General features: G+C 42.3%; 1 protein-coding gene across 8 annotated transcripts; it reads left to right on the plus strand.

Annotated features, from left to right (window-relative positions):
• Nucleotides 1-20,352: 20,352 nt before the first annotated feature.
• LOC128709335 (complexin) lies at nucleotides 20,353-117,807 on the plus strand. 8 transcript variants are annotated; one of them, XM_053804326.1, is made up of 5 exons: nucleotides 20,353-20,471; nucleotides 82,408-82,419; nucleotides 91,582-91,748; nucleotides 111,423-111,555; nucleotides 117,647-117,807. In XM_053804326.1, exons 1-5 carry the CDS (start codon nucleotides 20,417-20,419, stop codon nucleotides 117,718-117,720), a joined length of 441 nt encoding a protein of 146 aa, XP_053660301.1. In that variant the 5' UTR covers nucleotides 20,353-20,416; the 3' UTR covers nucleotides 117,721-117,807. The 8 variants fall into 8 exon arrangements, with proteins under 8 accessions (XP_053660301.1, XP_053660302.1, XP_053660304.1 ...); XM_053804329.1 differs by lacking the exon at nucleotides 82,408-82,419 and adding an exon at nucleotides 22,144-22,146 and having other exon boundaries at nucleotides 20,417-20,471; XM_053804328.1 differs by lacking the exon at nucleotides 20,353-20,471 and adding an exon at nucleotides 73,709-73,837.
• Nucleotides 117,808-121,796: the final 3,989 nt, after the last annotated feature.

A 121,796-nucleotide genomic window follows, 5' to 3' on the forward strand; every position in this document is an offset into this window, starting at 1 on the left:
TTTTTTTCCTTCAAAGTAGTAATAGAATCTCATACTGTTGGTACAATTTGCCCACAGCTACATGTAAAATGCAATGAAACGTAGTTGTCGTTTCATAATAGAAAAAAAGAAACGAAAATACGAGCAAAAACTCTTGGTTGGATGGTAGGCATTTCCTTCTGAAATCTTACACAACAACAGTACCAACGCCCATATCGTGGATGTTTCCTGCTTTCATATCCGAATGTTCTTCTACTCCCTCGCCGACAATCGACCGATCAAAAGCAATTTGGAGGCCACAGTCATTCCTTCGGGGCAGGAACAGACGACAGAGTGTAACAGGATGTACCAATTTTTTTTTTGCGTTGTTGCTTATCGGAAATGATTGGAAAATGGAAAATTTGCAAGCACCATGGGTATAAGCTAGGTCGAGTGAAAAAAGCAGCAAAGCAAAGCACGAGAATTGGTATCGTTTGGAAAAAAAGCTCCGGGGAAGTGGAGTGCGGAAAGCGTGTAACAGAAGGATGAGCTAATCAATGGGAAAATGCAAAATACGAGATTGTTACCGAAACCCCGAACTGCGGGGCGAAGCAGATCGATATGTTTCCCCGGCTATTGCAAAGCAACGCGTTCCGGTACCCGGGGTGAGAAACTAATTTTATTTATTGAAATTGAGTTGCATTTTTAAGCGCGATTTTGCATGGTTGGGCAAATATCAAATTGCAGCGATTGCGATTGGCTTCGAATAATAAATGCGCTGCGATAGTTGAGGGTGTGGGATGAAACTGTTTTCCAGTGCGATCGGCTGTAGGAATTGGTGGAAAGGTTTCGTATATATCCTGTGAACTATTTAAGCGTTTTCTACAACAATTTGAATCTGTTTTCTGTAGAAATCATTCTTCGTATTAGGTTGAGAGACTAAAGCAAGATGATAGTGGATATTTCCAGATGAATCGTCAAAGAAAAATCATTCGAATACTGAGTCGACTTTTAAAAGATTCTCAAATATAAAAATCAGGTCTCAATTGAATTAAAAACAAAAAAACTAAAGACATTGACAACGTCCATTTTTACGTTTTTAATGATATTTCAATGATAACATAATTGAATGAATATAGTAGCTCATCCAGTTAAATATTTAAGTTTGTTTTATTTATAAAAGTCACGAAAATTACCTTTTTGGAAGTTCCTGATTTAACGTTCTTTTTAATCATCAACAAATCACATACTTTTATATTTTTATTGTTAAAAACAATAAATGTTTTCTAAATGTCATGCTCGTACAATTACGCTTGCAATAGCACTAGTGTTAAAAAGAAGCTCGAATATCTCTCATCAACGTCGATAATATACGTATTAGCTGTGCAGAAAAAGGACTACACATCATACTTTCTGTGCAAGTCAGCAGCTTAGTCGTGCAAACCAATCCTAATCTTCGTGAGATGTACCGGAGCTAATGAAAGCATTCTTTTCAAAACACTAGACGCCAATACCGAAGCTAATGAGGTTCCGAAAGCGGGACTGGTCCATTCGCGTTGGTTTACCGATTGATGCATAATCATGTGACACCAAGTGAGCAGCAACGAGGGATGTTCGCGCACTGTTTCCGTTTAAGCCTCTCCCGGTCCTTTGGTCCTTTTACAACGATGACAGTCTTTGTTAGCCCTTTTGCACGTCGAACTAAAATCAATTAAACGAAAATCAAGTTCCGCTACATGGAGATGGCTGGAACCAGGGTACACTCGCTGGTGAATGTGCTTGTGCGTTATCTTGTGCAGTACATTGGAGTACCGTGTAGCGCAAGGGATCTAGATATCAAAGGCTCAAATCGGTGTGGTTTGAGGGTATTGAATCAGTTTGGCTGTGCTGCTTTATTACGTCCCCGGTGGCATGCAGTAACGATGGAGTTCACTTTCATGTATCGAACAAAAATGTAAAGTGTGGATCAAAATGCTTGGCAAAAACCTCGGCTATTGTGAACAAAGGCGTGTGCCGTTGGCGTGCCTCGTAGCTGGTCCAGCACTAGAAACTATTGCAATCGTTGTGGCAAAACGAGAAAGAAAAAACTCATCACATCCGATCGATTACGGTTGCACGGAGCAGTACGGTACGCACTGTTACGATCGAAACCATGTGATAACAGACAGTGCTTTCCGCTTCCGACCAACGATGCTGCACGGTCTCTGGCAAAGGCACACCTAATTTGATTAAAGACTTGAAAATGAAAAGATAATTGCTTTGTTTGAAAGTCAGTCAGTGCAGCAGAGCAACGTCCTGGCACGTCCTCCAATCAAAATGTCCAATGGCTACAAACCGTGCAGCGGCAGCAGATGGATGTGTCTATGAAGACTCTCTCTCTCTCGCTTCATAGTTCATCCTATTAGTCTTGCTGTCTGCTTTCGAGGGGGGATCTTCGAGGTTACTTCCGGATGTAGAATTTGAAACACCGTGCGGAGGGTGATGGCAGATAGTGTGTCTTGTACGTATCTCGAACCTTGTGACTGCTTCGCTGATATCAATCAACGATGTCTGCTTCCACGAAACAGAACCACGAAACAACGGCACGACATAACCCATGGTGATGAGCAACTGCATCACGGCTCGGAAATACCCAGCAACTCCGACAGTGTCCGCGTGGTGAGCTTAAATTGCAATTTGTTACAGAAAATTAACATCGCATCGAACTAGCCCCATCGTGGGGATTGCGTGTGTCGTCCGATATGCGTACGTGCGTCAAATGCCTTCGGAATGGACAACGAAAACGCGTCCTGCCTAATGCTGCTGCTGCCAGTGGCGGTGATGATGATGATGATGATGATTAGTGGTAGCCATCAGCTGCACTTGTTTGGGTTTTACTTGCTCAAAGGTGACGCTGGCTCGTGTCAAGTTATCGCCCGGATGGGCTAATTTTCTTACCACCACCTTCCACTGTCCGAATGTGCTTCGCGCGTATGTTAAGGCCAAAAAGTCGATCTATCGAACGAAGGTCTATAATATGGGGGATTTTTGGCCGGTGACTGGGTTGGCATGGTTGGGGACTTTGTTTTCTTTCGTTTGACTTCAAACCGCTTGCCCGCGCCAGTGCCCGTTTGACGCAAACGAGTACCTCATCAGGGCGGCTATTCTCCACGCCGAAGATCCGCCTCGGGTGATTTATCACACCTCACCGGGGCACCGCGCAACCGTCCCGCGCCCGTCCGACGCAATGAAGGCGTCAAAGTGTTTGATTATCTTTCTGAAGATCGAGTTAGTGACGTCGTGTTTTGGAGTTGGTTTTGTTTCGATTTCGGGTTTCCGCCATGCGTGCGTGTACGACACGGACGGATCTTTCGGGACGTTGACACCCCTGTCCGCCCTGGGAGCAATTAGGTGCTGTACGCGAACTCGCCCGCCGGCGTTCGGACCTGTCTCAAGTGGGAGGCGTGTTGCTCAAGCTGTGCCGATTTCGATCTGTTGTACGATCATCAAACGTCAGCGTTGGGGGTGGGCAAAGGTAACTCAGTAGTTATCGTCGAATAAAATGGAATGTGTGAGAAGGTGCTTCGGTGATACGTAAAAGCCGTTGGTACATATAATTCGTCATGTCACAGATTTGTTTTCCCCTTCTTTTGTCCACTTTGCAAACTTTATGTATTTCCGTATGTACATATATGTGTAAAGTTTTCTTTTTCTGTTTTGTTCGACTCCACTCAACCTCGTCGTTCAAGGCAACTTCCGGTAGCAATCGTTTCGTTCCCCGTTGCTTAATGATCATGAATCAACGTCACGTTTGGTGGTCAGTTCCATTCCTTATCGTAACTAATGCAAAAGCCATAATTAAACGAACCTTCAGATGTGGTTCAAATAAGGAAAAAAATGCACGATAAAGATTCTAATAGTCGTCAACCGACCGATTGATGGGTTCGCAAGTAAGAAAATGAGGGGAGAATCTGATTTTAGACAGGCTCATGATGGACGTTTTGTTCCGGACCCCGTTAGGGTGAAACATGGTTTCATTTCATTTCCTGTTTGGTGAACGTAAATTCTGTTTGATCATCACGTGATAAAGTTGGTGATTAATAGACGGAAGTGGTGGTTGGCGCCAGTTTGATACGCTGTTTGGATCACATTGCAGAATGAAATAGAATAGTTTTGTGCTAAGTATTTAAATTAAATTAAATAAGGATGTGTAACTAAGGGTACTTTATAAGTAATAACGAATTATCAGCAACCTCAAAGAACAAGCTACTTACAGCGAGCATTCAATTGGTTTGTTAACCAGTATAGTTGAAGGATAGCAAAAACAAGTGTATCGAAACATGGTCAATGTCGACATCATGCCTTGCCGTACCGCCTAAGTAGGTCAGTGATCATAAATTACTTATTTCTGGCGCCATCCGAGACGGTAAGAAAGCATCCAGCATCCATACTTGCCTCCTTAACTCTCGCCTGCTGCCGAGACGGCCCTGGACAGCAAGATATTCCCAACCTCCCTCCGAAACAAGAACATGCTAGTGCGGTTGGAATTCATTGATGGCTTGCGTGCGCCATCACGTCTAGACATTTGACGCCTGCCGATGTGGCCGTTAGTTGACATGATGGCACAATTTTCTTTCCATTCGGAAAGGCTTCCCCGGCCTTTCCGGGGAATAGTACGGATTCGGCTTTTCCTGCTCGTTACTTTGGACATGCATCGTTGTTGTTCGTGGTAGGAAAACTGGAGCAAGTGAAAGTTACGGAAAAATGGAAACAAGACAAAATCGAAGCAGAACAACAACAACATGTTTTTTTCGATTGTTTTTTGCTGTTGTTGTTTTTGTTTTGGTTTGGCGGCCAAACTGTGTCAGCAGAAGTTTTTACCATAAAGCGGATTAGGGGTTTCTTGTGCGCGTGGTTGGCCGATATTTTGTTTTGTATTGTTTTTGGTTGTTTACATTTATTACCATCAAAATGGTCACTTGAAAATTGGGTTATGAAATTGGATTATTAGAGGAGTTGTACCTTCTTAAATTTCGCCCATTGGATAGTTACCTTGAGTACGAATGTTACAACTTTCTCCTAAAGTTGTGCAATTCTACCAACTTCCTACTTGTTTTCAGGCAGCGCAAGTGAAATAAATTACGAGTTAAAATATGTACTTAATCTTTACACGCTTAAACGAAAAGAACGAATTGTTGAATAAAGATACGCTTGTTTCGAAGTTGAAGGTTTTCTGTTTTCGGTTACTGCAGCCCGTGAAAGTGGAAACGAAAGCGGCACCGTAACGACTTTCAAATGCAAACGCATTCGTTACTTTACATCTGAAGTCGGTGTGCCAGGGTTACGTACTTGTAATAGTGTCTTCCTACTTCCTTCCATCGGCGCGCCAAATGTAGCATAAACATAAATAAATTCTTACCCCATCCGTGTTGCAAATGGGCGCGGGTACGCGGGAAAAGTACGGAATAAAATCTACATATTTTGATTAAAATACATTCTCCAAAAAAATAGAAATAACCCTCTTTCATCTTGCCGCCTTCTCCGCCTTCTCCCCGTACCGGGGAAAATGTGGCGTCGGGAATGGACCCGTCGAAAGTCAGGGTAGTACAGTACACAGCGGAGACCCTGTATCGCGAGAAGGGGACTAGCATACCAGCAGCCAAAGAAGCTCAATTTCGGCCAAACAAACTTATTTCGTATGCAATCGCACAGCAAGTTTTTTGCCCAACCGTGCTCATCGCTATGAGCCCATCGCTAAAGTGGGTGGATGGATGCCTCGTTCACCCGAATCTAAACTTCACCCACTGGAGCAAATGAGGCAGGCACCACGGCTGACAGAAGCAGCGAAACTGATGATGGTGGAAAAGTTGGTCGTGCTTGAATTTCGGCGAATGCATTGCCCTTAAGCTTTGTGGTGCTCTTTACCTCGCGCGACACAGAGATATCACCCGGGGAGGATTGCGATTTCCGAATGCGTCTTGGTTATTTATCTAGACGCGAGCTTCAAGACACACAAATGGCGGCCCTAGTGGGTGCCCACAAGGACAAGACCGTCGGGGGTGCAAGGACAGTAATAAATAAGCGAAAGTAATTCAATTGAGGCAGGCAACGCGAAACACAACCGCCCCATGGCAAACAGAAACTAGAAATAAAAACAACCCAGAATGTAAAAAAAAACCTCCCGAGAAGCTTACGGGTGCTGCCGGGCTGCGTGAGTGCTGGTTGGATTGAAACTGACAAACATTTTGCCCGGGATTCTGGTATTTTCGGTGGAAAAGTTTCAGTCATGCCACCGGGAGTTTTCCACTTTTCGATGTGATGCTTTTTGGAGTGTGTGGTTTTGTATGTTGTGTGTGGTATCCACCGAATACGGACTCTGCGAAATGGGCTCTTTACTATTTAGGAATGTTTAATCGGTCGGAATTGTTCCGACGAGCAAATTCATCTACTGGAGACATGTTTTACTGGAATGTAAAATAGTTGGCTCCATGCGTATGGATGTATTGATGATGGTACCGAAACCCGTACAGATAGAGCCGATTAACAAACATTCGAAGAGAGAGATAGCATGTGAGCTTACTGAAAGTATCGTTTTCAAGGTTGCTCTAGGCCAGGAAATGCTTTACATAAAATGGATGCTTTATATTGAAATGGGGTACTATGTAGATTTTTTTTGGAATTTAATATCTTAATTCTTCCAATGCTACCTATCAAGTGCAACACAGAAGTGCTTTTCGAATTTTAATTCTTCCCAAGCTTGTTTCTATTGGTGTGTAATGCGCTTATATATGTTGCAGGGCTTATTAATATTGTTTTGCGAAATAAAATAAAATCAAAGTGACAGGTTTTCCATATAAAATATGGAAAAAACAATTCCCTGGGAAAATTCGGTCAAAATGCAAACACATGTGACCTATAGCTTGGGGTACGTGTGCGTTGAGGGCAACCCCATTAACCCTGCCAGTATGTCGAGCATCTGAGCCCCTATTAAACACCATCCCAGACCGACACGATTTATCAACACATGAACTGTCAAAAGTCAACCAACAGTCGTTTAGCTTTTAAGAGCCACCATTTTTCTGCCCCGCGCAGCTTCCCCCCCAATGTAGGTTTTTCCCTGTCCGCGAACCGTGTAAGACAACACCCTATAATCTTAATTAAACACCCTTCCTTGCTCGTCGTCGAAAGTTTGCATTGACAAAAAGAAAAATCCCACCCCGGTGAAAAATCGTTATTTTGACCCTGTGTAACCGTGTGTAAATGAATCGGGAACGAGCGGACGGTTCTTCCGTATTTTATCACGCTCCAGCATCGCTTCAGTCCAACACTGCAGTGCCCCGCGCAAGTCTACAGCGGGCAGAAGTGAAGCCCGACGCTTGAAGCGTTACATGACACCAGCACAAATTGTCTTTCGCCAATAATCGTTAAATCGTGAGAGGTCGTAATTAGAGCGTACCGTGGCACGGTTCTCCCTTCTCCGATGGGTGGACGAGTGGTAATTTGGCACACATTCTCGTTGATCCATTTTGTGTGTTGCTAGCGTTTGCAATTTCCCGCCGGTGAGCTAATCCGGTAGGAACCGTTCCGCACACGGATCGACTAGCGACTCGCGACCTGAACTCGTGTATTGTTGGCTAAAAGTTGGGTTGTAAAAATTCACTTTTCGCACCGCAAACTCGTACTCGTAAGATCAGCTTAGTTCATTCAAGATTGGAGCATGGACGGGAGGACCTTTGGAAGATAGGAAGGATGCCGTAAGGAGAGCAAGCTGGTAGACAATTAAACTTTCACCGGGAATAATCTTTACCATTAACATAATGCAGTCGTACTTCCGGCGTTGGTGACTTTTGCCAGCGCGTATGCAAAACATCGTCCCAAGGGTTTGGGTTGTGAGCGAGTAACAGTAGCCGCAGCGTCATTATTGTTGCATAATTTATACCCACCCTCGCCGGTGCTATCTGTACAAACGCAGGTGGTAGCATGAACATGACCTGTTTAAGCTTGCTTCCGGCATGTTTTTGGATGGAAATAGCTGTTGGTAAATGGTGATAATAATTTTCACTATATTTTTTAGCAGGTGCAGACGTGGCTGGTTATTATTGTTTGTTTAATTAATTGTGCCTAAAGTAACAGAAATTTACCAACCAAGTAAAAGAAAAATAGACATTGGAATCTCTTCTCACGTTTTCTAAATAGTAGTAAAAGTTCAAACATTTGTCTGACAGGGAAATGTTATTCATCATTTCCATTCAATTTTACTTCTGTAAACTTCACTCCATAACGATAGCATGTTGACAGGTTCTTGGTGTGCGAATAGATCGACATTTTTCATTCTTAGCAAACTATTTCTGCTATTCCGCAACTTTAAATTCTCCAACGAACCTGAGAAAGCCTTTGGCGGTGCCAGACTGCAATAACGTAAAGACACGATGACACAGGCGAAAGAATGTTCATTTTCCAAGCAAAAACTCTGGCACTTTGGTTGGTACTTTGTGTACGCGCGCGTAGCATGTGTGTGTGTGGCTTGGGAAAAGTTATTGAGCAAAGTAGAACACAAAATTTCGGAACGTGATTATTTGCATTCTACTCATAGCGCAAGCAAGTGATCATCACATGGCAGAGATTCTTTTTCCTCTTTTTTTATGTCACTCAGTTTAAGTTGTGTCTGCAGTTCCATGTTTCCGGCTGATAGGAAGCGAGAAAAATTTAATAAGTAAACCAGTCATTGCGAAGAAGGAGGCTGGATGGTTGGGCCGAGGTGCCGCTACCCAAATGGTGTCAATAATTGTGCGCCTGCCTAGCTGCGCGCTGAATGCCACGTACGACAGTTTTATGGGATCTGCCGGTACCGTAAAGGGCGCGGGAAACTTTTTAATTTCTGCAAGATGAAAAGCACGAATGGGAACGTGTGGGTTGGGAAAGTAGTAGAAGCACCCGTAAAAGTTCTAACGATTTCCTGACTATTAAAAGTCAACAGGAATGTAAGCGGAGTTGAAGAAACCATCCAAATGGGGCGTGCTGTGTGTTGGTAGATTGAAACGTGCAGAGTAAAAGTTGAAGAAACAAGATTTACGTTCTTTGACAGTTTTAACTTAAAACTCGCTTCAATCGTGATCGATTTTTTTTTGCAAGTGTTTCCCTTCGACTGGCGCGCTTTCGCCAGCTTTGGACACAATTAATCTTCCGAATGGGGCTTGAGGTAATGGGTAAGACAGAGAGGACATGAAGTTTAAAGATTAATGTCAATAGTAGCTCTAAGTTCTTCGTCAGCTGGTTATATTTTTCGGTTGATTTTCATTGAAAATTTCATGCCAATTTGATTGAAATCCAAAATTAGAAACAACAATCTATTTAGAAGGTGAAGTTGAAATCGTCGGTGCAATGAAATGCGTTTCAGAGCTAATAGTTCCATCCACTTAACGCAGCAATAAAGTAATCTTTATAATAAAGCAATAACTGTCTTTTTGTGGCGTTATAATCAGCTGACATAAACTTGAACCCTAAGTTCCTATCGATCTGTCTGAAAGATTATGGCATAAGAAGCGATATGTATGCGACGATTAATAAACAAATATAATTAATTTGGTATGCCATCGCTACTGTGTGTTTACCGCCTGCCGTCATTATACTTCACAGTTGGCAGAACACGGTAAAAAACTACACAAGTAAGAGTTAACGTATGAGTGGCCAACATATTGTAAATTATTTATTAGCCAAAACGAAAACCGTCATCATATTTCAACGCTTTATTTACTGCTCTGTTTTATTATGTTTGTTAGCATATTTGGATTATTATTTTGTTATTGTTGTTTTTTATATAATTTTGTTAGCATTTTCCTATGCTTACATAAAATTATATATCTCTTCCAAAGTTCGTTTAAAACAGAAGATTGATTAGGTGTATAAAATACCCAATCCTGCTACTATTATATATACTATACTAATTTGATACTACAGCCTTGATAGGAATACAGTTAATTTGTGGGTTTTAGATTTAGAGATTTTTTTTTCGATAGATTTAATTTACTAATATTGCTAATAGTATCAATAATAAAATACTAATTCGAAGATCCCCGTAAAGAAGTAATAAACAAACTTCCAACGCAGAGTTGTACGAGTGAAAAGTCAAGTATTAGAGATAAATTACAACAAATCAACGAATTGGAATCCACAAACATAAGTGCGATAACGAACAATTTCCATCCCGTTTTACACCGTACATTGGTTCCAATGGTGATACAACCACTTGATGCACAATGCAGAACTGATCGGATATGTGATAAAAGCAAGCTTACTACCGATGTTGAGTTGATATATGGATGTTTCATCAAAAGTTTCAGACCAGAAAATAAATTTAAATAACTGTGTCTATTCCATCATCCAGCAAGCAATTTCACTTAAAGCTCAGCATTTATCTTCACTCGGCATTAGATTGCTCTCGGCAGGAAAACAAACCAGATACGTGAGGATGAAGCAACCAGCGGATGTTGTCTATGCAAATTGTGTACACAATCGTTTGTTCGAATGTGCTGTTAGGCAAACCTTGGCCGTACAAACAGTTGTCTTTAGCACCTGTTCTTTGTAGCCCCGTTTTGTACGATTCCAGCGTAATGGTAGCTGTCTACCCCAAAAAAGGCAAAGCACCTGGCAAAAGTGCAACGATTAAGGATGGCAACCGTGTCATGGTTGCGTTGCTTTTTTTTTTAAACGTTTTTAAACATTGCCTCAGGTTCCTGTTCGGTGGGTAACAAACATTTTCACAAAACTAACTATTCCTTTCTCCGGGAAAGGGTTTTATGCAAAAGGAAATCTGCCGTCCAACATGTTGCGAGCACGAAACTGTGCGCTGAAACAATAAGCTTACAGCGGATTTGGTTTCCTCGCGGTTTTTCGTAAAGTTCAGGGTTCGGGCTCGCACGTAAAAAAGTTGGTCTGTTGAACCAACTGGCCCTACGCGGCATGGCGACACGCGGGGGATGAGATCGAGCATAATATGGAGGGGAGGGGATGACATGATAGTATAAAAATGTTAGCGTAAAGTCGTTTTCCATTTCTGTCATGCATCCTCGTTCATCTCGCTGTGTATGTGTGTGGCAGTGGTGGCATTTCTTGCGGCAAAACCACCCCATCACCTGATGGGGAAAGTTGAACGGTTCTAGCGAAACGAAACCGGAACCGTACATAGCGGCCATGATGGAGGTTTTGTTGCTCTTTAACGTTAGCTCGTTCTCGTTCGGATTATCAGGTTGGTTACACCCGCACCGACCATTCCATTCCCGTTTTGTATTGCAGGAAAATGGAGGATAACTTTTAAAATCGCTGTAGTTGTAGAGTAAAAATACGTGCACAAAAGCCGCTGCACGCATGGCCACATTTTTGGGTATGTGGAAGAAATATTTTATTCGTAAGAGGATAGCAAAAAAAAAAGTTGACTATATAGCATATTTTTGTTCCACTTGCAGATTTTTTTCGCACTGCATCGTATGTCGCCTAAGGCAGTGTAGTAATTCCATGTTCAGTGTTCCATATCAGTTGTATCGCATCGACACCTTTTTTTTTGTTGGTTCGGTTTACACACCCAACGCATATATTCCCCATTGGCGGATGGTGCACTTTATCAAACGGCCTCGCCTGAAACGTTGACAGATGACAGTTGAGCCTGTGCGCATGGAGATACGACGGAAGCTGTCAAAGAAATAGACTAATGGATCTCCACGAATCGCTTGACCGAATGCGTACGGGATAGTGTTTGTGACTGTTGGAAAAAAAAGTGTAACAGAAATTAAAACGAAAAAAAAAACACAGCTTCAAAAGCAAACCTCGACAGTGCGAAGCTATTGATTGATTACATTTCAAATGCGACGACAAACTAGCGTACACGCCGTGACACCATCAATAAAGGCGGCGTTTGTGCCACGCAGGAGGTTTAGCTTGTTGCCATCGGGTGGGAAAAGGATCATACGCCAACAGAAAAAAAAGGATAACATTCGTATGCATCCACAGTGGGCCATCGAATGGGCAAACGGGATAAAGCCACCAACAGTTCGTTAGCTGTGGTCGAAATTTGATTAATCAGCGCAGTTGGTGGCTACCATCTCACGTCCCTCTACGCCCCTGGCCAGCACGCACAGAACTAGTGAAATCGACTCCCTTTGCGATGTGTGGCAGTCCATTGTGCGTGCAATGGAAGCAGCAAATTAAAATGCAAATAAAAACAGGCACACGCAAACGCGCATACCAATTGACGGTACATCACCTGGGGAATGTAATTACGGGAACGAATTTGTATGCACAAATATGTGGCCGAATAAATTTCGCTTACTGTGAATGAAATATTACAAACGAGTGAGGAGTTGTTGTTGTTGGATGGCAGCGTGGAATTGCCCGTTATCGAGTGAGGTTGCACTTGAAAGGCTAAATTAAAAAAACACGCTTGTTTGTGGAATGGTTCATCAATGTGCGCTGATGAATGTACCGGCTGCAATGCAATAATCGACTCGACCATCCGTTGACTGCCACACGCACACACACCCCGGAGCGCAAAAGTTGCATCGAAACGGAGTTCTAGGTATCCGCATTTGGGAATGAACGTACGAGTGAGCAAATAATGGGGTTAAGCTAGTGGAAAAGTTGTCCAGAAAGGAAACTGATCCCTGTTACAGCATTGCGCGACTGTAGACGATTGAAGTTTGCCAAATGATGTGAGTGGCGTACGGTCGCGGTGATAACAACTTCAAGCCCCGCTGATCGACAGCATAAAGGGGTGTCTTTTTTTTTGTTGGGAAGATGTTCCAGCATAGAATCTTTGGCACCGTTAGCGTCACGAGCTGTGGCATGGTAGGACGAAAAAATGGTGCTAGCCATTCGATGTGAGCTTCTCGTGCAAGCATTCGGTTTTGACTATCTTACAAATTGATGTGCACGATGGATGGATGGACGGAAAAAGGGAGCGGGCACGTAAAGAGTAAGCATGGAGGGTAAGAAATTTGAAATTCAGATTTTAAAACTTCCTCACTGGTAATCCATTCCCGTACAAGCAAGGCAGGGGGTTCGAGTAGGGATAAGTGACCTGTTTTGGGGGTGGCAAAGAATAGAACAAGGCACACAATCTGTTCGTGTGAAGCATGTACCTTTTCTTTTGCGGGTGTGTTACGATCATCCTGCCCCCGAAACCGTTCGGCTGAAGTAAAACGGGAAAACTGATGCTCGAACATTCGCACGTGTAAAAGTTTTCCCCTCCCGGTTCAAATTTGTAAACAAATGTTACAATGCAAAAGTGCAAATCGGCAGAATGACATGGAAATGAGCCATCGAACGTTCTGGGGTGGGTCGGTCTCGGAAAGGTTTTTCTTTTGTCGGATGCTGCATACGAAATGAAGCGAGTCGGTCACAAGGTTAATACTTTTGGAGGCCATTGGAATTACGTTAGGCACCATTATTTACCACACACCAAAAGTTAGAGAGTTTTCGAGGTTTCGTGGCCCTTGAGGTCATTTATTGAGTACAAGTTAAAGTGGAAGGTGTCGTAGCAAGCTGGAAATATTCTCGTTTTCTAGTACTTGTGTTAACTGAAATCTATTATGTCAGTAAAGAATACTTATAATAGAATCAATTAAGTTAGATGCAGAAATTGAGAGAAATTCCAGATAAACCTCGACACATACAAGTTCTAACGTGAGCAAGCTTGAACAACGGATCCAACTTTGTCGCTTGAACACAAAAAGTCTTCTATATCGATCGTTCATGCTCTATTTATGGTATTTACGCATACTCCCTTTTATGTAACGTCCCTACCATCAATCCTCACTTAATGATTGGGATCTGTTTTGCATGAAGAATTAAAAGTTCCACCACCATAAACCATGGCACTAATTGCCGATTGCTTTAAAGCCAACTGTACGTTTGGATATAAATAATCCAAGCAAATCATATAAATCTCTCGCACCCGTGATTACCTTTATTTCGCACGTACGTGTGAATGCCTTGATGGTGGTGGAACTATTTCAACTTCAACCTCAACTGGCTTAGTATGTGGGCAGTAGTAGCTATATCTTAATGCGAATCGTAAAACTTTCACAACTCGCAACGTTGTAATGGGAATTTTCTTGGCACGTGGCTCCTTCCAAGATGGAATGTGTGCTAAGGTAGATCCAATTCATGCGAAGAAACTATTTCCGGCGTGAAATTTTGGGAGAATACTACACAGAGTACAATGCCAGCAATCTACCTGGTCGGAAACATTTCGTGGATTTGGGTTGTAATTTTCGTGTGAACGGTTGTAAGCATTCAGATTGATAAATGGTTTTCCCATGTGTGTGGAATATTGATTTCTGAGCTGTTTTGATATTACAGATCGTTTCACATGCAACTTTTTGATAGTAAGAATAGTTCATGATTTTTTATATTCACGGAAGAAGGGTCGTGTATCTTCGAATTTCATTGGCAATTATATTATAGTTTGATTCACATAAATTGGGGAAATTTACTACGAAGGATTTGATTGCCTTTTGTTTCTATAACTGATTTTTTTCGCTTGCGAGAACACATTTTTCACGAACTGTAATTATTGCCATCAATTATTTTTCTGCTCCCTTTCCAAAATCTATTAAACGAGGTTTTTTCCCCTCAAATATACTCTCATCATTTAACACCTTCGTTAGATGACAGTTTTTTTTTTGGTAGTGGTCTCTTATATTTCATTTAAAATCCAATACTGCGCGTTGCTAATGAGAATTGAAACAGGCGACCCCTCGGCAAGTTTCGGCCCTAATGCAAGCGAAAAAAGCAAATGCGGAATGATCGTACGCAGGCAAGCAACCATGCAATGCCCCGATCCGTACGCAAACGAGCGAGAAAATCAAATTAAAATCTGAAAGCATTTTTTTCCGCCCGCGTCACGACAATAGGCTAGAAGATGTCGACAAGGTACGATATGGTGAATCCCCGGTAGGAAAACCCGGAGATGGTGTCACTTTTATTTTTCTCGAAACCCGCATCGTAGGTACTGTCTGTTCCTTTTTTGTTTGCTATTCTATCAGTTAAAAAAAAACGATGAAACACAATCTGGATCTGGCAAAACCACGAAACCCGAAGAGCGTCCGCTTTTCCAACAACAGCAAACCCACCCGCTGCTGAAAGAATCGGATGGAAAATTATGACCTTATCTTTCGCTATGCCACGCGTTTACGCACGGTTGCTTCATTGCCAAAAATGATGTGGGCTTTGGGTTTCGGGGTTTGGATGTCTGGCACTTTCTGGGTTTTTGGGAGCTCCGTTTTGTTACGCTCGGTTTGCTGTTAGCAGCTTGGTGCAATGAGGTTGGCGGTAGCGATTGGGGCAAAAATCAATAACGCTATGGTGGTGCGGTAAAACGACCAACCATCAAAGGCTAGCTGATTGAGAAGCAAGAAAAAAAAACACACAGTCTAATGAAAAGTAAAGGAAAAATGATATAAACCAATTAATTAGTATCGGTTGGAAAATTCCATATTCCTCCAATTACCGGTTATGTTCGTAAATTACTTTTGATATTTCTTCCATACTGAGCTCATATTGTTCGTGCACAAAAAAGTCTTCACACACTAGCTATAATGGATTCGTTCTACAGCGCACATATTTGATTGTCGTTTTTAGTTGCTGCTCTTCGGTTCACATGGGATTTTATCGTGTGTGTGTGTGCGTGTGAAGAAGAAAATTATTTAATCCACCCAGTGTGCTCTCCAATAGAATCTAGCCAAATCTTTCTAACGATTGCAATAACAATTATTTCTCACTCACTAAGCTCGTACTTCGTTGTGCCGAGAAGATCCGAAGGGTTTTTTGGTTGCCTCGTTAACGGTCTTTCTTTGTTCCTCCCAGCTTATCTACCCCTTCATGGGCAGATACGCTTGGTTGGTTATATCTTAATTCGGGCGTACTATCACCGAAGGAACGAAACTGTGGGTGTCACACTCCAGAACTAGTCAGCCAACTAACCCTAGCAAAAGGGCAACCCTAAACACCACAAAGCGCCATGGGGGCCAGCAGCGGGTATGTGAAAAGGTTTGTCGAACATAAACATGCCTTCGGTACAGTGGAATTACAAACGAATAGTGCACGACACCAATCGTTCTGCTGTGCTGTTTCGACTGACTGTCTTGATCGTTGGTAGAAAGCATGATTTCGAAACGATGTGCTTTTGGAGGCGCTCCTTATGAAAGGTCCTCCGGAGGCGTAACAATATGTACGGAAAATCGAGTTGGCGTTTTAATTAATTGAGCAGAATGGTATATGAGCAGCGTGGCGATCGAAGTGCGAATTGTTATGTGTGAATTCACAGAACTACTTGAAGAATTTGACGCTTTTAAACCGAGCGTGATTGATTAAAACAGAAAAATATTATCACATGCATTCCTATAATATGTCACTTGCAGTAATGACTAGGAATTTGGTCTACAATGTTTGTTTTATATTTAGTTACTTCACACCATCACACCATTTCCGTTGGGTCTTACGACTGATTCTGATTATCAATTTTCCTCAGATCAACCGGTCCAGCATTGAGTCTCTTAGCACGTTTCTGTACAACGATGTCGGTAATTGATTTTTAACCCAATGCAGGCGAAATTTTGAACGACTTCAAAGTTGCGATTACCTTTCCCTAGATTATCCCTATGTAGGTAAGGATTTGTGTGCATGGTCGTTGTTAATGCTAACATCATTTTATATTTTTTTGCTTGTGAATAACACACCAAAAGATTCCCGGCGTCTACTCAATCCTCTGGGATTACCAATTACGTCTATATCTGCAGTGCATGCCGGGATCTAATATTACTTATAGAATGCGAGATCTTTCGCTTGCTAAATTGCATCTTGCATCTAAATGGTAAAAACCTAAGAATTTCCCATCAACCATCATCACGTTGCGTTCGTCAATCTCATCCTTACCTTATGGTAAACTTGTTCGGAATTGCAGAAGAGCTCATTGAGTCGTAAAGTATTATCTCAGAACCTGCCTATGCTAGGTTGTGCAACCTTGAAGTCAATTAAGAGATGGAAGGTTTCTTCGGTCTCACTCGCAAAGTTAAGTTATGGTCAGTGGTTTACTTCCCGTCTCAGAATCCACTCTGATAGTTTCCAACTAAACTAAACTTTTTTTTTCTGTCCATAAATTGTCCATAAAACTTCCGCTTCAAGTGCATCCATTTCATACGTTCCTCTAAACCTCATTTAATGGTTCATATCTTTAAAATGAGAAGAAGTTTTTTTTACGTACACATCCTAAACCCAGAAACGGTCGTTCACTGGACCGCTTAATGTTACGATACTTTAATTTGAACGATCCAGCTTACCCTCCGACACCCAGCAGCAGTTTTGCTGTGTGCTTTTCCACGACACGTTCGTTTTTCCGATCCTGTGCTCACCCACACGATCACCCGTCTCTTTCGACCGGGGGAAGAATTTACTCGCTTCCACTAAAGCGGTCCGGAATCTGATTACATCATCAGTTTGCACCGGCTCGTCCACTCGTTACGGTCATCACCCGCTGACTCTTCCCGCGGTCCACTGAACGATTTGTTGGTGTAGTGACCATAAAATGTTGTATTTGCGATTACCCGACCTACCTAGCACGGCAGCCCATCATGGCCACAAAATATCGCAATTCCTTGCGTCTGGAAGCATTCTACTCCAGCTCGGCCAGGGCATAAACTCCGGAAGCTCGAGTATGCTGGAGATTGAAAAATTTCGCCAATTTGTATCATCATTTCGTTTGCGGCTGCTGCTGCTGCTTCGGGTTGTGAGGTGCTTGAGCACGGTTCTCGCAAACTAGATGTTTGTTGACGGTTGAGTTTGGTTGCTGTAGCGTTGCGGGCTTTCTGCATGCCAAGGTTTATGTAAGCGGAGCTACCAAATCATTCCCCTTGTGTACCTTATTTATCTCATCCACCCTGATATCTTTTCCTGCCGGATGTCTTTTATCGATTCAGAAGTTTTCATGCACGCGAGGAACAAGATGGCGAAAAAAGGGAAACAAAAATACCTCTTCATACAGAGCATACGGAAACCGAGTGCAGCCTCGCTTGTATTGCTAATGTATGCTGAGCACCGTCTTGTCATTTGCCGCAACGGCGTAGAACGCCGGTACAACGATGGCGGAGGGCAATATGTGCCGGACATAAGCAAAATCAAGGACTTTTGGCTAGTTCCCAACGTTGCCGAACACGAAGGACGGTGTTTCGATCTATTTTCAGACCGTTCGCGGGCATCCCGTTGCAGTTCGGGGCAGTGATGGAATAGCTCGGTTTCATTTCTCGTTTCTGCTTGTGGCGATTGGGTGCAGTCGAGTAGTTTGCCTCGGTAGAAAGAATTCGGCTTAAAAAGGGTACAGAAAATAGGACAGCAGACATGCATTCGTTAAATATTTAGAGACTGCTTCTAGGGAATTAAATTTGCTTGCCTAGGCTCAGGGCCGGTAGTAAAGAGGAGAATCGCGTTGCATACCGTACCAGCAAACCGTTGGATGAGTCAGGGCAGAAAAATCAATATTGTGAGACCTGAAAGAATGATATTAAGTAAGGGCAACGGACAGCACGTGAGCGACTTTTTACGGCAATACTATGCAGAGCATTGATAATAAGCATAGATTTGAAGGTAATTAGTAAAATTATTTTACTGAGAGAGGATTTAAGTGCTTCTTCTTAACTTTCTTGAGGTACTACCATCTGAAGAGTTCTTGGTTTGCGGTGTCTGTATACCTTTCCCTTTACAGGGTTTTCGATTTCTTGTCGCAAAGATGTTAGTGCTGAATTATTTTCATGTTATACTTGAATGTATCGGGGTAGATCCACCATTTTTTCAAATTTCGGCAAGTTGCATAGTTTTTCTGATCAAAATGACTTGTTTGTTTTCTAATTTCAAGCATTTTTTTTTCTAATTTCTTTATAATATCATTATTATATATAATGTTTTCGTTTAATTTCAACCTTGGTTAAGCAATATGAAATCTATTTAAATTTATAAAACATTTTTCTTTTTTAAATAATCATTTCTTTATTTGAAAACTTTCAAGCAAATTGCCAAAAGCAATTCGCTATTTCGTACCATAAACATGCGAAACTATTTCGAAACAATTCGCATTCCTTCATTATGTTGCCTACACTTCACCGTTCAGTCGTTAGTGGTGTTTTTGTCTGCGAATAGCAAGAAACTTGCTCTTGCACTTGTCCTTCCCAACTGTGCTTGAAAAATTCCTTCCAAAAACAGCAATTTCTCCAACTAACGCAAACCGTTTTTTTCTCTCTTCTCTTTATCTCGAATACATTTCTTTGCAGGTTGCTCATACTGAACGTTCGTTGTTCCTAAGGGGCTGTGAAATGTGAAGCCGAACGTCCAGCAACTGCACCGCTGTGGAAAGTTTTGGGCTAATCCATAAGAAAAGCGGAACCAGCGCAGCTTCAAGCAGAAATAAAAGCAGCGAAACATCAAAACCTGTCCCGATCGAGCTGCGGTCCGATTGTCTACAGTTCTCATCAGTTAAAAAATTATGTGAACAATTTTCTGTTTTTTTTCCTTTTGAAAGGAGAATTTTTTGGCAGAACATTCGGATTCGGAAAACTTTGGAAAACACACACATACACCAACCAAATCACTACCGCTTAGCGGGCTGGACCCAGTTGTGCAATGAAACAGTGCAAACAAAATGAAGCAAAATAGCGTGGATAGAAACTCCAGTTCATCGTGCGCCTCCATCCGAAGGCAAACGCTTAAAAGTTCTGTTTTGCTCGTTCGCTGGTGTCCGTTGTCCTGACGTGCGGACGCCTTGTTTTTTTCCCCCGGTCGGGTCCTTTTTCTGTTAACTTAACGGCTGTGTAATGCGGTGAAAGGAGACGAACGAACCAACAAGAACACCTGAAGGGACAGAAAGTGAAAGCATCGCAACGGAAACACGATCGGCAAAGAATGGTTTTAACGGACAGCTGAATGGAGGGCAAAATCAAAGAAAATGTTTAAAGAAGCCCAAACGAAAGGCATGACAACGGCTTAAGAATCTTTTTGTTGGTTGTTTGCAAGGAATTGTGCTAGTATTTGGGTTTGGGTTTGCGCTGGCATTTCGTTAGCAGCACGCTGTTTATTTTCGCGCATTGTCCAACCTGTTCAAACTTGTATCTTTGCGTTAGTGGCAACTGAAGTGTACAAACTGTTACATGTCGGATGAGAATGCGACGAAAAACAAAAGACTTCTTCAAGTTGTTCTAAAATGAAGTGGGAAAATTAGCCATGTCATTTTCCTGTACGTTTATCTCTTGTAATTCTTTTATTCATTTGTGTGATTTTTTTACAGCAAAAACAGTATCGTTAACTAAGCAGTAAACTAATACACGTACACGAGCGTGAGTGATATTGATCGTTATTAAGTGTGTAACAGACGGAGACGCTTTCCCCGAAGCGATAATACAGTGTTCAAGCGTTACACCCGTTGTAAAAGTAACCCGGACGCAAAATGGCCGCATTCGTCGCGAAGCAAATGGTCGGCAACAAGCTGAACGCCGTTAAAGGTAAGTGTAAGCGAAAGGCTAAAAGGATTGTCTGCAATAATCACCCGTGCCACGTTACATTTGTCAAACCAGCGCAAGTATGTATGTGTGCGCGTTGCTTTTGCGTTTGTTTATAAACACCTCAATGGAGGGTGGCGTCACATTCAACCCAGCCGCTAGTGTGTGCTACCCGGGAAGAAGCCCTCTCGATTCCTGAAGAAACTCCACCCCCCCCCAATATAAATCGCATCGACTAGGAACAGACCACGCTCACGTGGCACCCGTCATTAGAATCTCATTTTCCCCCCATTGAAAGCAATATGTGCAGCATAAATCATCGTAAATAATGGGCTCATAAATTATTCATAATTCGGCATCCCAGTCCAGCCTGGATCCAGCTGGACTGGTGGCAAAAAGCTCAGGACACCCGGTTTCGCGTGCGGTTGTCTGTTTCTGTGCGTACGGGAGCTTTAAAAAAACAGCATGTTTTGCGCGGCATTGTCGTTTCATTATGGCTGTGTCTGTTTTGTTTTATTCTCACTTCGCTTTTTAGCATCACTTTGTTTCGCTCCATTTGGCAGCAAACGGTTAATCCACGAAACCGGTTGTGCGAACCGGAAAAATGGTTTTTGTTTTCCGAACCGCCGCACCGGCACGAAATGAATGCACCGCCACTCCGTCGCGTTGTGTGTGAGTGGAGCACATGACTCTTTAATTAAAAATGTGCCTTGGCTTTCTTTTGGCCTCCAGAACCGGCAGAAAGCATTCCGGCTGCCGGAAGTATGCTGGCGCTGGTAGCAGCGAAAATGATGTAGTGGTGTGGATGTTTGCTGTGCGAAGAATGTACATTCGACTCTGGATTCCGGTAATTACGCCGAAAGAATGTGTGGCTGCGTGTATTGCGCTTATCTACTTTAATGGCGATCCGTTCGGAAGTGTTTGGTTCTCATCATTTACCAGCGTTTCATGCGGCAGCTACTAATGCTATCGGAAATACATCTTTCAACCTATAATCGGCACTAGCTTCCCGATCGTTTTGATGATTGAGGAAAGGGTTAAGTTTAAAATTGAAAATGGAACTTCATGTGCGGAAGTTTAAAATTACTCAGAAGAGCAATACTTTTTCCATTTTATTTTACTGTTTATCATCGCAAGTTTTACACTTGCAATAGATTAAACAATTGTTCCAATCCATAGAAAGGAAAGGTAGCTTAAATATCAATATTCGTAAGAGTTGCACTCCCAAATCTGGATAAGAGTTGGTTTGTTCGTTGTCAGATACTGATAAAGGTGTTTCACAACAGATGCAGTTCGATAGTCAGTTCAGAGAATGTATACGCAAATAAGCATGAAAAGAGCTAATTTTTCGAGCACTGGTTTGAGAAGTTCGTATAGTTTCGTCGAAAACTTCAATCAAAGCTTTAAAATACTTTAAACAAATACTTCGTGTCGAAACTTTAAAATATCAATTTACATCAAAATTGTTAGTGTTAGTGGTATAACGTTATTTTTGTCTGAAAATATATCAATACTGTACCTATACAGCAGCATAAAAGTCACATAAATAATAAAAGTATTCTAATGCTCAGGGAGTTTTAAGTACTTTGGGGGATTTACATACTAGTAAATTGTGTAAAGAACAGTTGATGCACATGTCTGGTCAAATGGATCTTAGGGTTTAAAGAATTTCTAGATAGTAATTGGCAATGAACAACGGCAATTTGAGAAGAAAAACACTATGTACATTGTATTTGCATAGATTATTATGTTCGTAGATGAGTTCGTCGCAATATTAATTTAAATCTTATGCTCGATTTTGGAACCAGATTTGTTTAAATATTGATAATTGATTGTACAAGATGTCCTGCACCTAAACTGGTCGTATGCGCTTAAATAAATCTAAGGGTTCGAAATGTGTTCTAAAATTCCCAGTGAGTCTCAAATGCTCCAAGGAAATACTTGCTTTAATCATTCATCAAAAACATGGAGAAGATAAGTATTGACTATATTCGTCAAAGCTGATGATGATTACCTACAATTCATTTTGATGCGAGTTGCATATCTGCCAGCTTTCAATACCGCTGACATGCTGTATGTTACTGAAAGAAATAATAAGGAGATGGGTGTTACACTCGCTTGTACAATATCTCTTTGCCTTTAAAGTGTCGTAATTCAATAAAGACTGGAAAGTCAAGTCACTCTTCCTGTGCCAGAATATGCATTGCATCGTCGCTGCAAACTTTTATTGGCCAATAGAAGCAACGGATGGATACGACCGACATGGTCTTGTTTGGAGTGACAGCAACGATGAATATGAAAGCTGATGGATGGTATATCGGCATGTAAATTGATAACAACCAAATGAAAGTAAAAAAAATGGTGAAACTGAAAATAGATTTTTAACATTGGAAACTTTCTGCAAACTACAGGGATAAAAATAACGAGTACAGCTGACATCCGCTATGATCCCCCAAACGGTTGTAAGAGTTTATTACCATTATGCTGTTCCGAAAATAAAAAAATAACAACCCAATTTGGAAAAATGCCTCCCATTTCAAAATGTTCTTATCAAGGGAAAACGAACATTTTCCTTCCGCTTCCATTGTGGGATATAAAACCGGCTAGGCACTGGCACAAATGTACGTATCATACCAATCGTTTATTCATCGTACGCACGTTATGTTCAGATCGAAATTAACTTGAGAATTGTGTGTGTGTGGGTGTTTTTTTACCCGCCCACCATCGCTGAAAAAAAAGTATCCCGCAACGCTAAAACAAACGGTTTGCTAATATTTCCTTCACGCTACCGAAGCTTTATTCGTACTCTTTTTTGCTCCATTGACGTTGTGGATGCGCTCCAGAAGCGCGCCCTATCGTTATGTGTGCGTGTGTTTTGTTTTCGGTGATTCGGGCTCGGCCGTTTTACCATACTTTCTCCCCCTTAAAACCCGGAGCTTCCAAAAAAAATATCCGCAAACTTAGCGTTCCGCTGCGGCACAGCGATATGTATGCGAATATCGTTTTGAAAATGGTAGAAAGGACCACCAAAAATGTGTAGCGCCGTGTCCGTTCGGGCAGGACTACTGTTCAAAAGAGCCAGTGTGTACTTTGTGTTTCGCCATGCTCGCTCCGCCGCGCGAACAAGAGGACGCGTTGGGAAATCACAAAGTTTTGTAAAATTCATGAAAATTTTCCCGTTCGATTGGCTGGCGGCCGAAGAATTGTTGAAGGTTCAGCTGACTGATGCTGAATGAAAGGAAAGAAGAAAAACAACAACGCAAACTTCGGAACAGCGAGAATCCATCGTGCGCCACCGAGTACATGTGCTGTGTGTGTGTGTCCGGATGTACGCATATACGGGCGCAGAGCGAATGTACGGCGGCTATATGCCATCAACTGCAGCAAAGTGGACATATTCAAAGTTCAGGCATCATGCTCATGTGGGACATTTGAAAGTTTTTACGAGCTGTACATTTTTTATGGTCAAATTTATCCTTTTCCTCCTGTAGCCAACGGGTAGCAAGAGCGAGAGAGCTAATATTTCAAACACGGGGAAGAGTTTTTTTCTCAATCTATTGGGTAGGTTGGACGAATTTCATACTCCAGTAGTCGTTGGTTAGATATGCATAGTTTGTGTTTTTCGTTTAGACACTTTTTGTAGCAGAGTCTATGTCATGGCCTGGTTAAAAGAGGTGTTTTTATGCAGGAGCGCACTAATGAATGCTTTGAATGTTATTCACACATCTGCAATGGATGCTGGGAAAGCTCTTAGGAGGTGTTCGCTTAAGCGTTATCGTTGACAATGCATGACAGCCGACCGTAATTTAATACCCACGCGATAAATGATACTAGAAACTTTATTGCAAACCATGTCATACCATCAATATTCCCGCAATTGCGCGTTCACACACAGAGCCAATTGGAGTATTTCATTTAACTTTTACTTGAGTTGTTTGTTTTGTGTCATGGTGGCTAGTGGCCGCTCTTAACATGCAATCTCTCACAGTTTATGACCATTTTCACACCCGTTGGCAACATAAAATGGCTAAATCATGCTTTGATTGGCAAACAAAGCAAAAAAAAGCCACATCCATCGGTATGCTTTAAAACACCCGCACCGAAATCTTAATTCAGTCACGTTTCCGCGTCCAGTCGACCGCAGTCCGGTCGAAGCGTCATGTTCGCCCGAGCAGCAACCCAGCGCGAGTGATGGTGCGGTTGCATTTTTCCTGGACTTCCGGTTGCGATCCATTTAATGCTAACCTTCTCGAACGCAAATAGAATTTCGCCCGTTCGCTTCGTATCCACCGTCCCTGCTGGTGCCCGGACTGCTGCCCGTGCAGTGGAGTAGAAAACTTCATTAGAGGAACTCAATCCCGGTGTGGTGAATTCCGGGTGTTTTGATCGTATCGAGCACCGATTCAATAGTTGCATTATCGCGGCCGTCGGTATAACACTGCAATGGCTAAATTCGATCACGATTCGGTCATTCTCTTTTGCACTGCACTACGAACGCTTCCGTTGTGGGGCGAAAGACTGTTGGTAGCTTTTTTTTTCTTGTTGTGAGGATCAATATAGATGAATTTGCTGTGGGATTCAGGGAAGCAGGTGATAAGATTGGTTAGAATGCTTGAGCAAACTAATGAATTTTAATTCAGATTGAACGTCTGCGTACAGCAAATTGATGTTATTTGTGTTGAATGAATCTGCTGGGCGCCGGGTGCGATCTCATGGTGTCAAGCTATAAGTTTGTACTGTTGCAGAATACGATTGAGGTTAAAGCTTAGTAAGCTTTAGTAAAGTAGATATGGTACAATGGAATATTACCCAAAACACCAAGAGAGGATGAAAAGGTCAGGGATATCCACGATCCAGGTTAGAAAGGGGACTTTCTAAATGTGGAATTTTAACTGTTTGCTTCACATTTGAGTACCAATAACTAATGAATAGCACAACATTGGGAATCTTGATAGCATTTTGATCTCAATGCGTCGATAGAATTTAATTAAGAGTAGTTAGACCTCACATAATTACATCTCATACTTTTAACTTGTCTGCTTTCCAGTGTTTCACAGTCTAATTTTAAAGTGAATGCTAATAGATAGCTGAGTTTTCAAGTTCAAAAAGTATAGTTGTAGCTATTTCTCCATTCTCTTCCAGTTGAACTAGAAACTGTTATGACACGTTTGGGATGTTCCCACATGCTGGAACATGTGCAAAGTTTCAATTCGAATAATTATTGTGTTGTTCTAAGCTATTTCAATTTACAGATGTTGGTTAAAGCGTGCTAAGATGCTGTTCTAAGCTTTCTCAATTTACACCTTTTGCATGGGTTTCAGTACGTCTAATGTGAAAGCTTTGTATAGAACCAAAGTGTTGTTCAACTCCAATCACAAGAGAGGGAAGAATTGCACATCTCCTTCTGCATAACCCACTTCAACTTGAAGAGAGTTCAGAAATGGCTCTAGCTTTACCACACATACTCGAACCCTGCCGCATGAAAGTTTGATTGTTTTGCTAAGAATATAATGGGTATATATTTACTACCGCATCCACACAGTTGATCTGTGTTTAGTACAAACAATCAATTGTTTCCCCTTTTGTGCACAATATGTTCATATGCCCTGTTTGTTTACAACCCACCCAGATGGTAAGCCGCATAATAAGGACCTGTTTGGGCCTGAAAGTAAATATTGCCTTTGGAGATTTTGTTGTTCCGCATCCTTGTCGCTGCAGTGATTCGTAATGCAAATAGGTCAAACCACCTCCGTGAAGGGTTAGGCCAAGCTTATTGTTTTCGTGCCTTTGATTTAGATTTAGCTTGGGGCGTGTGTGGGTGTTGAATTTTTATATTTGCTATCTCGATGTACAGTGCGATCTGTGCTGTAGTGAAAATGTCTTAGTGGATTCTAGTAACACAGAAAGTAATAATGAAAATAATATAGAGTACTATAGAAATTGTTTTAGTAGGAAACGTGGATATCACTTACAATTTTTACCGATGATATTTATATACCTTAGGAGTTACTTTCTCCAAATGGAGAAGTACAAAAAGCTACCTGATATGAATCGTGCATTTATCATCTAATTTATATCTAGCACAGCTTTTGAATTAATTTCACACTACAGCAGCAAAATAGCAAGGGAATCTATAAAACTGTAGTAAATTTTACAGCATTCTTTCACCCAAAAAATGGCTCAGCTCCGCCATGCAGCATGGTGTCTGAACGATCCTCGAACCAGTCCATGTGCAAAAGCGTTTGTAAGCTGTCGGCGAAATATGCACCGGCTGCAGGCATTGTTTCTCGCTGCCATTAATTTCCACAGAACATCTACACGTATCCACACAACCCAGCCGGGATTTCCTATTACAACGCTACGCTCGGTAATGAATTCGCCGTATTTCTGTATCCCGAAAACCCCCACGGGTGCTGCTGGTACTGGTAGGACGCGTGAAGGGAAAACGTGGTAAAAAATAAAAGTTTCACCAGTGGTGCCCAGATTTCACTCCAGCATAATCCAGCAGCCTTCTATTTTTTTCTAGCAGCAGCAGCAAACGTGTGCTACCAGGAGCGCACACTGCACCTATTGTTTCCGATTTCTTAGTTTATTAATCTTCGTTCGTGTCGTTCACGGTTCACCACGGTTTGTCCGTTCTAGTCCCGGCGGTTCCATTCCGTTCCGTGTGCTCAGTCACGTCTCGGATGGAATGGTGCCCTCCATCGCTACGGCCTTTCAGCGCTTCCTGGCACCGAAACCCTTCGAGAGGGCTACAAATCTCTTCCCGCTCCTTGACCTAGATGAAAGTGGCACTCGTAAGCGCTAAGTAGTGGCAGGGAACACGAACGCTAGCACCTTTCCTGTGTTCTTGCCCGGTTTTTCCGCATGTTCACTCCAGATAGCTGTAAGGTTTGAAGGTTATTGTACCATAACCAAGCGCTGAGCACTAGGGTTTTTTTTTTGAAAGCCCGAGAGTAACGCGTTACAAATGTTCTACCACCTTTTCCCTCCTTTGAACCGTTGTCGATCCGGGTGGATCACATTCTTCCTAGGTTGGCGTGGTTATTGTTACCATACGTAGAGTTTCTTTGAGTTCAGCTTCCCATTGCCAGTTGGGAGAAAATGGTGCGACAAATGAAAGTTTTGGGATCTAAAGGGACCTGCTCATTTACAAGACTGCAGGTGTACTACCCCTCCGAAGGGTACAGCTAGCGCTCTTTACGTGCGCCACAGCACTAGAGCATAGTCGAAATCCGGTGTGAAACTATACCGCTGACTAACAATCGCTGTCGTTGCTAATCTCAGCTACGTTTCCGGAACGATTGTCCTTTTGAGAAAACGTAGCTTTTCACGTTTGTTTATATGCGCTACGCTGTGCGATGTTGGTGTAATTGTAATTAAAATTCTAAACCCCTTGGCCCATTTGTTTTGCCCGCGCCCTCTATTTTAAGAGGTTCAGTACGGTTCTTTAGGACCTCATCGTGTGATCTGTATCCGTGACGTGTCGCTTCGTGGAACGTGTTAAAAACGATCTAGGAAATTTTCCTTCAAAAGAGCCATTTGAGGCAACGTAATTCCCGTGCAAACTCGACTCCATCGGTGTAAAACGATAGTTCCAAGTGCCGGGGGTGTATAGTTATTTATTAGACGATAAATACGGGAAACCTTCTCATCTGATCCTTTTACTGTCGCTGGCAGCTGAACTCTGGAAGGAATAAGAAATATAAAAAAATCTGTACAAAAACGGGTTCTTATGTGTTGGTGAAGCTTAGATGTTGTATTGAATTTTCCATCCAGTCTCATTAGTGGATTCTGGATCATTAGTAGGTTACTTAGCGCTGCCGGAGTGTGCTCCAGCAGACAACGATGCCGCAGAAACCTCTTTTCTTTGCTAGGGCATTAAATTTTTATCCCCATTCAGACACCATAAAAACCACTTCTGCACCTTCTGCCTTGTTTCTTCCCCTGCTGTTGGTTGGTGTGTGGCAAGCCAGAGGCCAGCAGCGCATTTGGTAGCGGTACCATTTTCAAGATCACAAAATGTCGTCTCACACGAGGGAACGAGGCGTGTATTGTCAATGCTGGTAGAGCATTGTTCACATCGTTCGCATGCGAAGCGATCATTATGGTTTCAGTGGGACTAGAAGGGTGGCTTAATAACAGGCGTTCGCTTTTATTCTTACACTTTCCAACACGTGATGATGGTGGAAAGAAATAAAGCGAAATAGGTAAAAGCCCGCGCGGTAGAGATCGTGCATGCTTGAGAAGCGATACGAGTGCAGCCCGGCGGCTACGGTGGCTAGCAAGTGATGAAGATGTCGCTTTTATTTCAATGTGAACATAGTTATTTACAAAACCGTAAGCAACCGATTTTATGCCATTCAAAAAAGCATGTTTTAACTAACCGTTTCTTTGCCGCTACGGTAATGCACAATAGGGGACTTTTCCGGGTTGAGGAGAAAGAAAAAGCATACTGCCATACAGATGTTTATATTTACGTAGGCACCCACAGGCATTAGCCGGGATGTGGATACGTCGGATTCATAAGGACATGTGAAGGTTTTTTTTAGTTGCGTCATGAAACGATAGAACACAACCTTCGTCGCGAGAACAGCTCTTGCCTCTTGGACTGTGAGTTGAATAGTTCTGCTTCTAGTAGAAGGTTATATTTTCATCTTTATGCTCCGTCGCAACAACCACACCATCGTTTTATCCGCTTTGCTAAGAAATGCTGCTTCAGCTTCAATCCACTTTAACCTTTCCCTGTTTTCCAAGGTTTTAGTAAGTGCAAGTGCGCCTCGATGTGTCCCTACCCTTCCAATGCCAGCCACGCTGCGTTCGTGCTAAATCCAATTCAAACATCATCAAGACTTATGCGCAGAAAGCATATACATGTCTGAAGGTACCCAGGGCGCTCCGATGCGAGATGCGAGGATGGCGCTTTAAAACTTCACAATAGCCCCGAGGAACTGCTAAGTCCTGGAATGGAGACGGAACGCAAGGTTAGCCACCTTCCCATCCGGTCGCAGCGTAATGCACTGATAAGCACAGCTCACAGGATACGGTGGTGAGGGCTCAAATAATGGGATAAGGGAACGTCCCCTTTATTCGTCTAACCCTCGCGACTTGCCCGCATTGTAGCGCTGGGACGCATACTATAGTCGCGAATTTATACGAATTGTGCTCGTATGTTTCGCGAAAACGCTTTCTTTGGAATGGATGGAAAACGTTCCTGTGCGAGTGTGGTGGCGAAGACGCCTTTTTTTTTTTTGCTCCCTTCTAGAGGGTCCCCAAACCCGTTCTAGCAAAAAGGGCAATCTCTCTGTGGGAAATTTATTTGCAAATTCAATTTATCCCGATCGAAATGGAAATCATGGGTGAGCGTGGTTGGGTTTTGTGGGGGTTTGTTGTTATCTTTCCCCCGGTATTAAGTAAATACTTGCTGCAAATGGAGAGCTTTCAGCGACTAGTGCTGAGCGGTTGCTCGGTGTCTTTTTTTTACACCGCATCGATTGAAGTTTTTTTTATCTTCTTGAAGAAAACGAGCAGTCAGACAACAGCTCAACCGGCACGGGAAACATTGTACATCCTTCTTCCCTCCTAATTAGGCTGGGTTTTGGCTGGTGTAAGGAAATAAGTGCGCCATATTGACACTTTAGCTTACGTCACGAAGTTCGCGTTCTCGGAACTTGATTTCGCTAGATTTTTGTTATTTTCCGTGAGTCAGCGAACGTGAGATTCGTTAGGCCAAACGATCTCAAACTTGTCAAAACTGCGACAAGTCATTGTTAGCGCGAATGAGTTGCTGCATGTTTTTTTTTGTTCGGTTGGCTTCAATTAGTTCCCATTTCGTCTCGTCGGTCGTTCGACGTATCCGCGAATTCCGCGATGTTTGATTAGTGTCTGCACGTCTGGCACAATCTTCAATCGGAACCAGTACTCTTGACCTGGCTCAATGAGATCGGCTTCGGTTGGTCTATCCCAAAATGTGCACACTTTAATTCTACGCATCCTCGTGGTACACGCTACACAAACACGCATCCGACCGAACGATGAATTGTGTTGATCGTGGGTTTTACCACGACCGGACGTTTTGTATTAATCCAAGCGACGTTATTGGAGTATGGCAATTACACCAAAGTAAACAATAGCACGAAGGTAAGAAAATAAAAATCCGTCTGGTGAGCATCGTACGCGTCAATTCTCAATTTCGTCAATTCAGTCGCGGCTGATGATGGCAGTGTGCGTGTTTGTGTTTGCTCACCTGTCATATTCCATTCGGCGTGACTCAAATTTCGTCTACCCGCGCTAAGCGCAGCGTTACAGCTCGTTGGGCAAAATCGAGACGGGTTTTTTTTATTTTTAATTCCAGAATCAACCGAGACGAGATTCATCGTTTGATAATTTAGCTGTTTTTTGTTATGTGATGCATCGCTTACTAACCACCCACTTTTGAAAAAATAAAAACTAAACAAACATACTCGGTCCATCTGCAGACAGATGGTAATACGATGAATCGGGCAGAATTGATTACGTTTACAAAAAAGCTTGTTTTAATGAGATGAATCGTCCCGGTGTAAGTGTGTGCGCGAGCAAAAGCATTTGTTGCTGTTAACAAAAAACTTCTTTAGAATGACTGTTTCTTTAGTTTGCTTCATGCGCAGCAAATTATGCTGCAAAAAAGCGTGCCGCGCCTTTTTGCACGTTTTTTTTTTGTTGTTGCAAAAAAGGCGGGCACTATTTATCATTGGTGAATTCAATTCCACCAGTAAGGAAGCAATTTGTTTGGCGTTTTGCTGGGTTGAATGATAAATGATGGTACTACAGCAGCAAAATGTAAGCGTGGGACCGCAAGGAAATCATTAAAATTTAACAAATGTCATCTTGGTCGTCAAATGGATCTTCCGCGCGATGTTTCCGAACTCGGTACGGTTGGATTCATTAGCAAAACTGCATTCATTTCCGTAAATGTATGGAAAAAAGACATCGTTTTAACGCTGTTCCTCTAGGCAAACAGGACTTTTTGTTTCTGTTTCTTTTCCGGTACCGGCATGAAATTCTTTTATGAACAAAAAAACAATCTTTGTTTAATGTCGCCCACACCAAAGTACGATAGCGGCGGTCTTGCTAAAGTTCATTCCCTTGCATCACCGGGTACTGTTGTGCGGGGGGTTGTGTGCTGGCTTGGTGACGTTTGCTTTACCTTTTGCCAAAGGTGTGAACAATACGCAACCAGGGTAATGCAACCCCAATCTGCACACTTTACGACTGCGCTGTCCGGTGGCAACCGATGGGTAAGAAATTAAAATGAAACGTCTAATTAAATACAACCTTTTTCGCTTGTTCGCTAGCAACAACGTTAATAGTGGGTGGGCTTTACTGACGACATGGAAAAGAGACGCTGGTACTTTTATTCCGACACGGGACAACTTTCTTTTGCCATCCCGGTTGAAGCAGTTGGTCCCATTAATTCATTTTTGGTGGGCTTGGTGGAGATATTCTTTCGCAGTTTTAGGGCCCTTTTTGTCGCTTCTACGTTTCCTGTCCATTTCACTAAAGTGTCCCTTTTTTGTAGAACGAAAGATACAGCAAATGGTCGGGACGCTTTCCACAATTTTTGCCAATGTTTCAGTTGATTATAATATGAGCAACGGTTGGTGGAGGATGATCACGAACCATCTCTTGAAGGACCTTTCACAATTAGTTGCGAACGTTAAGTGCTCTCCGATTTTTTGATGATGGACTGTGCCAAGGTAAATACTTGAGCGTTTGGGGCATTTTTCGTGAACGAAGCAAAATCAAACCATCAAAAATCGCACAACCATTCCACGAAGAGCTTGGTTCTACAACGTCTTTCTTCATTGCCATGTTGCTTTGTCGACAATCAATTCCCGCTTGACTTCTAGTTTCTTGGCAAAAGAGTAATTTGAAAGCCACCGATTACCTATTGTCGAAAACTTTGCCATAACGGTTCGAATCTGCACGCTGTACGCAAACACAGACGGTTCGGTTGATTTGTCCCAACATAGAGCGGATTCGATCTACCAAAAAAGGGAGGTACCTGATTGTGGATGGAACGAACCTATTTTCTAAATTTCGAACGTCGATCATTCTCCCCTGCCCGGGGTGGAAGGAATGGCTAACACCGGAAAGGTCAACGAGCGACCGTAAGAATGAAAGTGGCAGTGGTCCCAAAAAATGGCCCCCAAAAGTCGTGACAAAAAAGTGTTATTTTCTCGATTGCACAAAACGGACGATCCCAGCAGTTTTGTTCCGTGTCTATCTTTGATTTGATTGAAAGTACCGCAGGGAAAAAAGGGACTCCGGTTTTCCGTTGTCTGGATCTCACCTTGTCTCGTCGGGTATGGTTTCGGGCTTTCCGGAGCTGGGGGGTTGCAATAGTCACTACCAGAGCATTTGCTCAATGTTCATTTCGGGGTTTGTTTTTTACTTTTTCTGTGCTACTTCAAGTCCTTTGCTTAAGGGGTTGTCAGTCGGGATACGACGGTTGTTTCAAAGTAAAACCTTTCTTGGGATACGACGGATCAAACCGTAAGGTGATTTTTGGCGTATCTTCGAAATTCCGAGAAGTTTTTGTCATTTGTCTTGCAGTTAACTTTGGAGCGTGTCCGTGTTTTAGGAGGAATAGAAATGTTACCTTCGTTAAACAGGACAAAAAGAAAAGATAATCCAGTAGTTTTGTACCTTTTTGAGTTGAATTATTTTCGATGATAGTCCCGTTTTGCTGGCGAATGTTGAACAACCAGAACGTAAAATTTCATTGATGAATGCAATATTGCAGAGAAACAGAGAAACATTGTAAGCTTATAAAAAGGTATCAATTGAAATTTGCAAGTTGCAATCATGTCTAGATTTTATTCTAGTTGTAGAAGAAAATAAATGGTACATGAAAATAATTAATGTATTCCATCTTTCTCAGGTTTTTGCAAGTAGAGCTCAATTCTGTGTAAAGAATAAACAAATGCAAAGCATACCAATATGATTGAGTTCATAAAGTTTTGTTGGAATTAATTTGAACATAAACTTAGGAATGAGAAGACGAGAGAGAGGATTCCACGTATTGCTCTTCAAATTTTACTTGAACTTCTCAAGGACACTAGAAATTGTTCCATTGTTACCAATTGAACTCGAAGTCTCAATATTGCACTTTGTGCAAAACTGAACAAAAGCTTAAAAATGGTAATTATGCTATGCTATCGGTTTAAATAACTCTACTAATCACCTAACTTAAGCAATACGGCCTGGTCGTTCCTTTTGAAATATAAAAAGCGCGTTACTTCACTGGCGTGTAATTAGCTGTTTTTGCTGTGTTTACCTCTGCAGTTTGATATATTTGTTAAATATAAATATGTATACTTATGTTTGTTGTGCCAGCGACATCGCCAATTTGCAGCCTTTTTATTTGCAAAATTATTGTGTGCAAATAACCACAAGTAACGAAACAAGAAGCATCAGCAAACATGATTGTGCTTTAAAACTGAAACCACCACAAATCCGAACGAAACAGTGTAGATAGTGGGGTAGATTACAGTTGAATTAAACATTGCATATATTAACCTTGTCTGGGACAGTGGAAAACAGAATTAATTGCTCATAGCTATGGCTCATTCATAAATATCCATCAGATGAGGTGTGCTCGGAAACGTTGAAACGTTGGAACGTTGAAAATAATGCAAAACGAGAAAAGGCAATGTATCGGTTGAGGCAATATTAAAGTAACTCGGTGCGAGCTCGCCCAAGTATTGCCAATGATCACAGTGATGCTTTCGGGGGACTTGTGGCAAGAATTTCAAAGCAGGCCCCCTTTTAAATCGTCAAGATAGACAGAAGCGTTATGGGTTAAATGAGAACATTTCTATGGTTGGATGGCATGAAATGTCGAACAAAACATTATCATAAATTGAATTTTTGATACATTCATCACACCGTAGGTCTCTGCTTTGCGTCTTAAGTAACACGGCGCCTTTTCATTATTCGTTCCAGAGTGCTTTGAATGGGGTGTTGTTATTTTATGCTTCCAGCCCCGCGCTATTTATCTTTTGACCTGTAGTGTGCTAATGAACATTCGGTTACGTTGCGTGTGATTTAAACCGATCGATTCTGTTTGGCTTAAAGGTAAACAATAAACCAAAAGTGCACGTAATTTTCATAAATTGTTTATCCAACATCTGACTATTTCCAACGATGCACGAAAGTGTCCCTAAAATAACGATTATATCTATGGGTAATGATTTATGTATATACCTTACAAGTGTGGAGGTGCGTTAATTAATTTCACCATTTCGAAATACCTCTCAATGTTCCCATGTTATGGCGAATACCTTCAACCCAAAAAACAAAAACTCCCATTTTCCCATCGTTGCCCATTAAGCGCGGTAAACGATTTTTCATTCGCTTGCGCAATGAATTGAAATGGTAAATAATACGTAGACCTTTAACCGGGTATGGTGTGACCGCATGTACCGCGGCAGGCTTACCGTGCACGGGCAATCGACACACGGTAATCAGTGATAAATTACGTTATTACATTACGAACGGTTTGTAAAACCGGCGCAAGGTCCTTTAAACGCAGCGTTACACCGTGCAATGTTAAGCATATACTAAAGATTAATGGCATCGCTTCCGGAAAATCAATTTCAGCCATACTCCCGTTTATCGCAGCATCGCCGTGATCGAGCGTTACTAAATGGTTTTACCGCCTACCGGGCGAACGGGCAAAAGCACCGAGGCGAGTGAGCTAATCCTGTGTCACGCAGGTTAAACTGCTTCCACTTTCCAATGTTTTTTTTTTCACTGCCCCAATGTACGATAGCCTATCCGGCACATGGATCACAAGCATCACTAGCCCGGTCGGTGGACAGGTTTGCCACTGTGCCAGTGTCGTGTACATGCGTAGGCCCATGGGAATATTTATGACGCTTGCGAGTCGTGACCGTTTCGACGGAACACACCGTTTGAAGGGGACACTCAACCGCCCGAAGTCCTGGTTGGGTATATCGGTGCGATCGGGATTAAATTTGATTTTTAACGCGAAAAGGCTATAATTCTTATTCCGAGTGCATGGCCTTGGGCGTGGGACTCTCCGCTCGTGCGATACCGCCAGTTGGTAGCTAAAAGCTTCAGCAGCAGTATGATAAACCGGCCCGATTCTGCCTTTCGTCGGTATCATATGCGCCATGATGGTGATGGGTGTGTGTGTGTGCCTTTTTAATCGATTTCTCATGTTTCCGTTAAAAGCATTCGGAATCATCTCTGACCTCATTTGGGCTCGAGTTGAATCACACAAACGCATACATATAGAGCGAAGTATCGGGCGAGAGGATGCTTTAGGAATCTTTTTTTTTGGGCAGTGCGTCCTTTCGGGCCGTACCGATAACTGTCACAGCTGGCTAGGTGACGGGACGTGATTGAATTATGTATTGGGACCGGGTTGTTGGTGGCGTATCGTTTGCTTTAAACTAGCGAAATAAAGAAAAACGTTCAAGTGAGTTTGCCAAAGATGAAAAACTAACGGGCTTCCGGGTGGTACCGTACATGAGGATCGGTTTTCACTGCATGAAATGAGACTCCATAAGGCTAAGGGTATAAAATCAATACAAACATCAACGATGTCTGTTTGAGTGTGGTCTTTATCACTGGCAAATCAACAATTTACTGAGACATTGGGAATGACTTCCGGAATTCAAAGGATGTCAATATTGGGTATTCGATTGATTCCCTTTTGGGGTGGTATTGCTGCCTCGCCCAGCAGGGACTACAAATACCAGAAAGCAGAGTGCTTCACAACTTTAAAAAATCTTTTGTCTCAACGCACAATGGAGAACTCGTTCTTACAAATCGCTTGGCCAAATCAACCATCGACTGGGACGGCTAGTAGATATTTCCCCTTTTTGTTATTAAAATAATTTCCCATCCCATGCTATGAACGATATGCGCACAATAATAGCCCTGTGAATGCTCCCTGGATGGTCATAATTGCTTTCTGCAGACAGAATGCCATCAACAAAACTCCCCGGTGTACGTTTTGTTTCACGAAGACGGTACCTGAACCGCAAGAATTCCATCGCTCCTGGACAAGGCATGTATGCAGTTCGCGTTGCTTTCACCACGTAACCCGCGCCACCTTTCCCGGTGGAGTTCCGGTTCTTTGTTCTTCCGTACCGGGCAACTCTTTACCTATCCAATCAACGCATTCTTATTTCTGCAGAGAAACGTTTTACAGCATGGTTGAGCAGAGAAAATATTCATCCGTGCATGCGGTGCGGGGTAATGGTGGATATTTCCCTGCGGTATCTTCCAATCGGCTTGGGGAAGAGAACTAAAAATTAAATTCCATAACCGTTTTGCTGGCACTTGGTGAGTTCTTTTTCCATCGTACGAACGAGATCGGTACGTTTTATCAGCCCGTTTGAGAGTTCATTCTGTTGTTACGGTAGCATCCACCAAGAATTCTTACAAGTGGGTATTGAAAAATATCTCATACCTACACTGATTGGAGTATTCATACACTTATTGCAATGTTTGAAATGTTGTGGTTTTGAACTATCTCCATAAACTGTCTTCGATTTCCAATTTCGATCATAATTCTTAGAATGGATACATGTAGATCTGTTCCAATGAACTAGTTCAAATGCAAATATTTTGGGTTTTGGAACGAGAAATAGACATCAAAACATAAACTATAGTAAGCTTTTCGAACATAACAATCGTAACAATAATGTGCTTTTATTGAAGAGATCGATTCTCCGGAACTGCTAGCTAGTGTCAATTTAAATAAATCTGTACTTTGAAATGCTATAGCCTTTGAAAATTAATTAATCATTAACCAAAGGCGTGCGTATAATGATAATGATCCTGTGTCTGATATGACGCGATATTCGTGTTTCTATGCTTTCTCCTACAAGTTAGTTCTGTACCTGCCGACAAGGTTGCCTGCTAGCCAATCACTACGGTTTTCAAATATACATATGTAAAAAATATCCAAAATATGTAGTCATTATTTGGGAAATTTTGGTTTCGTTCGGGACGTTCGGGAATTAAAATGTATCAGTTAGTTTAATTCAAAAGGTATTCAGTTTCAAAATTCGCAATTCATCCTGACAGGTTATTGTAGATTAATGAGATTGCGAGAATAGGATGACTATCAATATCAATCTACTCATAGATTGTCTTTTTAAATCTGCATCTTCTAAGCAACTGCTCTAAATAAATATATAAGCAATCATTTCGTAGTCAAATTGATATTTTGTCTATGTATTTGCATTTATTTTTCTGAAGGTTTCTGTTGTCTGAAACCAATAAAAGTGGCACTACCAATGTACAGGACGCTCGAAACCATTTTCATTTAATCAGGTGGCCCTTTTGAAGTAGACGTGGTTTCACGGTGAAGTGTACGAAACATTCAAGTGTCTGCATTGGAAACGAGACACCGCTTACAGAAATGGTACCAATGCAACGGTGCTTATCTCGTTGGTTGTGGTCGCTGCTGGCACCCGATTGCTGCCACTGACAGCATGATTATTTCCATATCATTCTACCGGCCAAAGTTGGAGGACATCCTCCCTAGCCTTATCGTATCTGGTACCGCTTGGTTGGACCACTTCACAGCGAGCACACTTCGGTGGAAGCAACGATAGCGTAGCGTGCGAGTGAAGAAATTTGGATTTTTGGGAGAATCTACTCGTTTTTGTCGTGTTGTATCCTTCGTTCTAGGACGTTTGGGAGATCGTATTCCAAGCCTCACTCGCTTTGAAGTTTTTCTTTTTTGCTGGAAGTGCAAGAAAAATAGAATAATGGTCCGTTATTTCTATCTACTTCTTTGTCGTATTCTTGGTCAATTTCTCGCTACTAGCTAATTTGCCTCAAGTGGCTTGGACTAGTCGTCATCGTTGCTGTCGTTTTCATAGTAGTCATCCGTGAGCCTCAAGCGCTCACGGTTTCATTTGTTCAGTTGTCTTATTAGATGCTGTTGTATTTTATCTTGTTTTTTTGACCACTGAATTTGTTGACGGCTGTCGGGGACTTCACTCACCGCAACTTGCAGGTTACGCGAACTCAAGTGGAAATCCAGAAACCGCTCAGGAAAAATCTTTAGATTTTGGGCAACGTAGGAAAACATCCTCTACACAGCAATCGCGCACGTTCATGGAGACGCCAAATCAAAGATAATCATTTTGTAAACCAAACGGTAGCACAAGTGTGTCCATACTTCGTCGCTTGTTGGGCGATTCCCATTCTTCCATTATAGACGTTGAAATGCTTTCCTTTGAAAGTTCTTGTTGATTATATTTACTGCGATGTAAACTCATCACCCTCGCGGGCCGCAGCGATGATCATCGTGGTGGTCAAAAACATAATGAAATCTTCCTTTCAAAGTTCACCCAATGTGCTGACAATGGTCAGTCAGCTTGGGAGGGATGGGTGCAGTAGTTCGTGTGTTTGAACGACGTACGAAATTAAATTAAATGAATAATTCAACCAACAAAAAGCAACTGAAGACACTGTCGTCGCTTGGAAGTGTTTTGAAGCACGCACTTTTACCGCTTTTTGTTTTCAGCCGTTGACACGGGCTTTATATGGACAGGGCAAACTTAAATGAGATTTCACTTCCCACCGGTATTCCCCGCCCGACGATGGCTTTAAGCTCGGTTGGTATATCGCACCCCTAAATGTGGGGCTAAAATTTCAAAACACAATTTCGCACACCGTGTATTGTGAGGAGATACGTTTTATGACACTTTTTTATAGCGACCCTTCGTTAGATTGAGGTAAATAAATTTTTCGATATTGGGACAAAAATAAATTACTTACCGAGGAGACGAGCCAACCATTGATATTCGCCCCAGGCCGTTTTTGTTGTTTAATGCAGGTCCACATTTAATAACTGTGTTTTTTCAGTCTTTCATGTTTTTTTTTATGTATACTCACCAAACTTGGTTTTATTTCGTCAAGTTTTGTCAAACAAGTGATTAATGACTTCCGAGGTCAGCAAACCGCACTGCCCCCAGATTACCATGGTGGCCACTGGCTCGGTGGCGATGGCTCAGTGAAACAACAAGTCGTAAATTTTAGGATATTAATGGCCTGCAGGATCGTTCTATTTTTTTTTTTGGGAGGGTGGAAACGTTTTCCTGTTTTTTTTTTATATTCTAGTTCCATCTTCGGTTATCTTCCTTGGTCGTTGGACATGGTTTAGGACGAAGCGTTGAAGGAACGTTTTGAAAAATTGCATTTTGATGCTCGACAATGGTGTCAACGGTGGCGTGGATTAGGGATCTTTAAAGTGGCTACTTTAAAAGCGATTAGTTTTGCTTTGTCCTTGTCGTATTCCTCGTAAAAATGTATCGTCTTTTGAGTTGCTGAACACGACCGTTGTTGGTTAGTTCGATTAAAAGTCAGTTTGTACTGACTTAGTACATTGCAGATTTAGTATTGTATTTGCCAAAAGCACAGAAAATAGTAATACAGTATCAGTTGTTTACTTAACATCGTCACTTTTATGTTGAATATCAGTTCGTTATTATCGGACGACATCCTGTCGTTTAGTTCGGTTTAGTACATTTCGTAAAAATGTCAAAAAACACAAAACCATGAACAGTAATAAAAGTATCAAATGATTTAATTGGGTTTACATTTATGTTAATCTTTCGCAAAATTTTAATTAATTTAAATTTGGAGATATTGTCGCCAATTCGATAATACTTAGATCATAACATCGTGAAACAGCCACACGAAGGATAGCAATTTCTTTTATGAAAAAACATCCGTTTTTTTGTCAGAATCCTTAGAATAAATCACATTGATTATTCAACACATACGTTGGCTTTGTTTGCGCTTTTTCCTTCGCCATTGATATGCTTACCTAGCGCTTTTATTATAATTGGCATTGCTCGCAGTACCCGGGGACAGGATTATCCAATTTCTTATGAATTATGATTATGAATTATGTATACCGCACACACAGCGCACGACGTGTTCACTCGCGCTCGGCTTTGTATTTTCTTTTTGCCTAATTCACTCTCCATGAAATAAGTACGTTTACCATCACCTGGGTTTGGTGATAATTTTTTTGTTGTTGCTTCCCTGTACGCCATCACTTGCTAATCGCTTAGGAAAATTCAACGAAACGGCTTGCTTTTGAATGTAATTACCCAAGAACTGGATTCGTGGCAGTTCTTTCTTCTCTTGCGCGTGGTATCTCTCTCTTTCTGCACTCCTTTAACACACATTTAGTTATCAAGGTTGACAACGGTACGGTTGATTATCACTCACTGAGCGTAGGGGTGGTGGGTTTCGATTTTGCTTATTTTTCCCCCCGCTATCATTTAATCCTTAACGAAATGAAAAATTGAATGTTTTCAACAACTGTGGAGTAAAAACCATAGTATATAAATCGTGGCACCACATCCCGAGTGGAAGGATTATGCGGACGGAAATTGCGATCTGGGATGGTTCCGCGCAGTGTGTTGTCGAAAAACGAACATGGAGAAGATGGCGGAAAAACTCACCCCCGAGGTTAAGTATCCATGTTCGGGATCCATCCATCCTGCCCGTGGTTGATGGTTGGCTGTATTGTGCATGATAAGTGTGCGAAAAATTGTCCCCACCATTGTGCGCTCGGGAATAAAATAATATCCTGCCATTGTGCAGCGAAATGGGATGGGCGGGTATAAATAAGCACAGGAAATCCGATTACTTGTTAAAATATGTGCAAAGGCCGAATGTGAACGGCGTATGGGAATGTGAGCGTGGTATGGTGTGGAACGGAGGAAAACGGTTATAAATAAAAAAAAAACCTGCTCCTGCTTCAGTGTTCTGTCAAAGCATGGGGCTCCACCAACAATAACAACGCAAAAGGTGACTACGCAAGAGCGGGGTGCGTTTGGTTGGATGAAAGAAAACGAGCTTTTGAGATGTTTTAGTGTTGATTGTGCTTCCTTTTGTTACATGTAAAGGATTTCCTGCCTCTTCGGTCTTTGACGAACACCGGGCACACTCTCGTACGTGTCGTTCTGCTGATTTGGTTGTGGCAGTGGTGAATCGGAATGGTACGGTGAACCATCATCCTTTTTTGCTAAAGCTTCTGACAATGTCCTTATAAACAACGCCAAATTTAGACATTTCTGGTGAAAAAGCAATAAATTTCCGGTACCGAAAAAGTTGACCGAATTAATCTGATTTCGTTGGGGCCTCCTTGCGGCGGAAGTGTTGCCGTAGCCAGATTTATTAACTGTTTTTCATCTGATCGGTCGTCACATTTAAAGCAACAATACCAACAACAACAAAACTTCACCAAGACAAGCATCTTTGACGCATCTTTCGCAGTATGTTAGTATAAAACGCCCAGAACATTTCACTTTCAAGCACCACCGCCACACCCAGCGTGTGGAACAATTTCGGGTAAGGTTTGAAAGTGGCTGGGTGGGTTGGTAGTGAATGTTGTTGTAAAATTAAACGACACAAACATTGTTCGCAACTGTCAACCGTAAGATAGCGGAACGCCGTTACGTAATGGGACGCTGCGGGGAATGGTTGGAGGGAGCTGTAAACCGGTTCGAAAAGCTCGTTTGCACGTGTAAGAAGCTCCAGCCCGAGGTAGAAGATTCTTTTCGTATCTTATTTTTTCACCTCCACCTAGTGGCCGGAAGTTGGCACAATCAAGGCAGAGCATTCGAACTTCCCCGACTAGGACGGTATCATGTGGGTGAAGTTTTCTAACTTGTTCACCAAAAGTCTTCGTTAAGGGGTTTCCTGTGTCGCCCTGTCGTTTAGTGTGTAAAGTCAACGGTGTGCATGTGTGCTTAAGCTTGTGTGTTCAACGCTCAGCGAATCAAGCCAAGGGAATCTGGTCGGACAACTGTGAAGATTTTCTTTCGATTTTATCATTTTTTTTTGTTGTTTTGCCAAGAAACGAGAAACCTTGGAACGGAAAAGGTGTCTTCAGAGCTGTTTTCTCGTACGCCACGAACACTGACTCTTACGAGCAGACCATCTGTTTGCGACAAGTATTTTCGAAACAACTCATAAGAGCCGGTGCTGCTTACTTTCGCAAGGGAAAGTTGTGACACGCCGCTCAAACATCTAGGGCTGAACTGTAATGCTGGGCTTAGTAACAATGTACGGTAGGAAGTGTTGCCAAACGATGGAGGGATGGGAACAAGGGTCAAACACAACTGCTGCGCGCTCATTCTACCCGCACAAATTGTTTCGAAGAGGCAGCAAGGAAAATAGTATGCAAAAGCATGTACGGAGCGAAATTTGTGCTCTAGTTTTAACCCAAGCTCTGATGGGGCGATAGATTAGTGCGATGTCACCAGATGACGTGAGCCGCAAATGAAAAGTCAATAGTGTGTGCAGGAGTGTGTACGTTTAAATGATAGTATTGTTTGGATGCGCATAATGCACTGCCATGCTGGGAAATCGTCTTTTGTTTGGTTTGAACTTTGTTATCGCTTGCATGATGCATATGCAGTCGTGCAACGTATGCATTGGAAAATAAAACTGGAATGATGTTATCGTACTTCGAGCTCGCTGTTACTTAATGGCGAATCTGGCTATTATTCGTCTATTGTAACTATTGTGCACCGACAAAAATTTATACCGTTACTAGTTAAGTTTTTGATGTTTTCTTCGTACTGCCTCGTTCGCACCAAAGCGAAGAAGTGATCATGAAGTTCATATCGTCCGGATGTACTAATATTATAATCGGATCAATACTTTTTTCTATCAATACTTTTTTCACTCTTGACAAGATGGACATTGTTATGAGAAAATTTCAGCCGCGATTTTTGCATCAGGACCGCAGATTACCCAGATGGAGAGGTTAAAGTTGTTGATAACATTTTTTTTGAAGCAATGTGAAGGTATTGATGGATGATGAAATCTACAATTAACTCAATGGCAACGATAGGCGTCCTCTTCTTTGTCCTCTGGTCTGGAAATATCTGGTTAACGTTTAACCCAACCATTTATTTTTAACTAGCCTCAAGCGTTCTCAAATGCGACTAGATGATTATGTTGTATGTTTATCACAATACTCATACGAAAGATGCATTTGAACAAATTCGAAACCAGAAAGGATTGTCAGTCGAAAGAGCTGGCAATCGACCATAAAAAGGCTAAACCAAATGCTGAAATGTATTTTCCCTTCTGGTTTTGCTCAAGTACTGACCAGAAGGCTTGAAGATAACCCATGATATCCAATGGAGATAATTTTCGAGAAGGATTATTAAATAAATGATTCAAGCATATACTGTTTCATTCAATGATGCAATGATGAAGAACATTGAATGGAATGTGGTTTTATTGGACGACTTTCAACAAGCTAAACCGAACTATTTCCATCATCATTACTACTTCTGCGCAAAAATAGTTCAAGATGGTATTTGCAGCCCCACTGCGACTACCAAACCACACACATCAGAACCCCTTTTGACAGTCCATTGAAGCAAATCGTAGCGCTTCCAGCCACTGTGACGCGAAAGTGGTTTGGCACACAGGATAGTCACATACGTTCCATCGCTAGGCATTAGCGTAAATTTAGCAAACACGCAAATAATCTCCAGCTACGGCTCGATAGAAGCCAATTCGGTGGCGGGGTTGGCCGCGGGTGGATAAATGTTTGACAATTGGTTTCATTTAATTACATTCCAAAATGAACCGTAGTTGTAACGTTTCGGCTCTGTTGTGATGTTGATCATGTGTATTGTGGTACGCCGCGATTGAACGGGCTGCCATGGGAAGAATGCGTAAACTCTCGACTCATCATGATTGTTGAAGCGCTAGCAAATTTCCCACACACTTTTCACTCTGGCGCGAAAACTCGGTTCTACCCCACCGTTTCAGGAAACTACAAACAATGAGCAGTCGTAAGCCATACCTCTGTCGGAGGATGTGCTGTTGATGGTTGGATTGGGGTAAAATTAAATGCTGATGAAAGGAGAGACATTCTCGCGAAGCGCTCGCTTGTAATGAATCGCATTCGAAACGATTGGAAATGGTTTCAAAATTACGTGTGCTGCTAGTGTGCTCGCATGTACCACATGCTACCCCAGGGTACAAACATTGAACGAATTGAACCGAGGGAAAGTATTGACACGTTTCGGGCACAAATAAGCTTTGAGGGCACGGCGTAGTACATGTCTAATCTCCGAAGGATAATGAATATGCTTAGCCTTGTTTGAAGTAAAATTGGAAATCATCACGATCTGTACGTGCGTGTATTGTTTCTGCGTTCATTGTGAGTTTGATTGCAAAAGCAGCAGGGAGTAAAAAAAAGCACCGCTCCAGGTATTGAAAATTCAATTTCAATTCTAAACACGACAATGCTACGGAACGACAGAACTGTTGCATAATAATTCGTTCAAACATATCTTTTGCTTGAATAAAACACACAGTCTCAGCTGCTGATGGAAACAAATTCATTCGAATAACGATTTTTTTTCTGTTGTTTTCCAACCTTTCCACCATCGCGTGACGGAAAACGCGAAATGTAGCAGCGCATTTTGCGCTGATACGCAGCAAGACAGTGTAGTGTTAAATGATGTTGATGAGCGACGGAGACAATCTCTAGCAACGCTACATCCGAAATTTCTCACACGACCATTTGCTGAATGCGCTTGCTACTGGCAAAGGCATGTACAACCGAAAAACAATGTGAAATTAACATATAACAACAGACAAAGGAAGACATGACACAACAAGCGAAAGGACGAAACGGTGTGTAGATCAGTATGAAAGTGTATCTGTGTGCGGTTTATACTTTGCATCATGCATAATTTACAGCCAGCTGAACGAACAAGCTTAAATCTTGGCTGCGCGTATGGTTTTGTCGTTGTGCTCCGGGAAAAACGGATCGCATAATTCAGTGAAACAAGATACAGATCCCGAAGCAGAGCCACACCACCGTGGCGGTCCTATCGCAGGATACAATATTCCGCTCGCTAAATATTGACACAAGACATTCACGAAAACGGTAACAATACCGCCCGGCCCGTTACGTTCCGTAGCGTGTCTTATGTACCCAATGTCCATCGCCACCCATTCAAACAGTGTCGCTTCAGACCATCCACCCAGCTATCTTGTTGTTTCATTGCCGGTACGCACTAATATTGTCAGCCGTGTTGAGCAGAATGCAAACTTCATCCAAGCTGTGTGCTGTGCTTCCTAATTTATGCTTCAATGCTGGGCTGGGATCCGTTTCGTAGGAAGGATTTAGTTTCGGAAGAATTGTTGTCATAAGTTTTCTGCTTATTTCACGATTGCGGGGTGATGTAGTGCACCGTAAAGGGTTCGCGGTTTGTATAATTAGGCAAACTATTATTCAATGGCCTTCGCGTGCCCGGTTGTCGTTGCGGTTCGAGCTGAAAACTTTAACCCAAAAGGATGTAATTAAGGTGGGGTTATTCGCAAAACTATCATTTTTTTTTTGTTAAGGTTTAATAATATGAAACAACATCGAAATCGTAGACTATTGTTATATTAATGTTTCAGTTTCACAAAAATATTTGGCGGTTATATAGTTACGTCACATACTGTAAATTATATTTTACTTTTTATTTCATTTCACTATAAGCTTTTCTTTAGATTATACAATTTATTGTTTGCTCTTGGAACTAACAAAAGTCCTACCGATTGAAGTCACGTAGAAAATCATACCAATGATGGTATGAAAGTAGTGAAAGCTTTAATTGAGGCCCGGGATTCATGAAGTTAATGCTTTGTTGCTACGCTTTATTCATTTAACGTATAAAGTTTCTCACGATTTCCCAGTTAGTAGCTAAACACCGATTAGAGCGAACAAATTCGACAGTTTCTAACGATTGTAACCGTTCGGTTTAATTTCACGTGAGCGAATGGATGAAGATCGTTCGAAAGCAATGTGCCATCGCGATGGTGGACGACGATTGCTGCAGAAAATTGGCTTAATCAACGAGCACGGCGCTAAGAGACACCCCCCTCATGGATTACCCATACCCCTTTGCATCCCTCTCATACATTACGACTCGGCGATCGTTTGGTGTTTGTTCGATCCTGGCGCCAACGGTACGCGACCAAACCGGCACGAATCTTTAATCTTTCTTCGCGTGCCTTCGTATGAAGGATAATTTCGTTTTCTTCTGCTCGTTGCTGTGTGTTTGCTTTCGATGTTGGTACAACAATTTACCCACTCCCGAAGCAGTGTGCTTGTGTCGCTCACACACATTGGATAGAACCTTTTTTTTTTTGTTCTCATAGTGTGCGCTCGTCAGAGTTTTGTTTTTTTTTTATATATAGCAGTAACTTGCAGTCACTGCCAATTCGTTGTGCGGCACCCTTTCCGTACCGTAGCAAAGCAATCATTTTCATCCAGCATTGAATGTCCTTCGAGTACGCCATTAGGGGTAAAACAGAGCGCTCGGCAAAGGATGGAGAGCCATAAGTTGTTTGTTTGTTTGCACGCACACGTACAGGAACACGTCCATCGGTGAGATCGTTGTCGCAGCCGTAGCCGGTTCGTTTGCCATCTAAATTGGATTCCGGAATAGAAACTTCAAACCCGGGGACATAGTGTAGCCTGGAAGATGACGACATTGGGGGCGCCATGGCTGTGAACCCGTATTTGTTAGATTCTTTCGACGGCTTCTTGTCGACCGGTACTGGTCAGTGGCACAACATGCCGGTTGCTCTGTCTCAGTGGAGCTGGATGACCTGGGTGACTTTGCCTTCTGCAAGTGATTAATCCTGCGGAAGCTGGCGTTGAGTTAGTTGATCGTTTTTACTTCTTCTCTTTCGTTTTCTTTGGGTGCATTGTACCTTTGTCCGTTGCATTACAAGATGACATTGAAGCATACACCGGAAATGTAGTCCCCAGGCTGTTTGCACTGCTCGGTTAGCGGTCTGAGTATCGTACGGATGTTTCAGCATAAATCACGAACCGGGTTTCTGTTGGTTTGTTAGCCTCTTTTTTTCGCCCCTGCACGGCACAAAGTCACACGGGACATCGATCATCGGTACGTAGCGAAGCGAAGATTCTTCTCGGGGCAGATTATTGCAGGTTTCTTCTCGAACGCTATAAAAGGGAACTCTAGTAGCTCTAATTGCTTCCGTTTTGGATGGCAAATTTGCGATCCGAAGCCAGGGAGTGCTAGATGGAAACTAGAGGAAGTAAAATAGCCCCCTTGTCAGCCAATAAATCATAAAACTCGCCAGAAACGAGATCGAGTTGAACGAGTCGGTCGGTCGGTTTTGGTCGGTGAAGATTATTGTCCGGTGGACGTTTGGTGTTTAGCCGAGACAGTATGGTCGTTTATAGTTTCTTAGAAATATGTCCATTCGCTAGCAGCATTGCACTATTCGGACTGTTAGCTTTCGCTTATAATGAAACTTTTTGAACCACCGTGACCGTGATATATGGAATAATGGGTTTTTTGATCGTGAATTATTGTTGCGACGAAATAAGGCTATGAATTTGGGTTATATTATTGCACAGTAGGCATTTGTGACTGGGCACATAACCATTTAATAGACATTTTTGGGCTATTAGGAATGAAAGGAAGAAGGAATGATGCAACATTTGTAGAAAAAAGACAAAGTTATTTATTGTTAGAATCTGTCCGAGGAATTATGCTTTTGATAAAAGTTCATATAATAACGCCATTTTTATCGAGTTTAACTATAAAACAAACTCACTTATACAATATTCACATCAACTCTTTTTTTCATAGTTTTGAAGTAATTGAGTTTAGTATAGCAGAACATGATTTCTATTGAAAGACTACACGTTTGATAAAGCATTCCAATATCAGTTGGGAACCATCATGTTTCTATTCTCAGCTAAATCTTCACCGTTGGATTGCGTTCGAATTACTGTGCGACGGTGTGCGAATTGCCTACTTTTAGGCGTGTCACCGATCACGGTCGTAGCTCGCAATGGTGAATCTTTATCATATTTTGGCACGCAATTTCCTGCGTTCCTATTCCCCCCCTCCACTATTTGGTACGTTTGCCACGATAACGAGATATTCATTGAGATAAACTAACAACCTTATTTCATCTCTCTCTCCTTCCCGGCCATATTTGGGCCACATTCTTCGCTTGCTGGGTTGCAGCGCCGTTTTGATTAATACCCGCAAGGCAATACCGGCAGTGAGCCGAGAGTCGACCGGTACCACCGTCGTCTCCTTCGGCAGAAACTTTCGGCTTATAAATTTTCAATTTCGATCTCATCGGAGCGCAACAAAATGATGGCTTTCGATTAGCACTAGAGCAAAGTTTGATTCACTCCCACGTACAACTAATGCATGGTTTCGTTTTTTTTTCTCTTCTATTTCTTTCTCATTTTAGGTAAGCAACACTAGCGTAGAAAAGGAAATTATTGCGGTTTAGAACCACTCGACCAAAGACCGTAAGGATTTTGACGAATTAGACACGCCCGAAAATAGCCCGGACTGAGATTTGGTGGCGCGGGATTCGGCACACACCGTCTCATTGATACGTACACAAAGCGTCGAGCTACATAAGCAGCGACGCCCATCAGCCGTTGACTCAAACCAACCACACAATCCTACGCACGGCTGGCGAAGGTATCGATCGAGTCCCCTGTTCTCGAGTGCCTCGATCTCGGGGGAAATTTCGCTTTCGCAAAAGGTGAAGAAATTAAAGGCAAGAACACCTCCAACCCAAGCCAGACTTATACATGCACATACACCCACGCACAATTCAAATAATTCCCCGATTCCAGTGATTGTGGGTCGGTGTGTGTGGGTTTGGGAGACCGTAGAAATGGAAGTTCTTGGAACATTCTTGCGAAACAATTCCGTTATAAGATTTTTTGCATTTTGTTTTTGCTATTCGCAAGTCAACCATCGCGTCTCTGTCTCCTGCCGGATCCCGGTTCTAGCAAAACCGGGCGCTGGTGAACTTCTTTCGGGTGTGCCCATCGTACCGTGCATAATGCCACCCCACCACTGCTAACGATGATGATGGAGACAGATTTAAGCTTCCCACTTTTTTTTTTTGCTTGTGCTATTTGCATATCGAGTCGACACTCGCATACACCCGCCGCGTGTCACGAGGCTACGCGCAGGAAAGTAAGAACTAAAACCAACAAGAATTGTTCAAATATTAAAACAACGTCTCAGGCAACCCTAAGCTGAATGCTTCCCCTCCGATCCCACATAGCGGCGCATATATAGAAAGACCTGCGCCTTTCCTTCTCTCACGCTCACTATACAGGATGCAAAATATAGCCACCCGGTCTACATAGATCCGTTACATCAGCTTGGAAGTATTGGATAGGCATGGAACGCACCGCCATGAAATCGGTCTCACTTCATCGTCCGGAATGGTTCCGGAATTCCGGAAGATGAAAAGTACGATCAAAAGAATGTCATTGTCAGAGGTTTTTTGCCTATGTTAATGGAAAACTCGCCGCACCCGTTTCACCGACCCCATGCCCCCGGCCAGTGCGAACTCTCCGCACACAAACACATTCACAACCCATCCATGCAACCATCCATCCGGCCGACGACGAGTTTTGGAATGGCATTCGCTTTCTTCCATGCACAGCTTGGTGGTTTTGTGCGGCAAAAGTTAGTTCGCTGGCAGTGGTTTTAATTGTTGTTCGTTCCCTTTTCCGGCACGCTGATTTTGCCGACTTGTCGATATCATATCTTTTCCCGGTGGGCAATACATCGGGCGCGGTATCGTGGTATGAATAATTTATCACGATCACCGAACGATATGCCATTGTCCCTAGCCTGCAACGGATGCGGATCCGTTTACTTTTGGGAAGCAAAACTAAAGAGGAAGCGAAATTTTCCGAACCCCAAGCTCCCACAATGTCACGTGCTCTTTGTTGCGCATTCTGCGGTGCACCGGGAACATGGGATGTTGCAAAATATGATGACGCGAGCGAGCCTACGGTTACGACTTCCGGTGCGTTTCGCCCTCCGAGATCGAGAAGTCATGGATGGAAGTGAATTGGCGGAGAGAGCGAAAGAATGGGAAAGGGGAACCGATCACAAACTAGAAATTGTAAACGACCATGCGCCTCCATCCGGCGTTAAGTGAAGAAACCGGGAAACGTGGATGGCTTCGTCATCCACTTCCCTGGTTGTGCACCGTACCATTTCATCCTTTCAACCGTGATGATACACCGTGATACACAACATTAAATTACTTTCATTGTAACCGAGTCACGTACGCTGATTACAAACTTTTGTGCTACACATTCACTGTGTGCATGTTGCGGATCGGTGTTTATGTGCGTGCGTCCTATACCGGTTACGACGTCCATTTCTCCGCCTTCGAAAGTAGTATGCTCGTTTGCGGAAGTTCTTCAGTGCTTCGGGCAGGTCTTAGCATCCTCTCCGTCCCATTGCCACCGTCTTCATACACCCATCTTACCATATGGGCGATTTGACAAAGCATTCGACTCGAGATGTGGCAACCATCGGAAGCTGAACAAATCCCCCGGACTCGTCAAGTCATCGCAATTTGACGCATTTTATCGTATTTGAGTACGTCCTGCTTGTTCGGCTTCCGGTTTCTGCCCGTCGCCGCGGCTGTCTTCGCAAAACCGCTGCAAACCTTTGCTAAACCTGACGACGATTGATAGTGGTTCATGATGCTTATCCACGTCCAGCGACCACGTAACATGACCGATAGCACTGCCAGCCATTGTTAGCGGAAGCATCGGGATAATAAAGCGAACAGTGGCGGTGCCGTCTCTCGTCGCTCGAGCTACACTCACCATGGATTTTGATGTCTATTCTGTGTGACACTAAGAAATGTGTCTTCGGAAATCATCATTTTTCCGCAAAGGATACTTACGACAGGGTGGCGTCAACGGTAGCATGATGTCAACATTTATCCGTTCCGAGAACGAGTGATAGCAGCAAGCAGAAAGTCAATACACGCTTACGCCGTTCGTAATCGAACGTATTTTGCTTTTATCACTGAAGTCATTTAGTGCTTTTGTTTCCGATGTCACACTACAGAAGACGTGATTTTCATTCATCATCGACATTCAGTTCCGTATTGTATCCGTAGCACAGGACTATCGTACTTGGAATAGTTTCTCCTGTGGCGAAAGTCCTTTGAAGTCTTTATGATGAAGGAAAAGAAAGAAAAGATTTATGGAGCTTCTACAGTTCGGAACAAAGTTATAAGACTGCAAGGTTCCGATTTATTGAGAAAAATAGTCAAAGTTGAAAAGAACCATAATGCTTTATACAACTAAAAGAAATTATACAATAATAAATAAATGAACACTCATATTCGGTGTGTTATTTCAATGTTAAGAAGATAGATAAAAATGCATTTTCACGCTTTTGCATATGTTTTAGTATTGTTGCATAAATTTGTTTGGTGTGTTTGTTTGTTTGTCAACTGTTTGGTGTCCGATTTTTGATTTTGATTACTTTTTTTATACCTCTTATAGTATACTAAAAGTTTAAATATGTTGATAGACCAGACCAGTAATCTTCCTATAACAATGTATATATTTACTCTAAAACATAATTTCAGTTTTAAAATGACTGACTTTCTCAGTCAGTCAGAATGACTTTCTCTCTCATACCAAATGAATCATGAATCCTCACATTTGTAAGACACATAGGTTCATGAGCTTTCAGATTTTTAAATTCTCAAAGATTTATCAATTTTCAACGACATCAGCTCCGTCAAATTATTTCCTTTCGCATTCTTTATGAATCATTAATCTCTAAAGATTCATTCTGTGCTAATAGTCGACGCAATCCAAAGCTACCTATACTTGGGTTATTTCTTTAGTACAAAAATTCTTATTTCAGAATCTAGTTTGCTAAATGCCTGAAATCATGGTTTATAAGCAATTTTGTGAGCAGCAATGAAGTTTCAAATTATAATACTTATTTATAATAAGATACATACATATCATTACATATTATGTTAAACACTGTATTGGGTTTACTGAAGTGTATAGCTTTCAGACCTTAAAGAAAAGTATAAAAATATTTTATTTTGGTTTTGGAAAGGAATCTTTCTTCTCTTGGTTCTTGGTTCTTGTAGATAGATTTTCTTCTTAAAAAAAGAATCTCTTTTTAAACAATGTTTTTTACACAGCTTAAAAAAATAAAAGCAACATTACATGCTGGATGCCGCAAAATCGCTTTGTACTGTTAGCAGTACTGTCTTTCGGCTAGGATTGCCTACTTTAGGGGAAGTGTGCATTTGCAGGTTTCAAATTTACATAAATACTACCTTTTTGCTTAGCGCCGGTAATTCTACCACTTTTTCATGTTCACATACATGGATTCCTTTACTTAAGGTTGCTCAACGGGATCGGTCTTTCATGTGCTTGTTATGCTGTTACAACAGCTAGCGTACCAACCGAACAAGGCTAGCATTTACAATTGACAGCAGGCAGCAAGAAAAAGAGGCACAAGTAATACTATCGTGATGTAGTTTGTCTCGCTTGCTTTCGTTCAGCGATTTTTAGACAGGTTTTTGTTTCTCCTTGTAGATTATTGTACTCACTTTTCGTTTCACTCACCCATTTGTCGCTTTGTTTCGCTTTCGGACATGTTTACTGTAATGGATAGTGTTGGGAAATTTTCATACGGTCTTGAAGTAGCGCCATGAAGCCCCGAAGTACTGATTACCATTTGTTTTCGATTTATTACTTACTATTTGTTTCCGCTTGTCTTGCTGTGGATGGGAAAATAAAATGAATCTGCCCACCCAACGAACCGCATTTGGGTATCAAATAGAATGAGTTTCATGTCCAAAATAAAAAGGGAACAGAAACGCTCACAAGATCCGTAACCACGTGCCGCGTTCTGCGCACGAATTGGAACACGTTTCCAGTTTTCCTTTGCCCAGCATGTGTGTTACTCACATTCCAGTGTAGCAGACAGCACGGTGTGTGCGTGAATGCATTACGATTCACCACGGTGAACGTTTTCTTGTGCTGGAACAATAAGTAGGAAGCTTAGTAAGTGAAGTTGATGTGATTTATCCTCCGTCCGCACCTTTCTCCTGCCCGGCCCGACTGCTACCGGCACTATGTACAAAGCCATTTTCCCTGCGGAGAGTGCTCATTGCTGTCACATATGGGAAATGCGGCGCTCGCGTGTGTAGGTGCAGAGTTGGATAGGAATCAAAAAGACACGCTCCGCCGTTCTGCAACTTAAGAAGGAGCGCGTTTGTGTGCAACATCCCGGAAGCGACGTAAGAGCCTTGCCTTTTTTTTCTCGGGGATTTCCACTCGGTGCCAGCACGAACCGTAAATAAATGGGGAGAAAGATTTATATTTCAATCAATTTTACTTGCCTCACTGGCGGATGGAGGGAAATGGTGTCCAATTTGCTTTCGGTTGTGAAGTGTTACAGTAGGCGCCTTGGTAACAGCATGCTCTAAACCCAGTATCGTATGTGGGAACAGGCATTATTGTGTAAAAATTGATGTCCTATTTTTCCCAGGTAAACTGAACAACATTAACAATTTGTTTTGAATGGTAAAAGTCAACAAAAACGCAATGCTGTCGTTCCAACACTCAAGAAGACATTATTTTTTGTTTTTATTTTTTCTAAATTCTGGAGTCTTTCGACTTTGAGCGATATTTATACAAATAATGTCAGATTGATTGTAGTTCAAAAATATGATTAGATCCATGCTAAGTAAATTTCTCCATGTGATAGGAGATGAGAAATTCAATCTGTTTGGATAGCTTCGGAATACAAATAGTAATTTCATATGAAAACGTACGACTTGAATGCATGTCATGTGAGATTAACTTTCTCCAAAAAAGAATTCTTCTTCTTGTTATATAATTCACGAATATATGCTTCAATGTCGAAACTTTGTTCTTCTGTTTAGATTATACACTTTGTGCTGCTTTTCCATTACTTGGAGCTCTGTAGTCTATTTGGTTTTGATTTCGATTTTCGGTTAGTGGTGGTTGGGGCGGCCCGGTGGTGTATTAGTAGTGGAGCCGGTCGTCACACGGCAGGACTGGTCGAAAATCCCATCCGAATCAATCTCCCAATAAATGAAGTCAAAGATAGTCAGAAATGGCAGGTTGAGGTTGAAATGGTCTTGAGGTTGTTGTGCCAATAAAGAAGAAGACGAAGCACACTTGAGTCCACGTCTTATATACACTTGAGTGACTTATATGTAACATTTATATGAGACTTAGAACTTTACACGTAACATTTCTTTAAACAACATTTAAACATTTCTTTTAACAATAATTTAATGTATTTAAATCTGCCAGTGATATCGAAATGACCTGGTTTTCGGAAATATTAAACATATTTTATATACAGAAAGTAGTGTGTTCAAGAAAAGAACCTTGTAATAAGTACATAAAATGTACCATGCGTTTCCATTTGCAATCTCGTTTGAAAAAAAATAGATAGATATCTGCCGACTCGTTTTGATTGCTTTTTCAAGGGTCGGATACCGACACATTTAAAACAGAACAAGAATAAAAAATTTCCTTTGAACAACGCTCCAATGTTTCTCAACTTGAAATAATTTGCTTTTAAATTTTCCCAAATACCCGAAGCTATCCTTCCACGAACAATCAGCGATAGTGAACGTTCCGGTGAATCCGTAAATGTGAATCCCCACTACAATTGTATCGTAGAGAATTGTAAATTTGTTTGAATTTTTCTGTGCTCCCTCTCCGGACTATCGTGCCTAATTTATCATTTGACGCATGCAAACCAATTTTCCACATCATTCGCTGTCGTGCTCGCTTGAGTAGCTTTTAAATCTTTTTTGTGTGTCTAGACCCCTGTGGCTAAGTGTTTAAAACCAAATTGTTCCATTGAATTGTTCAAAGTGCTGCTGTGGTGTTGGAATGTATAAAATTGCTGATGATAAGAATCCATTACATGCGCTTGATTTGATACCTTCATACACCAACCTTATTCCTAACCCGAGACGTTGGATCGTTGGTGCCGAAATTAGCACACATGGCAAGATATAATAGGAGGGTACTTTTCTCGCGAATTCGCAAAACTTTCCTCCAAGATCGAACCTTTGATTGGTCGATAGAGCGAAGGTATGCTGCTGCCATCATAGATGGGATGAAGTTGAAGGTGAAGTTTTGTAAATATTATGCAGCAATTCATTGATGAGCGTTTCCAATTTTACTAGAGCTTTCTACGAGGAGAATGCTGAATTGGGTCGCGTGTGGTTGTGGCACGTGGAACAGACAATGCTCTGCATATCTGAAGCATAACGCAAGCTCATAATTTGCCACAAGCGGTTCCACCGACAACGGGTTAGACGATGCCAGGGGGGATATGAGCTATTGAATGGAATTTAAAATTCAACCATATTCACAGGAATAATAACAGATTTGGAGATGCTGGATGGTGTTGTGTGACCGAAAGGGACGTACCAGCGGCACAGGTTACGGTAAATTTGGGTTCATTTATTTCACTTCAGCACCAGATTCACCATCACAAACCATCCATTCATGCGCGCCCTGTAGTAGCGACATATATCTAAGAAGTACGCAACGCAAGAGCAAACAAAAGGGAGCTTTCAAGTGCTGGAGAAGGGTTCCGCTTTCAGGCTAGAATTAACAATGGCGCCTGCCATGGTATGGTGCTGCACGTTTTGTTCAAACATTGTTGAAATGTAATTAAATTATTGTTAGTCTTACGTCATGTGTTTGAATTTTGTATCAAGTTGTTCGGTGGTTTGCTGTGTTTGCCCACCGTATACGATCGATGTTCATTTTATTGGAAGGTTTCGGCAAACGCTTGACTAAGCATCAATTAGCGAGTGATATAATATTTAAGTGAGTAACAATAATTGTAAAATTTATTTTAAGTATTAAAAATACCGTGCAGTTTTGTGTTTTTAGTCTGGTTTAAGAAGATTGGTTTGTAGTTCAATTACGCATTCCAAAAATTTTTGCAAAACTATATTGGTAATAATCTTATTTTAAAGCGAATTTACCATATACTCAAGTTTGTTAATCTTGGCACATGTCATGGGTACCTTTTCGAACTTTAGTTACTTCGCTCCCGGTAAAAATGCAAACTGCTATCAAAAATTTGTTGAAAATGTGTCAATAAATAAATTAATTTTAAATAATAGAATATGAAGAACAAGCGAATCCTAGTCCTACGTTTTTTGCTAACTACGTCATCCACATTATTGACAAAAAAAACAATGCTGCGATTGATTACGCAGTCCATAAATGTTCATTGTTACCTATGTTTACGACCAACCCACTACCAAACGAATCATCATTTTGTTTGGACATTTATGTTGAAATTGAAATTACATATTGCTGTTGTAATGAGAAAACATTGACATACATTTATTTAAATGCACATGTTTGCCATCAGGCTTCACAATGCATATCCTAGAAATGTGTTGTAAAACAAGCTCTTATTTGGTTTGGTGCGTTTCTACGAATGCTTAGCACGGTCCGATAGGATTGTCTGGCAAAATTGAAGAAAAAAAAAACATATAAAACGAATGTATAACATTTAAAAGTTTGGTTTAAAGCAACAAATCTGACATGGTTTTTCTACTTCTCGCTTTTAAACAAGCACACAAAACGATTTGCAGCTCATGCAGAATTAATCGTTCCAAGCGAGTGATAATGCAATACAACGGCGAATGGTTTTAGCCTGACCCGCTTGAAATGCCTTATTAATTCTTCCTGTTCGCCTTCGCCCTATGTCGTTTCTGCTGTTTTTGTTCGTACATTCCGGTACATCATGGTGGTGAATGCGAGCGGTCGTGAGCTGATTTTTTAATCAGACTTGTAAGGATTTCCCTGCTCCTTTTGCGCTAGTTGCTGTACCGTGCTGGCTGCTTTGTTGATCACAGTACCGCTCCGTACACAGTTTAGGTCCAGCCGACCTACGCTGTTTTCGCACGATTGCATTGCGTTACCGGACGGATGTTGTGCACATCAAGGCCCAACAGCAACGGAGCGAAATGCACCGAAGCGTACAAATGCGTACCTATGTACAACGCATTCTAGATCGGGACCGGAAAGGGCTTGCAAGCTGTGAAGATTCGAGCTTGAGGGTTGCTAGTTAGCTTTAGTTTTTCTGTTTGCTGTCATGAATATTTCGTATAAAGCCACCATAGTCACCAGGAAACAGGCGCACGAAGGTCGTAGTGGTAAAACCAAACTTAAATTCCACTGTGCTGAATTCTCTAACACACCGTAGTGTGCCACCGCATGCTGAAGGAACGTAGCATAGAACATTTATTTCGTATTAGCAGTGACAGCTAAAGTGGTTGGCCCATAATTTATGTTTATAAAAAGTGATCATCATCTTCATCATCATCATGACCATCATCATCATCATTGGTGTATATTCAGGGTGGGTTGGAGGTTTAGCGGAGAAAGCAAACCCGTTGCAATGGACTCCCCGTGTTGGGGAGGCGCATAGTTGACTTTCATAAATACTGCCCTGCCAAGAAACACTCCCTCTATTGATGGCGAGGATTCATGTGGAAACTGGGAGACGAAGCGAGTTGCCCTCATCCATCTTCGGCAACTAACGGATGGAGGCAAACAGAGGGATTAAAGTGAAAAGTGCTATGGAACTGGATCGGGATCGTAGAGATTAGAGGCTGAAGCAAACCAAGAGGAATAGAAATGTATGTGAACACATTCAATCCCAAATCCTTCATATAATGCCCTTGCTGGTGCTGTTTGTGTTCCAGTTTGCTCTTTGTTCCACCACTAGGACGTACTGCTAGTGGGCGGCATTCGCACGATCGCTAGCCGGAATTGGCTTTGAACGATCATGCATCGGTGCATATCTAGAGCACTTATCTACACATCTAATTCAGCTTCACCGGCTCACATGCATGGAGATGGTGATTACTGAAAATGATTTTAAATTTAGTGCAATCTATCTTTATCCTTCGAGCCGGTTGGTTGGGTACTCTCTGACATCTACATGCCCTTTACCGTGCTGTATTCGAGCTAATGTGCCATGCTACCTACCGAAGGATGATGCAACTCGGAATGCTATTCCAGCCTGCCAGCAAGCTGGACAATGCTTGTTTGAAGGAACGGAATTCTTACCGTCTGCTGGAAGGCAGGACATTTCAGAATGATTAATGGGCAGGCTGTTGTTTTAATAACGGTGCGTCACAGCAAGGTTTTTACGGACGCTTTTCGGCGTGTGGCATGATCATGAATAGCTGTTTCATAGATTAATCATCTTAATTTCAATAGGTTCGAGACATATCGTGAATTTCGGTTAGGTTTTAGTATTTGTCTTTGTATTTGGAATTATTCAAACAGTGAATTATAATTTGTTTGCATTTTACTAAATACCATATATTTTGTCCTAAAAACCATTTCGATAGTAGCAGTAAACGTGATAAATTTGAACCATCTCTGGGTTCTGATTTGTTCAAGATGGAGGTGCATGTGGAATTTCTACAAATTCTGAACTTTTTGTTGCTTAATAATATATTTTTCACAGCTTTATTGCCTTTATTAGCAAACATACAAATGTTTAAGTTGCTTTGAATAGAATATCAATTCGTTCTGATATCAGCTTAGCTTAACTCGACAGCTACGTTGATACATTCTAATGGTAAAAGTAATCGATACTCGAATAATCGAGTTCGTAATATTACTTTGATAATTGTTCCGAGCTTCGTATTGTACAGATTGTCCTATATTGCAAATATTCACTCCAGCGAACTTGTCACTTGCAGCAAAAAGAAAATCTATTCAGAAAGAACAAAACAGAATGAAGAATCCACTTTCAAACATGTAGCATCTCAACATCACCCGGCAGCGCCCAGCATTTTTCGCAGTTTTCGTGTCAAATTTCCTTTTCCACTTGCGAGTGTTTGACGAAATTCGACAGCTGAAGAGCAAATGATTCGATGATTCGCTACGCAAAGGAAAATGCCTCGGATGTTCATGTAAACGTGGCTCAATATAGCAGCGAAAGTATGTCGGAGGTGTTCTATTTTCTTTTCTGCGATGGAAAAAAACCGTCGTCGTTATCAAACGACACGCTACACTTACACTAAAGCACTTTCACTTCTTCAAAGAAAAAAGAACATCTATTTACTATGACAGCACTCAACACTACGCTACGCGCACCAAGTTTCCATTGCAATACTCTCACTGAGGTGAGCTTTCTGACAGGGTAAGGTGTACCCCAAAACACAAAAAAGTCCCCCTTTTCGAACGTTAACCGTGGTGGGTCTTTTTATCGTGTTTAATTGTACGGCAGCTGTCACTCTTATGAACGGGACTGTGATTGTTGTACAGCTGCCAGTTCGCCAGCCAAAACGGACGGTTGTAGTTCTGCCAAGGAAAACACGATCCCATCCTTCAAGAATAACATTTGTTGTTCGCTCACGCACCGTTTACGCATTGATTGTTCCGTTTTCGAGTAGTATATTTGCACGAAATTAACTCAACCATCCCACGCTCAAACATCGTGCCAACCGCTCGCACCGGGACGCTTTTCCTTCTCGCCACAACAACAACACAAAAATGTGTTCTCTCCGCTGTCAAAATGTGACGATTGACGATGATGGCAAAGAAACGCCATCCTCAAGTTACCGTAACACGATGCCTAATGGTAACAGCGGTGCCGCTGATGAAAGCGGTCTCAAGTAGCAGAAAAAGTGTGTGAAATAAGCCACATGGAATGGAGAGCAAAATTAAAAACAAAAAACGCAAAAAGAAAAGCACATCATCAAACCGTCCAACCACACAAACCGACAGCAAACGGTATGTAAATAAATCAGTTTGACAACACCAAACGTTGCATCGTATGGTGCTTGCGATCAAACAGCAAACAGGCGACGGCAGCCAACGGAAACAAATAGGGAACGATGAAAACGATACCAAATCAAATGATGTTGAAAGAGCTGATTGGAACAGGGGAATCGCGGTGAGCTTTATTACGACGCGTAACTTTTGATAGAAACAAACAGATATTTGTTGTAGCGAGAATTGTCGTTTGCTCCGCCCCAAAGTTCAGAGCTGAAATAACACGTAAAATATTATGAACTTTAACTTACGAGTATATTAAAAACGACAGTTATATTCCCGTTTATCATAAACTACCAAATCGATAATGCTGCAAGAAAAAACCTTCATTTAAGTAATTTTTTCAAGCACTTTTAATCGCGTTTTTATCAATTTGCTTTAAGCGATCAACCACACAGTATATTGTAATGATTGCATAATTCTTCTTAGATTATGAAAAAGAATGTTTGTGACACATGGTAACACAATATCGCATCACGATTGAGACATCATACTAATATGTTGAAACAACACCAACCGACACCACCATTCAGCTTTCTGCGACCATAAGGAGGTAAAGTTTTATTCGTTTAACTTTATGAATTAATATTCAACTAGTATAAGCGCGTGTGTGCCCAGTCCATACTAGTCCGGGCACCACATACTATAAGCTACACGAAGAACGATCAACTTTACCGAGACAGACGTCGTGAGAGTCATCGGAAAAAATGGGAAAAATCATAAAAATATGCACACGAAAAAATAGACACCCAGCAATGCAACAACCGTAAGCAATACACCATCGTGGCTGTGGTTCCGTAGTTGGGGGTAGTACCTACCCTACGATATGCAAGCAAACGAGCGACAATCACGACAATATGTTAGCCCATTTTAAAATGTCCCCTTGTCGTGCAGGCAAGCCACTGTATAAATATTAATGCACCTATACGACAGGCGGGACGATGGGGAGGGGTGTGATGGTGGTGGAGCGAATGTATGCTGATGCTTTGGGGCGGAGTAGTCTAGCAGTGACGGTACATTCCATTCCAATAATAATGATGGCCAACACGAGACAATCGCTTTGGCTTCGGGACGACCTGCTCGATTGGTGTCGCCGGTGCATAAATGCACGGATGTCAACATGCAGGGGAAGAAATGATAATGGTTCCCGGTCGCCGAGAACGACATCCTCCTTGTTGGGACGGTTCTTGCCCCATTGCCGGTTGGACAAGAACAAAGTAAAAGCTATCCATTTACACAACACCACGGTGTGCGGTATCCCAAGGACGACACACTGTAGTTTTGATTGTTTCAAAATGTACCAGGGTGTGGCGGGTAGTGTGTGTGTGTGTGTGTGTGTTGTCCGCCTTTTCTCGAACATTGTATAGAAAAAAAACAACAACGGACGCATTAGCATTTCAAATGATGTGCCAGTTGTAGAATTTATGAATTTCAGCTCCAATTCCTGCACGAACGGTCGCCTGTGCCGGGGGATATCGCTGGGGCGTGCTTGCTCAATACCGTAGTCCATTCGCTGGTTCAGATGTGCAATAATGCATCCTGCTCTTGAGTGTACCCGTTCCCCAATCTCAATTTGATGTGCATTCGGTTGTACAACGGAAAACAACACTGTGCGAAAGACGAACTTATGGCAAACAGATACGCACACACCCTCAGATAGGTGGCACATCCTCGCACTGGACTGGCCCGGTGGAACGTTTCCGAACAAATAAATGTTATCCAAACGCAAATGCAAATGCCACTGAGTAAGCGTCCCGGGTATCGATAACACCGTAACATTTCAGTGCATTCGAAATTGCTGCTCCGTCCCGGATGACGATAAATATTCACGTTATAGAATGTAGCTGTTGTGGTTGTACAAGGTAAATCTCTTGCTCAAATGTTTGGAAGAAACATTCGAACAGAAAATTAAATTCCGTTTCGCTGTGAGCAGTTTGTAGGGTTACGCGTTACGAGTCACAGTTCGCTAGGTGCTTTTTATATGCGTTTCTTTCGGAGCAGCTCAGGTACGGTGTATTGAAGTGTAATGTTGCAAATTGTCTTAGCTGAGACCGTTTGCTATAGAGAAAATGGTGTTGGTGAGTGGTATCATTTTGACAAAAACTGTTCCCCATCACCATCTGTACTGTTTCGTAATGAAGCCATCTCATCTGCACCTAGCACAGCTGAGGAGATCTGCCCAAGAAAATGGGCAGTACATTATGATTACTTCATTTCTGCTCTCCACCAAAACCCGTTTCCTTTATATGCACCACATGGCGCTATAGTTTTTGGCACGTAATCATTGCATGCCCTCCAGAGCACATCGTCATACATTCATGTCTTCTTCATATGTAGGGATCATCGGTGAAATTCAATATGAACGCCACGTTGAACGTACTTGGATGCTTGCATAACATAGCTGTTGATGGTAGTACTGTTCAATCTACCATGTTCGCCCAGTTTTTTTCCCTTCTGCTGCTTGCAATCCTTTCCTATTTGTCTTCCACCACTAGCCTTAGTTACACTTCTTGCGCTCCCAAACACTTTCAGCTTGCGTCTCGTAGATTGAGCTGTTTCTTCTACAGCAGCGAATAGGAAAGATGATGATACACTATACACTCACCCACCCCCTTGTGCCTGCTTGTGTACAGCTCAAAATTACTAAAACGTGTTCCGGACGAATGCTCACACACCCCAAAAACGTCACCCTGTCCACATCAACGCTCTCGATGCGAAGTGAATTTTCTTCGCCCTCTTGGCTATGGCCAGCATAATTTACATACAACACGCCACACCAAAAAAAAAAAGGGAAGCAATATCATTCATGCTCAAAAAGGTGGAGCTTGTCCTTTGCGTGTCTGGTAAAATGCTCGAAAATAATATCACTCATTCAATGCAGAAAATAACGCCATTCCTTTTGGTGGGGATGGACCGGGCATTTTTCATTCATTTATTTGAGTTATTTTTATTTGACACCCCTCGTTTTTTTCATGGGTCGTGCAGATGAAAACGTCAAATCGCCCCAAAATATGACAAATTATTAGTGTTAGAAGCTCCCAAATCCGAATCCAAGTATTTTTTTTTCTTTCGTGTAGCTCTTTCTCACTTTCGGTCACTTCTTTTCGGGAGGGTTAGTTTTTTGGGATTACGAAATGCTTTCACCAACACGTACGACTAGTTTCGTTAGAAAGCGCGTCGTTGTGTGAGTATCGCAAGGTGTGTTTAGTGACCTGTTCGTTTTCGTTCTTTTCGACGCATTCAGGCAGTTCTGGAAACATTCGCATAGGTTTTTTTTATGTATGTTTGTTTGCTTTTTGTCAATCGTAAGACTTTATGCTTGCGAGACATTGAATGATATTTCCAGACCGGTGAGTAAGGCTTTCTCAAATGATCCTCCTGTTTCGGATGAATGAAAGCTGTTTGCTTCTGTAATATTGGAGTATGTGAGTAAATCTTCTTTATACTTTTCACTCTTTCAGTGGAGATCAAGTTACGGTTGTGCTTGTTTTTGGAAGGAATTGTTAAGTTAAATGTTCAATATAGATTATTTTAACTTATTAATAACCAAATCATTCAAACACTAGATCTGAATCTGTAATCGAAACTATTTATAGGATAATTTTAATTCTTTCGTTTACTTATATAGCCCGCAATACGAACTCCAATAAACATAACGTAAATGCTATAAATAATTATAAAGACGTAATCCTACTTTTGATGTTGTATATAACATAAACTGTTGAGTATTATTAAACGATCGGTTCGACTGCGACAGCTGGCTTCGAAACTGATCGAGCCGAGGATACCCGAACTAAGAAGATTAATGGCCGGGGAAAATGGGACTTGATAAAGGTAACCCGTCAAACGAGGATGTCATTATTAGCTGCTGTAAATAGCCAAATATGAGACAATCGATTGGGCATACAAAGATTGCTGAAAGAAGTCCTATTTAAAAGAACGCTGTTGCTTGTCGCAACATAAATATTAACGAAGAAAAACTTAAGACGCTTCAGTTGAGTTGAGTGTCCAATATTCCTAGTAAGATACCATCAACTCTCTTCTGCAACTACTTCCTGGAAAGTGATTCAAATTCCTGAGTGATTGTAATTCCAACATGTTGTTAATTACCTGTCGCTAGAGTTGGTTACAATAATAATTTCAGTAGTGTAAATAATTTTCATCTGTAAGAAATTCTCATACACTCCGATTACTCGGAGATACTCCGCAATATCAGGATGGATCGCAGGCTCCTTCTACAACTGATAGGAAGAATATCCATGCCATACATCTAATGAACATCCGCTATCGCACTTTTTGCTGCACCATTAACATAAATCAGACAAATCAAAACCGTTAATAGACAGGCGTCAATTGTCGTATCGTGATTTTGCCTCACAGCTGCCTTCCGCTTGTAAACGGCACGCGAAGTGCAGGCAAGCCAATCGAATGGTAATTAATTTTCTCGATTACACGGCCAAACGATAATGCTGTTGGTAATAAATCAACACCAATTAGCTGCAGCAGTCTAGACGGTGCGCTGTTCCAATGCGTTACACGACGCCCGGTGTGGTCCGTTGTAACAGGGGGGAAATTCCCTTCAATATTGCGTACCGAGAGACGGCCCTAGACTAAATTGACAACCCGTGATGTAGACGAGATGCTGCAAAAGGCACTTACCGATACCTGGTACCGTACGTACCGTGGACAATTCTGGACCTTTCCTGCCGGGGGTAGTGCTATCGATAATGAATTGCAAACGCAAACGGAACGGAACCGAAAGATTGCAATGCGCCTAATAGCACTCGAAACGCGAGGACTTTGTCTTAGCGAGGAGAGAAAAAAAGCGGGCAAAGTTTACTCACACCAGCATCATATTGAATAGGGCCGCAGGGAATCTAGCTTACATTCAAAGGGAGTTTCTTGTGCGTTAGGGTCAAGCTTCTTTTGCTGCCACTAGTGTGCTTCACTAATTAAGCATTTTTTCCCCACTCCCAGTAAGATGTACAGAAAAGGCTGTACGGTGGCAATATGCTTGGACGAAAGTTCATGTCCGGTGAGCCTTCGCCTGGTGCTCATCTGTCATGGTACAATTAACTCAATTCTCTTCGCTGTGCTTGGCTGCACTTGGGGGTGATATTTTTCCTCCGTCCTGTTTTCTCCTGCTTTTCGTTCAATCTTGAAGACAATCCATGGATCGGCGTATCACGTAAGGACCTTCGAGACCCATTTGAAAACGGGGCAAATCACCCAGGACGAACGTCTCTTCTGGAGCTGCTGACACTCCAACCAGCAAATACCACCTACTCCCTCACCAATCCGGTGGATCCTCCAACAGGAAGGTGCCTTGCGTAACGGGTAATTGACATCGTGAAACGAACGGTGCCGGTCCACGGGGCTTGTCTTTAGTTGCGGAGCAGTACACTTCCCAACGTGGGGTGACCGTACAGTGCTGCGAAATCCTTTTTGCAAGCTTTATCCCTCGAAAGATACACACACCCACTCGCTGCATCCGATGGTCACCGTAACTGGCTCGCTGTTACTACTTCTCAGCTAATGAAGAGGGTTGTTCCATCTCACGGTCAATCCGCCACCGACTCGACCGGCATCGAGGTGGCTTCCTGGATCTTCTCCTTTTTTGTGCGCGACGACGTTGCTGGTGACTAGTGTCTGTGGTGAAAATATTGCACGGCTGCCGGGAGAAGATTGAAGTCGATTTGATTATGTTGTGCGTCGTCGTCTAAGCCATGTTTCTTGTGTGCGAGGTAAACCTGAGACAGTGGACATTCCGCACAGTGATGAAGCATAATTAAATTGTACCCTGTCGTAAGCAGCTTAAATTGGCTTATAATTAAAAATTAATAAACTCCGTGCCGCACTATGAACTAAGAAGAGCGAAAGGTTTTCTGTTGCGTGTCTTAGAAATCTTTGCAAATTGTTTCAGAAGTAGCGAAACCCATAAATTTACATTATAAAAAAAAACGCAAAGAGGACAAGAACTATTAACTGACAGACACTAGCTGTTTTTTGGACTTGTTTTCGCTTAAATTTCATACAATGTCAATAAAAAACCTAATAATTTTTTTCCCATTTTTTCGTTCTCAGGTAAGTCACCGACCCACCAACGAGTGGCAATGGTTCGCCACAGAAACATCCACCAACGTGCTCCAGCATGATACAAATATTTTTCATCATTTTGCTTCCACCAACATTTCATCATCGCGCACTACTGCTAGAGGAAATGCGCAAGTAACGCAAGTGTTTTTCGATTTAATTTTTGTATCGTTTCCATCGGCTTCAGATGATCGCAGAAGTTAGCATTACAATCGTAGCTGGTGCCACTATTTTCCGCACGTTCAGCAGCACAATATAGCAATGCGCCAAACCCATTGTCTTCTGAATGCCTGAAGTTGTATAAAACCGACGCGCTACATCTATACAAAAGTTTTATCATCATTTCAACACATATTTCTTACGTATTTCGTTTTGAATTGTTCAATCATCATTCAATTACTCTTCTGATCACGTTGCTGTTTTGTAGTTTATTAGTTCGCGCTGCCCAAGCTGAATGCGACCGAAAAATAATCACCTCACAACTAGCGTTCTAGAAGGGCTTGGGGCGGCATCAAATATTATGTACAAATTTGTGATAATTAGTTCCATAAATACAGAGCTCTAGAAAACATAGAATCTAAAAAAATAAAGTAGAAACATTACTGACCATTTGAGCTACTGTAACTGACAGCTGTTTTAGATATGTCACAATACCATAAAATCAAAGTCCGTTTCTCACGCAGTTGAGGAAATGCGACCGTAGCCGACTCTGGCGGAGTTTATCCGCGTACGGAGTGACGGAACGCTCGGTGCGAATCTCATTTGCATTTGCAGATTTTCCAATTTTCTACCTATTCGCTTCTTTATTAATCTTAATTTTACGCTCCGTCGAACGAGTGTCGTAACCGACGGCGATCCTAGGGGTTTTCTACACTCTCTGGTACGATGGAACAACGAAGCAATCCGGCAGCAAAATAACTCATTTTTGCTCCGTTTAAACAGTTGAAACCCAAGAAGGTGTGGTGTTTGTGAGGACATCTCCTTATCCAACACTCACAAAATACCCTTGAAGTTTAAAGATTAATGAAAAAAGTATCCAAACGAGTGCATTTAGTAAAGTTTACAAAACCTGCAAACATAACAATTACTAGAACACGTTGGCAAAACACGCAAGGACCAATGACATAGATGGTTCGCTTTCATTGCCCCGTCGCTCTAGTTTTTAGTACGTTCTGCTAGACTACGACATCAGCTCAATTACGCTAGCGATGGCAAGATTTTATCCCTGTGGGCAAATTTGCAACAAACTCTGCATCCCTGTTCCGTACCGTAACGAAGTGAAATCTGTAAAGCAAGGGAATGAACGGAGCAAAAAAAAAAATCTTCCCTGATGACCTCGTGAAAACTAATGAGACTTTTCTTTCACTTCTTCACTGACCGATGACTATGGGATTCGTTTTATTTTTCGCTCCTGCCGTTCTTCTTCCCGCCAAGCACGACTGCAATCTTGGCAATTGTATGGACGGGAGCTGTAAAAAAGAAGAGAAAAGAAGCCTTTTGCTTCCAAAACCACTCTTAACGCTGGATGCAAATTACACCGTGCGTTCAACAAGGAAGCACCGAGACAAGGGTTTGGTAAACATTTGCACTTTGTTGTTTGCCGTGGATACAACTGCACAAACGAGAAAAATGGTGATGGGTGGTGCCATCAATTCAGCGATCGTCCCGGAAGCCCAGAGAGTTGGGAAAGTTATTGCAATGCGTAGAATGAGCAGTTTGTTTCGACTTATGGCAAATAACATTTGCATTTCTACTGCTTGGGAAGGTTGTGATATAACAATGTTTATTGCTAACATTTTTCTTTGAGTTCGTGTATTGTGCAACTTCCGTATGGTTGCTTTGAACTTCTTAATAGTTTGGTGATTATTGTGAAATTGGCCAGTTCGTTCTGTTGATCAATTTTCTTACGTGACATAACGTGACATCGTTCGAGAATATAAAGTACTGTAGGACAGTTTTAATAAATAAATTTAATTTAATTAATACTATTTAATGCATCAAATACTTACTTACTTCTCGCAAAAACAAGAACAATATAACGTATTCAATCAACGATCTTGGTAATACAGAAACCCACGTACCAGATACGTCTCATTTCGATCTCGCGTACCCAAACCCCTAATCAATATTCAATGAAGTAACTTACCATTGTGTCCTTTAGTCACACCTGTGCCCGTACATCTTCCGGCGTTGGTCAAAGTCATTGGTCGAACTTCAAAAACCCCTACCCCGTCCGGTACCGCTTTTCGTTCCGCACAATCTTCGGACTGCCTTCGTTACCGTTGCGAGCAATTTGCGTTAGTCCACCGGGGATCAATCGGCCACAAAACGCAAAATTGCAACCCCAAACCAAAACCATCCGGGGTGTCCGCCTGGGAGGGTTTTTTTTTTGCTCCTCACGAATAGATGATGGATGCCGATCGTTCGGCAAATTGTACCTTTGCAAATAGCGGCACGATTTACTCGGCCGCCCTCCAACACCACCGCTCCCGCCCGGATGCCGATGAAAAACTGAAGAGCGTGAAAAAAAAAAAAATGCTACGGAATAAATTATTCAAGAAATGTCACATCCTTCCGGTACACGGGATAATATAAGAAAAAATCGAATGCCATAAGAAAAAATGAAGCTACATTTCCTTGCCGGTCATCCATCCGTCAGCGTTCCGGTTGATGGAACCACTTCCGACAGAGTTCGGCCAAGAGTCGTGGCGTGGATTTTCTTGATTGAACCTTATCGTGTTTTTTTCTGCTATTGGTTCATCGATCTATAAAAAAAATCTTGCGCTCTGTGATGTGGGCCGATAATAATATCGTTCGCACCGCTGTTCACCTCCCCCCCACCGTCAGCATCCCAAAACCTCCAGATCCCTCCCTATCGATTATCGGGCGTCTTGGACGTAGCTGTCCTCGATGCAAAACCGTACGGCACTGTGAATGCTGGTGCCTTTCGGAAGGGCTTGATGCGTAAGGGAAGGCAGCATGAAATATGCATAATTTTACCGCACAGCAAGTCGACCCGAACGTTCCTGTTCAAAACAATTTCAATTAATCGCAAGTATTTGCGAGTCGCCGGCAGTAGAAGTTTAGCCGAAGTCGGTCTGTCGGTGCCGAAACGGTGGCGAGGTGTTGAAATCAATAATAGTGCGAATGGGAAGCGGAGAAAGGCATGTAGCCAAGATGCCAACGTGAGCCCGATCAGCCGGAATGCGGAAAAGGGGGAAGTCTTGGCTAAGCGGGTTGGCGGTTGATAAGTATGTGGATGGAAATCGAGGCACGGTTCATCTCACCATCATTATTACCGAGTTAAGGATAATGGGGATTACGATTGATGCTGAACTGCTGTAGCTGCTAATGCTGCTGCTATTGCCGCTGCTGTCGGGTGACGAACGGTCAGAGGAATATAACGAGGTGGCGGAAGCGCAAGGAACCTTACTAAAAGTTCGTAGAAACGTTGCGGTATGTAGGCGACACTCTTTGGTCGGTACTCGAGTGTGCTTATCAGTGAGGGGTTTTCCATGGCACATTCCAAGGCCGTAAAGTATAATGGCAAAAGGCACGGACGGACGGCAGGAAACACGGAACGTACAAGTAGAGTTTAAGAATAATGATACCAATAACGGCATACAGGCCCGCTGTCCTTTGCGATACAGACACCGGGTAAGGTAGAATGTTCCATCTGGTGCGGGGTGTGAAGTGAGCACTACAATCTCTCAAGGTTCATTCCGGGGTTCTATTTTCTTCGATACCGGTTTTTTTTTTCTTTCATTTTTTGCATTCTCGCTCTACGCCCAAACCCCCAACCCCCACATGCATGCGGCCTTCGCTACCAGAGCTGCCCATTAGTCTGCATTCTTTCGTCCTTCTGTCCATTGGATGCTCCCTTCTTTTTGTGATGGTAATGCTCTTGACGTAAGCTTCTTATTGCTTCCTGAGAGTTACCATCCGGCCAGTCCGGTGCTGTAATTGAAAATGGTTTCACAAGAGGTTTCCAGACCTCACACATTCGCTGGCCCGGCGAGCGGGCTGGTCTGCCATATCTTCACGCGAGCACTGGAAAGAGTTGGTGGTGACTTCAGGCGACATTAAGCATAATTCGCCATAATTCAACTTGCGAGCACGTCCCCCTGCACTGCCAGCCGTTTCTTTTGCGCGACAAAATTGACATCTTCGCTAGATTGCGGGATTTATAGCATCCTAATGATGTAGAACAATTTCCCCAAGGCGATCCCGACTGCTGCATCGCGGTGTACTGTGCCCGGCAAATGGGGTGGTACAAGAAAGGAGATCCTTTTTTTTGGTTTCTTTCTTCCTTGTCGAATGTAGAAAGTTTCGCTTCGGAGTGAGTTTTTTTACACCGGTGGAACAGCTTAAACGTAATAATTCCCGACACTGGGCAAGACATAGCAGTGTTAGTTAGTTCGAAAAACTGTTTCCGGAACGCGCGCCAGGAACTATCAATTGGATTTTATCTCCATTTCCGTGGATCCGGTACATGGTCATTCGTTACAGTAACTATACTGTTGATGTCTCTTTTTTTTGTATCTTCCAAAGTTTAGAACGCAATAGCGTTTTTAACGTGAAATTGGTATCATAAGTGTTTTAAAATTCAATTCCCATTTTTTCATTGTTTTCAAACTTTTTATATGCGGCGAAAATGTATAGCATATAACGATATGGCTTTCACCGAATGAAAAGTTGCACAGCTATTTCCCGAGACCGGTTATTAGACGGTGTAGGTTAGAATATCTCGATTTTCTGAGTGTATTTAATCCGCGAGCTATGTCTTTTTTAGTTGAAAGTTGTAATGCTGGCTTTTTTTTATTTTTTGTATTATGTTGAGCATTTTGTGAGTCATTTTAAAAAGGACAAAATAACAACACACTTACTAAAGTTATTGTATCTAACTGGAGGAAACAAACGTACTGAGTTGCCAAATTACAAAATCCACTTATCTGCGAGTCCACCTATATCAGCTACTGTGTATCTCGGGGAATATCTTTCGAATGTATTTGTAAATTGAATTTTATTTACTCCACCACGAACTAACGAATTGGTTTTAAGTGTTTCGTTAACATTCATTACCAATATTTAATTCCTGTACATAATAAACTGTTATATCCAAAGGAGGATATCATAGCTCCTGTTGTTACACACAATGTAGGAAAATATCTTACTTATCTTAGTTAGTGGTACCCTTCGTGAGAAAATTCATTTATTTTCTTTTAATGCGATAGAGCTATCAAGGCAAATATTCTTCACAACATACACCAATTGAAATAAATTATTGCTCATTTTCAACGATCAACTTTAATTCGATCGTCACGCCAAGACACGCCAAGTCTTTCAATTGAAAAATTGAACGTTAAATCCTCCAAAACACGTATCCAATATCGTACCGTGAACCCTCCAGATTCAAATACAGCTTCCTGTTCAATCAAACTCCAATTTGCGCTTGGTGTAATCAAAAACAGCACAAGATCAAATTCATTCCATTTACGACATTGGCCCAATTAAGCCCGAACGTCATTTATCTGAACACACTGTGACGTGTGGTGTGGCGTTGAGGATGTACCCGCCTAGGATGTTCCGCCAAAGGATTCAGTTTCGACAAATGGTTTCGACACGTGTAGGCACTTCTCATGACTAACGCTCACGGGCAAACAGGCATTTATTTGGCATTTTCCCAAAATCCCGTATAAGTCACCATAAATCCACACGGGAGCTGCTGTCAAAGTAAAAGTACTGCCTGTTTCCGGCCGTTTGATCATCGCCGGCGTAAAAGCGTACCCAGTTCATTAGGACAAATCCCGTCCCGGAAATGGCGAAAACTTGGACGAAGAGTTTGTTTCTTCTTTTGAGAACATCTACCCAACAACGTTGGTAAACAGGCAAGTCCCTGGGTAGATATTTGCCGTCAGTACGATCAGTTCGATAAAATTTGTATATCAACTTTTCTATTACCGCTGACCTGCAGCTTCTACGGCGATGCGCTAATGCTACTTTATGATAATCCGCAAGAAGTCTCGTCCAGTCCCGCTGGAAAATAATACAGCGTGAGGGTGATGTTAGCAAAATTAACTTCACCAGCTAAACTGAATTATGCTTCAGTAAATCATTGCAAATCCCTCCCAAGAACTTAGATAATGCATTGTGGGTACTGCTCGCGCACCGCAGAGATGATGGTCCATCGCGTTCCATAGAAGTTCGCTCCCTCGTCCAATCCATGCCGTGCCGTCTCGTAGTTGTTTTTTGTCCGTGGTACTCAGGCCACTGGGTCAGTTGGTATTCCCTCGCGGAACCCCTTTGTCTGGCTGCGGTTTCGATTGACAATCTGTCGACGCCAACCGCCCGTCACTGGCATCGGTTTCCGTCGTTTCCCTGCGTGTGTGTGCTCGTGTTCGTAGCTCCCGAAGGAGGAGTAAATCTTGGGCGCGATTTTCCCACTGGTGTTAATTTATTCAAACCTCTGCCGAAGGACGGCATTCGATACGGGGACACTTCCCCATCCGTGGCACCTTTCCGAAACCGAACCACTTCCGGCTGGCCCTCGGTAGTGCCGTAACTGAGTGCCAGAAACCCGAACGGAATAGTACGGCTATCGTCGGTGTGTGTTTCCTTGGTACATGGGTCCAGTTTTCTCGCGAAACGGAGTCTGCGCAGATCCGCGGACATCCGCTTCGGCCGATGGGAACTCACGCTGGCCGCGTGTGCTAGAAATGCCTGGGAGCCCAAAACGAGCGGGACAGCTTTATGCCAGATTTGTATATCAAATCCGACGCGGAGTTCCCGTTTTCTTCGGGCTGTTTCGGGCGGTGTGTGGCTTCGTGGTCTGTTCGGACGGTGTTGCTGACGGGGCGACCAGTTTTGCAGACTGCCCCGTGTGCGGTCGCTGCTTTGGTAAGACGGCGTTGCTACTCGAGAGTTCAGTTCAGTGCACACAGCGCGTCAGTCAATACCAGCGTGCGCTGCTGATCTCCGGACTCCGGGTGTTGCTGATCTGATCCACTGTGGTGTTGTGGTGTGGTATTTTTTGTTTTGCTAGCACCCGCAATAACAGTACACGGCCCGACGTCATTGCGCACACCGGCCAGTGTGTTTACGTCCCAATCTCAGTACCCAACATAACCAGTGCCTGTGTGTATGTATGTGTGTGCCTGTGTGCTTGTGTCGGAACCATCGATACATCGGACCCGGTGCGTACTGACTTCTGTGTTAAACCATGCACAAGTCTTAAACGGTTGTCAGCCGTAACCGTTAGTAGCGTTAGCGTTTGCGACCGGAAGTGGAGCCCGCAAACCGCACCGACTAACGCAAAACTTGCCCGCAACGAAGAAGAGCCAAGCCGGAAGAGCAGAGAGGGAGAGAGAGAAGAAGAAGCGGTAGAAAACAACCGCAGTCACCACCGTGCCAGCCCGACGGTAGCTTCACCTGCCAGCCAACACGGCGCCCAGTGATAGATAGTAGTTAGTGAAAGCAACAGCGCTTTAGAGAAAAATGAATTTTCTCGGTACGGTAGGGAACATTCGATTTTTCATGCTCTGTATCAATGTCTATCATACAGCAACAAAACAACCCTTCCTGAACCAAACCCTTTCCCCTGCTCGGAGTGACCGCACTATGACGCGTCAGCTACTGCATCCCTTGTATCCTCGCTGTATCTGCCCGTATTGATAAACATCGATCGTACTTTACACCTGCGACTACGAAAGCGTTTTCTCAGCTCATCGGTTTCGGTACCCAAGAGTGCACAACCCATGTGCCAGTTGGCCAGTTGTTTGTTTCTAGCTGCTTGAACGTCGTCGTCTCTATCGCTTCCTATCGCGATCCTTCCGCCGTTGTTCGCTCTTTGTAGGCTGTGTATTTCGATGTGTGTGTATGAGTGTATGTGTACCGTGTAAATCGTTGTATGTGCGACTCGTGCTCGCTAACTTGTACTTGTAGTTATGTAAAATGTATCTTAGTACCAATGGGCAGAAGAAGTCCCTTTAATTCCGCTCTTTTTAGCCTTCCCGTTTGAAATGTCAAGCTTGAAGTTTGTAAACCTTATAAACATACAGAATGCAGTATCTTTAAAAAAACACCTACATCATCCTACTTTACTACCGTAAATAAATCTCAGTTGGGCTGTGGAGAGTATATCCTCCAATCAACGAATATCCCCGCGCATTTAATGTCATCAAGGGTTGCAGTCATCATGCGGCTGGCATGAAACATACGGACCACCCCGATGCGAATGGGTTGTCATTTCGAAAGGCACGCTCCAGTCTGACTGGAACAAATGGTGATAAATGCCAGGCGCCCTTTCGCTTGCTTTCTCGTGCGCCTACGCGCCGAACTATGCCGCGCCAGTCACATGTTCGCCGAAAACCGCACTAGCACACTACGGCATTGCGGCACTGATCTGGCAGTGTTGTCCGGACGGTGGTGAATCCTTAGTCACAAATTCACACGTTTCGTGTACGGCGACCCGTGACCAATTCGGCACTTGCTATCTCTTACGCTTTCGCTTCCCAGTTCATAGCCCGTTTTCGCTGACACGACTTCTGTCCCAACACTATCCCGACGCTAAAGTACACATTTTAACGATCCTTGGCCTTTACTTCAAACATAGGCAAACACCCATTGTGTGGAAATGAGCCTATGCGAGAGAAAGAGTCCGAGAGCGAAAGGGCAGAGCGCCAAAGGGAAAGAGAGCACCAAATTGTGCCGTTTGCTTCAATGCGGCACACGTAATAAGGGCCGCGCTGCAGCGCATGGTGGTGCGCCTAGTACGCCACTAGGTCCACAGATGACAGAGGGAAAATCGATCAAACAGAATCGTGCTCGGTGTTTTAAGGGCGCACGTTGTTGGTACGGCCCTACGCATCCAGAACGAAAACAATTATATCGAGCTCACCCGAGCACCTTGTGACAAGATCGCGTACAAAATCTCGAGTTTGCGAGACCAAAACTCCGTTAAAATATGAAAAACCCCCGAAATACGATGGTTCATTTCTGCAACTCTTCCTGATGTCGGTTTGACATGTTAATTTGGATCACACCTATGCACTTTTATTCGCACAGTTGTGAATCCAAGTTAAAGCTCTTCCGGATATCACTGTCTCATACTGAGACTGATTTCCTTCTTAAATTAGACGAATCACATCTCACTAATGGCTGTCAACGTGGTGACGGTGTCGTTTTTTGTTTTATTGCTGTCCAAAAAAGTCTTTTTTTACGGAAATGGATGGACAGATATGTTTCAACTTCTTTCTTCACAACGGGTTCAACTATTCATTGAGCAACTTTGTCTGATGTCCGAATATGTCCGAAATCGACATTGTTTGGTGCATTTTTACGTTAATAAAACGAAAAATTGGTCGGTATTATCATTTTGTTCAACTATTTCACATTTCTATTTGAATAGTCTTCCAAACCACCTGTTGACTTATGTCACGTCAAACTGTCAAATACCTGTTGCATTAGCTGTCATGCTTATTAGCATTTGACAGTGCTCAACTGTCAAATGCGTGTGGCTTTTGAGCCCAAACAGGTCTTTTAATACTAGAAATACTAATTAATTGCAGAATTTCTGTTGATGATTACTTTACAAACAATTCTGAAACGATGGGTTGTGATTTAATATTTAGTAGGTCCTACAGTGGATAGAATACATTTGTAAAGCTTATGCATTTGCTGTGACAGAATTATATATTATTATTTTTTATTGAAGCCGCACCAGTCAAAATGAATTGACTCGGTAGTTTTAGTATTTAAAATGTTTCCTAATACTAATGTATATTCCAACGAATAAGAACATGATACAATACCTATGGAAAATTAAATTCTTTAAGATTACGGTGGTATGCGTTTATTGAAATTTCGCAGCTTATTTAAATCAAAGCACAACTTTCTCGCACAAATGGTTAAAAAAAATCTAATTTAATGCAATAAATTAGGTTGACATATTGTTGCTGAATATAATAAGAGTAAAGCAGAAAATCCATTTTATAAGTATGAAGACTTAGCGATATTCTTAGCTATAATTCGACCTACGCTAAAATTCGTGGGTATACGTTGACTTCTCGCAGATTATAGCAATCTACTACGATAGTGCATTTAGGGGAGTGTTATATGTTGTGCTACTTTCTGGTGAATTATTCCCAACCAGGCTTTTGTCTCCTTTAATATCAATTCCCACAAGCCTTAATTACTCAGTTCCTTGCATTTCAATGTACAGAAGTTAATCCGGTCTGCAAGTAAAAACAAAACTAAGCTGAAAGAACAGATTTCTACGATGGGTACAAAAGCGAACTAACTGCACACTGTAGCTCTAACTGGTAAGGTATTTAAAAATCCTTCCCCAAGGATTATCGTACCGCCAAACGGTTTCACGATCATCAGTGGAAGCGAATGGAAGCCAAAACAAAATCCCAATTGAATCGTCTAAAGAAGAAATCCTCTCTGCGTCATGCTACAGCAACGCTAAAGAGGAATTGGAACGTTCGTTTGAAAAACGCCAACCTACTCGTACGGTCACTTGACTAAAGTGGGAATTAAGAATGTACAAATGAAATCTTGTAAATTACAGCATTGCTTTACTTTCCAAACTCCTTGCACTGCTCGTGCTCAGTATTGCTCTCGGGAATGTATCTTGGTTGAAATGAAACGACGCTTTCCTCTCGTCTGGCACCTCCTAATGGATGATGGGGCTCTGAAAGAAAGACGGAAAGCCTTTCCGGCTTTTTGCAATTGCTGTACAGATACAGATACCCGTCGCAATTTCAATGAAACGCACGATATTCCACCAAAGGCGCTTTGATACAGGCATGCATCGCTGCTAGAGATGCGCTAGATCTCGTATCCATGATGTACCCGTTAGCTACTGCTGTTGCTATTCATTTATTTCAAAGGTATTCGAAGCTATAAAGGACTAATACCCATCCCTTGAGGGAATCGTTCATCGAACGAGTATCGTAACAGGGTTCGACGATAGCGACCGACCGTATGCTTGTAGTGGGTAGAGCAATGTTTCCCCCAAAGGAAGGTTTCATTCGTTACAAACTACTTAGCAAATGAGAAAATAGACGAACTTTTTATTTTTCCCACACTCCTCCCAAGCGAGTAGGGCAAGAACTTTTACTGTGGTCCCGGCACTGCATGTACTCGGGTTGTGGGCATGTAAGCAGTAACGTTTGAGAAAATATCCTTGCCGTTGTACAGAGCTTGTTGCTTGGAACGATGAAACTCTTTACCAACCTCCTTTGATCGATGCGGAACGATCGATCATTCGTTCGGGGAGTAAAGTTGATGCTATCCGTTTATGGCAGTTTTTTGTTGTTGTTTGCGTTGCTGTTCCACCTGCAACCCATGCTTGGTCGATGTTGATCGATGTCAGTACATCAACTGCAACGGTAGAATGATTAATCTGCTTTTGTGTGGTGTTGTACCCGGAAGCGTAAACATTGGGGTTCGTTTGATCCTTCATCAAAGTGCATTACGGTGATGAACGGAAAAGCTAAAATGAATCAAGGCGTTGGTAAAATTGTAGCATAGTATTGCTCTAGAATACTAATGATATTCATTGAGCACTGCATTCCAAGTACATATGCATGAAATATGATGTACAATATGCATATCCACTGCCGACTGTAAGTGTTCATAACATACCTGTTCATAACAACTAGAAAGATACAATCAAAAATTAACAAAGAACCACAAACAAACCAGAACAATATCTTCACACCAACGCAAACACTGCAAAAGTCTCGACAGCAAACAGCGTAATTCTACGATTTGTTGTAAATAACACCACTGCCGCATTTTCCCACCCGGTTGGAAATTATTTTCCCACTGCACAAACTAACCATCAACAAGCACTTCAGGGATTTTGAGCTTGTGGAACGAATAATTCTCGAACCGAAAGCAACTCACATCTCTGGCAAACGGTCGGCAAAGGTACGAAACGGAAAACCGCAGCTTGTAACCTTTCTGCATGCAAACACGGTACCACCACTCCGGGTGTCAACTTGAAGCGGAATGGACAGCTAACCTCCGGTGCACGTGGTAGGAAGATGTGTGATTGTGAGAAGCAAAGCCGAAGCACTTCCGAGAAGCGCTTCCTTCGTGCTGATGTAGCGGATGCATCTCACTCACCGAAACAGGTCGAGAGCTTGACATTTCGGAAGTTCGTTTACTTGTTTTGTCAGCCATCCTTACCGTCCGTCCATAACGGTTGGTTTGTTGGTTTTATGACCGATTCGTTATTGGAACACATTTTCTTCATAATTTCGTTTGCTATATCCTCCCAACAAAAACAAAAAAAAACAAACAAAAAAAAATCGACCACCGTTCGATCAAGCATAAGAGCATGGTTTACGGGAATTCCACGAATACCACGACCACGCTACCTAAGCACCGACGCACTTGTCATCGCCGCTGACGGTCAGATCCTGTTGGAAAATACGATGGGAAAATGTAAACTTTTTCAATTTACTTTTGCAAATTAATTGCGACAAGCGGCCCAGCGGTAGAAGTTGCTTAAGTGGCTCCATAGAAACACAGCCCTGGGATGATGTTTCTGCCATTTGTTGATGAGGATGGATAGGAAAGTTTTTAATTCGTCAAGATTTTTGCCTCCTGCCATTTGGTGGTCAAGCGTAGACGAAGCCGCCAAAAAGAGAAGTGTCCGAGTGTAGGAAAACCGAAACCGTTCCGAATAGCCCGGGATCAGGACGGTGGTGTATTTATTAAATTCCCGTGTTCCGTCCAGCTGCTGCTCGGCTGCCCGTTCGGGTATGGCAGCATGGTGGTTGTAAAGTTTTCCGTTGCGTGGGAAATAGATCTCTCCAGCAGCGTCTGGAGATGGACGAGCGATGGACGCTGGATTGAAATCATATTAGCAAGAATTACTTGCGCTCTATTGCCGGCGACGATAACCAAAATGAAGCGCCTTCATCGTCCGGGAAGAAGTAAGGTTTTTAATTGAATTTCATCGTTCATTACTGTGCAGCGCTGAGATTGAGTTTCATCTCATCCCCAAGTGTCCTCTAATGTACCGGAACTAGATTTTACGTTCGATTATTTATCCACCAGAAACAGTTTCAGTTCAATTACTGCATTGGTGATGGCTGGAAGTGTAATTCACTCTTCCGTAACTTATACTTGAGTGCACCGAGTCACCGAGACATTGTCCAGGCTGGTGACTTGAGGACATCCCGAGAGTGCATCATTGCTTAGCAAGCTTCGCTTGCTTTGAGCCATCTTGAAGCCATCGAAATGGTCATTCAATTTCTCCCAGTTAAAAGCTCTCTACCACTCGAAACCTCCGTTTGCTGATGGAAAGTGGTGATGCTTTCAGAACGTATGCTTTTAACACACAAGTTACGGTATTGTCGTGGCTTCAACAGTGACATGAACTGTGGGGAAGGAAGAGGAAAAATCAGTTCCAACAGGAAGGAGTCTTCTCTGCTGTTGAATTGAGAAAAAGTGACGGTTTCAATGACACTGAGCTGGATTCCCCGTTCAATCGCTCACGTCACTAGCAAAGGATGAAGAAAGCTGTCGGAAACATTTCCCATCTATGCCATGGCGTAGTATATTGAAGGATAAATGTGTCATGTTGCTTACGCCGGATGAACGCTTCCGTAAAACACTTTCAACGCTACGGTACTTCTATCATGCACTGGTGTAAAATTTCAATAATTATACGAGGAAAGCGAAACCCCTGCTTTAGAAGGAGAGGTTGTTCGCTGTAAAGATAGTACTCGAAAGCGTAAACCGTCCGGTGTTGGAGGTCCCATAAACTCACTCATCGTGTGCGACCATTAAAGCCTTGCTACATTTTTCAAACACCCCCTTCTACCCGTGTGTCGCACGACGCCTACCGGGTGCCACAGTTCTGGTTGCGTGGAGTGGAGCAAACATAACTGGTACAGCCGACAACCGCACATTCGAAACCTCCCCATATTAAACGATGACAGCCGACACTGACTTACACGGTAACACGCCTCACAACCCAGTGTTTATGTGTCTGCGAGTACCTACTTTATTATTATTTCTTACCATGCATGTCCATGCCTGACAGCGACACCCGTTTAGGCAGGACTGGTACTCAGTTATCTAGGGATGGGGACATCCAAAAAAGGAAAGAAAAAAACGCATGTAACATGACTCCTAGATGTCTGCCAACAGCTGTCACTGTCACCTATGGCGTCGGCGCTAACGCTGGATGAGAAAAATACTTAACATTATGAATGTCCCGTCTCAATGGCGGCGATGGCCACGTGCAGGAAACTGCCCGTACGAGGAACGAGAAGCTGTTTTACATGCAAACTTATGTTACCGCCGTCTTCATGGGACGAGCGTCGATTGGAGTACGGAGTATTTTAATGACTTCCCAAAAACCAAACCACCATTGCAGCAAACTTTCGCCACGGTGGCGACTTCAAGTGCGTAAAAGAACGACTTGACACAGCCTGCCTGATGTCTGTATACGCGCGTACTTAAGGTCGTTGAGGCGTGATCTGACACACCCAATCCGACAGTGTTTCCCACAAGCCACCGACGTATGCCAGCTGAATGGCATTCGGGTGCGAACGACTTTTACGCTATCTGTTGTGATGTACGGCCAGGCAAGCGTGATGTTTTTATTTTGATTATTTTCGGCACAGCAATATTTCTTTGGGGTGTGAACCAATTGCCGTGAAACAGTTGGTTAAGCTGGAATATATGAGCCGGCTGGCGCACATTTTTGCGCTCCTTACGCTCCTAACGTACATCGCACTTTATGATGCAAACAACTCCATCAAATGGTGATAGCGGAACAAAGAGCTGTGGCAGCATTTGTGCCACCACCTAACGTTTGTCAAATTTGTAGTGCTAGTGCAAAGTCTAGATTGCTTTTTCTACTTTGTCGGGGTCTTGCCTTAACATGCGCATCCACGTTTTGTGTAATAAAACAGGTGTCAGGTTGTAGAAAACAGGTAAGACACAAGTGTGCTATTTCGAAGTTATTCATCACTTAGCCACATCACCAAAGCTCATTGGGAACCAAATGTTAATGCATTTCATTACTGCTGGTGTATGAAAGATATCTTTAAATTGTTTTCGTTTTTCGTTTGTAATTTAGTTCCATTAGACACAATTGTGTTTTACTAAGGTTTGATTTGAAAAAAACGTAGTTGCATCCCTTAAATAACGCTTGCTCTCTACATTTTATCGACTTCTCTCTGCATCTATCTATCCATCTCTATCGTTCTATCGCTTCTATTTGCTCTGTAATCTTATCTACCTATTTCAGCAAACACCAGTACAGAAGTAAATACTCACACATAAATATGCACACAGACAAACTTTTGTTTCTGTTCGGTGCCTGACCAGGCGTCTCCATCGAAACAACCATTTTTTTTGGTACACAAATCAATATTTACGAATAATAGTTCAACATTTACATAACATTTTTGTAAGATCCTTCATCTTGTGCAATTTATGCATGTGATGAGAGCAATCTAACTACATTGCCAATTACATGAACTTATTTTTTGTTACACAATTTTTATCCACAGTAGTAGTTGCTTTTTGCTTACGAAACAAAAGATCTTATTGACTAATCGATCGTACTAATCATGTGCCATAGCGAAACATACAGTAGAAGTTAAGAGCAACATCACGCAAATAAAACGTAGCTTTTTTAGATACATCAAGCAAACATCATTACACTAGACAGACATATTCGCTTTCCTCTTTTCGCTGTCATCCATAAACTTCTATTACTAACAGTGTTCTTCAAATACTAACGAACTTTTCTCTTCTCTTTCTCTCCCTTCTATTTTCCCCTTTTTTACCGTTTCCAATTATCCTCTGGTTTTATGTTTGGTGTTTTTTTTTGTTTTTTATGTGTGATTATGTTTTACATAACTTTACAATTTTTGTGTTGTCGTTTTTATGCTGATAAATTGGTTTTCGAAACAAAATCTTACAAACACTTCAAAATTTTAATGCTAACATGATTGGCCCTTGATATTATTTTTTATTTCAATTTTTTACCTCTTGATGCTTTTTGGTTGTTCTTTTGTTGTATTTCTTTTTTATGTTTAGGAGCTGCTGGAGGTAAGTTTCTTCCCTCGAAATCATTTCGATCCCGGCCACCATACGGAGATCGAATGAAATCGGGCCTCAGCAATAAGTGGTATTGTAATTATCATTCGCTCGTTCAAAGCAGTTCGGTTGTACGTGACGTGATGCATGGGACTCACATGTCCCACTGGCATTAGGTTTTTTCTACTCTCTCTGTCTCTCTCGTTTGGATCAATGAAGCCAATTAGCTAACTGCATCGTCAGCAACTACACAACCCCACAACGTACACGTTCAAGCCGATCGTTGGCGATTAACATTTTTACGACCAGCGTGCTGTATTTTTCTTTACACTATTATGCGAACGGAATGTAATGTTTCCAACTTTTCCCGATCGGTTTCAGACAGAAAACCCATTAATGGGCAAAGCGAATGATTTATTTTGCCCGAGAATACTCGTACGTGTTTGGAATAGTATGTGCGGAAAAAATGAGGCTTCGAAAAAAAGGCAAATCGTTAGAAAATCGAATGACCATCGCACGGCATACGACGAACGTTCGTACCATGGTGTCTTCCTGCTTGCTATCATTTTTCATGTAAAGGTTTCCGCGCGTATTTTCTAAGAATCGTTCGCTGTTTGCCGCTTCTAGCGTAAATTCTTGGCTTCGGCAGAGCGCAATAGAAATCCAATGGAGGGTTCACATTCCGTACGCTAGACTCCTTGCTGGTAACGCACATACCAGCGGTACAGCAAGTGGATATACATCCGTACCGACATTCCATCTCGACACCAGGAGAATTTCGCCTTTCGCATCGGAATGTTCGAGATGAGCAATCAAATTGTTATTCAAACGAGAACGAAATGAAATTGATTAATGCCATTTTTCCCGACCAACAGAACGCTCTAGAACGTTCCATGTTCATCCACCATCCCTGTTTACATCCCGCATCCCGGATACTCATCAACCCATCCGACCGTGGAATTGAATGGTAAACATGGTCTCCATTCATACGATGATGTTCGCATCTAGCTAAATGGGTCGTTTTATTTTCGATTATTGACTAAAGAACTTTTAATGTCATTCCTGAGCGCACTACACACGGCGCTGGTTCGTCTAGCGGCGTGGGTCGCTCGGTAGCAACCATGTTCCTTTCCCGGGTAGTTCCCGGGTGATGATGATGCATGTTCCCGAACCGGGAACATGAAGTTTTTGCTCACTAATAAATGCCACTTCGTAAATTGCATAAATTTAAGCGGAATGGTCGGAATTCAATTATTTGCTGCGTGAAACACTCGAAAGGGCGTTGTGCACTCGCTGACATGGTTGAATGGAAGTAGCGCCCTTCGGCGGTTTGAGATCTTTTTTGTACGTCTCTTACTTCGAATAGCACACACGATACACGCACACATTGTATATCATCATATTATCATCCCCTTGGATGTTGCCGGTTTCTGTCCCCTTCCCCTTTTTTACAAACCATAGGTCCGGTCTGGTACAGCCCTTTCGGCAGACAGGCACCATTTGGTCACATTCTCCTAGCCGTAATTGATAGGGAAATTAATACAATTTTGATTAATTGAGTTGTGGCTGTACATATGCTCACTCTGAGTGACGGTTCTGTCCATCCTCACACAACATGTGCGTCTTATTCTCTTAAAGGGCGATATATTCGATGATATTCTTCCTAGAATCGGAGCTCTGTAGTTACATTAAATCGTAAATGTATTCCAAAGAAGCCATAGAATGTAGAAAAATTTTAAATTCTAATTGATATGAAGTAAATTTTGAAAAGTTATCTGGAAAGTCGATGTAAATTTAATAAAAAATTTCCTATCAGTTGATATTTGGGGAAGGCCAAAGAATGAATAGCTACTATCACGAAGTGTAGGAGTTACTCGATGTAATTTTGTAGCTATCGGAATCATACATACAAACAGTGAAGCGTAATATTATGTTGAAGATTTTTCAACCTCGTCTAAACTAACTTTAAAACTAACTAAGTAACTTCCGGGAATGTTTAAGCAGTGAGGTAAAGAATTCTTTTGATGGTGCTCCAAATTCATCTCAACAAGCTTTAATGTAACTATCGGAAATTATTAAATAAGAATTTCGAAAGACAACAAACGGGTTTTTACCCGATTCTATTTTCGTCCAATACACTCTCCATGTTTGGAAAACGCTTTCGAGCAACCGGAAACTTAATTAAATCGCACCCTTATGCCATTCGCAAGCTACGGTTTTTCGTCATGCACAAAACAGCCATGTGTGTGGCGAAAACTTTGACTTCCTTCATATAGATAGGGAATCGCTACGCCACGCTTAATCGAGTTTTGAGTAACATTTTCTACCGTGGTCGTTTTTTGTGTAACAAAGCTTTTTTCCTCTCCAGCACAATGTAACGGCAAGTGCGCATCCAGCACACATCATCGATAGCACCAGCGAAAACTTGTTCCACGAACCATCATCTCGGCAAAACTAAACCCTCCCCCACCGAGAATGAATTAGTTTATCGTGCTGTTGAAAATTTTCTATCACAAAAGCTGCAGCCCGTAGATTGGTTTTTGCTTGATGATAAATTATTTGCCAGCCATCTGGCTTTTTCGGGGTCGAAGGTCCAGTGTTTCGGGACGTTTACGGTAACAATTTTCCGGGTGAAAGTGTTTTGCGCTGCTGCTCACTTCAATACTAATAATTAATTTTTAATTACTTTTATTAGTCCCCTTCAATGTTAAGCCCACGGCTATTCTCACTTATCTGCCTGGACATTGTATCGCACTGTGTGAGGAGACGATCGATACCGGACCCTTTGTCTGTCGACAATCATGCCCAATATTTCTTTTGTCAACAACGTTGGAAGGGTTTGATACGAAAACTCCCCTTCAACCTTGTTCATGTATATCGGCCAAATTGTGACATACGGGCGGCAGAATCCTAACCCGCTGTATTACTATTCCAGACACTTGTCACCCTCACTCACTCCTTATCGGGCGAACATATCCAACCGTATCGGTAAGCTAGTCAGCTTAGGCACCGCCCCAGAGCGGCTCTAATCTTATCAGGACAGATTCTCCATTAATTCTTCAACACACAGCCTTTCGTGTATGGCCTGTATCCCGTTCGTGCGCTGCTCGTCTAACATTATCTCTGAAGATGCAGCCATGTATCCCGCAGGGAGGATCGACTAATAGGATTCTACCTAGCTGCGCCCTTGCGTAGAGTGCCTTGTAGTGGAGGAGCAAAACAGATAAGAAACAACAATCGAAAACAACCGAACCATTATGTGGCACAGATCGCTGGCAAAAGATAGGGTACAGGAAACATCCATGCTGACGCTTCCCGATGAATATGTATGAATATCCAGCATCTGTCAAATGAGGGCGAAAGGACCTTTACTGCCAGCTCTGGCAAGAATGTCCCCCCGGCGTGTGGTCAGCCAAAAGGTTCACCCACAGCATACAGCAATGACAGGGCCCTCATTGTGTAATTTCCTGCCGGTTTGATTTAATTCTGGTCCGATCGCTCTTCGTGACGAGAAGAAGCCGGAGGAATTGACATGTACGAGAGGAATTGACATTCTTTGCAACCGATGCAAATAGCGTGCTACTTCAAACACACACTCGCTTAACGCTCATTCAACGTTTATAGGATGGCATCGGAAAAAAGGTGCACAAGACGGTGATCCTACGTGTAATCAAGTAAAACGTTTTCCGATAGCTTCTGGGACGGCCGTACCGAGTTAATGAATATTTCATGTCACTGTAGGCGAGAAGAGAACCGATCACCCTTCCGGCATTAGCACGCGAACACAGTGGCAAGAAAAAGAAATCCTACCGAGATGTCCCATCGGGATGGGCCGACTTCTCACCTCGAAGGGACGGTGGCTCTTTCGGGACCGTGGTACAGTAATATTAATTCTATTCCCCCCAGCCAGCAGAACGGGAGTGATTTAATCCTCTTATTTATACCTCCCCGAGGTAAGTTTTTCAAAAGAATCTTTCTCCCCCGAATGGAAGCGGTGTCCAACGTTTGGTCAACCGATCACACCGCTAGCTAAGCTTCTAATCAGCTGCATTTAAAACAACTACAACGGCTAGCGATGTGTGGTACGCTCGATACGGATTGGGTGATTTTATACTCAGAAATTAAGTTTATTTGCGGTGCCTGAAGGGGGAGCAACTCAGCAAACAAATCTCAAATCCATTAACTGGTTTTGTTTAATCTTCGTAAAAGCTTGGCCCTTCCATCGTCTTGCATGTCGATTGTCTATGTCTATTGAGGCATTTATTGAGGATGTCTATGTATGTGTTTTTTATGTGGCGAGATGCGAACATAGTTCAGAACAACAAGATGCGCTCGTATAAAAAGTTTCATTACTAACCTAATGCAAATAGGGATAATTCATTTCTAATCTCGCTAATGAACAGCGACAAAAAATAAAACAGAATTCGAATGTTCTCGAACTTTTGCGTGCATTTCCATTGATGAATAATTTATTATACACTAGTTTTTGCTGGTAACAGCAAATTGCAGACTCGCATAGATAGGAGAGATAAAACTGAGAGAACAAAAACCTCAACTGATCGTTAATTGCTTTGGTTGATTGAAGATTTTTTTTTTGTTTCGCCAAATTTGCTCTCCCAAATTTCAATGTGTTCAAAAGCATATTTCCTCCCTTTCCCACGTACGCTACGCTATCCCTGTGACAGCATTGTGTCCTTGTCGCGAAGTGCTTTAGAAGCATCGAACTCGACGGATGCGGAATTTTCATCTTTGCTCGGCCACCGCACACGATTCCCTTGCGGTTCAACGAGCCAAATCAATATTCAATCATCATAACGGCAAATCAACGTTCTTTGAATCTCGTTCGTTTCAATTAGCGACAACGATTTGGTATGTGTCTCTCGATGTATATTCGCGCACAGACAGAATGGCACTGTGTGGTTGTGCAGAAGCAACACCACCGGACATTCGGGGCAATAATTTGGCAAATAATAATCCAAAATTCCCTCCACCTGCTCGTGATGGATCGAACCGTCCTGGATCGATAATCTAATGCGGTCCAGTGCAGAGGTGTATGCCAAGATTACCTTCATGGCGCTGTGGTTTTATCGAACCTGTGTCAGAAAATTGCCGTCCTGATTTGATATTTTGTGGGGTAGTAGAAATTACACCACACACACACACACACGCACACACTATTGACGGGTTTTGCCATCATCGGACGCGCCAACGGACGTAAAAGAAAAATCAATTTCGAAACGATAAAATAATGGGGCTGACAATGGCGGCGACACATGGCCCGGTGGCCGGTAGAGCGTATCGCCCACCGGGATAGGAAATGTGAACGAGCGCGATACGTCAACGTGACAGAGACAGCAGTCCGTTACCGATTGGTTGCAACTTAGTATGAGCCCCATGTGGAAATACACGCGACGCACAGGTTTTTTTTTCTTTCACCCCATGTGAAGGAGAACGAAGCGCAGAATTGATGTGTTTTGTTTGGCCTTGTTTTTTGTTGTTGTGTCCCGCTGTTCCTTTCGTCCTAATCGATATGTTCACAAGAAAATCGAAAGCTAACCAATGTATGTGCTGTGTATGGTTTGAATCGCTTCCATCCTGACCCGACACGGAACGGGGAGAAAAATGTTGTTACGAAATCGACTATCGTACGAGGTTGCCCTCTTTCGAGCCAGGAGAAGACACAAAAAAAAACAAACAATCATGTAGTAGTAAGCAGAGAAGCAGGTTTTCATCGGGAAAGTCGTACTTTGTCCACATTGTTAGTGTGTGACTTTTGCCAGGATACATGAAGCTGACAGCAGGCAAAACTCGCATTCGCACAAACCTCATGAAACGTCATAATCGAAACGATAATAACGATTATGATAGAAATGATGGAGGAAAGTGATTGGCATTATGGGCAGCGTTGTGACAGGCCGTGAACGGTATGACAGATTCAATTACCGGTTTTGCAGCACCGAATGCCGTGACACATAGTGCCGCGCATCTACCGCATCAATCCGCAGTTGCCGTGCCGGATTAGGGTTTGACTTTTTTAAACTAAGCAGAAAGAAATGTCACCACGTGTAGCGTTCGATTATGTTACTCCGTGGACACCTTTGTCATCCGTCCGGCAACAGTATCGTAACCGTTCGCACTCGGCGTCGTTACGTTTTTCATCCAGAGTAATATGGAGCAACGCAGAAAAAAAGCGAAACTTAAACAAAATGGATGCTTAAACAGTGTCCCAAATGGGCTCCATTTCACAATCTCGCTCGGTGGCCATTATGAAGCCAAACGTAGGCTGTGCGGCATAAAAAAATTCCTAAACTACCACCGTAAATGATTTTCGTAGGAAATGGCGCAAGAGTGTATGTGTGCACCGGCACGAAAAGGAACGTTCCTTTCGAACCACCCAGCGAACCACCCACCCATATTGGAAGATTCATCCTTCATTCTGCACCCTAACGGTTCCCATGCATGCCATCGATCGTCGCCGTAACGCTTGAAGAGGTGCCGCACGATGGTCATTACGCGCTGTAACGTTCGCTAACTTTTTGCCCTCGACGTGCTCGTTCGATAGCGAAGCGATTACGATACGTAACTGCGATACATGGAAAAAACACAACACGCAACTAACACGTTATCGACTTTGCACACACTTTGGTGAAGCTGCCCGAGTTGCTGGCTGATGTGATTTAAGATCAAACCGATGAAATAAATCACCCGTCCGGTTACATCACCGGATTGGGGCAAAAACATCCGGACAGAAGCAATCGGCGTGTCGATCGTTTACTCACCTGTGCAGTGAGCTAGAAGCACTATTTCGCCAAAAACCTGATGACGGTTGAGGAGGTTTTCTCCCACGTTGCTTTGAAATATTTCCCAACAAAACAACTGTCCTCGTTCTTCATGGTTGAACTTCATCCGGTTCTGCACCGTACGGTATTCCATTTGTCAAACGGTCGCACTAACTCTTCCGTTCCAAATCAGATTGCATTTTGATTGATCGACAATCGCCGAGATTGATGAGTTCGGCATAGTTCGGATTTTTGTTTCACCCACGTCGGCAGTCAGTGTGAAGGCACGTCGCATTTGTCTGCTAACGCTAACGAGACCGATTGGGACGGTTTTTGTTTTTGGGGACGCAATCCCTGTACCGGACAGGGAAAGTAAAGATAATCCACTTCCAATACTCTCCAGCTAATGAGCTAATCTCGCGCTACTAGCTAAAGCGCACGGTAAAAGCTTCCCGGTGACATCCCCGTATCAGCTGTCAGATGTCTCAATGAATGGGACATTTCACGTGATAAACATGGCCTTTATGTATAACACATTAACTCGCTTTTTCGGTTGTGTCCATGTCCGTACGGAGCACGTTGACACTAGTACCCATGACTACTAAACTTCACTACCGCTACACAGTGTCCTTGGTGTAAGCGTCAGGAATGAGGAAAAGCCCGTCCGACCGCCGTAGCCATTTACGGCATTAAATATGCAACGGCTGTCTCAGTCTAATGGTACCAGATGAACACGGTCCTACAGGAATGTCCCGGCACAATAACTGTAACCATTCTTGGTAACGGTGGTTGTGATGGTGGGCCACACAAGTTAGGTCAGCAGACCTGCCGGTGGTGTGTGTATCACCTTTACCGCCCGAGACAACGCGTGTACACTCTTAATTGCGTAGTAAATTTTTCATTAATATTTCATCCTCACCGTAATTAGGTAAGTCGGTAATGGAGAACTACGCTCCGGGTAAGTCGGAGCAAGTCTTCCCTTATTTCCCGATACTATCTATATCTAGAGGCCCCTGCGTTCTGACGTTCGCTTCTGCGTGAGAAACAAACCTGGCTGCGTAAATTGACTTATGGAAAGCTTTTAAGATGCCACGGTCCTGCTGTTGTCTGCCTGGATGAAAGTGATGGAAGAGGACTTTTCATTTCTTTTCTTTTTTCCCTCCTCCAGGAGGGATTCTTTGATGGTTCATACCTGTCTCACTGTCACGCAAATGACCATGGCGAGCGGTTCGTACCGACCAGTACGCACTTGTAACTCAATTTTCTATACCACTTTTTTGTTGGTTTCGTTTTCTTAAAAAAGAAACAGCCACAAACACACATAACTACTTCAATTTCCTTCTACTTTCCGGTCGAGTGTCCGGTGTAATGGAACCAAAATATTTGATCAAATTTCCTTATCACATCGTCGCGTTTCCTTCCGCTGACAGTAACTTGCTGAGCAGTAGATACCGAGACTCTCGGATAAAATAGACACGAGACTACTTAGGTATAGACTTTGAAGCGAAAACATCAATTCATAAACATGACTTCTCGAGTTGAACCGTGACCGTTGTCTCGCCTCGCTGTGCAATGATTCATCAGTACAGAAGGGGCGAGTAAATAACAAGCATAAGTAAGATTCAAATTCCACTGTCTCGCTGTTCATGGTTTCTCCGATTCGTGTAACTCCCGCGCCCTGGCGCCACCGATGTGCATGATGGTGCCGCGTGATGGTCTACACCTCTGCAGGGGTAATTGAATTATTCACTTTCACTCCGTCTTCCGCGTGCGACAGTGGCCGCCCGCACACAATTGCCCGTCCAGTCCCGCCGGGAGCACTTGCACTTGGGTGGTGGAAAACGTGCAAAGCGACAAACGTCTCCCGCTGTCAGCCAAAGGGGACACCCAGCAGGGAACGGTCCCGAGCCCGACAGGATTCTTCCATTTAAATAATTAACTTAGAAGTGTTTCGAGCATTTCGGGCCACAGTTTTTTTGCCTCTTGTCATCCAATCTTAGCTTCATTTCCTTCGGCGTCCCGCTGGTTGGTGATAAAATTAGATCACGGCAAGCGCAAGGCAGCACACGTCTTGGCGCTCACGAAACCTACTACAACCATACCACACATGCGATTGATTACATGCACAGTCTAAGCAGTTACCGTGTGCAGGCGCCCCACTGAGGCGATCATTGATTTTACAAGATTTTGTGCCACCCCTTATCGATCGAATCTCGTACTCAAAAACCCATCGAGGCCACGAGACGACGCAAATAAGACGAACAAGCATGAAACACCGAAAAAAAATGCAACAACAATCTTAAAAACAACGTGCTGAGAAAACGCTGGGGCCCCCGCGCAAGCCGATGCGCTTCCATATGTTATTCCCCCTTGTAATGTGTGCTATAACTTGCAGGCGCTGTTGGAGGTGACGGAGGCGACGATGAGAACGACAAAGAGAAGGAAGAGGAGGCAGAGCGCGAACGCCAGGAGGCGATCCGCGAGGCCGAGGAACGACGCAAGGAGAAGCACCGCAAGATGGAGGAGGAGCGGGAAAAGATGCGACAGGAAATCCGAGACAAAGTAAGTACCATACATACACACACGCACGCTTTCTTTGCGCTTGAACTTGGAACTGGCTTCGGCAGGGGTGGGAAAGTAAATAGCGAAGGGTGTGTGTTCATTTATCCCACCTGCTGGTGACTTTTCAGTAATCAATATCGAAGTAGATCTTTATGTTATTCATCATCTCCCTAGCGTTTTTTTCCCTGACATCCCCTAATGGGATGGTCTGGCAGCATTACGCTTTTGTTAAAGAGAGTGCGCGACTTACAAGTAGATGTGGGGAGGGTTTATTGATTTAAGCGGCGACAGCCAATCTGAAGCGAAATTACCTTATAAATTTGAAAGTGATTGGAACAAAGTATTAAAGACCTATTCAAGGGGATATCTCTGAACTTTTTAGGTTCAAAGATATGATCGTCGTCTAAACCTGTTACGCGTATGTGTTTCTGGGAAATCTTAGCAATCCAAGAAATAATTTACAAACCAAATCACTTTTCGATGACTCATTCTTCATCAGAGAATTAACTTTATCGTACCCAATGGGGTATTCCGATCATTTCGAACGTAACAATTCCACAGGAAAGGTCCAACAAATTTTAACATCTCATAGTAGTTTATACTACACTGGTCTCACCAAAATTCCCTGAAAGACTTTCGAGCCATTTATGTTCGATGATATTTCTAGTAAATCCTCGATATATTTCTCATTTTGAATGTGATGCTTGATCCGATACTGGCTCAACATCTCTCTCAACCTCATGGTGAACCCGTCTTCCTTGCTGTTTGAATCATTCTTAACTCATACAAGAATGACGCAGCTAGTTAATTCCAGTATTGAGACATGTTCATCTTATCTTTGGCAAGTTTAACATGTACCTCAACTGTGTGCGGCATGGACGATAGTGTTCTAATTTCTATCATTCCAAATCGTTGTAAACATGAAAAATATATCACAAACTCACAAAACTGCAGTTAAATAATCACATTATTAAATTTCCTGCTAACCTCGCTCCATTCAATCGCCCTTTAAGTAATGCGTTAAACAGTTCCGTTTTTTTGCTGCCGGTATTTGTTTTGAAACTTAAAATCTTTTCCCGTTCACTCATCCACGGTCCGAACTATTTCCCATTAATACAGGGTAAAACTTCTACACCGTAAAACTGGTAAAACTTTGTTTGCCCGTGGAAGAATAATTATTCAAATGGTGAGCTTTGCCAAACACAGCTACACGTGCGCATACAAACATGATGGTAGGGTTCGCTCGGTATAAGAACAGTTAATTACGCCAAAGCCATTCACACGTCACGCCATCTAGGCCACACCGGTAGCAAACACCGACCGTTGGAAAACTACTCACTTCGTGTTCTACTTTTTTTTCTGAGAGGTGACTCTTTTTCTTCGTTTTTATCTTTTCAACAACATCTAGTATGGTGAGGCAACGTTCGGGCGAAAAATGCATGACCGCTTTTGCCTAATTGGGAAAACATAAAACGTAACTAAAGGTGCCGTCTCACTGAAGAGAGCTGTAAAAATACGTCGTTTTTCCTAGGGTATTACTTTTTATTCTTCGTTCCTCCATCCTCCGATGGTACATCCTATTACGATCCGGTTATATTGAAGAGCATTTTTGTTAGCAAAACTGCTTCACAAACCGCATTAAAAGTTTAAAAATGGTAGCGGACCTTCAGCACCGAACAAAAAATCTTTAAACGAACCGCACAAAATCAATGTAATAAAAAGAATATCATGCAGTAGTATTAATATTTGATCGCCAAACGCCTTACAGCACCTATCTCTTGAATGGTGTGGGCAATAACTTTACGCTAACGAAGGGTTTTTGTCTACTTTCTCGTCACTAGCGTTCTGACCATACCGAAGCCGAAGGACCCGTGCTCGTTTCCTGCGAGTGTCAGCAGTATATTGATGTGCTTTCTGATTTCGCAGCTTCCCTTTCTTGATTCGGCAACACAATTAAAGTACAGCATGAAAACAAACTGTAAAAAAATCATCCTTCAAATCTTGTATGGTTTTACTTCCACTTTTGCAGCTAAGTGGGCTTAAAATATTTTTTATTGTTGCTTCCATTCTTGCCAGCTCTACATCGAAAAGCTTACAAGAAAAATGTTGATCCGCCCCCTGCTTGTCTGATCCAGCATTTTCGCTTTTCCAAACTTACTTATGACCGGTTGCAAGAAAAAAATGTTTTATTTCTTTTGCTGTTCTTAGCAAAAATCTGCAAAAGAAGCAACATTTCGCGCTTCATTCTTCAGTTCTGGCTGGTCTTTTGTCCTTCCGCTAGTGGGTTGGTTGGTTTGCTGTTTCTTGGGGATTTTTTTTTTGTCTACTTTACAACAAATAGTAAGAAAAACACACACACACAATTTGAAAAGCGGCAGAGTTTTCTTTTTGTTTAATGTTTACTTCCGTTTGTGCATACTTTTTATCCGCTCGTTGACCTCCTGCAACTCATTTGCACAAAGATGAAGTTCGACTTGGCTTTGCCCTCTGTTTGAGCGAAGTGCCGCGGTGAAACGAGAGCAAAAGGAGAAGAAAAACAGCAAACATAACTCTAAAGCACAAGAAAAGACCGGAACGATGGTTAAGAATAAAAATAAAAATTAAACACCATCCGTGTAAAAGAAAAGATGGCGGAAGGCGTCCGTTTTTATCGCTGTACACACTTTATTTACATGCAATTAAAAAGTTTCACTAACATTAACTTAGCATAAAAGTCGCGTAATGGTGACGGTGGTGACCGGTGACAGGGCTGCAAGACTGTTAGCAGCTGGACTTGGAAGCGTCCGAGCTCGTTACCGTGCCTTTTTTGTTCTACCGAACTCGAACGAAGCGTATCCAAAATGGCCTCAATGCTAGCGAAGGATTTATGAGCTTTTCAATTACAAGAAGCAACTTTTGTTGTCCCTTCCACGTCCACGCACTGCGGAGCGCGTACAAATAAGCCACCGACAGCGTTGCTTTATTAAAGCTGCTTATAAACGTCCCATAATTGAGGCTTTAGCGCGCTTGGGTCGCTTACATAAAAAATAAAATAAAATTATAGCTTACTGCAAAACTATCGACAAAACTTTCCTTCGTACTTCGGACGCTTTTCAATATACGGCAACGTGGGGGAATTTCTCCAACCCAACGCATGCTTACGGCTGTAGAAAAACAAAGGTTCGATAAGAATCTCGCCTCCCATGGCCCACTTGATTAGGCTGCGTGTTGAAAATTGCGTGCCAGCGCTCCGTGTATACTGACGATGGCTTATCAACGTCAATCTCACTAAGCCCTTAGTTTCGTACAGTGCGCACAAGGGGTTTTGATGGTTAAGGGTTTGATAAGGGCTAAATAATTTGCACAGGACGTCGCACCACAACACGCCTGTTTGCTTAAAATAGTACTTAACTGCTGACGCTTTACTTGGCGCACAAACTGAAAAAAACATCCCCTGAGAGCAGACGGTACGTTTGGTTGACTTGTCAGAATGTTACGCTTCATCACAACCGGAGCGAACATCGGGCTGGAAAACAGTGTGGTTCCGGTGTCCCGTTCAGCCGTTGCAGCGTTTTAATAATGCAAATTCTAATGACTAATGGCTGCAGGCGAGCGTGACAAAGCTCTAAACCACGTAAACGTATGTATGTGGTGGCGCACGTAGCATAACTTCCAGGCGCCCTTATCCGGTCAACGGCATATTATGGCTTTAAACCCCTTAATACCATTTCGTGTTTCTTTTTGTACCATTTGCTCACAATCCACGATGATCCAGAGGATGGGCGTTTGGTCAATTGTCAATATTTAGGTTCGAAAATTATGTAACTTGACATTAAAATAGCTAGTTAAGAAATGGTTTTACTTCAGTAAATTGTAAATTGATTAAATTGCTTATACTTAACTTATTCTCAACTAAATAGTAAACAATTAAATTTAAATTAAAATATTTAGTTAAGAAATGTTCAAAATTTTGTTTTACTTCAGCTGTTGCCTTGAACGACATGTTTGAAGTTTATGTAAAACTTCGGAAAGGTTTTGATGTTTTAGGTTTTATTTTGCAAATATTCATAATAAATCCATTTTCTAAAAAAATACTCATTAGAAACAAATACTTACCTGCCATCGAGGACTAACTATGCTAATAATGCTCAGTGTTGTTACTTCCTGCACTTAGTTAACAGTAACTTTGTTACTTTGTTACTTAGTTAACAATTAAATTTGACATTTGTACGATATCGACTGACATCTATTAACCTGATCTAGTTCACTGAGCGTGGCATCTACATTCCATTTCACGTGCAATTTAGGATTTGTCTTGCTTTAAAGTTGATGAAACTCGAAATGGAGTACTTTAGCTTCTACTTTTAAAATTAATTTAAATGCACAGTCGGATTTGTGCTTCATTTTGTACGATGTTATAGTCACATTGACAAAGGATTTCAGCTTATTCGTGCTGGTAACAATTAGTCTCCTAGACGGAACTCGTAGAGAAATGGTTGCATTTTCCTTGCCCAGGGTTGGCACTTTTGCATTCCCAAACTGTGTCCAGTCTATGCACCGGGCGTAGAAAATGTAGTAAGCTGATTTGCAACCACCACCAAACACCAACATTTTGCGTGTTTTAGGAAAACTTCCCGCTTGTACTGCTGTACCTTACCTAACGTTCGAAACAAAGCACCGTCTAGCAAACAACTGACCATCGCCCGTACTAACTGCCGTGTTGAAGCGCAAGGTACACTCTACACCAACCGTACCAAATCTAACGTGCTCGGGAAAAGATTAGTCCGCCATCACTCGGTGGTGCATTAGAGTGTATGCACCCGGCAGATTGTGTGCTGATGGGGTGATGTACTGTAAAATTTTACACCTACTTACCGCTTTTAGTTGCCGCCTCTGTTCTGCGTGCTCTACAGTGTGCCTCTCCTGCGTCCCGGTGGACTTGAAGACTGCTACACATTTCGACCCGCCCAAAGTACCGGGCGGCAAAGTTTATCTGCCGGAAACTGCTATTTTGCTTAACGCTCCATTGCGTTACCGAAGCGAATGGTGCCCGGGCCATTTGGATGCTGGTTGGAAGATATTTCCTATAGTCCTTCACACAGATCTACCGGTTTCTCAAGGGGACTGGTCATCCTAGAGTAGATAAGTATGGTAGCGTTATCCTCCTTCTGCAAGCCGTTCCGTTTTCTCCCTTCCTGCCCGTTGTGAGCAAGTTTCGTTCCATTTTCCAGTTCACCGAATCGGTAACTCGGTCCCTGGAAGCATTTAATAAAATCTTATCCTACACTCCCAGGTCCTCCCAGGTGTACTCACAAGTAGACACTTATTTATGGCTCAAGGGGCTTTGGTGATCTCCGTTCAATGATATCCACAACGAGTCGGTGGAGCTGCTTTCGGGCGCTCCGGTGCCCTCATCTTCAGTGCAACCTTGATTTTTCACTCACCCCACTGATATTGTTACTGCTCCGTTTTGTTTCCGTTTTCTTCTGACCTCTGCCCGATCACACAAACACACACACACATATACTCGTCTTTCTTCACCATTGGTTGTAAAAATTAATGACAAAACATTATCCTGCTTCATCACGGCTCCGCCTCCAGCCGACAACAAACCTTAGTACAACAGACACAGCGTGGCGACAATGGTCTGCCGGTCATGACGCGTGCCCCACACCATATGACCATCCAACCGTGTGCGTGCTGATGTGAGATGGCACCAAACCATTTTCTATCCATTACTTTCGGCCGCTTCTGGCGAGTGCTTCTCTGGCAGTTCCCCTAATCAAATCACGTAACGAAAATAATCGTAGATTTGCTATCGTTTCGTAACAAATCCTCAAATAACTGCGTTTCCCGCTTGTCGCTCGTCCCCATCCGCGGTCTATGCAGAAAGCCCCATAGGTCCCCTTCGGGAAAGCTTATTATTTCACGTTTTTCTCACTGCCCTAACGAAACCACAACATTCTGGAGCAATATTACGCATTTGCTATACGATCGATCGATGGTTATCGTGTGTTTTCCTGGTGTGTGTTGCCTGATATCTCAAGCATCATTAAAGACAATTTTTTTCCTCACAAAAGCCCTTATGTTTTACTTACTGTACACTCCATAATCTTCTCGTTTATAGTAGAGGTCAGTTAGAGGACGGAAATAGCATACTCACGACCACCAGCAATACCATTCAAAAACCCTACATTACTCACCGTAGTAGTTTGTTCCACCCCAAAAGCACACCGGAATGGTTGTCACGGGGAAACTTATCATGGGTTTTAAGGGCCATCATATTCACCGCTGAACGGTCCCCGAAATGTAGTAATAACTTCGTTTTTTTTTAAAGAAAAACATCAAAAGATTTGATCGATCTGTGTGTTGGAAAGTTCCAATGTGTGCGAATTCTGTTTTCCTACGCCTGAGGTGATTGTACTTAAGAACTAAGCTTCGGTAAGTCTATTGAACCACGAAAGGTACGCTCTTCTGGCTGGTTCGATCGATGTAAGCTAACATCGAACCGTGCCCAGCGTAGGGCACCATGACCTTCCGGCAAATTTACCCGAGAAGGAGGTCATAGAAGTGTGTTTGTATAGGTGCACACAACCGATCGGTACGAATAGTCATCGATGCGTAGCATGGGTATGCAAATGGAATTAAATTTACAATCCCCTCAAGGGGTGTGGTGTAACCCACCGTGGCAAGACTGTTGAACAGGGCCCGGCCCGGGGCATCATTGCAAACAAACTAATCGAAATATTCGATCATAAAACCTGAAGCCACATCAAACCCGGTACCCGGATGGTTGGGCGACTCGGTTGGCTATTTCCCTTGCATGCGCTTTAATCCGATCAGAAAGAATTTATCAAACAGTGTGCTCGTGCACCACGGGCATAGGATGCGGTAACACGTGCACCAGTGCCGAAGAAGGTATTTATATTGCGCAAACAAATATTTACTTTCATGGAAAATCCGATCGAACTTTATAGATTTTGCTCCTGAAACTATGCAAATTGGAACTCAATTTCGTAGCACATGAACCAATCTCATTGTGTGTCCTTACGGGTAACGGCTTGTTGTCGATGTTGAGGTTCTCACTGTCGAAGCGAGAAGAGGTGGACATTTTATCCCATAAACCTGACAGTGTTGATACACTTTGGAAACAATTTGTTCGCATGCGTTGCATTTGGACATTAAAGACACTTTCGCGATTTTCATCGTCAAACAATTATGTAGTCCTGAACCTTTTCCACGAGCAATGCTCGACCCAAAGATGCTTTCGAGTCGATCCCACCGACCGCAAATAACCCTCCAGCAGCAAAATCTGTGACCTTAGATGATGATAATGATTTTGAAGGATTGCTAGCTCTCGGAAACCCTATTCGCCCGCATATCCACGCATAAGGAAGGGTTTTAAATTAAATTAGAAAAGGTTTTATCACTTTACTTGAGCAGCGCCAAGTTCGAGATGGTATTGTTTCGTGGCGCACCGGCAGGAAACGGCAGTGGCAAGTGTACGCGAAACAGGAAACCGAGAATAGAATCCTTGCATGAACGAAGCAGCTAGTGTTGCAAATGGGTCCCTTGTGGCGGAATTGTTTCTTATGTTTTTTTTTTCTTTAGCATTTCGGGAAAGCGGATTGAAGCTTTTACCCACGATCGCGACCTTCCTCTCGCACTCTCTGGTAGAGAGAGGAGGTGCAGATTATTTGGGAAAATATTTGTGCACCACTCCTCCAAGGCTAAAGTTACCAACCATGGCTGGAAGGCACACATTCTCATTTGGATGTTTGACGGGTCTGTCGAGACTGAGATGTATTCCGCATCAGATGGTGCGAATGGGTGGGATCGTTGGGTTGCTTTCGCGGAAACCCTTACAAGGTTTGATAATTGTTTGGTACCAGATTACTGACGAAGGTTGCTTCGCGGGATTTGCCTAAAATCGGTTGTCGTCGGAGCGCAGAAAATGGTAGCTAGAGTATGGTATACGTTCTAAAATGTTCGTAATCCGATCTTGGGTAGGACATCAAAACAAACCCAACATTTTATAAGGCTTACTGATTATATTACAATAAATCCGCAAGAGGGTGGTTTCATTATATGGGATCAAGCAGCTTCAAATGTTCTGCCGTAGGCGTTGCTTTTACGCTGTTAATACAACTCATTTTACGTGGAATATAACCGCACGAACTTTGTGAACATGTATAGTTTAACACGAATTTCCTTCTTGCTTTAAAGTTGAACAGTCGTTTGCAGAGAATTGAAACAAAATTTAATAGTTTAAAATATCATAAATCCTCTAGAAATGCTCAATGTTTTCTGTTAACACTGCAATGTTCACTACAAAACACGCTAGTATTGAAGATGAGGGCCGTTAGATCTCATCACCAACAAATGGATTTTTATTTTTCACTACATCGTCCCAACATCGGTCATAAAACGTGCGATGAAAGCAACAAAAGTTGTTCCAATCGTGTCATTCGTCAATAACAAGCATTAGCGAGCATTACGCACCATCGTGCCCATGGATGAAGCTGTTATCGGGGATTACGAATGTTTTAATGTTTCGTAGGCTTTTCAATTTATGACTTCCTATTTTGCTCTTTAACGATACATGTAATATCGCGCTTTTTATAGATATTAAACTCAAAAACCGCACATTCAGTAGTTGATTTTTTACTTTCCAATGACGCGTTATGTGCCTTAACAATGTATTTTGCTTCATCTTTAAATTTATATTTTATAAAATTGAGTAAATGTTCATCAGCATTTTTTTTATACTGTATTGAAATGTCTGTTTTTATTTATAAAAAATCAACACAAAAACACATCACTGTTAAACATTCACATTCTGTAATAAATGCCTGTCGACGCATGTTCGGTTAGCAACCCGCCTGGAACATTAATCTCAATTTGCAAACCTATCTAAAGCACATCTTCGTAATCTATGGTACACCGGAGAATAAAAAAAAAAACAAGCTTCCAGCGGGGATGTATCGTGACCTTCTAAACCAACAGATCGTGTACCGATCGCTTCCCAAATGAACCCCTATTCCGTACATGCGATGGTACATGCCGTTCGCGAGCAACGCGAGTGGTAAATTAAATCAATAGAGCCTATCTAGTGCTGCCTGGCATCCTGCCAAAGATGGCTGTCAAACACAGCGGTGGCACAATTTATCCTAAATTGGTCTACATGCCGAAGCAGAGTGCACTCCGCTACCGAACGGCCTATAGCGCGATGTGTGAAAATACAATTGCGTGCGTTTTTCACCATCGCTTGCAGGGCGGACGGTTGTAAACTCAAGTACGATTAGAGCTTTTGGGGAAAGGGTGATTCGTTTCTATGCAACACGCTTGGTTAGCTGGATGGAAAATACCGAAAGTTCCCCTCTGTTGGGTCATTGCAGCTCGTAATTGCTTCCAATCACTCAGTGGTCTCTCACGACTCGCCAGCGGGATTGAAATGTTCCGTACCAACTGCTGGCTACGGTCGATTAGGGAAACGAACCCTTACTAACTAGCTCACATTTTCCATCCTAGTGTCGGTTTATTGGTAAATTGAACAATTTGATAAAAGCCTTTTCTAAACAAACGTTTAAAATGGTGGAGTAAATTTAAAATAGGAGTTTTTAAGCACGAATAAATGTTATTTCCATGTTTTGTGAAGATGCAATTGTCGTGAGTTGTAAAAACGTTGAATATTCCACCATAAAGTATCATACCGTATCGTTAAATAATCTTTCAGCGTATGAAAACAATCATACTTTACTAACTTGTCCCAAAATTGCTACGATCGTGACTGGAAACTGCTGCGTGACGCTTAAATACTGTCTGATGTTTTGGTTCCATCGCACATCAACGAGAGCTAACTTAATTTAAGCGCACAAAATGCTGTCAAATCAGAAGTGTACTGTGGTGGTTACTCTTGTAACTAGAGCATAAAGCACCAGCAAAACCTTCCGTTTCAGAGCAAAAGCAGGATAAAATACTGTTTTTCGGTCCGTAAAAGAAACCTGAACGAAATCTCCTTTCTTTCTTTTTTGAGGTTAACCATATAAAACACGGTGTAACGTAAGAAAAGTGAAAGGTTCCGCCACTAGTGGAACACATCGCAGCGAGGTACGAGTAGCGGGATTTGACCTGAAACGCATAAAAAATGCGTACGTAAATTAAATTTTCCCACCCAACATTTTCCACGTTCGGAAAATTCTCTCTGTCTCTCGCTCATCCACACCACAGCAGCATCACAATGGAGTTTGTGAGCTTTCGAGCCAAACACGTCAGTCACAAACAGTGGCAGGTGAAATGATTCCCTTCGTTTACCTGTCCTAAAACACCTACACTGTTGATGGTGTTTTAGCTTGTTAAGCGTTTTATATTCCATATTTTCATAACTCCATTTAGGAGCGTTGCAGTAAACTCAAACACACAGTGTGACGGGTTTGGAAGGTTAAAGTTCATTTTAAATTTGTAACGTTCAATGTTCATCAATGTTCGGTTTATTGGTTCACTGGACGTTTGTTCTACATATTTATATAACAATATTACAACTTGCTTTTAACTTTAAAGAAACTTGCAACAATCGGTTACGTCATGCGTAAAGCAACATTTTAACAAAAGTCTTTTCTCAAATCAATAAATTTTCCAACGTAAACTTTGCGCTTAATCCACCATCTGAACGTTACTGAACCAGCGTCTGCAGATGAAAGTGCAAATTGAAGCGGATAATCAGATGTAATCGAACATGACGCCGGCATTTTGATGATGGCGTTAAAATGAGAATAATTTAACTTCCTTTCTGTGTGCGAAGGGCACAACTGAATGGGCCGGAAGATGCGCACCAAAGAATATTTCCACGGACCGGCAGAGTTTTGTACTCTTTTGGGGGGGTTTGTTTTTCTTTGCACTCGAAAGAACACACCACAGCATTCTGTCGCTTGCTGCGAACAAGATCGGATGGAATTTTATTGCCAATCGAGCGTAAAAATTATCGAAAGCATCGCGCTGGAGCCGGGATGCTTAATATTAGTTTCAATTTTTTGTGTGTTAACATTGAATAAAACACAAGGCAATCTTTCTTAAAGCGTTTGTTCAAGCACAGCTATTTGTTATTCGTACCATGTCAATCAAAATATTGTTTTAGGTTGAGTTTGACAGGGGTGATTCAAATGCAAATGAATCGTAGAACCGAATAAATAACTCCGGACCTGCAGTAAGAAGAATGATAAATCTTCAATGATTTACCATTCGTTGAATGACTTTAGTTTTTTCCAAAGACTTCTGGCAATAAGCTGGAATAATAAGTGGAATAAGTGAAACAGTATAGAGTATTTAAATAGAAAAAAATATAAGTCAAAAATGTGACAAAAGACCTAGAAATTTAGATGATGAATCCACCGGAGCTAATGTACGGTGCTATTTGCATCAACTTTCTAAAAAGTTGAGCCGAATTAAGAGTCCCAAGAGGAATTTCGTTCATTACTACGGCAACTCTCGTTTGATCATCAACAAACTCTTACGCAGCATAGGATATAAAAGTTAGATAAATGGTTTTGATAGCTCAATTGAAAGTTTATGTCGCATCGTGCAAACGTAAGATGCAGAACATGCCGCAGCTTGAATGTATTTTCCCGACTGCCCTAATAAAGCCGCCGTTCTATCGTCTGCTTTGTACCGCTAGCCCCAGCAAAAGCTTCCATTTTGTTGTGGTGTTGTCGGCCCTATTTCGATGGCGATTGTTTCCCGGTTGTACTATTTGCTTTTGCCTTGCGGGCACAACTTTTTGCCACGACCGGTCAAGACGAGATGGTTGTGATTAATGACTGAACGCGGCACACATAATAAGGACGCTGAGAAGAATAAAATCGGGAATGTTTGTTTTCCCTGGTTGAGGAAATTCCCATTCCCGGTGGCGGTGTTTAGAGCGGTGGATTTTGTAAACGGTTTTCGTATGAAAATTAGAATTAATGGCCGAACGGTACGCTGATAATGCTACCCGGGGGTGTTGTCGGACGAAGCCAAACACCGTGGTGGGGCACGAGTTTAATCAAAGAAATCAATTTTTCCATTTTGCAGGAAAAAACCCGTAACCAAGGACAGTAAAGTACAAAATGAAGCCTAAATAAAGCAGAACTGCACGTTGTAGCCAACCGGCAATGGATGGAATCGTTTGTGGGAACCGTTGTTCTTACCGCTTGCTTCGAAACCATGATTGATAGAGGTTACCACGACAAAACACAAAAAGATCATACCGACAAAACCGTTACAACACACACACTGTCTCCCACATTTTCGGTCGTATTTTGCGTGCGAAATTATTAGACGGCACAACAAAAATAAACCTCATTTCCCATTCTGGGCCCAAGCAGTTTCTCGAACCCCGACCGGCATTTTCCCGAACGTTGGATGGCTCGATTCGTTATTTACAACCGACACCTCGCCACCGGCAAACGTGCACTTTCCGACCGTGCCACCTAAAATCGCCACGGATCGTTGAATAATTTATCGCAATCAAGCGCAGTTCGGTATCGGCGTGGGCCTTTTGCCTTATCATATTCGCACCGCTGGGCCATGTGGGAGGAGAGACCTACACCAAGCTAATGCCATTTGTCTCACCAAAGGTTGGAAGGAAAATCAGATCCTCAGCTATTCGGATCCTAGCCCGGTGGTGGTACCGAGCTGCTCAGCCCTTGGCTCTGGCTTGTTTGGTATCGCGAATCGACAGCGTAAAGTCTCAATGTAGGCGCGCCCGGTTCATAACGCAAGATGGTGATAAATTATTCTACAGCATTACACCTTTCCCATACACTTTGGAGAATATTTGGTGTGACTTGCAGCACACCGCGGTTGGTTTTAAATATGTAGTTCTGTCCCAGGCAAAGAAAGACAGCGAGACGGCACCGGCGCACGGTTGTGAGAACAAATAATTTTTGGTAGAAATATGTGCTCGCTGTGCAGCGAACGAATCTTTTATGTCGTGATAATAACGCAGCAATAACCGTAAAAGGGCGCTACCCATAAAGGGCAATGTAAATTATAAAACTTTACCCGTTTGCTGTGCATAGCGATACAGGGCTGACCATAATTTACATTGTTGTTTTGTGGCGGTGAACATTTTTCCTGCTCCATCGGAAAAAAGGCATTTCGTGCTGATTTGACTGATAATGAGACAGTGCTGTTCGCCGTTTTTATTTGTCCAGCTTTATCCTAACCGTACGCTTATTACTTTGAAAATATTCTATGTTACCATTGCTATTGTTGCTATTCGCATTAAGTTTCAAGCCACAGAGCGAAGATACTCGGTACAATCTGTTATGTTGCTTTCTACCTGAAACTCACTATCAACAATATCGTCCGGAAAATGATCTGGTTTAAAGTTCTTTTAACCAACTGATACACACACTGTACGGTTTGCCAAGATTTCTCACGGTCTTGCACGGTCCTCGTGAAGGAACAACAAAAAAACCCCTTCGTGGTTGGTTCGCGCCATGTCCGCTCATCCCATTGGGATCGTTTAAGGTTAACTTTGCCATATTTTACCACGTTCGCAGGCCATTCGCATGTCGAAGTACATTAATTTTACTTACCTTGGTCGGGAAAAAACCTTGCTCGTTGGTTGGCTGCTGGCGCGTTGGCGTAACACTGGCGTGCTGGGTGCAGCTGTATCACAGGGAAAGCCAAGTAATAAAGGATAGCCCCGTTTCGTGCTGTCTATTTTCATCAACGTACGCCTTGCCCGTACCCACCATTAAAGTGGCGTGGATTTTTTGTTCTTGTTGGGATTCTTGTTTCGGATCGCTGTTTCTTCGTTTGCTTTTATAAAACAAAAATATATGCTCCTTTTCATTCTTTTTTCACTTGTTTTTCACCAGTAAAACCGTGAGTTAAGTTTTACACTTTTCTTTTTTGCTTTTTTGCAAAGGTTTACCATTCGATCCTGCATATTTTTGTGCGATTGTTTGGATTCCTTTACCTTTCCCTTGACTTTCGTTAGCTTTAAATTTTTTGTTTCCTTTCTGTGAATAACGAAAAGTGAAAGTTTAAAGTGAAAGTATAACGCGCTGAAGCCCAGCTCTCGAAACCGACCGCAACAGTGTAATCAGTGTGGCTTCTGGTGTATAAAGGAAACTGTTCTCTCGTCCACAGGGCGATGCGGATGGTGAACGCTCCGCTCGTTTCGGTTTCGGTGTATGCCTACGCGTGGAATTAAATTGACTCTAGTAGGGAGTCCTTTCATACGAGAGACTCCCTAACGGAGTCAGATTGATTCCGGTAGGTGCCTCGACAACAACAAGCTTCGTGGATCTGTGTACAAACGATTCTCTGTGCGTGTGTTTTTGTTTTATAGCTTGTGTGTTTTTGTCATTTGTTTTTTTTTGTTGATCCCTTGACACTTTCTTCGTTTTTTAAAAACATTTTTTTTTATAGTTTAAAGGCGTTTAAGATTGTAGTGCAAAAATAAAGTATAAAAACGCTAAATGTACTCATGGAGACGCATGGTCGTTTTCACTCCACATAATGGAGACGCCTAGTTGCTTATACAATCATGTGATTTTATGATGGAGACGCTTGGTGTTTCTCAACGAAGAAATTTGATCCTGCGTATTGTTTCTCAACGGAAGATAAATTTTATGCTGATGAGCTATATTGATGGGATGCGCAAGAAATAATAGGCCTAATCTCATCTACCTTGCCTCTACACGTCACTCCCCGTACCCACTCCTCCCTATCTTCTATCTTCGTACTTCTGCTAAAAGCTCAATTACGCAAGAGTTTTATCAGCAACATAAAACAACACATCACGGTAATACGCCAAACTTTGCTTCCTGTGGTGATGCTTTACGCTTCGGTCAATCTTATTATCCGACATTATTCATTACATTACTTGCGGCAACTTTCGGTGCGCGTGGGATCAAAAGGTCGTGCAACAATGAATTGTGGCGTGACATGATACATGCTGCCTGTCATAAAATATTCTCCCAGCACCATGTTGGTTTGTTTAAGGTTGATATAGGTGGGTACTCTTGATTAGCAACGGGTTTCCGCTCACATGGTCTCGGTGATTATGATTAGGTGCAAGGTGAAAGATAAATATTAAAGACCGGCGATATAAATTCAACAATCACTGTCATAAGAAGGATGTTTACCTGTCATGCTTTGCAATACGCCTGAAAGTATGCTATCAAAATAATTTTCCTTATGATGACCATACAAGGAAGCACGCGTGACGGCAACATTGCATTGTGTGAGTACAAAATTCCTTCTGGAAAAATACACTTGAATAGCTTTTCTTATTGATTTATCTAATTTTTCAAGTGCTGTAAAAGTGTGCAGTGGTAACATCTACCGTATATTTGCGCTCTTGTATAACAGGTAAACAGCTATGAAAAACTGGAAAAGCATCCCCGTCGGCACAATGGCTTGAAACGGTGCAAACAAATTTGAAAACGCCAGTCCAATCCGGATTATCGTTGCAGCTCAGCCAACGGGATTAGTTTGAAAAGTAGAACAATGCTGCCGTATCCTTCTTTGTTTCCATTGTTTTCACGGGGAAGTTTACATTGCAGGCCAATGGTGTTAGCCAAACAGAGTTGAAAAATACATTTTTCGCACGATAAAAGCTTTGGACGTATTCCACGCGTGTAACAATATTTATTTGAAAGCTTTTACAGCTTTTTTATTCCCAATACCTCCCAAAGAAGTTCACTCCCTTAATTTTAATAAAAGATATTTTTTTCCTGTGGTTCATGGTATTGTTTTAATTTTAAAACTGAAATCCACACAAAAGGGAATAAGACAAAAACAGTAATTATAATGTGTTCACCACTGAATGTCTCATTATTTTTAACGACACGTTCGAATGGCACTATTAATCAACGCGGATGCTGGCAATTCATTAACGTTAATTAAAAGCAATACCTCTGACAGGAAGGTGACACCCACGCAGTAATATTGCACTGATGCAAATCAATTAAATGCATCTGCTTTATTAGTGTAAAAGCGTGTGACAAAGCAAGCTAAACCATCGGCACCATTGCAGTCAAATGTTTAGCTATCAGATCCATGTTTGTTCGCAACTCCATGCGTCTGTGGAAACTATGGTTTCCGTTGACAGGTTAAAAAGTGTTCAAACAACACACACTGAACCCATCGAACCCGGTGAACTCGGTGTGTAATCGAGCAATGTTACACGCGGAAGCGGTGTTAGTATGGGGCGAGAAACCTTGCACCGTCCACTTGAAACTATCCGTCACGTGTGGTTAACTGGCTTCATGCGAATGGTACCCGCACCAGGGCAAGCGTTCTCGGATTTGCATGAGCAATCCCTGTTCCGGCTGGCGAGGATGAATAATGTATCAAGCTGAAATGGAGAGCACCGGGCTTTCGGTAAGCTCTACTGTGAGCGGTGCTGCACTCGAGTGGGTACGAGGCATGAGTGTATTTACATCTACTGCTCTTCAGTCGAGAGGCTTCCTTAAAAGGTCCGGACGGAGACGTGAAGACGGCATGTCTGTTCGCTAATGATTTCTGCAATCAAACCACCATCGGACCATCATTGTCCGTTCCATTGAAGGAAAGCCCTCCAACCTTGAAGGATGTCTGCTTTAACAATCTCGCTCCTGCGAGCTCTTCAAACCGGTGTTTGATGAGCGGTACATTCTGCTAGACTGTGAGTTGCTATCTGCCATTTTGCACATTCTGGTACGGGTCGTCAATTCTCGCTTTATGGTGAATATTGAAATAAAGTTCGGAAAGCTGCCAAAGAAAGTTATGGAAATTGTCTAAAAAGAATTTAGTTAGCAATTTAAAAGTTTCAGTGCTTTTAAGAATAATTAACATATAGGGGTAGTTCTTACGATACATTCTATTTAACAAACGGAGAAATGTGGATTTTTAAAATCACACCTAAAATTCAACTATTTAACATAGGAGTATATACGAAATGTCATCTGGGTTGCGCAAATATTCGAGATCTCGGTGAGCCATCTTAACAGTGTGTCTTGCAGGTCGCCTGTAATTATAGCATATCTTCATCTGGAAGCCATTATTAGGGTATACGATGCTAAAGTCAATAAAATGTCCCCATTTTCATTCACCACCAGATAAATTGCAACACTACATAATCAATCTAATACGTCTCTTAACGATGCTAACATGTTCATTAGGCTGCGCGGCAGAACGTTTTGTGCGCTACAAATTACACGAAACAGCGGCCAAACGGGCGGGCGAGCGCTCATTTCCGAAGCGTAATCTGCTACCGTGCATGAAGCTCGTGTTTGTCTTAGCGCTGTCCGACACAATCAAGAACAACATCGAACAACCGGATGCAACCGGGAAACCCGTACGGGAGCGCTCGGGATCGCTCTGATGCCACGTTTAGCCATGTGGCCGCTTCTGTTCCTTTGCTTATCTAACACTCTGGCACACGCGGAGCGTACCATCGTGCCGGCGGTCTTCGTCCGCACGCATACGTGACAGTGTCAAGCACTCTCGTGCGTCTAATTTAATTATGAAGGATGTGTAATTAAAACCATCCCCCGGGGGTCGGGATCGGGCAGGAGGGCAACACAAAGGAAACAATTTTGTCACAACACACAGCGCAAGGGCTTATCAGTGGTCCCGTCAACACTGCCCGTAGTTTGGTGAAATATGTTATGTGCTCTCTGCCGGCGTACACTCGTGCCGTACGAGGCCAGCAAGATGGATTATTCGGGTGTCTTATCGGCAGGACTAGCACATTTATTCATGGTTGTGCAACGAAGCGAACCAATGCTAGACACTGATTTGCCTTTCTAACGTAGTTGCATTCCCCCGGATGCACCGTCAGCAATTTAAGGTTTCACGTCCTCAAGGCACTGATGCAGGTTGAGCGCAAATGTTTAATGAAAATTGTTCATTTTCGTGACAGGTTGCAGGTCGGGATGCGGTGAACAGGAATAACGAATATCCACTCCAATATCGGTGAAAGCCAACATTTGCCTGTATATCCATTCACTTAACTGCTCGTTTTATTTTTAATCGTAAGAGTGGTTGGTGAAATTAATCTTTCCATTTGTTGCATTTTTTGTTTTGCAAGCAAAACGAGTTTTTGTTTCTCGTGTTTTTACCTGGTGCAAATGGGATGTATGTACAGAAAAAGAAAAAATAGCACACACGAATATAAATATCAATCGAGAGTTCTGATCCACCTGCTTCCCTGGGCCTGTGTGCAGCTTCCACAGATTGAAATTAATATGAAGAGCGATTACGCGGGAATTCCCACGCTCAAACGTTAATACGCTACGAATCCCGGTTTGGTTTGCAGTGAAGCAGTCAATTACAGCTCAGGTGCATTTGATTTCGCTTCCATCGTCAGTGCATCAGCAAACTCCGTAGCACCAAATTTTAATTAAAAAATGCCCGACGATGTGCTTTTTCTTTCGACATTCCCAGAAGCCAAACCATTGCAATATGTTCACCCTTGAACATAACGAGGGGAAATGGAATTCAAATAAATAAATCCCTGTTGCTTGCCCGCACCGCCACAGATAAGCAACGTTTAATCCCTGCTCATTACTCACGCGCGCCATGTCAAAAATGGCAAACGACCAACTGATGTCGTAATCGGGGGGACGAACTTTTCCGATTAACGCTAATCCCACTCGCTGTCAACACTCAATGTTGGCTTTATTTTTTATTGAGGAAAAAACTTATTCCCCCACAGACACAAAAATGGATCACACAATTAGACGGTCGATTTATACCGTAAATGTATATGTATGTGTGTGTGTGTGTGTGTATGTGGGAAGAAAGGGAATAGATCGTTCAATTTATCGTTCGCGTCAATGACGGACCCAATAGTTTCAGACAGCCCGCTCGTCGTCGGCTAATGTGGCGAGTAAAGTGCTTCTGGCACGTGATTGCGTAACGCGTCATTGAGGCCGTCCGCCCAACTCGCTGTTGGCGGTGGTCTAATCGCTTTTCGACACCTTCAGGAGGCAGGGCGAGCCTAACAGCTGGCGGTGATTCTCTCTCCCAATCAACATCATTGCCGGTTCGTTGGGCAGCAGATATTGCGTTCACCGTTCCGTTCTGCTTAAATTCCACCTGGCAATTGCCTAGGAATTTACGTTTGTGGTCACTTCCGGTTTGGCCACAAGGAGCGTAAATCGACGTCACCATTAAAAAAAAGTTCAACCAAACAAGAAAATGTTTCGAAGAAAGGGACAGCAATACGTTTTGCAGTGTCCGTGCAAAACTGTGTGAATCTTACCGAATAGGATGACAGAATGTACGTTAGTGATCATATTCCTTGGGCTTGGCGATGGCAGAAAATAATGGTGATTGCGGGCGACATTTGTGCAACGCGTGGGTAACACGCCAGTAATGATGATGATGGTAATGACGGGTATGGGCATGTTTGCAGCCCAAAAGAAATCTATTTACGCTAAGTACCTTCATGTGGTGGAGCAAAAAAAAAACTTGAGGAGGGGTGTATGGAAATTTTCGAAAAGAATGAACGATCGCCTCCCCCTCAATGCGGCCGTCGCTGTGACGGTTACCATTATGTCTTTTGTAATCGGCCAAAAAGCATAAAAGCAAACTAGTGATGCACAATGATTTACAGCAATCATCCTAATAGACCAATCTGGCGCGTACTCCACGCTCGAAAAACCACCACCGCTAACCACACACCCTCTTGCACCACCTTCGTTCTCGTTCCAGTATAACATAAAGAAAAAGGAGGAAATCGTTGAACAGGCACCCCAGGAGGAACCGAACCCGCTGATGCGGAAGAAGAAAACGCCCGAGGAGCTTGCGGCCGAGGCGGAACAGGAGGATCTAGACGACTTCACGAGTAAGTATTGTGGTCGTGCGCGTACCCTGTTCGGTCGCTTTGCCTGCTGGAAGTAGAGAGGGCGGGCGCAAAATGGGCTGGGATGCGAAAAAAAAACACTAATAAGACGAACACTTAGGAACACTGTTACCCAGCGTAGTCGAACCATACGCAGTGCATTTACTAAAACCGGGCATTTGCATTTGATCGAGCGTAGGGGTTTTGTAGCGTTGTAAACGTAGTGTTTTCCCATGTTTCCCCCCACGAACAACAGCAACAAGCAAACTCTTTCTCCCTGTTACACATACACACGATGGGACGCTTTTTACACTGTTGCTGTTTCGGGGACGGCAAACGACATATTATACACGGTGGGAAAACAACAAATGACAGCCCGGAAAATGAGCCCAAATGATTTACCTCAAACAGATAACGAATAACGACAATAGTGCGAATTGCCTTCCAGCCGTTTTGAATCGAATATTTTCTTTTACCTATTATGTTGGATTATGTATATTTGTTGTAATGTAATAAAAATGTATTTCGTTCTGGTACGTTGGTGCCGTTTGTTTTGTTTGTTGCTTTTCTTTTCTTTTCTTTTTTTGCTTTTTCGTCTTTTTTTCGTAAAACATTTAGGAAACTCGCACCCTACGTGATTGTGATTTCGATCGCATAGATATCGGCGAGTGAACTTTACCAAGGGTGAATTACTGTTTGAGCCGCAACATAAACTGATTTATTAGCTTTAATTAAGTTAATTTAAAATAATTAAATAAATTAATTCGGTGACTTACTTAATAACAGTAGCGCTTTAAAAATAAATCATTTTGTTATTATATTGATTAATAAAATTAATCTTAACGAACTTCAATAACTTAAAACCTTTGCATAAGGAAACATTAGTGTATTTTGATTTGAATCTTTTGGACATACAATTTTCAATGCACAAAAAATGTATAATTATTAATTTAAAAGTTTACCCAATCTTTTTTACGTTATTGTAAGAACTGTCATCAATTTATTTAAATTTACTTCTACGGGAAACATGTGAATACGTAAAGCTTAAATATAGTTTGATTTTAATCAAATTAATGAATATTTACAATGAATTAAATTACAAACGATCCGCTTTAGGAGACAACTCAAACAGCGATTAGACCCTGGCACAAATTATACGCCTGAATGGTATGCAACCGCCTACACACCCACGTGGTTCGTTGTTTTCTAAATGTTTTACTCCCTCTTTTTCGGTATTCGCATTCTTTCTTTCTTTACCATGTTATAATTTCATTCATTACACAATAAACATTATTCACCGTTTTACAGCTCGAGTGGAAAGATCACTTTACGGATCGTAAAATATTCGCTACTATAGATTGTAGTGTTCACTAGCCACACCACAACACGGGCTCAAACGATATGGCATTAGTCTAAGTAAATGTTAATGTTGAGCACCGTATGAATGTTGTGAGGATGCATTTGGTGTTATTTACAATAAGCGGCAAGCTTATACGAAACATTTCTTGTGTGCATACAGTAGATTAGATCGAAAAGCTCTAAATGTCTATTAGTAAAGGTGTGACACGAGTGCAAGCTGACTAAATTTACTGCAAACCTTCACGTTTTGCGTGATACATTATTGAGTATGGTTTAGTTTTGAATTTTGTGTTTTTCTTTAAGTTGTTTATATGATTGGTTTTCCATTTTTGGAGTTCCACACTACTCTACAGAAAATGGCAGTATACTACCCAAGACCCTTGACAATATGAGGTAACATACTTCCGAGCTTACACTAAGCAACCGTTAGCTTTATTCCTTCTTATGATAAGAACGAAACGCTACTTCCTGAAGATTGAATAGATGGGAGAACTGTATTGCCGTACAGTGTCTATACAGAGTCCTACACAGAGAGCAAAACGGAATTAGAACATCTTTCACGTCCCTGTCCTAGCGTAATGTCTTCTTTTTATGTATTGCTCACACTCACAAACCGTAGCCGTCTCGGTACGACTGATCCTTTCCATTTTGCACCGGTAGGAGCGCTCATAGGCTTCCTTAGTCTCCGACCATACCACACGTGCACACTTCACCTTCATACCACCACTCCGGATAGATTGATACACACTGCCCCCATCTGCCTGTCATGGGCTTCCTACCGCTCCCCACAAAACACTCCAACGATTCAGTCACACCAAACATATCCACATCGCCATCGAACGCTCATCGAATGAACTACCCACCAAAGAAAACCATTTTGATCCCGTTTCTTGTAGATGGCGAACCATCAACCGGTAACCGAAGTAAGTAGTAAGATATTGTGTAGTGTAACACTTTCTGCTAAACCAAACAAAAACTCTCCAAGAGATGTTGTTCCAATTTTTCTCTTCTACTTGCCTTCTGCCCTATGTTACGATCTTCCCCACCTCTCTTCCTCTTCCCAAAATCTCGCCCCAACCATCCCTCTTTTTCTCTCTCTCTCTCTCTCTCTCTCTCTCTCTTTCTATTTCTCTCTCTAACCCCGTAAACGATACCGCGGGATAAATATCGTGCCCATGTTTTGAACGTTTTGCCGTACTCACAAATATCAGTGTGTGTGTTTGTATTTGTGTATAGTCCTTCAACGTGTTGACTTTAATCTACCATAACTAACCGTAAACTTTCAAACCAAATAACCTCTTACCCTCTCAGGCTAGAAGAAAGCGTTACTTACAAAAGCATATCTCTTGAGCGTCCAAATGGCATATTTGATGATGTCGTAGTTATTATCGTATACAGCCACCATTACAATCATTACTATCACCATCTTGCAGTTGTTACTTTCTTTACTGTTATTGCCACTAATGTCACTTCTACTGCTACTACTACTACCAACTACTACGATCAATACGCTCAAGAGATCAGCGATCCTCCCCAAAAATTTACATCGATAGGGTTCTCTTTCTCTTTCAAGTGTATGTTGTTACGGTCTGAGCGAATCTGTTTCATGGTTTTGACCATCACAAGTTGAGAGTACCGTTTCCTAGCCGTGACAGTATTTGCTTAGAATAAAGCGCCACCTAGCGGTGAAGCAGATGATGTGCTGTATGCTTTCTTTACCAGTTGGGTTTTTTTCCTTTTTGTCCTAGTTTGTTGTTTTCTTTCTTCTTCTTTTTTGTATCTCGCTTCATACTTTCGTCTCTTGATCGCACTTTCTCTCTCTATCTCTCTCTCTCTTCTTATCCTCTCCTTACTTATATATATATATATTGTTATAGCTCTTTTTCCCCCAACTTCAATTATCGTGTCTGTCTATCTTAACTAGCTAAATGAGTCGTCAGTTTAGCTGTGGTACGATTATTCACATATTTGCAACTCTGTTTCTCACGTACCTTTCTTCGACTTTGTTAAACTTTTTGTCCATCTTTTTCACTGTTTTTTCGCCCTTGTTTATTGTGAAATATACTTATCGAATTTACTAACTAGCTATGTTCGTTTTTCAACCACTTTGTTCTACGTTTTCAATTACAACAAACAAACACATACCTACACATACACACATCCGATTCGTTGTTGTATTGTTTCTTTGTGTATGTGTTTCGATAGTTTGTTGACTAGCTTTACTTAACTCTTTTGTCTGTTTGGCTTTTTCTTAACTTATTCTTCTTAGTTCGCTAATCCATACCGTGCCGCTGATTTTATTTAATACATTTCTTAACGAATTACCATTTCCTCACGGGTCAGTAATTGTAAACAGAACTCTACTTAAGCCACATAAAGAAAACAACCAAACTAATATTCGTTACTTCAAACTACACAGCGATACAATCCTTCTCTTTTTCATCCAATCTTTTACCTTCCGAGCACTGTTCACTTCCTGGTAAGATGGTTTTCGTACCACAAAGAAAGTGCTGTCAGTTGTTTGTTATGTTATTTTCCTCTTTGTTCAACAGCCACCCGAAAGATTTTTACGTTATCAGTTTGCATCGCGCTTGTTTTTAGTATATTTCCTTTTGTATGAAAACTGTCCGTATTGTTTTTGATATTTGTTCCTTCAATATAGCCAAAAATAAGGGAAAAGTTTATATTGATTTTATCGGTTTACCGAAACAGAAATTTCTCAGATTACAGAAAAAAAACATTACGAAAGAAAGAGAAAGAGAAATTGAGGAAGAAAGAGAGCGAAATCTTAAGAGAAAGAACAAAAATCAATTCCATCCCCATTTCAGAGCATCTCATTTTATTTATATCCTTTTCCAACGTAAATATTTTATTTTAGATAAAGAAACATACTGCAAGGCGGCACTTTCTTTGCAAGTGGTTCATTCAATATCTTTCTACCTTCTTCAGCTATCTTTTGCTGGCCAGAGTGCTGGTGATATACTAACGGTGCATCATTACCATCATGAAATACCCATTCTATCGTATACCATCTTGATGCACGTGTCAACCTATTCCTTTTCCTATTTTACATCTTTCTATCACTAATCCTTTCATTGGTTCTACTGAACTTTTTCCTGGTGTCTGTCTATCGCTCCGTCTATCTGTTTATCTATCACACTTAACGATTCACCACAACTACCTTACTCAACATACACATGCCCATGGTGCCACATCACCCCGTGTTGGTCTCAAGTCTGCATGTTTCACCATAAAACGATATACGACAGCAAAAATCGTTATCGAACGCGTCATAAACGTGTGTTGTTAAGTACTTCACCATCAACCACTTAGCTAATCAATGACATAATGATTCCGTGGTTGATAATTAAGTGCGCCAACTAGTGCAAAGGCACTCCTGCGTCACGGGCGTCCCATCCCGTGCGGGTTCGCAACAAAGGGTGCATATGGCGGAAAACAAACCGATCAAAATTGGTGGCAAAAAACAATCGCCCCCCATATAAACCACGCTATCAAGCAGCGGGCAATGTTCAAGTTGGCATCATCGGTATGGACAGCGCACGGTTTGACAGATGTGTTTATTTCATGAGACTATGTAACACAACCTTTCGATGGTGCACTATTGCACGAGTGTGTGGTAGGCAACTGGGTCACTGTTTTGGACACCTCAACAACGCAAACACTGGTGGGAACACAGTTCAAGGGGCGTTCTGTGCATCTAACACAAACAGAGTAAACGACACTCCAATATCGTTTTAAATGGGTCACTTTTACACGCGACACTGACGGTAACGGGAGTGTTGCTACTACTGCTCAAAACACACCGATATTTCTGCTAAAACAAATGCGCCTGCTTAGAATGTATCTAATAAACTGCTGAAAGGAAATCATTGCCGTACGAGTTGCATAACGACGGGCGGTTTGGTATGCGAGTTGCATACTTTCGGGCTACCTTAAAGTGCAGAATGATTATTAGGCAGTTTTGCGCCACAGAAACACCTGCTTATATTTGTCCTTGTTTGTTCTGCCTTTTAACAAGACATACTGTCCACTGAACACTACATGGAATTACAACGAAAGCCCGTTAAAAAAAAACAATAAATTAAGTTTCCTTTATTGTTTTGTGTGTGAGTTTTTTTTTACACAATACACCACTTAATGGTTGGCTGTGACTATCGCTGTGTGTGTATGTGTTGTTTTTTTGTTATTCCCGACAATTAACTTTCTTTCTCTCTCTCTTGCTCTGACTTGTCTTCCACTTGTCTATCACTATCTCTCCTTTCCATTAGCTGTTTATGTGTCTCTCTGTTTTAAAGAATTCTCTGCAAAATATAAATATGTTTATATATTATACCCTAGCCTTTGCTGCTCATCGCATCTGAACAGCTTGTGTTACATAACAAAACGTGCAGACAAACTCTATATAACCGAACAAACAGACAAACAAAAACTCTACACACCCAATGGCTGTAAGAAGCTGGCTGGATGCCAATTACAGCTATATTGTATTTCTAGGCGAACCTGCGCAACCATTTGGCTAATGAGTACATGTTTTATCTTCTCTTTTTTCTCTATTTTCTACCACTACTACTACTACTACTACCACCACGATCCATTACTACTACTTCTACTACCTCTACCACTGCTTCGCCGCGTTACCTTTGTTCAACTAACTCACCAAACATCTACTAACCGCGTGCGGCGTATCCACCATCGCCTCGTTCCATCCGACCAGAGTTGAAAAACTCCATAGAGACGCAGGTGAACGAGATCAAGACACAAATCGAAGGCAAATGCTCCTTGCAGTGATTGTGCAACGTATCGTGCGTACTCTACCAACCAAGTATTCAGTAATATTTGATGACATCAGTCACATCAACACAGTCACAACACATCAACACACATCCGGCGTGTACAGTGTGGAGCAGTCAGACCACCTGGCCAAATGTATGTGCAGTGATCGTACCAGTTGGATGAACCGGTTGCAGACGTCAACTCCCGCGCAGGGATGCATCGAAGGGATGGAAGCCATCTGCTACACTACGCAGACAACCATACCAACTTAAACAAAACCTCATCCCAACACCTCAACAACGTTCGAGCAGGAACAATACAGCAGAGCAATAACTGATCGTACACCGGTGTGAGACGAAAGCCAGCAGCAGCACGTGCGATGAATCTCACTTTCTCTCACACTGCAGGCAGATGGAACTGAACTTAGATTGGAAGCAACCGGTCCGTTTAGCTGCGATACAAAGATCCTGCAATGCTCCACCAATGGAACTGGAACTGTACAACAACGGCCACAAAGCCGAACGGATTAACACACACACACACACATACATATTGTACACATGAACCAGCGTCACCGAAATGAAAGCCAACCACAGGAAACCACACACACACACAGAGACAGACACGCACGCACCGGACATTGCGAACGAATGTGTGGATGGCTTTCGGGACGGGCGCGTGCATTCCACCATGAAGTAGTTGTGAGTAGCCAAGCCCGTATGCAAGGAAAACCAAACAAACAAAAAAATCCAACGGAGGACAAAACAAAAGTAATAAAAGAAAAATATTCCCCAAAATTGTTAAAAAATATTAGGAGCCCTTTGCGTAAAAAGGATGAAAACAAAACAAAACCAAAAAACCACAAAAAAATAAACCACTTAGCGAAGTAAAAGAGAGAAAAAAAAAACAAACAGTAAATTAGTAGTGCAGTAAACAAAAGTAAAGTAATGAAGGAAAAAAAATTGAACTTACATCAGGCAAACAAATAAGCAAAAATTGTGATTAATCTCCCCCGAAACAAAAAGAAGTAGAGGAAGCGGAAGAAGAACACACACACAACACACAAACGAAAGCTTCGACTAACAGATGGCAGAGGGGCAGTGGAATGTTAGAAGCGTGGCAAAACTTCCGTTTGTTCAATACTTTACAAAACAGAAAGCTCTCTCTCTCTCTCTCTGTCTCTTCTATCTCGAACAAAAAGTAGACTTTCATCCTTTCTTCGTATAAACAAACACACATACACACACAACACAGAGATTAATGTAAGTTTTGTTTTTGTAGAGACAAATTCGTTATCGCGCCATGACGTGCAGCCGTGGTTATGTTTGAAAATGCCGTTTTCCGTTGAGCTTTCAGCACGAAAGCGTTGTTGATTACGTTGCTCTGTTTGCGATCGCTGAAAATTGTATGTGCTTGATTGAACGCTAGACGAGGAAGATGGAACTTACGAAGAAAAACGAAAACAAATGAACAAACCACTTCGCGAGATTCCTTTGGGGACGTTCGTGTGCAGGGTACAGAGATGTAACGACTACATCAGATCGGTTTCAGTGCGTTGCCGGTTCGGGTTTTTCATCGCGAATGATTCGAAGCGAGTTGGAATCACTTTTTCCACTATTTCCATGCCACGGTATCGCAAAACTTGTCGGTGGTGTTTTCATTTGTCCTCCAGTGTGGCTCGTGTACGCTTTGCCTACCACTTCTGAAGGAATACTATTGGCGCGTGTACATCCACACACACTCCTGTCCACTGTGGACTACTTCTAACCAGCTTCATCTCCCTTCTCACTTGCTACGTTTCTCTTGCTCTCTTTCGCTCTATTTCTTCGTCCTTACGTTTACGAACCCTTAACCGCGTGGTAAATGTTTGTGATAGAGTTCCAACGTGATAAACAGAAAACAGAACAGAAACAAAAATGGCTGGCGAGTAGAAGTGCTACGCACTGAGAGCAAGAGCAGTGTGTGTGTATGTCGCGTGTGTGTGTATGTGAGCGGGTTTTTTTTTGTTTTGGAGCAAAGAAGCAATGACAAGTGCCGCGTCAAACGGTCGAAAGCGGTTGGCAAACTTTATTCTAACTGATTCTCCAACAGGAAATGCAAATTCCCCACGCATACGTTGTTCTAGCGCAGGGCAGCGGAAATAAAGAGTAGTAGAAAATAGTAACCATAAACGCCCCGCCTCGGCAAAACCAACGGAAGCAGCTAACGGCTCGCCGTAGAGTGCGTGTGTGTGTGTGCATGCTTGTTGTGCCCACCGGGCGGCACATTTCGTGTTAGTTACAAAAAGAAGAAAAGAAAAAAAACACAACAAAACCCAAAAAAAACACATATTTTTCGCGTTGTCTTTTTTGATCGTTAGCCCAGTTGATTGAAAGCGTTATGAAGTAATGGAAAGTAAAATAAATAAATACATAATAAAGAGAGGAGAAAAAAAATTGCAAAAATGTTTTAACTTTAGCGACAATGCAGCAAGTACTATGCACTTATCAAAGCAGTAACCAAAAGCAAAAGAGAGAAAAAATACATCAACACAGACACACAACCAGACACACGGAACTGGGACACTTCATTTAAAAACGAACAGAAAGAAAAGAAACAAACATCTAGTGAGTGAAAGGAACACAGGCACCTTGTGACAACTTGTAAAACATTTAGCAATTGGAAGAACGCAAACGTAAATCGTTAGAATGCAGCAAATGGCAGTAGCGTGTGGAGAAAATGTATATTTAGTACGAGGTAACAAAAACCAAACCCACAGTAGATAAATGAATGGAAGTCGGAAGAAAGCAACAGCGGAACGAGTTAAACAAAAAAAAAGAGGGAAAACAAAGCAAAAAAAAACTTTAGCGTTATGATTATTAAACCAAAAAAAAATTATAGCTTGAAATTTGTTGAAAGTTTAAAAATGAAAATGACAACCCGCAGAAACGAGAAGCAAACAAAACAACAAATCCGCAAAACCAAAAACCGCAATACGAAAAAAAAGGATAAACAAATGGAAAGAAATAAAGGAAAACACACATAGTTTCGGTGTAGTTGTGAACCAGTAACGGGACGATCTCATCAACAAGCTCCAGCCACCTTTACACACACACACACACACACATACATACATGTACACGAAAAAAACAGGCGTCTGTGGAAAAGTGGTGGAAATGCAGCATGTTAACCATGGTAGACAGGAGAAAATGGTAGGCGACAACTGACAGCAGCTGGTTAAAAACGCCTGCTGTACTGATGGATCGTATGATGGACGTCGGACAGGACCTTTGTTTGCTCACTTACTCATAATTCCACCATAAACCCCACCACTCCCTTCCAAACCCTCGTCAGATGAGGGTTCAACAGGGGATAAACGATGAATTAATGGCAATATATAAATATGTATGTACGTTCGAATAAAACTTCCGTTCGAGGTTTGAAGAAAGGGTTTGCAAATTGAAAAGATGGCGACTTTGGGGGTATGACAGCAAGGAAACCCTGCAGCAGCCACTAACCCTGTTTTAATGTTGCTCAGTTGTATGTGTACTTAAATCTGTTCCCCCTGTAACACCCATAGCCCCAAAACTGTATGTTTTGTGTTTTTGTGTTGTTCACTGGTATCGCTGTATCACAATCTGTCCTTCTTGTATTACCCGTACATGTGCTGTGGGCTTGTTTGTCTGTCTTGTGTCTGACTTGTGTGTGTTCAAGAGGCTCGTGTCGAGGGAATTTCCTGCACACATAAACACGAACACGCATACAAACACACATTAATCATTAATAAATCCAAAACATCGAATTGCAGCATGTTCAAGTGCACTTCCGACGAGACAGTGGAGATGAAAATTCTCAGAAAGAAAATGAAAAAAACCACACACATCATGAGAGCAAAATTGTTGATTAAACACGATAAATGATAATCGTGTGCAATGGATAGTAATCTGTATTCCTTGCGAGCTAACTACTTCCACTTGGCTGTGGGCCCATTTGACAGAAGATCTTACCCAAAATTGACGCTTCTTGGCGTCTTTGTGTGTACTATTTTCCCCCCTTATGCGTGTGAAATATTTCATTGATGTGGTGCTGAATTATTTCACATCGCTCGCTGA

This window comes from Anopheles marshallii, chromosome 2 (assembly GCF_943734725.1).
Source record: "Anopheles marshallii chromosome 2, idAnoMarsDA_429_01, whole genome shotgun sequence".
Lineage (NCBI taxonomy): Eukaryota > Metazoa > Arthropoda > Insecta > Diptera > Culicidae > Anopheles > Anopheles marshallii.

What these genes read in the sequence shown, in the direction of transcription:
- LOC128709335 (XM_053804326.1), top strand. Translation starts at nt 20,417, where the DNA reads ATGGCCGCATTCGTCGCGAAGCAAATGGTCGGCAACAAGCTGAACGCC. An exon ending in GACAGGAAATCCGAGACAAA is followed by an intron (nt 91,749 to 111,422) that starts GTAAGTACCATA and finishes TTCTCGTTCCAG; the next exon opens with TATAACATAAAGAAAAAGGA. An exon ending in GGATCTAGACGACTTCACGA is followed by an intron (nt 111,556 to 117,646) that starts GTAAGTATTGTG and finishes CCATCCGACCAG; the next exon opens with AGTTGAAAAACTCCATAGAG.